Here is a 144179-nt window from a genome sequence, read left to right as displayed (position 1 = left end):
CCTCCAACTAGACAAAATCAACCTCTAGTTGATCCTAAAGTTGACCCTTTTCCTTCTTCCTCAGTTGTTTCTTCCTCCCCTTCTTTCTCTTCACCTGGTGAAAGTATTGGTACTAGTAACCAAGTGGCTAAGAAGAAGAAGAAGAAGAAGAAAATTCAGTAGTGGGGCAACCAAGCAACCATTGCTTTGAATACAAATTCTTATGAGAAACCACCTAATAGGCCTCACAAAGTTTGATGTCCATTAAAACTTTGCACAGGAAACCATATTCCTCGAAATTGTCCTAATATTCCTCAGATCTTAGAAGAATGGTCTTCTTGTTCACATCATCTTGTGTCATTAACTTCTGGAAATCATGCTGGTGACACATCATCAACTAGTGGTAGTAAAGTTCATGGAAGGAAGGGTAAAGTTAAGTTTCCCTATAGGTTATGTGAAGGGAATCACCCCATTCACCTTTTTGCCTATCTGGATGAAGCCAAAAAATTGTTGGATAACTATCCTGCCTCTCTGCAACAACTTCCATCTGGTTATACGAGACTCTCCCTTAATCCTTCAGTAGTGGATGAATTGACTAACCAAAATCAACCGTCGGTCAAACTCACTCTCTCTAAATGTGAATCCCATGAGTGTATACTTGACAATCACAGGTTGAGGAAATAGTTGACCCAATTTCACCTTAAGTTAACCGTACCTTTCCCGAAGAGAGTGAATATGATACAACTCAGGTTCTTTTCATTTCTTCAGATTCCAATGAGATTGGGGGCAATCCTCCTGTCCATCAAGAGAGGAGGAAAATCCTCCCATTATCGTAACTCAAGGGCGGAATTCTCCTGTTCGTATGGCACCCCCTCCAAGTAGTATGGTCACTTCCTTTGATTGGAATCAACTAGCATGATTTTGGCTTCCTTCTTATGTGCCTTTCCATATCATAGTACAGGTTTGTAATATGATTGTATCTGGCACTATTATAGATGAAGGTACATCTGTGAATACCCTTTCCTCCACTGCTATTACCCAGAATCTATTGGCTTTTAATAGAGGAACCAGTCAAACATTAGGGATCCTTCCTCAGTTGCCTATTACTTTGGGAGGAAAAATTGTTTATCTCAATGTGATGGTAGTCCCAGGCCCTTTAGATGACAATTTACTTCTTGGGCATGACTATGTTTATGACATGGGAGCTATTGTTTCAACATTCTTTTGAGTGATGTGTTTCCTGCATGAAGGAAGAATCGTCACCATTGACCAGCTTTCATTTCCCAGTCCAAATATGGCTTCCATTTAGCCATCTTCCCTAAACGGTCCTTTTGCCCCAATGGTATCTTCCCCGCCATGGGTTAATTATGTGGCAACGCGTTCCATGCCTACATCAATGGATGATCAATTCTATGATGTTGTACATTATGTACTGGGGCCATTGGAACCAAATCTCTCCTTCCAAAGCATTTTTCTTCCATTTGATGAGAATCTCTTGGAAGTCATGACCTCTTATGGGTCGTGAAAAAGGAATGATGATAGTTCCTGGTTTTGTGTCAACCTCGTTAAAAAATGAAACAAAGGGTACGACGATAGTTCATTGTCTTGTGTCAACCTCGTAAAAAAATGAAACAAGGAATATGAGGATAGTTCCTGGTCTTATGTCAACCTCGTTAAAAAATGAAGCAAAGGGTATGAGCATATTTCCTTGTCTTGTGTCAAGCTCGTTAAAAAATGAAACAAGGAATCTGAGCAGTGTTCCTTGTCTTGTCTCAAGCTCATTAAAAAATGAAACAAGGTCCCCTAGAGCAAAGTTCCAATTCAAGTCTTTGATTAGATCTCATAAAATCCCATACGGGTCTTTCACTTAATCTCGTAAATGAACCTTCATTCCATCCACGTAATAACCATGAGTAGTCTACTTAGGTGAATGTAATGAAGCTTGGGGGGCATGCACCTAGTGGTAAAGTTAAGTTTCCCTGTAGGCTATGTGAAGGGAATCACCCCATTCACCTTTGTCCCTATCCGGACAAAGCCAAAAATCTTTTAGATAACTATCCTTCTTCACCGTAGTGACTTCCATCTGGTTATAGGAGACTCTCCTTTTCATAATTTTGGGGGCATGTAAACCAATCTCAAGAATAGATATTCATTACAAGCTTGTGTAAAAATGAAATTGAATTTAAGCATAGTTCTTCGTTTTAAGCATGTAAAAATGAAATTGAATCCAAGCATAGTTTTTCATTTCAAGCTTGTGTAAACATGAAACTGAATCCAAGCATATTTCACTATGGTTCAAGCTTGTCTAAAAATGAACCAATTTCCATTTTAACCCTCTTGATTTCCATTCTATCAGCCTCTTCCACCATATGAGCCTTGGTTTTTCTCCTTTCATCATCACTATCTGCTTGGTTGATCATAAGCTTTCACGTGGTTGTTTTACCCTTTTTGAGGAACAATTGCAATGAGTGGTATTATTAGCGAGCCTCCTCACAGAAATCAACATGTTTTGAGAAGTTCCATCATCAACGGAACCAGTTGCTATCCTAGACACCACTTATTCAAAGTGGAGTCCTCCTTAAGCTCTTTTCAGACTCTCAAAATATGAAAAGATTGTCGAGCGCTTGTCCTTTTCATCTCGTTAACGGGTTGGAAATGACATCTACTCATTATAATTTTAACCCTTTTCCAGACTGAGATAGATTATTTACGAAAATGGAATACATTGATCGAACATGGTCAATAGGTTCTCTCTTGTATTGTTTTATGCTTTTTCGGGCTTGAGAGACAAATCTACGAAATAAAACTTGTGGAATTTTCTTTTCGTCCCTTTTGAAACTCTCTAAAGATGAAAAGGACCGAGTTATCTTTGTTGTTAAACTCGTTAAAACATCAAATAGCGACAAACTTGTTGATCATGACAAGACCAAGTTTCACCTTGACTAGACTCATTAAAAAATCACATAGTGATGGATTCACCCGAAGGGTGGAATTATACAACAATAATATGTTATCCTCCTCAAGATTGATAAAAAATGAAGAGGTATTGGTCAGCAATGACAAGGGAAAATGGAAAAGGAGTAAACCACTTTTGGTGGCAGGTTGCTCTTGAACATGACACTTTCACTTCATCACTGTGACTATTTGGGTTGAGTTATCAGCTTGATGGTTATCATACCATTGGTCTATCATACCATCCATAACTTTGTTTTGGGTCAATGCTACCAATTCATTTCAGTGTCGCTGACATCTTCAAGAGAAGTCATTCAGTCAAAATTCATCCTTTGCAATACCATAAACCTTCATTTTCATGACTGCCATTACTTAACCTTATGTCGTTAGTCAAATTCTATCTCCAAAATCATTACACTCATTTCGTGTCATTGATGTGTGATACATCAAGGCCCTCCCACGATGATTCACTTCTTATCTACAACAACACATTATCCAATAAGTTGACTTAAAAACACCCTTCTAGTACCTTGAGGCTTGCATGCATCAATGGCAAGTTTCTCGCCTTCGGCAATAGGTTGACATCACTGGCCTTCGATTGAAAGACTTTGTATGGTGTCTGACATTAAAACATCCATTCACACCATGCAGAATGTACTGCAGTATCTTGAGAATCATTATCATTATCGATGATTTCTCTCACGTCTGTTAACAACTTACATCATTGGGTGGTAATCAAACGATGTCTTCCCATGTTGGACTTCAGATCACATATTCACATGGTTAGACTCGTACTCGAGTGAATGATTGAACAAGATAGAAGACCCCAGATCTAGTTTCATCCATCTGAGCTACGACTTCAGGAAATGTACCAAATCATCCGTACAATGGCTTTACATTGATGGTCATTCCGATCATGGGTCTATATCTGTAAACGATTATCTATGTACTTGTAATGAAAGTTTATGCTAAGCATGGGTATGCCTTCCCTCAGCGATTCATGAGAAAAAATCAAATTATCATGATATTGTATTGTAACCGATGCAAGTCACCAACCACTTTGGAACCTCCTCATCACATCGTAAAGAATTTCACTCGACATTACAATTTCGACTTCATGCTTTAGGGGGAAGCTATTACAGATCCATTTGGGCACATCACTCCCATAATCCAGATCAATTTTTTAGGGCTCATCAAACCCTAATTTCAGTTGCTACATGCCCTAAACAAGTCAACCTTTTAAATGCCTCCTTCCTAAACAGTTTCATGGCCCGAAGACATCCTGAAATGACCTCTAGAGGGACTAGCGTAGGTAGGCCCATGCAATGGTGCTCTGTAGAGCACTTAGGCACACTTTGACCTACGCTAGGCGAGATTGAGTGAAATTCACATAGGGTTCTGGGAATATTCTTATCTTCTGGAGCCCTGTAGAAGATTTCTACACTTATAATCTCCTATGAGCTCGAAAATGGATGAGAAATGAGTTAAGATACCTCCTATCCTCTCATCCCTTACTCCATGGAACTAATTCTAAATATGTAAGGCCATTCAATACCCTCATTGATGAAAAAACCTCCTACATCTTCCTATAAATTGAGCACTCATCTAAGTGATCAGGGGCTGGGAGGGTTGGACTTTGATGATTGTAAGAAGATAATGTTAGTTTGAGAATTTAGACTATTGTAAGTGTCATTATGCTTCCAGATTGACATGCTTATGATGTGATGTGGATGGAACCAAAGTTGGAAGAGTGACTTTGAATTAGGCTTCATAGTTGTAATTATTCCTTCTATTCAATAAAGTATTTTCACCTTTTTCCATATCCTTATCTTGATATGTGATGCTTATATTTGTGAATGTATCTGATTCCATTTACTTGTAATCAATAGATCTTTTGCTTTGATCGATTCTTTTTCTTCTATTGATGTTTACAGGTACTTCTCAAGCGTGTTAAGTACAAGAAGGAGCAACAACATTGATACAATGGAGACAAGAGGAAAGAGAAAGTACAAGTAGGTCCTCCCATTCTCTTTGTCTTATTTATTGTTTATAGAGAAAGGTTTAAAGTTATTTAAATTGTTGTTCTAGATATAGCTATTGTCTAGGGAATTAGTATTTATCCATTGATACCAAATTCTTCATAACAGGTATACAAAATGAAACCTTAATTCACGCTCCACTCTTTCTGCTCCTTCATCTCCTCAGTCTTCCATACTTCTACCAGAATATTCCTGCTTAGGATTTTGTCTTGTTTATAGCCCTATGCATTAGATTCCCCTCCTTTCTTTCGTCCTCAAATTCTATCTTGTTTATAGCCATATGCAAGTAGTAAAAATGTTCCAAAATTACAGGTAAATGAATACAAGAGTTCATATGTGTGGTTCTTCACCCCCCCCAATAACATTAAAGGTCAACCACAACCTTCAATGATGTGGTGGATGGTGGGCATAATCAATTATATAGAAACAAATTAATCACCATAATGGGCAACCTTCAAAACATGAAAATATCAATCAAAGCCATGTGATATGATGATAGGATGAATGAGATATGTTGATGAGACTAAATATTTGTGGAAATGAAAGCCTGGAAATAGAATTAATGATCCAATCATGGCTAAGACAGATTTGCACCAAAATATTATCATTGGAGAGAAAGAAGTGAAATATAGACTTGATAATTTTTTAGAGTTGCATTCTTGATATATTAGAATAAATGATTGTTCACACATACTCGACATTACCACCTTCCTGATGTAATAAATTTCCCTAATGGTCTAGTGATCCTCCTTTATTATTGGAAAGGGAAGAGAAAATAACAAATTGTTTATAAGGTGATTTCAAATATACTCCAATAACACAGGCACGAGCTTTTCTTCCAATAGGTGTCTGTAGCCTTAACAGGGTTGCCTTTTCCCCCATTGATATGTGAGCATTGAATTATACTAAAAAATATTCATAACTTAATTTTTGTTGATTATTTACAAAAGGCCATTGTTTTGGCGTGCTGACCAACTAATAACAATGGAATTCACCAGATATTAATGAGACAAACATGCCAAATTGTGATGAGACCTCTTGTCCTTCGATTCAAATGTTGAAGGCCATGACCCTGGCTTAGTGACGAAAATGGTAATGTTGCCTTATTAAGTCCTATGATCATGGCAGATCGGCTTGTAATGAGACCTCCAATCCTTGTGGTACACCTTTTTTCTTATAATTTGATCTATTAGTAGTTTTCTCATTTTGTTAAGATAAGATATTAGTGAATGGGGTGGCTCATCAACTTTTTAAGAGTTAGGGATGGAATAAAAAGTATTGTAATAATTATCCTTTTAGTTTTCTATTTGCTTCCCAAAATTTTATTTGTTAAGGAGATCACATGGTTATAAGGAAGAAAAAGAAACTCTTCTGGATGGTAATTGAAGATATATATTATGAAGATTTTATGTATTTACAATATCGGGATTGTTAAATTTTTTACGAATTTGAGAAGTCAAATAAAATATTCTCTTATGCTAATCATTGGAACAACATAATTTTGTCACCATGATATCATAAAAGTTCTTCAAAATTGGAATAAATTCACAGAAAAACTGGTTATAACTCAAGAAAATAGCAATCATAAGGGGACAACAATTGTGATAAAAGGAATAACAACCCTTTCCCCTTATTTCATTATTACTATTATTTTTATTTTCATTGTTATTATTATTATTATATATATAAATACAAAACATAAATTTCATGAAAATATAAACATTATGTACAAAATTAAAGGAGTTTTGAAAAAAATTCAGCTAGATGTAGCTACAAGATTACCTCCCCAATAAGCTACAGTCTAGAAATTGGAATCATTACTTATTGGATGGAAAAAATACTCTCGTGTAAGAGGTTGATGATGTAGGTAGAGTTTTTGTCCATTAGCAAGAAAGGAGATGCTATAACAATCAATAGTATTCAAGGTCACTGTATCATTGTCATAGACTTCAGTGATCTCATTGGGTCCTAATCATCTCGTATGAAGTTTTCCTGGAAAATATTGAAGCTTGGAATCATACAACAATGCCCAATTGTCTTTTTGAAAAGTTTTCTTTTTAATAACGCGATCATGCCATTTGTCCCTTTGTTGTTGAATAACATTTGTACATTGCAAGGACAATAGGCACATCTTGTCCAGTTCATTAAGTTGTTGTAAATGTTGTTTCTGTGCTCTTGTGAAATACAATCCAAAAAGGGAACAACAAGTTGTTATGAAAGGTAACAACGACTTAAACTAAGGAAAAAACATTGAGGGAACAACAACCGTGACCAAAAGAACAACAACTGTGATAAAAGGAATAACAACCCTTTCCCCTTATTTCATTATTACTATTATTTTATTAATATTATTATTATTATTATTATTATATACAAAACATAAATTTCATGAAAATATAAACATTATGTACAAAATTAAAGGAGATTTGAAAAAAAATCAACTAGATGTAGCTACAAGATTACCTCCCCAATAAGCTATAATCTGCAAATTGGAATCATTACTTATCTAATGGTGAAAAGACTCTTGTGTAAGAGGTTGATGATATAGGTGGAGTTGATGTCCATTAGAAAGAAAAGGGATGCTAGAACCATCAATAGTATTCAACATCACTATATCCTTGTCATAGACTTTAGTGATCTCATCGGGTCCTAACCATCTCATATGAAGTTTTCCTGGAAAATATTGAAACTTGGAATCCTACAACAATTCCTAATCGTCTTTTTGAAAATTTTTCTTTTCAATAAGGTGATCATGCCATTTGTCCCTTTGTTGTTGAATAACAATTGTACATTGCAAGCACAATAGGCGCATCTTGTCTAGTTCATTAAGTTGTTGCAAACATTGTTTGTGTGCTCATGTGAAATACAATCCAACTTCTCTTGCAATCTTGAGAGTCTTAATCTCAAATTCAATAGGAAAAATGGGTTCCTTACCAAAAACAAGGTGGTATGGTGAATAGTTAGTAGTATTATGCCACATTTTTCAATAGGCCCAGAAGGCCTCAAGAAGTTTAGCTACCTAGTTCTGGAGATTTGTCGATATTGTTTTTGTCAAAATTTCCTCCAAAACTTTATTGGTTCTTTCCAGCGGTCCATTTTCTTAAGGATGGTAAGGAGAAGTGACTTTGTGGTTAATGTGGCACTTTTGTAAAGTGGCAGAAATATTATGAATAGAGAATTGTGATTCCCCATCCATTATTATTTCTTGAGGTAGTCCATATCGCACAAATAGTTCAAATAAGAAACTAATGACCACTTCTTTTGTAGCTTTCGGGAGAGTGACTATTTCCACCCATTTAGTAGCATAGTCTTTACAAACCAAGATATCCACCTTCTGATTTGATGGTGGGTTAAAGGGGCCTATGAAATCCGATGCCCATCTTTCAAAAGGTTCTATTACAAATTGTGACTGTAGGGGCATCTCATTAGCTTGAATGGGACGACCCATTCTCTAATATGTATCACAACTCAAGACATACTAAAAGAGCTGATGAATTTTTCATGTAATTTCCATGTCATAATATGTAAACCAATCAAAATCCTTTAAATTTAGAAAGAGGTACATGTAAATATTTTGTAGGGAAAAGAAGAAAAACTGCTCTTTTTAATTGTATTTTTGGATTATCTCCTTCTAGGCTTACTCAAATTCTAAGTGTAAACACTCGTTGGATGTCAATGTGGGTCTTCACAAAATTATGCATAATGGTTATTCATTGGATGTGGAATTTAATTCCACATCCAATGATTGTATACACTTGGAATTTGAGTAAATGTATAAGGTGATAAGACAAAAATATAATTAAAAAACTAGTTTTCTTCCTTTCCCTACAAAATTCATAACTTTAATTTTATTTTTTCAACTATTATTTTATTCTTTTTCCTTAGGAGGCCACTTTTAGGCTAAAATTTCCTCTAATAAGTTACAAAGCCAAATAATTATGAATATAACATATTTTTGATAGATCATATTGCAAAGGATTTGTGAGCTAACAAAATTGTGATTACAGGGACTATCATGTGAAGAGTTTAGGTGTTGTAGGTTTGAATAGTGTTGTAGAGAGTGATTTTGTTTCAGGGGTGAATGAATTTGAGTTAGTTTATTTTCACATTCATTTATGTCATCTATTTCATATGATTCTAAATCAATGTAAACTAAGAAGAGAGTGTGTTTTCTTGTTTAGAGTATATATGCAGATGGCTTGAAGAGTATGTTGTTCAATTAATATGAGGGCATCTATTGAATTTTGAGTTGTAGAGAGATTGAGTCATTTGATTGCATTCACATGTTAATCATATAGTCATAGGTGGTCTAGTATGAACATGGGATGAAAAGAGGCTTGCATTTGTTGGAGTTTTATTGTGTGGATCCTAGTTTGAAAATGGATGAAAAATTATGGCTTATAGACTCGTGGTGGCCAGTGATATGTTGTACTAGAATATTTTAATAATATTGAAGAAGCAGAAAAAGACAACTAGGTGGTGGTTTTTCTCCCAGAATGGTTTCCACCTTACATCAATTTTTCTTATGTATTGATCTCTTGATTGATGTGTCTTCGTGTGTATTGTGGCCCATAGTTCATGGTTGATGATGTTTATGTTTTGATGGTTTTCTCTCATATTTATATACTACTAGTTAACTAATGCATGATTTAGTTAATAATTATAAAAGAATGAAAAAAGTGCTTAAAGTGATCCATATGGTATAATACAAATTCACCCCTCCCCCCTCTGAGTATTTTTAAGCCCACAATAATTGGTATTTAGATTTATTTTTGATCAAGAGGGAATTAAATTTTTTGTTATGTATTATTTTTATCAATATTTTTGTTTATTTATTTATTAATACCTCTTGTTGTATGATATATTTGGAGTTAAAATGGAACTATATGGGTTCTTAATATGCATGTATGTGTTTGTATGCATGTGCACTCACTTTCACATGTACAACATGTCAACTCGATTTTGAGCATAGAAGGAACTACACATCTCCCTCAAACTGACTACACCAATGAAATATTTTAACTATAATAACTTTTTTAGTTCCAATTGCTTTAGATATAGATAAATAGATGAAGTTGACATAAAATTATTTTACATGAGTTAAACATTGAAAAGATATATTTATGGCTAACATTGATTTTTTTTTTAAATTAATATTTTTTTTAATTTCACTTGTAATCTTCATCTTGATCACAAAAGAATTACTGATCTCCCTCATAATTGATTACAGGAAGTGCCTCTCAATTCAACATAATGTATATATGGTTTACTATTTTATACATTTAAAAATTAAAATAATTAGTTTTATTGAGATAAAAAGTGGTGTTTATACTCATTCTATGGATAGTACAAAATTTAGATGGATTTTGAAAATTTGTGTCAATAGTAAACTTTTTCAATTCATTTTGAAGGCTTAAAAGTATGTTCAATATCTTATGCTTCCATCGTCTACTTCTATAGTATATCAAATATTATCCCAAATGTAACAAATAAGAAAAACATTAATTACATTTCAAATAGAGATTAATGCGCACCCAAAGAACTAGCAACAAGTTCAATATTGATTGTTGAGCTTTAGTTTTAAGTCACATCCTATAGAGGTCTTTTAGTTAAACAAGGTAGGTCAACCAAGAGTTCTTTCACAAAATATATAATAGATGAACCATTATTTCTTTTAGAATATCCAATGTCATTCCAACTTTGCTACCTTTTCCTTTATATAAGAAATTAATAAATGGGCCTCAACTTCTAGTTATTTAGGGCATTAATTGTAGTCCCATGTCACCAAAATTTATATAAGTGAAATGGGTTGGACTAGCAATAGATATATAACTCTTTTATTCAATACTAGTTGAACTTGGTTAGCCAAAAATCATCTCATTGAAATTCTTTCTCACTAGGAGGACCTATGGAGCCTCTTTAACTCCATCTTCCATGTGAGACTAATAATAATACAGATCCATGTTCACCAATCACAAGATGGGATGATTCAAAACTATGCCATTGTATTGGGAAGGGAGGTGTTTGTGAGGATGCCAAATGACTATATTGATATCCCAATAGAGAGGTTATCAACTAGGAAACACCAAATTAAAATGGGAGGGTCTCCAATGGATTTTAGTGTGTGATTGACATCGGCTAGATGAGATAGGATAATATTAAGTGAAATATTCTGAATTATTAGATGATCTTGGAGGATGCATTGTACATGAGGACTTTGTTGCAAATACTGGGAGGGGGGTTGAATCAGTATTCCTTAGATATTAGCATTTTTAAATCTTTTCAAAGCATTATTTAATCTTCAATTATAATTAATGTTTATCCAGTAACAAGAGTAAATAGAATAACACAATAGGCACAACAATTTTAGGTGGAAAACCCCTTTTTTGGCTTGATGGTCCTTGACCCAGGTTCAACATTAGCTAGCCAAGAAAATCCCTACACTACTTGCCCTTTCGGTATCAATCTGCGAAGCGTGGACTGAAGTATCACCTAAAGCAGTATGGGAGGATGCATGAACCAAGTTTCCACACCCTAAGATGGTAGCGATGTCGCTATTAGACCTTCATTCTACCTTCGCTGATCGATAATTCCTTTAGGGCTTATTGATACACCTTTCTTATTCATCCTACAGTCCTCAATGAAGGTCTACAACTGTCCTTCGGGTACCCTAAGTTGATAGATCAGGCACTTACGTGCCTCTGTATTTACTCTTACTTCTGTATTTACTCAGATTATCTTAGTTTCGTACAGCCTTAACATGTAATTATGATTATCTTCACGTAAACATATATCTTTACTTGCAATCATATAACAAAGTGAAGCATATAGATTCACACATCAAAATAGCATTAAAACATAAACCCAGTATTCAACATAACAGAACTGCAACATTTATAACAGAAGTAAAATAACTCATACATAGATATCTCCAGAATAATTCTCTTTATTGATGGTTGAGATCTTTAGTACAGACTCTAACTTCCCTGCACACACAGCTGCAAGGTTCCGTGCACTCAGATGCGGACTTCTACCCTATGCCCCTGCACACTTAGTTGCAGAGCCTCTTCCAACATTAAGACTCTTCACTCTTAGCTCTCAATTGGCCCAAACTTACTTAGAACTCTACTAACTAATTTCCTTAGACTCTTCTAAGACTCCCTTCTTATACATTCCCATGGCCCGTAGATTAAGGGTAGATCTCATCAAGCTGACATAAACTATCTAAACTAACGGTGGAAACCCATTTTGATTTTTTACTTCTTCACGATCCGCAGCCACAAAATGCAGAAACTTTACATTATTTATACAAAAATTAGGCCTTTGGCCCCAAAAAATTGGGATTTTAACCCCAAAATTGACCCCAGGGGACCTGTTCCCAACAAGTCCCCAACACAAATCTAGTGACTCACCCCGAGTCACTCGGCTGGTGCGAAGATCTTGTTGTGAAGACCTCCCAAATCCACCTGTACTACCACGACTTTGAAAATGCACTATGTTGCTATCTGCTTCACCTATTCGACTAGCTGATCTGTCATTGTCCCTATTATAGCACCATTTACAACTCTTCGTAGATTTGATGCTCTGATTATGGCCTAGGACAACCCTTCCTTCCAGACTTGTTCCAAAATCTAAAAAACAATGTTTTATTCCCTATATGCTACTTTTCCCTATGGCAAAAGCATGTACATGCAGGTAATCATATATCCAACCCATGTACATATGTTAAAACACTTAAAATAAAATTAAATTTCCTTAATTTCGGGTGGAGTTCACGGGTTTTACCTGTTACTTACCTCCTATTGCCTATGACCCAACTGTTTCCCAACTGAAAAAACTAATTTGGAGAAGTATTAGTAATAGTCCATGGGAAGGCCTTACGGGGGAAGATATGAGATATTGATACCATAGTGATATTATCCATGATCGAGTCTGATGAAATCCCTATGCCTCCTGCACTCCCCAAAGCTTCAGGAAACCCTTGTTTCCTTGTTGGAGATATCCTTCATCTTTCTTGAAGATATCCTTGTATTGGTGATGGAGGAAGATTGCTGAGGTTGGGAAAGGACGAATCCAGAGGATGGTTCCACTTGGAGCTGGAGAAGGACTCAGGTTGTATTTCTCCACTTTACTTGCAGCTAATTTCAATAAAGGAATGTTGTTCTGTTTTCGATATTAAATGTGTTTATGCATCTATTTATATTGTAATTTGCTTATGAATCTTACATTGATGTATAATTTTTCATTCATTTATATGATTTAAAGTTAATATCATGAACATGCTTTACGTTTCTACGGTTGTATATGTTTCGTTTGAATAATTTTCAGGTTTCGAAGATATCAAGAGAAGCTGAGGTTTTGCACCCTGCGGGATCTACTCAAGCGTAGCACTCCTGGGTAAGGACACTCTTACATAGTTCAATAGAATAATCATTTAGGTTGATTGCTTGAGCATTTCTTGTTGTCGTTTTCCCTCCGTTCTATTGGGGTTCTCAACCTAAGACCCTAGGGTGGTCTCACCTGCAAGATATAGGAGTCAAAATTTTTATTTCAAGATATGATGCAAACATCAGTTATAGAAAATGTCTTAGACAATTATTCAGAATAACTCATACTTTCTTTTACACCACCATAATTCACATCTTTAGATGAATGATTGGATGCAGATGAAGATGTTCCATATTCTTCTCTTTCATCAACTAGTGCCCCATCTGAGTCCACATGCATGCCCATCATTTTAGGTTTCAATTTTTTTCTAGATCTACGACTGGTTTCAACAGACTCCCATCTCAACAATGTTCCTTCTTGTAACAAACTCTTCAGAATCTCTATCGTCTTGAAGCGAATAGTTCCTCTCTTTGTTAATTTGAAGTCATAAACAAGTATGACAACATCCTCCAATTTTAAGAGGTATGTGTGGCGATGATTTATATTTGTACCCTTTCTTTTTCTCTTTCCGCCAATTTGTTTATCAACTACCATCTTTGGCTTATACACACCATTGAATGGGTGTGTATTTGTGGTATTCCAATGTACTTCAACACCTATAATACCTTCATTTTATATAATGACCTTTATAGCCTTAGCAACCCAAAATGTATAGTCATTGGGATCTGCATTTGCTAGCGCTACGATCATGCGACCCTCCTTAATATCCTATATTGAACCCCTGTAAATGCTTCCATGGCTTCACATTGTGCACAAGATCTTCTGGAACCAATATACATTTCTCTTTCCTCTGCCTATGAAGAATTAATAATACCTTCAGATTTCTGTTGCTCAACAATTTTTTTCCTCATGTTCATTTGACACATTTTGTGGCCAAATAAATGGATTTTTCAAAGGTATATCTTCATTTGTTGTTCTTGAGATGATATCACTTTTATTATTGAAAAAGGACTCCCACCAAAATCAATCAACAATATAAAAGTACTCATATGTATATCTAATACATTTTTTAATTTCTTCTAGGCAATCAGAATAAGTTATATCTCTATTATTCCTGTGTGCATTATGAACTTCAGCAACTGATTGTAATAACAATATATTTGTCGCAAATATTGGATGATATAGAATGAACTTCAAAAATGCCAAACCTGATGATGTTGCCCATTCTACAGTAGTTGAATACTTCTTTCCCATATTAGTGTTTTCCCATCAATTTTTTTGATACGAAATTGATGTTGGAAGCTAATTTCATTAATTTGTTCAATGCATTTCTCCTCACCATGAAATCCTAGAATAAACCTTCACATGTCAATAGTTTCTTCCAACACATCAAATATAGGCTCTAGCATGTATGATTTCTTAATACATTCAATTAATGATGTCAATCTCCCAACTTCCTTCCTCCTCAATGTGACTGGAAAACGGCTAAACATTTGATCAATATGGTCATAAGTGTTCCCAATAGTTAGATATCCAAAAACAATCGACTTTTGTTTTCACGACAAGTGTTGTCTAGCTGTAGATACAAAACTTCAGGAAAATTAACAGACCAATGAGAAAGCACATCATGAATTATGGTTATTGTCATATTTTCATCATTATCAATATTTGGCGCTGTGAAGTATACCCTTGGAAATTTTTTCCCATTCAAGACCATACAGTTGACCACGTGATACTAAATAAAATTTTCCTCCAGTAAATTTTTGGGTGTGCAAATAAAATGTGGTAGAAGTGTTTTCTTCTGGTCCATACCATCAATTATCAAACCCAAATATTTATTTGGATTTTCATAACACTTCTTTCGATGCTTGTACAACTTTTTCCTTTCACTTTTTTGTTGTGTATGATTCTCTTGAAATCCTTTGACAATGGAATCTACAAAAGATAAAATAAAGTAATTAAGAAATACGTTTTCATAGTTGATGACTATACAATTTTAAAAGTTCAAGTTATGAATGCTTACCTCTTTTTGACCCTTCACATTTATCCCTTTTTTATTTAAGAGAAGCACATGTACTGCAAATCCCCATCCTTGTCTTCTTAGGAATACAAACATTGTTGAATTTTTTCTTCCATATCTTCAAAAAATAGTGATATAAATAAATCGATCATGTCCTTCAGAACCTTCTGTATATTCTTTATATAAGTTGTAGATTTCTCATCTTGAGAAATCATCTGGAATATGTATTGTGTCTCTATTTGGAATATAATCTCCACGCTTTGAGAATAAATCTTTCATCCATGACATTGCAGTATTTGATAATGGCCCAAACTGTCATTCGTGACGTACTTCTGAATAAAATGTGGGATCCTTTTCCAAATTTACTTGGATTCTTGACAGAAGAAAATTACCCATTGAATGAAGCAGTTTGAAAACCTTTCTACATATAAATATAGACCCAATATGATAATCATAACCCGACAATGTAGATTGCATGCACCCCACTAAATATGAATTTTGCATGCTTTTATTCATTGACAAATATCTCTTCCTTTTCTTTAATTCAAACTTGAAATCCATATGTTTCAAGCAATATTTTTGAAAACATTCACTTGAAATGAGAGAACTAATAGAACTTATTATTGTCAGATATTCTTCTCTACCCCTTGTATAACTATAACATCTTGGATTGATACGAAAAGGTCTACTCCTACTCCTTGATACAATATTTCCTAGAAACATCTCCATCATTGGATCATCATTTGTATAAGCATTTTCATCATCATTATGAGGAATGTTATCCTCACTATGATCATCTGTGCTTTTGAAATACTAACTTGGAGGATATTCTTCATCTTTCCCTTCTTCAGTGCTACCCTCATAGTCCTTAGAATTGGGACTAAATGGAAAATTTGACTCAATGTTTATTGGATATTCTTCATCATGTGCATTGTTAGTGCTACTCTCATAGTCCATAGGATTAGGACTATGTTGAAAATGTGACTCTTTACTTACTGAAAATTCTTCATCCTACCCTTTGTCACTACTTCTCTCATAGTCCTTAGGATTAGGACTAAGTGATTCATCCTGTCCTTCGTCACTACTGCTCTCATAGTCCTTAGGATTAGGACTAGGTGGAAAATGTGACTCTTGATTTATTGGTAATTCTTCATCCTAGCCTTTGTCACTCCTACTCTCATAGTCCATGGGATTAGGACTAAGTGGAAACCATGACACTTTATTTATTTGAAAATCTTCATCATGCTCTTCATCACTATTGCTCTCATAGTGCACAGGATTAGGACTAGGTGGATAGTGTGATACTCTATTCATTTGAAATTCTTCATCATGCTCTTCATCACCATTGTTCTCATTTTCCATAGGATTAGGACTAAGTGGACACTGTGACACTCTATTCATTTGAAATTCTTCATCATGCTCTTCATCACTGCTACTCTCATAGTCCATAGGATTAGGACTAAGTGGACACCGTGACACTTTATTAATTTGAAATTCTTCATCATGCTCTTCATCCCTGTTGCTCTCATAGTCCATAGGATTAGGACTAAGTGGACACTATGACACTCTATTCATTTGAAATTCTCCATCATGCTCTTCATCATTACTGCTCTCATAGCCCATAGGATTAGGACTAAGTGGAAACCGCGACTCTTTATTTATTTGAAAATCTTCATAATGCTCTTCATTGTTGCTACTCTCATAGTCCATAGGATTAGGACTAAGTGGAAACTGTGACTCTTTATTTATTTGAAATTCTTCATCTTGTATTTCATCAGTGCTGCTCTCATAGCCCTTAATATTAGGACTAAGTGGAATAATTTCCGTTATATTCATCAATATGAATAGAGTTGTTACGTGACGAAGATGTTGATGCTTCACAAAGAGAAACATCACAATCAGAAGAATCCATCCCTTTCAAACAGGATAGGTTGAATGATAGAAATGCACTCCCTTCTAATGATAATATATAGCTTAAAGAATGAAAATTTCCCTCCAAAGTTTCCCTTCATAACTTTTCGTCGAAATTTTTCCCTCCAAAAATTTTGTTTCATGTATTTTCCTCCATAATTTTCTTCTACAATTTATTGAAAAATTTTAACTAAAATTTTCATATGAAATTAATCTGTTAAACTAAATCTTTAAATTAAATTTGTAAACTAAATCTTTTACGTAAATTAATTTTTTACTTCAACTATATAACATTTACTAGACAATTGAATGTTTTTTTTAATTTTTGTTATATATTCTATCACACATTTAAAATAAATTGCTATATTGCCATAACACGATTTATATGTTAAGTTTTTATAAAAAAAAATATTACCACATTCACCATGCAGTAAGACAATTCTATAATGTTTGCTTTATCATAATTTACTATATCGCCATAACAAGATTTATATGTTAAAGTCTTTATAAAAACAAATTAATCCGACATTCACCATGCAGTAAAACAATTCTATAATGTTTTTTTTATCATAGTTCCCTATATCACCATAAACAAAGTTACATGTTAAAGTTTTTATAAAAAGAATTTAATCCCACATTAACCGTGTGATAAAACAATTCCATAATTTTCGCTATATCAAAAATTTCATTATCACTATTCCTCACATCCCATCAAGGCTTTTCGAGGTTTTTTAAAAGGCCTGGAGTGAACTTGTGGAGCAGCTAAATTGTTATAAACAACATATTCAAATATTATCACATTTGAAAGGTTAGTTTCCCTTTTGTTGTGTGTAAGTTTGAAAATTCAATAGGTTTAATGAATTTTTTTTTAGAAATTAAAAATTTATATGTGTCAGGTTTACTCGAAAACCTCATGGCAGGCAAAAGGTCACTACATCTAAAGTGGGTATGGTGTGCTCGATCATACTAATCGGCGGAACCCACCACCACGGCCTAATGGGCCCATGGGGATGGAGGCCCGATTCTCAGAATTGGGTCTCCACCCCCACGGGCCCATTGGGTTGTGGGGGAGTGGTGGGAAGGGTTGCAAGCAGCCCCTCCCGCCCCACGCTAGCGGCCCAATGGGCCCGTTGGGATGTCGGGGTGGGGTAGGAGGGGCTACACACAGCCCCCGCCTACCCCATCCCTGTGACCCGTTGGACTGCAAGGGTGGGACAGAGGGGTTCGTCGAGGGCAGAGGCTCGATTCTCAGAATCGGGCCTCCACACTTGGTGGCCTGTTAGACTGCAGGGGTGGGGCAGAGGCTAGGCGCCAATCCCTCCACTCCAACCCTATAGCTTGATAGGTCGCTTGGGGTTCAGGCTCAATTCTAAGAATCAGGCCTCCACCCCTGGCGGCCTGTTGGGCCGTGGGGGTGGGGCGGAGGGGCTGGCATTTTTTTAATTTTTAATTTTTTTTAAGGCTATTTTTTACAAAATTATTTATCATTTATCGTTTTATTTTAATTTAAGCTACTTTTTTTTGTAATTAAGTAATTTATATATGTGTCTTTTTTGCAAGAAAATGGCATCAAATAATATTTATGTGAAGATTTCTAGACCAAAGACTGCTAAAATTAAAGGTGGATCCTCAAAAATCATTGTTGAATGAACCAAACCTGAGCTAATAACTACAATTCTATCAAGTTCCTCAAATGATAAGAAGACGATTTCATACTAGAAGAAATCAAAAGAAGTGAAGCTTATAGAAAATGTATGGTATGTGAAAGATAGAGAAGGCGAATATGTGCAGATATATCTATATGTTGATATCCCTAACGATAGTGGAATTTATGAGGTGTTGGGAAAGGTCATAGACATCTATTTGATACTAGACACTGAAGTTGTTTATGTACTTACAAAACCACCCAAGTCACATGACAAGATTAAATATCGGTTATCATTGTCATTGTATGACATGACAGAGGAATCTACAAAGTTGTGTAAACAAATTATAAATGACATTTCACATGATATGGTAAGTATTGTTATTTATTTTTGTGTTTTGCGTTATTGTGACTATCTCATTATATTTTCATCACTTAGTTTTTATTGAGATATGATATTTTGTTTGACAATAATTTAATGAAAATATTTCAATTATGTTGCGAGGCATTCATTTCATAGGGAAAGATATTATGAATGTTGTTAGCAGTTTCTACTTAGAGTCAGAGGAAGATATGGCAAACATGAAAAATGTAGTAATTCATGATGCTACGAAACTACATCCAAGGGATAAAAAAAATGTCTTTAGTGGATAAATCTAGCAAAGGTAGACAACTTACTTTTGAATATGAGGAAGTTGAAACTGACGCTGAAGAATATGTTTCCATTACTGAGGATGACATTAGAACTGATGTTAGAAAGTAAAATAGCCATAAATGACCAAAAGTAACAATGCCCAGGAATGTCTCTATTATATTTAATGATGAGAATGTTAGGAGGAAGAAAATGAAAGTTGAACATTCTCAAGTAGTCATTGCCAAAAGTGAAGAGCCTAGTGAAAATCCAAAAGAAAGCAGGGAAATCGTTACACCAGGAGCTGGTTTAGATGATAACAATAACTTGACAGAGACAAACTTAATTGAGGGTGGTCGTACATTTTAGCTTAATGTGAGAAAAATCTATAAGCCAAGTGAAGGACAATGTAAATATCAAATCAGAAAGCCACACCACCTGCATGTTCAAAACTTGAAGACACTGATGAGGTACAATCCATATGCTCGTGTGGTTAACTAGGTGCTTCATATTGATCCAGTTCAAGTTCAAAACAAAGAAGCATTTGATAAGTCAAATTTTTTTGAATACAATTATTATGTGGTTGGGGGGAACCATTCTGTAGAAGCTCAACAAAAATTGATGGAGGAATATCCAAATAGCCCACATTTTGAAACAATGAAATGTATCATTTATGTTGGTTTATCAGATACAGAAGTAAAGTTATTGGAATGGGATCATAATTTAGATAATGAATATAGGATGTCTATGACTTTCATCCAAAGGGTTAGATTTATTCATAATGAGTTTGAAGAAAAATCTGGTGGGGATAAGATAAATAGAATTCCGAAAGGAATGTTGTATGGAAATAATCTATCAAATTGAGGAGAAAATAAGTTCAAAAGGTGGTAGAGTAAATAATGATATATTCATAATTATTGATAACATTTTCCAGTTGGCATTTAGAATTGGACATATATGGGAATTGATTAATGGTATTTTTAGCATGTGGGAGAACATTGGCATTAAACAACAGAAGGTCAATAGGTCTAAACCATTTATATGTAGCAATAGTAAATCAGATCCTGAAATGAAGTAGCTTCGAGAAGATATGACTATCACACCTTGGATAGCATTGCAAGGAGTGAAGGATGAAACGCTTGTCAAAGAAACATTATCTCGTGTGAAGTCAAGGGAATTATCATTGGAGGAAATGTTTGAGGAATTTCAAAAGTAAGTTTGTTGAATTATTTTTACTTATTTCTAGATTATAATTTTCTTTTACATATAATATATTGTTCTTGGTAATACTTGTTATTCATATCATTATATTAACTTTTTTTACTTTATCTATTCATTCACAAAGTCTACATGAATATACAAGAACAAATGGCTAAATTGTTGAATGAAGATAGTTTGGATGATGTTGTACGCAACTGTCCAGAATCAAGTTATACATCAACACTAAAAGATTTTTATCTTGCATTTAAAAAGGTATTTTGATTTATACATTAATTTTTATTCATCTGTATACTATTTTATTTTATAGCTTATACATATATTTTATTTTATTTTATTAAAGATGAGGAAGGATGAAAATGGATCACCATATAGTTTCAGAACCTTTATTGAAAAAATTAAGATTGAAAGACTGAAAAAGCAGCGTCTTAGGAATGTTGAACTTGATCCAACTCTTACTCATTTCATTTGGAATGGGCTTGATACTATTCAATATCAATTAATACAAGGTGACTGCGAAGACATTGCTAAACTCATACCTAAAATGGAGTATTCCCTAGTTATTGGAGATACTCCCCATGGTTTCAATATCCCAAACATGGACTATGATAGTGACCCTTATACTTATCAAGCTCTTAGTAAAGTGGTTGTGGGATTTGCAGAAGTCACATCATCACCATTATGGAGATTTGTGACATTTCATTTAGACACATAATTGGTAATTTTATTGTCAAGCTTCAAGGGGAAAACAAACTCAAGGATGCAACTTACATGGTAAGATGTTGAAAATGCATGTCTAATTAATGTTAAAAAAATCATTTATGTACAAGTTAATTGAACTTTTAATATTTAATTTTACAGGAAAAAGTCAAATCTTCTTAACCGTGAAGATCAACCAATTATAAATGATTGTGAGTTCATCCATCCTGATAGTTGGACAAAAGATGATGGCTATATGTCTATGATTTTTAAACGGGTAGATGGAAAGAATCATAGTCTTGGCTATGTGCGCCCTGACCCAGGTTCAGCAGTTAGTTTAGCTAAGAAAATCCCGGTACTACTGCCCCTTTCGGCAACAGTCCATGGAGCGTGAACTAATTTCTCACCTGAAGTAGTATGGGAGGGTGCTAGAACCAGGTTTCACACCCTAGGGATGTCTTGATGAGGGTTATGGAGGTTCGCACTCCTAATTTGTATGTTGCGTGGCTCCGCACAGCTTTCTTTTCTTTGCAACCCGTGCACACCTTTGCATTATTCTGATCCAATCTTTACTGTGCTATTATATTAGTACTTAACTTGGTTTGTTCGGGCCTAATGTTCTTATTACATATTCAACTTTCATATTAGTGCACGTACTTGAAAATAATATAAATGCATAAAATAACCAGAACATAGAAATACAAATCTACAAACAGACGCACAATACTCTGAGTCAATCTTATCTTTATTAATACTCAAGTTCAGTTACAAACCTGACTCTGCCCTGTGCACTCAGCTATGAATTCTACTCGACCTCTACACACTCAGCTAGAGAGCCTCTACCTACCACTACAACCCAATACAATTCAGATTCACTTCTATCTTCTAACCATGCCTTCGCATCTCTCTATTACTTGTCAAAATCCAAAACTGACTTTTCATGTAGAGCCTCGCTCTATTTATACAATCCCATGGTATGTGAACTATGGGTAGGCCAACACACTTTACATTACATTATCTTAGGGCAGATAACCCTAGACTCTTGCACTCTGCACCCACATTTCGTGGGGCCTTTACATTACACTTGAAAAAATTTCGAGCTTCAAGCCCCAAAAATATGCTATGGGGGGATCTGCTGCCCAACAGGCCCCCAATACAATCATCGTGACTTGTCCCGAGTCACTCTAGTGGTGCGGCGATCTTTGCGCGAATTCCATGTAGCAGGTCTCACGTAGCTTGGGTGTCCGTAGCATACTGTTCTGCCGCCTGTTGTACCTGATGAATGCATACCTCTGAACTTTCGTGAGTAGGGTCACGTTCCTGTCCAACCATATGTAGTTCTTGCATCTGTGCTAGCTTCCCTTCAATGGTGGTTGTGATTGTGAATGCTTCATTGATCCATGGCTGGATGCGTGCTTTAAGAAGGGCTTCTTTTTGGTGTGCGGCGTCAAATCGGTCCTTCAGTGCCCTTACCTGCTGTAGTCTAACGAGTCATTTGGTAAGGGAAACCATTTGCATGGTGACCTGGACACTGTCGTACTCCCGCTGCAACTCCCATGCCTCTGTCTCTAGGCTCTGTAGGTTCGAGTCTTCCTACAAGTGTGTAAGTATGGTTAGTGCATGCTACAACATCACGGTGCACCCCTGTGTTGCCTGGAAAATTTGTTCCAACCCCATTTGGATAGTGTGGTAGAGTTACTCCCTAACTTCTGGGGGTGTGGAAGGCTACGTCTTCAATCATAGCTCAGCGATTTGTAGGTTCAGCTCCAACTGAACCCTTGTTGTTTCCTCCCGGGCCTCGCAGACTCTGGCCGCCAATCTATGGACCCACTCTACTGTTGGTAGCTCTGCCATCATGACCAACTCTAGAATGCTCCTGCATGCATCCTTGATGGCCTGCTCCAATCTGATAGCTTGTGCAACCAACTCATCCCTCTAGATGCTGAGCTGGTCCATGTTGATTTTCTTCTCGTGCAGGACTTGGATCGCTTGACCTTCCCGAGCGCGGAGTTCGACGATGACCCCATCTTGCAGCTGGTACAATATTTTGTGCAACAAGGCAGCCAAGTTCAAGCCGACGCCTTTCATGCTACTCATTGCAGCCCAGTCATCCCTACTTGCTACTGCTAACGCACCTTCACGCAAGATGAAGGCGTTACCCATATGGGTGCGGAGCGGCTGGTCGGCCTCAGTGGTTCCTACTGTGACATACTTGGCCATTATTCCTATTTGGGGGTGTTGTACCTATAAACCTTGCAGCTACATGCTGAGCGCCCCCAAAACAATATTCTGCTCCATCTGTAACCCCTGGAGTGCGTCCTCTGCAACTTCCCGAATCGTCTTGATGATATCCAATATATCACCTTCAGTGAGCATGATCGGGTCGATGGACATATTTGTGACTTTCCCTTTCTTCCTAGGGGTTGTTTTCTCTGGGTCGTGCAGCCACTTGAGTTGTTTTGATGTCATACTAGGGTCTGCGTGGTCCTCCTCCCTATCCACTTCCTTGGTTTGCTGCCCCAAGGACATCTCTTCGCCTTCCTCGGCCTCTCTGGCTGGCGCGGTTGTGGTTTCTGTCATATGTGTTGCTACTGCTGCATTGATCACCTTCTCCCATGTGGCTACTTCTTGTTCCTAGCACTTCCTCTCAGCCAGCTACGTGAGGCTCAGCTTGGTGTCCTTCTTTCATTGCTGAGCTGCGATCTTTTCCATTGCCACCAAGTCCGAGGCGTCCCACTCTGGAGGCCATGACTCCATCACTGATTTGAAAATCACTTGTGAGTGATCTCAATTAATTAATTCAGGTATTATAGACTCATGTGCTGGTGTGTGTGTGTCTATTATCTTAGGCAACAGATTGATAATATTGCAAAATAAATAGACACTGGAAAACAGTAAGAGAAACACAACAAGCAAATGCAAAAAAAAAAATTAATAAGGAGTTCACCCAATCCTCCTGGGCTACATCTCTTGGTCTAGCTTTCAATGGTGGCCTTCTTTTATTGTGTCTTTAAGCTCAATGTGAGTCTTCTGTAGTAGATGATGCTTAGTAGGGTGGCACGTGGATTCCCCAAGCCACTAGAGTACACAGACTCCCCCTTACCAAGTCTCAACCTCAACTGGTCTTAATGGGATAGTCCAATTTGGTACTCAGTTCCCCACTGATATCCTCACAAGGATTGCTCGAACCTCTCAAGCCTTCTCGGTTCTGTCTGCTCGATGCTGCCTTAGCTCTACAGGTCAGCTCAACTTCTATCCTCTACTTCTTGCTTCACTCTCTGTTCTGTCTCTTCTGTCCTCCTTGTCTTCTCTACTCTATTCTCTATTTGTTCATGGCTTAAGGCCAATTTGTCCCTTGACTATTCGCTTCCTCTTCCGTCCCTTCGGTTTGCCTACCTCTGTCTGCTTGGAATTTCTTGCTTATGTGTCATCGCCACTATGTGATCTTTCATAGAGAGGTGGGCACTTGTCCCATCATGAACTGAGCGCCAGCTCTTCCTCGAACGGTTCATTATTTTGGTTACTTTGTGAAATGATTCATCTGCCAGCTCAACAGTAAAATCGGACTTCAAACTTTTATGCTTCGTAGTTTATTTCTCCCTCCAAATCTAGTCTCCCATCAGGTGTAGTCTCCGCCATTAGATCTGGGGCCTCCAGATCCTAGGGTCATCGCTTTTATCATGCGGTTGACTTGCTCGAACATTAGCCTACAAAGAGAGCAATTTTCTCTCTCATTTGCCTGACACACGTCACTCGGTGTATGGAATCGCTTGGTCCTCTGACAAATCCACTTATCGCCCGAAACACCTCCAATATTCTGTCGATTTTGGAGTGCGAGACCTGCCTATAATTTTAGCGCTTTTCCCATGGTTTCTCCAATTTCCCTTATGACCGAGCACTCGGGGATTTTCCTTCTCAAGCGGTTTTGCCCTGCGATGCACGATTAGCACTAATCACGCATCAGAAACAACCTCCGTTCTTGGGTTTGAGCTTCCCAACTACCATTTTTGCACCATGAACGGTCCCCATGGGCCAACAGTTAGAACGCTTTGACCGAAGGTCCTCGTTGCTCTGTGCTAGCTACAATTTTCCATTATATAGAGGTTATTTCTGATAGCTCATTGTCTACAAGATTTGGAAGTCTGTCATGATTTGAAATAGTCATAGAACTCAAATGATTTTCATGGATCAAATTCGGATCACGACCTTCCCACTAAAAAAGCATTTCGACCACCAAAAGTTGGTTTTCAAGCATTGACTAAGTGAGGATACAACTTTCTCACCTGTCCAATCTCCATCCATTTTTCACTACTTGGCTTTGAACCCCTGAGCCCAATTCTGAGGTACTCAACATCTCCCCTTCGTATCGTTCTCACCTTCCCGTCCAAAACTGTGTCTTCCTACAATTCATTAAGATATTCAAGTAGCAGGTCATCAATAGAAGGTAATTGGCTCTGCTCTTTTGGATCCTCAATTAGTGAAGGTTCAAACAATCTCAAGCTATCTGCATTGACGACTGAGTAGATGTGCATGTAAGCTGGTAGATCAAGCTGAAAAGCATTCTCACCAATTTTCTCAAGTATCTTGAAAGGTCCATAGCTAATAGGCTTTAGCTTTTTACCTTCACCTTGCATTTTGTCCTTGCTGATATATAGCTAGACTTGATCACCAACGTGGAAACTATGCTCCATCTGATGCTTGTCATGCCTTTCTTTCTATTTGGCCTGGCTCTTTTCCAGTTGTTCTTGTACTTCCTGGTGAATCTCTTGGATTTTTTCAATGAACCTAGTTGCCTTTTCCACATCATTGTGTCCCTCAACTATTGTGTCCTTACCAAAGACAAAATCCAAGGGTGACCTTGGTGTGAAACCAAAACATGTCTCAAAAGGAGATCTCTATGTAGAATAATGTTTGGCTTGGTTGTAAGTATGCTTCACATAACACAAATGTTCATCCGAAAGCTTAGGATGCTTGCTACAATATCTTTTGAGTAACTAGATCACTATCATGTTGACTACTTTTGTCTGGCTATCGGTTTGTGGATGGAAAGTTGCGCTTTTCTTCAATTTGGTGTCCATCAGTTCCCACAGACTTGACCAAAACTTTCCCACTAATCGGGTGTCATGATCAAATATAATGGAAGTGGGTAATCCAAAATGAACCTATACATGTTGAAAGAATAGTTTTGTAGTTTGTTGAGCTGTAATCTATTTATTACAAGGTATCAAAATACACATTTTGTTGAACCTATCCACAACAACATACAGATAATCATGACTTTTCCTATATTTAGGCAGTCCTCCAATAAAGTCCATGGAAACACTTTCCCAAGGATGAGAAGGAATTGGAAATGGAGTGTACAAGCCTAGTTTCCTATTGCTGGGCTTGCTTTTAGCACACATGGTACACCCTCTTACATATCTAGAAATTGTCTCATTCATTCTTGGCCAATAACAAAATCTTTACAGCTGTGCAACTGTTTTACTTACTCCAAAGTGACTTGACATTATAGAATTCTGTGCTTCTAGAATTATCCTTACTCTTTCAGTTTGTGGAATTCATAACTTCCCACAATGATATAAGAGTTGGTCCTGAATATGATAAGCGAATTCTTCTACTCGTTTGCCTTGACTTAAAGTTGCATATACATCCTTAAAGTATATATCTTGAGCATATTGTTCAATGTAGCTCTCATGTAACATAGAATTATGCTTAAGTATAGTAGATGCATTTATAACGGGTCTAGATAACACATCTGCAACTTTATTGTGTATGCCATTTTTATATCTGATGACTAAATGAAACTATTGTAGAAAACCCATCCATCTATAGTGTCTTGATTGTTGCAACTTAGTTTGGGAGTGTAGATATCGAAGTGGTCGATGATCAGTATGTATTACTATCTCTTTGTCCATTAAGTAGTGTTTCCACTTTTTCACACTCTGTACTAATGCATACAATTCCTTATCATATGTAGGATAGTTAACTACTCCAGAATTAGATGTCTCAGAATGATAACATATGGGTTTACCGTGTTGTATCAACACTGCTCCCATGGCATAGTCATTGGCATCTGTTTGGATCTCAAAGGGTCTTTGAAGATCAAGCAGTGCTAGTACTGGTGTTGTACTAATCTTTTCTTTCAAGGTGTCGAAGGCCTTCTACTGTTTGCCTCCCCACTGAAACACCTTGTTCAATCCTGTTAAAGCATGTAAGGGAGATGCAATTAAGGAAAAGTTAGAAATCAACTTTCTCCAATATTATGCTACTCCTAGGAAGCTCCTAAATTTTGTAGCAGATTTGGGTTTAGGCCAGTTTACAATGACTGCCACCTTATAGGGATCTATCCTCAATTCACCACCCCCTACTATTTGTCCCAAATAATTCAAAGATGTTTTTCCAAATTCACATTTTGAGAGTTTAACAAAAAACATTTCTCTTTCCAAAACATCTAGTGTCTATTTAACATGCTTTAAATGTTCTTCCAATGTTTTTCTAAATATCAGAATGTCATCTAGATACACAATAACAAAATCATCAAGAAAAGTTCTCAGTACATCATTCATTATTCTCATGAAAGTAGCAGGAGAATTAGTTAAGCCAAAAGGCATAACCAATTACTCATACAATCCCTGCTTTGTTTTGAAAGTAGTCTTCCATACATCTTGTTCTGCAACTCTGACCTGACAATATCCACTATGTAAGTCTAACTTGGAAAAATAAGTAGCTTCTTTCAATTGATCTAATAGATCATCTATGCGAGGAAGGGGATAATGATTTTTTATTGTTATCTTATTTAGTGCTCAATAATCAATGCACATTCTCCACAAACCATCTTTCTTTCTTACCAAAACGATTGGAGATCCACATGGTGATGTGCTAGGTCTGATGAACCCCTTCTCGAGCAACTCCTGCACCTACTTCTTTATTTTTACATTCTCTAAAGCAGACAACCTGTACATTCCAATGTTAGGCAATGGAGCATCTTGCTGCAAATTAATATCATGTACTATTTCCTTCTTGGGTGGCAGACCTTTAGGTTCTTCAAACAAGATATTATACTCTAAAACAACTTTTTCTAAATCAACTTGTTGTCTAGCATCACAGCCCTAAAATACATTGGTTTTATCAGGTTTCTTTTCCTTTACAACCATCAGTAAAGATTGTTTGCATGAATTTATCATTCGTTTCATCTGCCCTGAGTTTATGAGGGTGTAATTATTCTTGAGCTTATGAGCTCTTACAAAGTATTTGATTCCATCTTTAATGAGTAGAAACTTGTTCTCAGCTCTATAGAAAGTAGCTTTTTTGTCTTACAAGTAAGGACTTCCTAAAACAATTCCACACATATCCAAAGGAATTATGTCTAACTCAACCTCATCTACAAATGCTGACCCAAAAGAAAACTTGAGTTTTCATTGTCTAGTCACATGTAGTTGTTATTTATCATTTAACCATCCCAATGGGTATGGTTTCTTGTGAGGTGTAGTCAGTAATACCAACTTCTTTACAATTGCTTCAGAAATTAAATTTACTTGTGAGCCACTATCAAATAAAGTATCAACCTTTTGATGTTTGGAAATAACTAGAATATGGAAAATCTCATGTCTTTTTCTCTCATTTTCTTCATCAATAGTAGATTGTGCAGAATTACTAGTAGATGCTTCAAAATTCTTACCTTTTATACCTGTGGCTGCAATGGTTGTTTCATCTCCTGAGTCTAACCCCAAATCTTTCTGAATATGTGCAGTAGTCTTCTTCTTCTTGCCCTCAAACTTCTTAGGTCTCAGCTTCGGATGTAGAATCCAATAGTGCTCATCATCATGCCCATCCTTCTTACAATGAGTGCATGAAGATTTGATTTTCTGTGTAGTATTCGCCTTCCTTGCTTTCCATTTCTATTTTCGTTTCTCCTTATTCTTGCTTACAGTGGGTTGGGATGATCCCCCAACTTCTGGGTTTCCATTCTTTCCTCTAGCTTCTAGATGCGTAGCTTGAACAGATACCTCTTCTATACTGGTGGGATTAAATATGACGATAGTGTGCCTCATGTAGCTGTGTGGACCACCGATGTACTTCAACAGAGTCTCAGGTGAGTCTAATGAGATTCCTAGAATCAATGCTCTCTTCCTAAATTCTTGAGTGTACCCCTGTACACTTTTCCCTTTCAACTGATGAAGAGTTTGCCAGCTCACCATGGCTTGCTGCATGTAGACCAGTGGATAGAACTTCTTTTTGATTGAAAAAACAAATTCACTCCAAACAGAGATAGTCTTACCATGTCTCTTCATGTCAGCTTCGGTCCTGCCTTCCCACCAAACTAAGGCAGTGCCTCTAAGGCACAGGTTGGCCAGCTAAATCTTGCTCTTGTCTGAATCAATACTCTGCACTCTGCAATAAATATCAATTTGTCTAATCCAATTTTCCAGCTTTTCTGCATTCAACTCTTCATCATATATTGGTAAATAAAATTTAACATCTAGTTTAATCAAAGATGTCTTCTTTTTATGTTCAGGGCTATTAGGAGGTGTGAGAAATCTTTCTTCTTTCCCCTTGCCTTTTGAGCGGTCATGGAGGAGAGACTCTTCTTCTCCTTTATCTTGTTTGGAGCATGATGAATCTTCATCCTTGTTTTTTCTAAAATCCTTATACATTTCCTCTACCATGGACCTTATGTCTAGGAAACTATCTATAAATTCATGATCTAGCCCCACAGAACCTTCCTCTAACATTGTCTTCTAAGGATAGACTCTTCCAGTCTCAAGATTAATTTCAACCAACTCTCCTTCTCCTAATTTGAGCTTTGATCTAGTTAGCATTCAACAGCTAAATCCAACACAAGCTCGTCTAACCTTAACAACCTATAGCTCTGATACAACTTGATCTGAAAATCACTTGTGAGTGATCTCAGTTAATTAATGCAGGTACTATAGACTCATGTGCTGGTGTGTGTGTCTATTATCTTAGGCAATGGATCAGTAAGATTGTAAAATCAACAGACACTAGAAAACAGTAAGAGAAACACATCAAGCAAATGAAAAACACAACAATTTAATAAGGACTTCACCCAATCCTCCTGGGCTACGTCTCCTGGTCCAGCTTTCAGTGGTGGCCTTCTTTTATTGTGTCTTTAAGTAGAGTTTTTACAATGAGGAGCTCAATGTGAGTCTCCTGTAGCAGATGATGCTAGGTAGGGTGGTACTTGGATTCCCCAAGCCAATAGAGTACACAGACTCCCCCTTACCAAGTCTCAACCTCAATTGGTCTTAATGGGATGAGTCCAATTTGGTACTTAGTTCTCGACCGATATCCTCACAGATATTGCTCAAACCTCTCAAGCCTTCTTAGTTCTGTTTGCTCGATGTTGCCTTAGCTCTGTAGGTTAGCTCGACTCCTGTCCTCTGCTTCTTGCTTCACTCTCTATTTTGTCTCTTTTGTCCTCCTTTTCTTCTCTGCTCTGTTCTCGATCTGTTCATGGCTTAAGGCCAATCCATCGCTTGATTGTTCGCTTCCTCTTCTGTCCCTTCAGTTGACCTGCTCCTGTCCACTTGGAATTCCCTACTTCTGTGTCATCGCCACTGTGTAACATTTCACAGAGAGGTGGTCACTTGTCCCCTCACAAACTGAGCACCAACTCTTCCTCGAATGGTTCATTATTTTGATTACTCTGTGAAATGATTAATCCTCCAGCTCAGTGGTCAAATCGGACTTCAAACTTTTATGCTTCGTAGTTTATTTCTCCCTCCAAATCCAGTCTCCCATCGGGTACAATATCCGCTGTTAGATCTGGGGCCTCCAGATCCTATGGTCATCGGTTTTATCATGTGATTGAATTGCTTTAATGTTAGACCATGATGAGAGTGGTTTTCTCTCTCATCCGCCAGCCACGCATCACTCGGTGTATGGAATCACTTGGTCCTCTGACAAATCCACTTACCGCCTGGAATGCCTTTGATATTCTATCGGTTTTGGAGCACGGGACCTGCTTGTTTTTTTAGTGCTTTTCCCATAGTTTCTCTGGTTTCCCTTGTGACCAAGCGCTTGGGGCTTTTCCTTCTCAAGGGGTTTTCCCAGCGACGCACGATTAGCACTTCGCGCTAATTGTGCATCTGAAACAACCTCTGTTTCTAGGTTTGAGCCTCCCAACTACCATTTTTGTGCCATGCATGGTCCCCATGGGCCAATGGTCAGTGCACTTTGACCGAAGGTCCTCGTTGCCCCGTACTAGCTGCAATTTTCCATTATATAGAGGTTATTTCTGATAGCTCGTTTTCTAAAAGATTTGGAAATCTATCATGATTTGAAACAGTCATAGAACTCGGATAATTTTCATGGATCCAAATCGGATCAATCACTATGAAGATCGCATCATCCGTTGCAATGAACTGAAGTTTCATCCATGTTCGGGCTGGATCCTTGCGCACCTAGATATATAGGTTATGCATATCTGCCTGGAATTCTGCAACGCTTTGCAAACTATTATGAATTGTAGGGGACAAGTGCGGCCTGCGGTTGATCCATGTTCAGACGCTCACCTCCATGAACACCTAGAACACCTTTATCTTGTGAATCATGTTTGCGTCTTTTGTAGCCCAGAGCAAGGTGTACCTTGCGGCTTTGGGTAGGTCACCCTCAGTAGTGGGAAATTGTCTATCCGCTGGTAGCTCCCCTGCAACCAACAGGATGGATAGGAGCAACCACGAATAGTGTAAGGTCCTACCCTGCTCCTGGGCCTTCCTGTAGTTCATCAAGAACTCGTTGCAGAGGAACTGCGCTTAGTTGAACTGGACCCCCTCTACACATTACTCTGCCAACGCAATCACAATGCAAATTTTCCTCATTAGCTTGTCGGCCAGCAGCTAGGTGGCTATGCACACCCCCTGGTCTTTAATACATGCTATTACGTACCCTCGTTTTCCCTTTTCTAGCTTATACATGGCCTTCATAGCTTTTGTGATGGCCAAGTTGTCGCTTTTTCCTGTTATGGCCGCGGGGTCATTTCCTTTGACTGGCAGTCGAGAAATTTAGTGAATTAGATCAGTCGTGATTGGGAGTTAGCTCCTCCAGCCGAGATACCCATCATGCACTAGGCACAACAGCTGCCTGATCACAAAAATTGTGATGGGCGCGTGATGATAGTGGGGTATCCATCGCAAATGGAGTAACCCAGCCTTCTCCACACCGCGCAACCACTTCTACTTTATTAACTTGTCCATGGCCAACTGTGGGAACTTCTCACTATCTGCAAGGTCCCAATATTTGAACTTCATAGTAGGTACTCGTCCCAACGACGGACCTTCAAACCTTATATCATCGAGGAGGAGCGGGGCTGGAGCGCACCCTTCGTGGCGTCTAGGTCCTTTGGTACCTTAGCTTTCCCCTTCCACGGGGAGATGTAAGGAGGTAACTTTGTCACGGTATGATTTTGGGAGACATCCTCCACCTCATCGTCTTGTGCCTCAATTTGGGTGATCAGGGCCTGCAAGTCTTCCTCCTCCTCTACTATTGCAGTGGTGATGGGTTTTCCCTTATCCGCCATTGACAATTTTCCAAACCGTGGGTTTCTTGGGGATACATGGACTGGCCCCATGGTTTGCTTATCTTTCTGTGGCCATAGCATGTGTGGTGATATTGGAACTTCTGGCACAGCTGTCACCTCTCTAGGCTCATCCTGGGTGATACGGGGCTCTGTGATAACTTCGATGAATCGAACTCTTGTCCTAGCAAATGTCATTGTGTCTACACTTGAGAATGATAAGAGTACGTGGTGCTCAATGCTCTGTACTTGTTCAATTCTCAAACAACCAAGTGTTGCCATGGAGCTGGCCCTGGGGATTTGATAGTTTCCTTTGAGTTTCATTTTGACCCTTCCCCCCACTTCTGCATCATTAATGCCTTCTTGGTGGTAGATCGTCCCAAATCTCGTTCTTAATTCATGTCTTAATTGCCTACCGCCCACTCCTTTTTGCCTCGAATTGGACCTCTTTTCATGAAGAGTGACACCAATGGTCACTTCCCAGCCTACCCGTGTAGTAGCGTAGCCCCTTATGCACGGTCATGACCCCTGTGATGTCCAAATCCTACACGTATCCTCTGTCTTGTGCATCTCCCATACAGATTCTTTTATAGTCTCGCACTCTCTTCCAGTTGCTTGGAGCGTTGAGACTATGCCTCCTACGGATAGTCAGGTGGTCGCACCACCGGTGCGAGGCTTCAATTTACCTACCAGCCCGATCCATGGGCATTCCTCATTTATCCTCACATATGCTAGTGTGTCGCATTCTTCCTTATATGGTGTGCTCCCCTGTTTACTTTTTTTAGTAAGATGCAATCGTATCCATGGTAGCAGGGTCATAAATTCTTTTAATGCAGTATTATGGCTGGCTATACATTATCCCAATGTGCTTAGTTTCTTGATGCAGCATGCTTGCATGACTTCAGCTTCTAGTGTGTTTATTGCTTCGTCCAATATCATGCTTTTCTTTCTCAGCTATACCCAATCTTCTTCGAGTTCACGAAGTTTCAAGTTCCCTCACCGAATGGCTTCTTGTAACTGCATAATTCCTTTACCCGGGTCCTCACATACTATTCCAGCTGTTGGAGCTATTTTATGGGTATTCTTCTCTGCTCTTATGGTTTTGTCTCTTTTCGTTAGTGTTGGGGTCACTTCTGTGCTCTGGTTTTTGCTTATGGCCCTATAGGCCCATAGAACTGCTAGTACGTGTAGGTCCCAGTCAGTTCGTCTCACCTGGTGAACTCTATTCATGATTCCGAATAGCTTTTTGACTACTCTGACATGGAATATTTTTGGTGTGTGTCACTTTTCCTACTACCACGTCTGGTTTTGATTTTCAATCCTTAGTTTGGGATGTGCTTGCACAACACACATCTGCACCCATTGACACAGGGGGGTGCACAAGCTGCTTCGTCTTAGCTTCCCAGCTCTCATTCGACACTGGGGGCTTCCAAATCATAAGCACATCCACCTCCTACATTCACACCAGGTTACAATGGTCTTCTGATGTGTACTCCACCATCATGCGGGTGTTGCACGCAGTGCCCATTCTAGTGCACCGTATTGTTGTTGTTCCGATACTGCACTTTCAAATTTGTTTAGGAATTTATCCATCGCTGCTACTCCATCATATATTGGCAGTTCCCTTACTTCAGTTGTTATGCAACGCAGTGATATAATCATCATGTTTCAATTCAGCGTTGTCACTTCATGTAACCGATTCTGCTAGCATTCTACTTCTTTATCTGAATCCGAAGTACAGGAGCTATCATGCTCCCATGAGATTTTCCCATCTGCAGTTGGGTTCACCCAATCCTAGTTCCGCACTGTTATCTTGTAAATATAATCCAGCTCCTCGTCACTTTCATCATCGCGCACTGGTTCAGTGTAATGTGCTCCTTTGGCTGGTTCTAGCAGAACTACTATGCGTAGGGACTTTTTCTCAAATATCATCTTCCACTTCTTCAGGTTAATGACTCCATTCATATCAGTGGCCCAGCCTATTCCTAGAAACATGGGATAAATATGGTGGTCATCGACAATTTCTATTACTTCAAAGTCCATCTATGTGCTCATGCCTTCGATATCAACAGTTACCCCTTGCAACCTCCCCATGGGAAAAATCTTCTGTCGGTTCACCATTCGTAATTGAATAGGAAACCACTGTAACACGGGGCTGCCCATGCATTCCCATGTCCATTTTGGTAACACATTTGTGTCCAAACCAAGGTCTAGGATTACCTGATCCATTTCATACTCACCAATCTACGTTGTCAACCTCATTTCCCTCCCATTGCATAGTGCATGCTTCCTTAGTTTCCAGACTATGCGCGGTTCCCCTGACCCTGCGTACCTCGTGATCAACTCCTATAATCCCTTAACTTCCTTATTGTCACACAACATTTTCATGCATGTCTCCAAAATGGTAGTAAGCATAAAAGGATCCATCCCTGGCTCTAGTTGATCCTTACTACCTGAAGTGGAGGCTTCCGCAAAGCTCTTCTTAGCTTCCATGAATGTCTCCTTTGTACGTTCTAAATAAAACTCAGGTTCCCCTATAGGAGACTTGCAAACCCATGTATCTTCCTAGGCCCGCTTCCCCTTATCCTCCCCTATGGTCGTACTGCTTGTGAGTATCATGTTCACATTTGGGTCTTCTTCGCATGGTTTAGACCTCATCATTTGGATATTTTGAGTTGGAGGAGGCTGGAATACCCATTTCTCGTGCATCTGTGCGATCAACGTTGGAAATATACCATTTCATGATCAAACAGAGCACAATATGAACAGGATATTCTCGTTGAGTTGGTACAATCGTGGGTGTAGTTCACTGGTCCTCCACAATTGTAACAAATTAACTGTCCGCGGCCCCTTCCTAGTTCCATTCCTCCTCGTCCTCGACCTCGCCCCTGAAATGCAGCGTGCGTCATTCCCGCTACTAGGTCGAGGGCTTGTGTTTCTATATGCATCCTATATTCTGGGGTCTAGTCCATCATTAAAGCATAACTACGACAAGTGTGCTCGTCGTGGCCTACTGACCTACAGAAATTACAAAACAATTGTTGGGGGGTCTATGTATACTTCTGCAACAAATGAAAATTATCCGTTGTGTGCTTTCCTCCTATCTGATAGATCATGCACCATAACATGGGTGTTGCACTTGACCCTGCCTATGCCTCCGGTCTCAACGACATTAGCCCCCCTCCTACCAACTAGTTTGTGAATACTCGACAGTGGTCCCTGTCATGGCCCTGGCCTTTTCATTTTATGCACCATAGTTCCTCACGCACCTCTGGCCGCGATGCCCTATCCTGCTTCAAGCTTTTAATTTGCATGCAGAGATTCTATAGTTGTGCATGGATTTTTTGAACTCCCAACCCCGGATCTTGGATCGGTGTCTCATGCAACCTCATCGCCATTTCCAATGCTTCAGCCTAGGTAGAAAGTTTCTGTTGTGACAAGGTCGTCCTCAAGTACGGTGTCAGAGATGCCACAAACCATCCGCAATGCTATGCATTTGTGAGCGTCATATTAGCCTCGCAGATCATACTCTTTAGTCGCTGATCCAGATCCCAAGGGGTATCACTTGGAAGCATTATGATCTCTTTAAATATGAGGATTAACTATGTCTCTGATTTCGGCTGGCTAAATTCTTTGTTCAGCGCATTCTAGATCTCTTCTATTCCTTCATTTGGGTGATCATTAGAGTGCTTGATATACCATGTCAATAAATGATCTTGCAGCGTGCTCAACAATGTAGCCTTCTTAATGTTGTTGTCCTTGACCCCTTGCACTTCCCACACTGCTCTTACCACGAACTAGAACTGGTCTGAATCCTCATTCCCTATTCCTTTGAATATGGGTAGCTTGATCGCACTTGCCATGCTAAACTACGAGTTTGGTGGAGGTGGAGTGAGTGGAGATGGAGGTGAAGGAGGTGAAGTGGGTGTTGGCGTGGATGGAAGTGGTAACTACGGTATGCACTGCCTTATCAAACTGACCACATTTCTCAGAGAGACCCGAGCAAGCTCTTCCTCGCTCTCTCATGAAGCTGAAATTAAGGGACTATTTCCTAAATCCCCACTACCCTCATAGATCTTTCTGCTCTGCATCATTCCACACATTAATGTATTCGCATAACCCACTTTTCACATAACAACATCTTAATCCAAGTATTCAAAGATTTAATGTACTTACATCGTGGTCCTTTGAGAAAACGTCGTTCTGCTTCGATGTAGCTCATGGTCGTGTCTATCGCAAACTCGGTCATAAATCCCCATAGTATCCGGTCAAGCCAATGGTCCACAGCTCACACGATCTTATCTTTTGATGCCTCTAGTTTGCGCACTAATTCCAGAGTCCACACTATCGATTGGTCGAGCTTACACCTTCCTTAGCTGTCGGCTAACCTCATGATCCACTCATATAGTTTAGAAGGAAAGGATGCAAAGAAGATCTCGTGGATTTATGTATACACGTAGCGATCCAGCCACCTTTTCTCAGATACCTGCGGAGTTTTGTTTTCAATTGTCACGAACTCATGAATCTTCTTGTCCAGCCACTCTTCAATTTCCTTCTTTGTTGGGTTCCAATGGCATGACACCAGACATCCCTTAGGCATATCTCGGTCTTGGTAACGGGACCATTTTTTGGCTACATGGGGCTTGACCCAGGTTCAACAGTCAGTTTAGCCAAGAAAATCCTAGTACTACTGGCCAATTTCGTAACAGTCTATGGAGCACAGACTGAGGTCTCACCCGAAGTAGTATGGGAGGGTGTTGGAGCTAAGTTTCAACACCCTAGGGATGTCTTGATGATGGTTCTGGAGGTTCGTTCTCCTAATCTACGCGTTGCATGGCTCCGTGCAAGTTTCTATTCTTCATAATCCGTGTGCACCTTCATATTATTATGATTTGATCCTTATTGTGCTATTATATTAGTACTTAACTTAGTTTGTGCTGGCCCAATGTTCTTATTACTTATTCAACTTTCAGATTAGATCACGTATTTGAAAATAATATAAATGCATAAAATAACCAAAACATAGAAATACAGATCTAGAAACAAACACACAATTTATTATGAATCAATCATATCTTTATTAATACTCAAGTTCAGTTACAGACTTGACTCCGCCTTGCGCACTCAGCTGCGGATTCTACTTGCCCTCTGCGCACTCAGCTACAGAGCCTCTACCTACCACTACGACCCAATACACTTTAGATTCACTTCTATCTTCTAACCATGCCTTCGCATCTCTCTATTGCCTGTCAAAACCCAAGACTGACTTTTCACTTAGAGCCTTGCTCTATTTATACAATCCCATGGTCCTCGGACCATGGGTAGGTTGACACACTTTACATTACATTATCCTAGGGCAGACAACCTTAGAATCGTGTGCTCCACGCCTGCATTTTGTGGGGCCTTTACATTACACTTGACCAAAAATTTAGGCTTCAAGCCCCAAAAACCTGCTATGGGGAGATCTGCTATCCAACACATAGCCAAGTACTGGTTTATGATGTTGTTGTGAAAAAACTCACATATGAAGATAAAGAAGCAAAAGGAGAGATAGTTAACATTTATCAAAAACTACAACCATTGATTAACTATCCTATAGACTTATGTTCAAATGAAGGAGATTGGTTCTAGATTTATTTTCTAACTCAGGCAAGTTTTATTATATAGAAAACAATTTCAATGTCTTCTTTCTTAATATATATGTCATTATACTAGTTTACTTCATTATTTCTTTTGTGCTTGATAATTAGGTACACCACTAGCATGTTGGCTACAGAAAGGAAGAAATTGCATTGCCATTGAAAAAGATCTAGTACAGTGCAAATTTATTGAGCAAAGAATTAATGCTCTTCAATTTCTTCGAGATGCAATGTAGGAAATGGGGTTGAAGAAAGGGGAATTTAGTGAATCACCTGTGGAAAAAAAGGCAACGGAACCTCAAGCACCATTACATGGAATGATTGGAAAGGCATACACTGGGAGATTCGTAGACATCAAAGATCCAGTAGAAGAGGAAAATGAGCAAAATGAAGAAGAAAATATTGTGGAAGAAGACAATGATGAAACTCTAGAGGATGAATAGTTTGGATTAAGCAATATTGTTGATTAAATTTAAGTTATGCTTTGAAGTCAAGCTCATTTTTTGTAACTATTAATTAGTTATATTTGTGACGTTTTGATTTTGACATTTTATGAGAAGAATAAGCATTCAATTAATCTTGTTACGTGTTCAATATTTGTAATATATGATTTTCGCTTTAATTTTTATGTGAATCATTGTTTTTTGAAAAAAAGAGTGATTATTATTTTTTTTGAAATGAAATTCATAAAAAACACTACTATTTAACCATTTTTTGTTAAATTTTTTCTTAAAATTTGTTATTTTGACATGTCATTTCTAGCAAAAAATTATCAAAATGTGTGAGTTTTTGGTTATATTTACGTTCAAAATGGTTATTTTTATGTCAATTGTTAAAAATTATTGTTTTTTATAGACAATTATTTGATATGCATTGAAAAATTAATTAACGATATATAAATATGTAGAATATCGAAACTTTAAAATATCGACCTTCTTCTTTAACTATGCAAAAAAATAAAAACTTCACTAAAAAAAAAATAAAAAAAGATTAAAAGAAAAACAAGAAAATATGAAGAAGAAGACCACTTCAAAAATTTTTAAATTTAGAAAATAATTATTCACATTTAATACATTAGAAAAATTAAAGTCAAAAAATAGGTCTTTTAAAAAAAGGGCCTGATGCAGAATCAACACTTTTTAAAATCAGCATGCAAATCACTAACATTCTAAAAACTAATGTACATAAAAAAAATTCAAGTGTCAAAAACTATGCTAAAAAACAATATGGGTATTCCGCATCACCACTTTTCAAAATTGGTTGACTATTTTGCTACCTCAACGAAACAGGCAATAGTATTAGTTCTCATTTCAATGTTTACAATGTGAATGTATAAAATAGTAAACCATATATACATTATTATTGAATTGAGAAGCACTTCCTATAATCCATTATAAGGGAGATGTGTAATGTCTTTTGTGATCAATATGAAGATTACATGTGACATTTAAGAAAAATATTAGTTTAAAAAAATGTTGGCCATAAATAGATATTTTCAATGTATAACTCAAGTAAAATCATTTTTATATAAACTTCGTCTATTTATCTCTATATAAATCAATTGGAACTAAAAAATTATTATAGTTAAAATATTTCATTGATGTACTCAGTTTGATGGAGATGTGTAATTCCTTCTATGCTCAAAATGGAGTTAACATGTTGTGGATGTGCAAGTGCACATGCATACAAACACATACATGTATATTAAGAACTTATATAGTTCCACTTTAAGTCCATATCTATCATGCAACAAGAGGGATTAATAAATAAATAAAAATCTTTATAAAAAGAATACATCTTGAAAATTTTAATTCCCTCTTGACGAAAAATAAATCTAAATACCAATTGTTGTGGACTTAAAAATATTGAGAAGGGGGGTGGCGGAATGAATCGGTATTATACCAGATGGATCACTTTAAGAACTTTTTTAATTCTCTTACAATTATTAACTAAATCATGCATTGGTTAACTAGTAGTATATAAACATGAGAGAAAACGATCAACACATAAACATCACCAACCACGAACTATTAGCCAGAGTACACACTGTTACACAATATTATGTCACATTCCCAAATCTATACCTAAAGTGTCGTTCTTTGTGCAACTAGCATCACAAAACTCGTAAATCGAAAAAGGTTGTGTAAACTCATTCACCATGAATTATATGCTCAATACATCCCTAAAGAGATGGAGAACTAATGTCTTGAAGAAATTCTGGAAAAACTTGTGAAAAACCCTAATTTTCAAGACCAGCGCTACTTTTAGTAGGAAAATCCATGATGGCGACCTTTTGTCTAACTAGTGACTAATGATGGTAGCGTAACTTTTGATAGGAAAATCTGCACTGGTCCTCTTCAGACAGTTTCACCAAAAAATGAGCAGAAGCTTCTCTTACTATAAGCCTCAAGAACAATAAGCTGGTAGTTGTTGGATGAAGATATGGTCAAGCACTCCCATTTATAGCCCTTGATATTACCTTTAGGGATCTTACCTCTAGGATAAGGACCTTCTTCCCCCTTTTGTGGATCTCTAACTCCATCTCCCTCACTATAAATATGTTCTTCACTTTCCTCAATGTGTTGGTCATTGTTGGTTGACATTATTTTGCTCGATTGTGCTTAGATGCTTCCATTTTGGTGAGAGAGGAAGGAGAGGTTGTTAAGTTTGGATTGGACTTGGAACCATCTTGAAAGATGCCTTCAACTTTAAGGCACTAGTTGTATGTTTGCCTCTTTGATTTAATCATTAATACAAAGCATGTTTTATTTCACATAAGCTTGTCTATGATACTTTTCTTACTACAATACTCCTTGATCTATGGTATAACTTACATTGGAATGAATATGCTATGATATTTCTTATTTTTATCTTTTGATCTCTCTTGCAAGTATTCAGACATAAGGAATAGCAAGGAATGAGCCTGGGACCTAAGAGATCAAGATCATCATCAAAGGTTGAGTGCATAGGAGAGATCTAGACCATCTTCCTTTCTCATTTTTCATTCTAATCTAGGTTAGGGAAGTTTTCTTCTTTTGTCATAGTTGTTACTAGACCCACACATTGGGCTAGAGGGATCACTTCTATATGTAGAAGGGATTGGTTGGTTATCAAATTAGCAACTATTTTGGGGAAGCATACACCCTTTTCATCCTCCTTTCATTTTTTGCATTCTAATTAAGTTTGGCTAACCATTGAATGACCCTTTGCTTTGATTAATTTTTAGTATGTAATTTGAATTGTTCGTGTCTTAGGGTATCAGGTCTAGAGTTTCTTCTCAAGTCTTTCTTCATTTTCCTAAAATTTTCTCGCTCAGCGCATGTTTTAAGATCAGTTTCAATTTCTTTGTGGTGCGCAAAAGTTAATCCCATCCTTTAAGTGGTAAAAGTGAATTTTTGATTGAGTTTTTGATGTTTTGAGTCAATTAAAATTATTTTTTGCTACTTGTATGATTGGAAAAATATTGATCTATTGTTGATTGTGCATTAGTAGTTCTTTTGGAATCATAAAATAAATTGATCTTGCATTTATTTAGTTTTTATTTCTAAAATTTTTCTTTTCTTAAATGTGCATTAGATTTGTTCCATTGAAAAGCTAGTTTTTTTAGATTATCACTGAAAATATATCACATTTTTCGATGATTGAAAGCTAAAGAGTGCATTAGGTGCGTTAAATTATTCAAAATGAAAAGAAAAGTGAAAGTTCATGTAAGTGCATCTTAGTAAAACTGAAAATCATTTTATTTTTGAAAAGTTGCATTTGGAAAGTGAAAAGTAAAAAACTAGTTAAGGGCACTTCGTTTGTTGCATTACTGTTTGTTGTATCATTGTTTGAAATCTCTCCCCTTATTAGTTTAGCTTTCATCAAATTGGAAAATAATATTTTTCTCATACAGCGACATCTTAGGTGTTCAGATGACATCTCTTTGAGACATAAAATTGAAACATAATTCAACATAAACTTAAAATTTACCTCAATTAACCTAAGGAGAATTTGAGATTAACGAAAAATATTTAGAGGTCTAGGCTAGAGATATGTTCCAGTATCTTTAAATTTAGGAGTTGTCATTGTTTTCCAGCGTTGTATCCCAGGGGTTAAATTGCATTCTGCATACGAAAGTGTATAGGACCGTTCTCCCATACTTTCAGGTATATTGGAGGCACTCCACGCATGGTAAGTATATGGGAATGCTCTCATCAAATGGTTATGCATTATACAACACTACTACGGATTGCACTCCCATGTACTGTCATTTATATATTGGGAGCCCCTATAGGTTGCTATCCACCCATAACTAACCGAGTAAGATGCCTTGAAAATGTGATACAATGAACCCAAAATTTGGGGAGATTGTTTACCTATACTTATTGGTTCACTGAGAGGTATTATGCAGTTCCCAGATACTTGGTAAACCCTTTCTTCCTAACTTACACCTTTTCTATTTTGTTTTGTTAATTTTTAAAATCAATTAATTGACCGCAGAAAAACATGCTTCCTATGGAAATAATCCTTATTAGATCTTAGTTTGAGACTAATGGCAACAGTTCCTAAGATGACCAACCAAGAAAGTTCCTATGATGGGAATCCTAGTCCTCGTCCTTCTTTTGGAAATGTTGGTGCTCTCTATATGGAAACGTTGTTGCTTCTTGTTTTTACCACTGGTTTTCTAGTTTGGTTATTTTTGAACCTTATGGTTGAGAATGTCCAAACGGCTCCTCAACCAGTCTCTCCTCCACCCGAACAATATCAACCTCTAGTTGATCCTAAAGTTGAATCTCTACCTTCTTCACTTATTTTTCAGGAAGGTAAAAAATTACTACAAAATATGCAAAGAGAACTTTACAAAATCACCATTGACAAAAAAACGTTACTTGCCTCAAGGACCACAATGAAAAATTGTTGACACAAATTAAGAAACTTAAAAATGACAAAACATCATTGAAAAACAAACTAGTAGTACTCAACACGAAAGGTGTATCAAATTCTTCAGACGTAACCACCCAAGTTGAAGAAGAAAGAATGAATATTGATCCAATCAATATCAAAACTCAAGAAGATGAAAAACTAGTTGAAGGGAAAACATATTCATATGTTATAGTTCACACGATGAAAAAGCCAAATGAACATTTCAGAGCAGAAATACAAAACTTATTTTTCGAAGAATGATAAAGTTTGCACATTTTCAGTCTGGTGATAACAATTCATTACAAATTTCCAGTAATCGAAATTTTCCATAGAATATTGATTTAAGATGGTTAGATCCCTTCTCATTTCGACAATTTAGTTTATCACTTAGAGGATCTATCATCTTGTATCGACGAAGGTGATAGTTCCAAGATGAGAAGACATTCGAAACAGAAAAAGAGATAAAGCCTTTTGATTAGTAAGCTTTGAGGACAAAGCTTCTTGAGGAGGAAGGTAATGTTACAAATAAAATATAGATATAGATACTGTAAATATAAATAATAATAACACATCATAAATAATGATTAGTTAGTAGTTAGCCAAAGAAGAGATATGTCCCCAAGGAGACAATTGTTCATAAAGGGACACGTGCCTATGGTATATAAGAAAACCCTCACTCTCATTTGTAACATATTTCATTCATACATTTTAATATATTCTTGTATCTTAAATGGATATCTTCGTATTCAAAGTCTTCTAGAGTATTTAACTTTTGGGTAAATGAACCTTGTTTGTCACATTAGGCATTTGTTCGTCATAACTTTAGAGGTATACTTTGAAGACATTAAACTTCTAGAATGCTCCTAAAATTTTCTTTAAAAATTTCATCTTGATACTTTAGCTATAAATTTATTTACGTGATGTTTTATATTATGAAATATGAATGGGAGAGAAAGAAGAGAACGTGAGGTACCTATGGTAGCAATTTCAAATAATTTTTTGCTATACTTTTAAAGGTATGATCTAATGAATTTACTCTTCTAGAATCTTCTTGAAACATGCTTCAAATTGGTTATCTTGAAATTTTATTATAGATTTATTTTTTATAAGTTTCAAATAGTGAAATGTGAAGGATATAAATAAGAGATCTCAAGGTACATATAGTAGATATTTGAGACCTTCTTTCGGTATGATTTTGGGGATATGATCTAAAGAAGTCAGTGTTCTTGAATTCTCCTGAAACATGCTTCATAGCATGTTAGCTTTGAATTTTGGTTTGAAGTTTCATTCTAAGATGTTTAAGACTATGGGATATAAAAGAGAAGAAAGTGTTGAAAATGTAGCAAGAAATTATTAATTTGATTTTGCCTTAGTCAAATTGAGAAAATTTTAAATTCCACATCAACATACAACTTGGATAAGTTAACTCAAGTGACATGGATGTTTTCATTCAATTATCTTAGTTAATTCGAGTTAGGGGCATAAATTTCAGTTGTGTGCAATGATTACTAAATTTTAGGAGCCTAGTGATGAGCCTCGGTATTGCAACAAGAATGTTGCAACTCCAAAGGCTAGAAACTTTAATTATCAAACCGGGGTGCATACAAAATTAAGATATATCAGAATTATGTGAAGAATAAAATATGTCCTCCCTTTGCTATCATGAAGTAATGGAGTAAATGTAATAAAATTAGATCTTAAACTAATTCCAGAAAATGAAATGCTCGAAATGGAAACCTTAACCTATTGCAAGAAAGAAAATACAAAGAAAGAATCCTGTTCTAATTTCATAAATTAAATATCATGAACTAAATGTTAACCATTACATTTCAAAGGTTTTAGATCCATTAACAGAGTTCTTTGGATATGGAAATCAAGAAAATCATCATTGTATTATCCAATTCATAAATTTATCTATTAACCCAAATCGCTGAAATGTTTTGCCTGAGTAAAGAAGCAAGTCCTAAGTGGTCTTTGGCCTTCCCTAATAATTGATTTAGAGCTTAGGTCTCTTGATTCAACCCTAAGGGGTCATAACCAAGCTTATTGAGCGAATATGGGTAATTATATACATGCTAGAACAATGCTACAACAAATTTTCTATAGGGAGTTATAATTCATTGAATGGCCAACCAAATAAAATCCAAATTGGATGGGGAATTTTTTTTTATTGACTAGGATGTCATAGGTATCTATTTCAAGTGTAATCACTCAAAAATACCTATGTTAACCCATGCTAAAAAATGACAGAAAATTACTAGTCTAAAATATAGAAATTTGAGAACTGATGAGCTAGTAAATCTATGAAATGCCTAACATAATCAAGTGAAAATACAATGGGGTAATTTTTGTTATTAAATAGATTTTTTTGTGATCTAATGCAAGTCTAATCAACTTGATTGAAGCTCATTTTCATTCTCTAAAAAATAACAGAAATTTATTGTTATTTGCCACAAAGGACTTACAAAAATCTGGATTTGGGAATAACCAAACTAATCCAGGTGACTCAATGATTACTATGACCTTACAAAGTTGTTCCAATGATGAAATTATGCTTTTGATCCTACAAAATAACTTAATTAAACCATTTAACCTAATCCTACAACAAGAAATCATTAATACTAAATGCAGAAATAGAAAGAAGAGAAGAACAAGATATGCATGTGAATAAGAAGTGAAATGAAGAAAAGTAAATGATACAAAAGGGTTGTGAGGCTATTGGGATGGCCAAGCCCAAGGAAACTTAGAGACCTATGGAGGATACCAAGATTTATAAGCTGAACATGACACCAATATTCATTATTTCCATCAATACAATTACGTCCCTGCATGAAATGACATTGGAGTTGCAAAAATAGGAGTTCTCTCCACAAGAAGACTAATGAAAATCAACCCTAGAGGAAAATTCAACTTGTTACTTATACAAAATGATTAGGAATCATTCCCCATGAAAGGAGGAAGCTTTCCCCACCAAAATCCCTTGATTAGTGGATCTGGTTCCCAATACTAGGAATCTGCATTAAATGGCATGGAACACATTCCTAGAGTTTCTCAATCATTGGAGCTCCACAATCTGTGCCATAATTTCATAATATCTTGATGACTTTTATTTAATATTGATCCTCTTGTACTAGGGAGTAGGTCCCTAGATTATCTCCTCCTCCAAATCTTCATAATCTGCTCAATATGCTCACAATATTCCACAAAAATAAATAATATTAGGCACAAATATGCAATTATCAATAGACCTTCCTAATGAACATATTAAAGTTAAAAATACATTACCTAATGCAAAAATAGAGGTTTAGTGTGCTGAAGGATGGCCAGATTGTCCTTAATTTATGTTTAATTTAGAGGCATGGGCCTTAATTTATATCTAATTTGGAGGCCCATCATACCCCCTGCTGAAAGTATTTCTCATCTTCTGAGAAGCCTAATGACCTCATTGTGCCTCATTCATGGACCTGGTGGCCTCTCTCTTGTGCATTCCTCCATCCTTTCTCCTAAGAATATTGATTGTAAGTTCTGCAAGGACAAGCAAAAAACTGTAGTTGTTATTTTCATGATTGTTTAACATTTTTTCAAGCAAAAATCATAACTTTCCTCTTTGCAAGTGAAATCTATTGGCTTGTAGATCAATTTCAATCATACCCTCTCCATTGAAACATTCTTTCCATTTTCACTCATTTTTCCAAAACTGTTTGTGCATAGAGAAAATCAAAGGGTTTCTTGAGATCATAAGGCTACCTTCTTTCCCTTACTCAAGATGGGTTCTTGAATATTTTTCAGTTTGGAAATGTCCTTTTCAAACCTTCTTCTACCTTTTTCCACCATTTTGACACCTCTGAAACCTTCAAAATGCCTTTACATGAGAACTAGGAAATCCTTTAGTAATTCTTGTACTAACTACAACAAACCTTGTAGCGGTACATGTAGTACTACAAGAAACCATGTAGCAGTTCCTGTAGTACTACATAAAACCCTGTTTTTAAACTTGTTTTGAGTAGAAATGATAGTTTGAGCCTAGGGTGGACCCTCAACTTGACTTCCATGCCTTTCTTCCATTTCTATAATATCTTTTAAGCCTTGGACAAAAGCTAGAAAGAGATTAGAGACCTCTTGAAAAACCTATTTTCAACAATATAGCTTGAGTTCTATTTTGATGGTGAATGTCTTCTTTCCTTTTGTTATCTTATTCTTCTATTTTGTGGCCTAGATGATTGCCTAATGGCCTTGGAGTTCTCCATTTTGATTAGGTCTCTCTTAGGCACTATCATTTTGGGTTTTAGCAAAATTTTTTCCTTTCTTACTTCTTCTAGCAACATTCTGTCTTCCTGTAGCAGTCATTCCTCCTCTTTTAGGGTCTTCTAACTATATGGAAGTGATAAAAAATGATGTAGAGGGTTTGGAGGATGATTTTAGGGCTTAAATGGAGTAGTGTGGATTTGTGAAGATGGATAGGATGTGCTCGATGTGTTTCTTTCAATAAATTTTCAAGGTGAGACAGAGTGTAGGGCTTCTTCTTGAATAATATTATTCTTTTCTTATGAAATGGGATGGATGAATGATGCATAGGGAGTGGAGATGAAGTGGATGGAGATCTTGGAGTGTTGTGGTGACTTCGCCTTTCGAGAAATTTCTTCTTTAAACTGTTGTCCCCATTCCTCGAAATCATCACCCTTCCTAACTTATCTTTTCCACATTGCATGAGTGAAGAAGCGAGCTGAAATTAACCAGTTGAAGGAAACCGAGACTGTTGACCCATCCGTAGCTTATAAAACCTCATCTCTCATACATTGACAAAAAATTTCTAACTATAATATGCTCATGAGAAGAGGTCAATATTATTGCATACATGTACCTACATGATGGTTGTTGAAGAGACATACATGCTGCTGCTGAGTTAATGATCGGTCCATGGCCCTCTAGACATCATAATTTCTTTTGTTTTCTTCTGCACAGGTCTTCATAGCTTTGTGATTCTAAACCTTTGTCTTCTAGTTACCATGAGAAAGCTATCTTAGTCAAATCCAACCTTCTTGGAGTGTTGCGTTTGGCCATATGTGATGCTCACCTTCCCTACAATTTATTCCACCATTAGACACCTTTCCCACACTTTATTTCACCCTCCATACCTTCTTATAGCTTTTAGTTTGTTTCCTATAGTAAACTAGGACATAGTACTACAAGAAACATTGTAGCGGCTTATTTAAACCCATATCTCCCAAATGGTATACTAGATTGACCTGAAATTTTCTGAGCATGTTGTTATCATCCCTACACACCTCCCCATAAACAAAATTTGGCCAATGGATGAACGAATATCGAGAAAACATAAAAATGGTTGAAGTTTATGGAGGTTGATTTCTTATAAACCATGCACTGAAATTTGATGAAATTTCTTGCGAATGTTATCATCATCCATATGCATCTCCCCAAGAAACAACTTTGTAAATGGATGCACGAATATTGAGAAAATTCAAAACATTATTATAGGTGATGGATGTTGACTACTTGAAAATAGTGCACTGGAGTTTGTTGAAATTGCTTTAGAATGCTACCATCACTGATATGCATCTCCACCTGAAACAACTTGGCAAATCGATGCATGGTTTTCATGATATGACAAAAATAAATTTATGCTCTATGTAGTTTTGTTGACTGTAGTAAAACAGAGCATTCCTATATTATTTTAGGACAACAAAGAAAATGAATAGAGAAAACTTGGGAATGATGGGTGGATGGTGTAATAGACAATGGTGATGGATTGGCTTAGCCTTGGCCCTTCTGGAGAATCTGAGCAAAGGAGGAGAAAATCAAAGTTTGACTTCCTTTGACTAGAATTTTGACCAATTTTTTTTTTTGTGCCAACTTTTTTTTGTCGCTTGCAGCTGTTGGAGAGCACCTAGATTCATCATGGAGCAAAGATTTTGTGTTTTTTCCTTCTTATTTTCTAACTCTAAGCCTGCTAGCCACCTCAATGAGGTTTTCAACTAATAGATCTACCTAGGTGTCCCAAAGGAGGTTTTCACCTAGGATCTTTTCTTTTTCTCTTTTTTTCTTTTTTTTCCAACCCATTGACTGCCTCATGGAGATTTTCAATAAATGAGCCAATCTCAAGTGCCTCAAAGGAGGTTTTAACCTGATATTTTTATTTTTTCTCTTATTTTTCATTTACATTTTTTATTTTTCTACCCTACTCAACTTGGAAAATAAAAGCAATTTCAAGCATGATAATACCTCCAATGGAGCCATGTGCACATCAAGATGACAAACAAACTGATGTGTAGGCTTGAAATGTATGCTTTGAAATGTACCCAAATTTGAGAGATCAAATGATTTGACTTTGATGACATCACACAGAGTTGAAGAAGAGAGTGTTGCTGCAACTTAATGACTTTCTAGAACCATATTTCAATATATTTGTAATGCCCCCAGTCCACTTTGTTAGTTCCAGTCTTCGTAGCCTGTCACCAGGGATCAACATGAGCTCTTGCTATGTCTAGTTTTGTTAGATGTTTTGCACATGATTTTCAGCACAAAAAATGTCACAAGTGTTTCCATCAGAAAAATATCAGAAAAATGTTTCCAACGATATATCACATTCCCGTAATCGGCTCTCGTATTAGAAGATATGATCAAAATGAATGAGTGATTCTTGGTTATGCATGTTTTGAGGTCAGTTGATACACATAATGACAATTTTAGTACAAAATCAGTTTCTGAAATAATGGTAAGGAATTTTTCAAAAGTGAACTTGAATTTTTGTTCATCACATACCAAATAACAAAAACCTCCTTCATTTTATGCACAGGTGTTACTATGTGGGAGATATACAGTGATATTTGGAGCCTACATTAAAACAAAGCAAATTTTTCATATTTTTTACTGTTTCAGTCATTTTAGTACGGTGCCATTTTACAACAGATGGAAAGTAATTTTTCAAACTCCAAGGATTTTTTTGTTAATCATGAGTCATATAACAAAAACCTCTTTCTGTTTATTCACAGGTGTCATGACTTGGGATATGTGACTAGATCTTTACAGCTCATTTTCACATATTTAAATTTTTAATGATTTTATGTTTTAGAGATGATTTTGTGGCACAAATTACGAGCAACTAGAAATGAATTTCAAAAATTTGAGAGAGATATTTCTCCAACATGACCTTATCTACAAAAACCTCTTTCAATTTTGTAACAGGTACTATGGTTTAGGAGATACAAGTTCATCTTCAACACCAATTTTCAGAAATTCGGTCCAAGTTTAATGTAACTAATTCTATTTTGAAGAAAATGGTTGAGCTCAATTCCCTTCGTACAAGGATGAGAAAATGTATGTATTTTATGAATTTCATAGTGTAGGGGTTGGAATTTGGCAGAAGGTTGGACTCTTGAGAATGCTTTGAGAATTATTGTACATTCATCTCTGCAGTTTGTCAAAGGAATAGACCATGGTTTGCAGCATTTTGTGGGATTCTTGTGGCAACTTGATTTGGTATTTTTTTTCCTTCTGTAATGCAAGTTTACATGTGTTTATGTATGCCATCATCACTTTCTGTTCAACTTAACTAAATGAATCAAAGATAAAGGTAGAATTCATTGATGTTGCAGTGCTCTACCTAGGGTTTGTTTAGTTATTTATGTTTTCAACTGTTTGAAGAGGATCCCTGAGAATTTCATGCCCTGTCCAACTCCTCACCAGTATTAAGACTCTCCATCTCACTCAATCTAACCTACTAAACCATTTACCTACCTCGCCCCATAGAAGCCTCTGCAAGAATGAGTCCATTCCCCGGACCCAAATCTGCCTTTCACATTTGAGCCAGCAAACCAACATTAAATTCAATCAAACTCCTCTGAGCATATACCTAGCCTAAAATTAGTCTTTATATTAATCATCTCCTACATTATTTGCTATATTTTCCTGAGACGACAAGGAAAGAGCCCCCTCCCGACCTAGTAGGGCTAACTACTAGGTTAAGCGTGGTTTGATGTTACCCTAGATCCTGTCTTTCTCAACCTAAGGTAGATTTAGGCCATAACACACTTGCTGAGCTAGATCAGCTTGGATGTCTTCTTCTTCTTCCATGACCTTTAAATCTTCCTCTTTTTGTTCATTGTCCTCTTGAACACATGGAATATTTGATGGTAACCATGAGGGAACTTTCTCAATATTTGATTTTGATGTCTGATCTTCATCAAGTGCAACCTATGATCCTTTGGTATTCTCATTTGAATCTTCTTCTTCTGGATGTGGTCCTTCAATGAAATCAATATAATCTCTTTTTTGTGATATTATTCCTAAGGTAAGATGAATACCATTTAGATCAAGAGGAGATGTTTGGAAGTATTATACCTCAACATTGTAAGTGACTTGATCTACTTCATTAGGTGGGTCTCGAAATGGTGATATAGGTAGTTGAGTTGGAGTGATATTTGATATGGGTGTGGTTGGGGTTGTGGTTGTGGTGGAGGTTAATGGTAGTGATAACATGGATTTGGGTATGGAGTATATTGAGGAAAATACTAAGGATATTGTGGATAGCTTCCATAATTTCCTTGCTAACCTTGTTGCCAAGATTGGTTTTGGGGTTGAGATGGCCAATGTTTCCAAGGAAAGGCTGTGTTCCTCATGGAGGTTTCAATAAATGAGCCAATTTCAAGCACCTCAAAGGAGGTTTTCACTTGAGTTTTTTTTTTCTCTTATTTTTCATTAATTTTTTTTTATTTTTTCTACCCTACTCTACTTGAAAAAAAAATCACTTTCAAGTATAAGAATACTTATAATGGAACCATGTGCACATCAAGAAGACAAACAAACTAATGTGTAGGCTTGAAATGTGTGCTTTAACATGTACCTTAATTTGAGAGATCAAATTATTTGACTTTGATGATATCAAGTAGAGTTGAAGAAGAGAGTGTCGCTGCAACTTAATGACTGTCTGGAACCATATTTCAATATAGTTGTGATGCCCCCAATCCACTTGCTGAGTTGGATCATCTCGGATGTCTTCTTCTTCCATGACCTTTAAATCTTTCTCTTTTTATTGATTTTTCTCTTGAACACATGGAGGATTTGATGCTAACTATGAGGGAACTTTCTCAATCTCTGATTTTGATGTCTGATCTTCATCAAGTGCAACCCATGATCCTTCGGTATTATCATCTGAATATTATTCTTCTGAATGTGATCCTTCAACGACGTCAATATAATCTCTTTTTTTGTGATATTCTTCCTAAGCTAAGATGAATACAATTTAGATCAAAAGGATATGTTTGGAAGTTTTGTACCTCAACATTGTAAGTGGGTTGAGCTACTTCATTAGGTGGGTTTGGAAATGGTGGTATAGGTAGTTGAGAGGGAGTGGATATTTGAGATGGATGTGTTTGGGGTTGTGTTTGTGGTGGAGGTGAATGGTAGGGATAACATGGAGTTGGGTATGGAGGATATTGAGGAAAATACTAAGGATATTGTGGATGGCTCCCATAATTTCCTTGCCAACCTTGTTGACAAGATTGGTTTTGGGGTTGAGATGGCCCTTGCTACCAAGATTGGTTTTGGGGTTGAGATGGCCATTGTTTCCAAGGAAAGGTTGTGTTCCAATTACTTTGAGGTGGATATGCATAACCTTGAATTGGTGAATTAGGCTCTTGCATCATACTAGGTTCACTAGGCTGCCATGGTCCTCTCGGAGCTACATAACATAGTTGCATTGGCAATTGAATTGCTCCATTGTCCTCTTGCTAAACTTCCTTCAACCTTGATAATGAGGGGCAATATTTAACATCATGTGATTCTTCATGGAGAACAAAAATATCAACATATTTTTTTTGCTCATTTTGTATTCTTAACATTTCTACTTATTTGGTTACATTGCTAAGAATTTTTGTTTTAAAGTCATCAAACAAATTTCTATGTTTAGCTTGACTTACCAATCTTGATGCTGATTTACTTACTCTTTCTCTTCCTCTTGATATGTGTTTACATGTTTCACAATTTTCTTCAAATGATAATTGGTATACATCACCTCTACTGATGAGATCAAGGAGATCAATTCGTTCATCCCTAATTTTTCTAAGTAAGAGTTTTTTTAGTGTATCTGGTCCTAAATGATGTAATTTTATGCTCTTAACGTTATACATGAACCTCTCTGTCAAATCCTCAAGGCTCTCATCTTCTTTTTTATTAATTTTAAAGATTTCTTCTTTAAGATCATGGTCTTTTTATTTTTCTAGAAATATATTTTGCATATCATTCCATGATCTTATTGAATTAGTATCTAAGCTCATGAACCATTTAAGAGCTCTATCCTTCAAAATTGCTGGAAACAATCTCAATTTTTTAGTGTTTATTAAGTAACCATAAGATCTACAAAGGATCTCAATTTCAAAGAGAAAGGTTTCTAGATCCTCTGTCCTTAGACCATAAAATTTTGGAAGAAAATATGGATGGATGTTCTTCATATGCACACTGACATTATTATCTTGGATGGGAAATCCAAGAAGATCTTCTTCACTGTCATCATCTCAATCCATTTCTTTTACCTTCTCTGTCACCTCTTCTTCTTCTACCTGCAAAAATGAATGGTGATGTGTCTCTTACTGCACCACATGATCAAATGAGGGGGTTGTTGTTGGAGAAGTATTTTTTTTTTAATAAGAATGATAGTGCAATGAAATTTTTTATTTTTAAAATGAAATATCTCTAATGATTTTTTTTTTTTTCAAAAATTAAAACAAATGAATCAACCAGGGAAGAAAGCAATTCATACTTTGACACCTCCCCGAAAACAAAACCAAAAGGTGATGAGCCACATTATTGCAACAAGAATGTTGCAACTCTCAAGGCTACCAACTTTAATTATCAACCCGGGGTTCATACAAAATAAGAGGTATCGGCACTATATGTTCAACATAAAATGTTTCATTCCTTTGATTTCATGATGTAACGGGGTGAATGGAATAAATTTAGATCCTAAACTAATTGCAGAAAATGAAATGATCAAAATGGAAATCTTAACCTATTGCAAGAAAGAAAATACAAGGAAAGAAACATATTCTAATTGCACAAAGTAAAGATCATGAACTAAATCAAGTGAAAATGAAATCGGTTATTTTCTATTATTAAATAGAATATTTTTGTGATCTAATGCAAGTGGAATGAACTCATTTCATGCTCATTAGAATTCTCTAAAAAATAGCATAAATTTAATGTTATTTGCCACAAAGGACTTTGAGAAACATAGATTTCGGAATAAGCAAACTAATATAGGCGACTCAATGATTACTATGAACTTCCAAAGATTTTAAAATGATGAAATGATGCTTGTGATCCTACAAAATAACTTACTTCAAACATTTAACCTAATCCTACAACAAGAAATCATTAATACTAAATGCAAAAATAGAAAAAAGGCAGGAATAAGAGATGCATGTGAATATGAAGTGAAAAGAAGAAAAGCAAATGATACAAAAGGGCTTTGAGTCTCCTGGGGTGGCCAAGCCCAAGGGAAGTCAGAGACCTAGGGAGGAGACCAAGATTTATAAGCTGAACATGAAACTAATTTTCATTATATCCATCAATACAATTACATCCTTACAAGAAATGACAGTGGAGCTGCAAAAATATGAGTTCTCTCCACAAGAAGACTAATAAAAACCAACCCTAGAGGAAAATTTGACTTGGTACTTATAAAAAATGATTCGGAATAATTCCCCATGAAAGGAGGAAGATTTCCCTTCCAAAATCCCTTGATTAGTGGATTGGGTTCCCAGTACTAGGAATATGCATTAAATGGCAGAGAACACATTCCTAGATTTTCTCAATCATTGGAGCTCCACAATCTATGCCATAATTCAGAATATCTTGTTGATTTATTATTTGATATGGATCCTTCTATAGTAGGGAGTAGGTCCCGATATTATCTCCTCCTCCAAATCTTCATAATCTACCCAATTTTCTCACAATATTCCACAAAAATAAATAATATTGGGCACAAATATGAAATTATCCATAAAAAGTCCTAATGAACATATTAAACTTAATAATACATTATCTAATGCAAAAAGAGAGGTTTAATGTGTTGAAGGATGGCTAGATGAGCCTTAATTTATGTCTAATTTAGAGGCACGGGCCTTAATTTATGTCTAATTTAGAGGCCCGTCACCTAGGATGAGTTAATTTCAGTGGTAGAAATCTACTCAAGTTAAATTGAGTTATTGTTAGTTAATCTAGTTATAACTGTTGAAGAAAATAATGGAAGGTCAAGTTGTGGAAGTGTAACTTCAACCACACTCAGTGATCGACCAGCTAACTAATCAATTAGCCTAAATTATCTCATGCATGTAGAGAATTAAAGTTACCCATTTGAGATGGAGATTACAAGGCAGTGTACTATCAGTTGTAGAGTATTCTGAGGTGTACAGGTGGTGCATGCAGCTAGAGGATGAGGCTAAAGGAATTGAAAAAATCAAAATGAGGAATTTACTTAATTAATAAGGGCGTAATTCCTCAAGGAACAACACAAGGAAATAGGAGCTTGGAGGGCTTGAAAATTGGCCACGTGTTGGCCAGAGTGAGTCAATCACGAAGAAAGATAGACTCTACACTTACGGGTTGTGCTCAAGATTGAGGAAGAGTATGCATTCATATCTATTTTTTGATTAATGCAATATAGATAGGAAGGGGTTTTCAAGAGTTTCTTTCTCCTAGATAAATCTTTGTGCTTGTGCGATGTTTCCTTTTGCATCACTATGATTTGTGTTCTATATTTTGAATTGATTTCCGCAGATCAATAGAGTAGCTTCGAGTGTTATGATTTAGTAAATTATATGAGAATATTCAAATCTACATGATAATATCTACATGGTATCAAAACAGGATTCATAGTAGAGAAATTTTGAAATTGTTATTGCAGGAGGATCGAATTTACAAGATTAGTTCTTCAGAGCTAGAAGGATGGCTTTCTATGGACCAAGACTCGAGTATTCCCTTGAGGGAAGCTTTAATTATGTTGCTTGGAAGGACTACATGGAGATAGTTCAGGAAGATAGTGGATTGAAGGAAAATTTTGATAATGACATCCTAAAACCAGCAATAGCTAATACTCAAGATGAAGCAAAATGGAAGAAATGTGTAGCCAAGGCCAGGAGAATCATATTGGAGGGAGTACAAGACTATATTGTCTCAAATCTCCATGGGAAAGAGACTATGCATGACATGTGGCAAACACTAACAGATTTTTTCCAGAATAGTAGTGACCATAGGAAGCTGGCGCTCAAGGATAAACTTCAAATTATCAAGATGCAGAGGAGTGACACTATTTCGTAGTACTTGGGGAGGTTCACACATTGTTGTGATGAACTTGGTAAAGTTGGTGTTACTATTGAATAAGATGACCTGGTAAGCCTAGCCCTTCTAGGATTTCCCAAGATCTATCGCAGCTGCGAAGATTTGGTAAATGGGAGGGAGAAACTACTAATTGGGAGTGCTTATGGTCCAACTTGGTACAGGAGGAAATAAGGCAGAATACCAGAGATGTGACCTCATCCAAAGAAGTGGAAGAGGACTTTGCATTATTCAAAAAAGGAATGAAGGTCAAGGGAAAGAAGTCCCAAGGTGACGTTGATTCCAGTCAAAGGGAAAATAAGAAAGACTTGTCCAAACTCAAGTGTTTCAATTGCCGTGAATTTGGGAACTATGCCACAAAGTGTCCTCACAAAAAGACAAACAAGAAGGATCTTGTAGTATTAGTAGTAGGTGAAGCTTTGGCTTCACAGTTCAAGCTTGACTTCACTCTCATCGCGTGTGTTATCTCAAAATCAAGCCCTGGAAGGCTGCAAACCAGGAAGACTTCAAGTAACTATTTCAAACCAATCTTTAGACTAAGGCTTAGCCTCCTTAGCCTGAGAGGGCTCTCTCTCAAGGGTTATTGATTTTGACTAATAATAAGATGGCTAACTCTTGTGAAATAACATTGATAAATATGAAGGCTGGAAAAACATTAAACAAGTTTCCATTGGGCCTATGGAGTCAACAACAACTCAGTAAATAATGTTGCTGCCTTTACATGGAAGTCAGGGCACTTAGCATTTAAATGTTCAAAACACAACACACATATGGAACCACAGCTCATAAGTGCACACAGGAAGTCAGAGCACAATCAGTGAATTCTAAGTGATTGTACACCAATGTAACTGTAAAAAGACATAAAGGAAAAGATAAAATCATACATTCTGAATATAGAAATCCCTCATGAATCCTGAGAAGTAAAGAAGCTCAAATTATATTACTGAAAACTCTGTCTTTACATAAGCCAAAACAATGCTCTATTCATCAAATTTCCAACCCCAATTACATTGTTGTTTCAGCTATATATAAAATTCTTATTCTAATTGATCGAGATTCCTCCTCCAGCATGAGGGGAATTCGATCACTTCCTCTAAAGACACCTATCAACTTTTAACTAACTAATAAATGCAACAAAGTGCTGACTGTAGTTTTTAAGAGTTCTAAATCTACTATGACTCTAACTCCATATTACATGCTTGATGGCTTTAATTACAATGAACTTCGTTCTTTGACATCTGCTTTCCTTCTGGCGGTGGCTGTGATGGATGTTTGTAGCTGCTTGCTGGCCTTTAATGTCGTATCCTTTTACCTCTGCTGAGAAACAAGACACTCTCCCTATTTTTATGCCTTTGTTTTCCTCAAAGATATTCGGAAGTAATTAGCCATGTTCTTTATCCTTTAATTACCCAAGATGGAGTGCCATGTCCTTGATGTGCTGTCCACCGTTTTCATGTATCTGTGTGATGACAAAATCTTTCAAAAAGATTTGCCACTTTATCAATCATAATTGATCAACGGAATTGAAACATGCAGCTACAGCAGTTTCGTAGCGCGCTACGAAACTGTTGTGTAATTTCAAAAGCACAGTCTTCCTTTCATAGCTAAATGATCGCCATTTTTCATGGCTTAAGACTGCTCTTCTCTAATTACAAAATTTGGATGTTTGACCTCATTACAGCTGGCATTTCCATAATGCAAAAACAGCAATCATCTTATTCAAGCTTACTCTGTCCAAATCACTAATAATCTCTTCACACTTGATAATGTGATGCATAAAGTTATCAGCGTATAGCTTTGAAGGCTTTGATTCAACAATATGAACGATATCCTCATCAATATAAAAGTCAACATCTGCATTTGATATAATTCCTCCATCATGATCAATTGCATGAGTGTTATGCTTGTATGTCATAACTTCTGATAAGAACAGCTTCAACTGATGCCTATATGCATTCTGGCTATTTTTTACAAGGGCTTCATCATAGTTTGGTACTGAAGGAGTAATAAATTTAGGACAGGCATATGAAAAAAAAAAATCATCATACACAGCCTCATCACTTCTCTGCATTCTTGCCATCTTCTCCCCATACTTCCCTTTCAGCTGATTGTTCACATTTTCCTCAACAAGCTTCATTTGTGGACAGATAGAGAAGCATATAGCCAATAGAGCATATATCTGTTCATTTTTCTTCAGAATTTGGTCAAACTGTGGAGACTTTTGATGGAACTGTTTGATCCTTGTTATATACAACAGAACTTGATTGATGGCCCGTATTGCCTTAACATACCTTCTCAACATAGGGTTGGCGAATCTATAATAATAAATAGTTGTGATATGGCTTCCAATCACTGAATTGTAGACACCTTTCTGGTTAACATCTATAGCTGCCAAGCACTTGAGTCCACTGTAATAATCTCCAAGAAGGTAATGTACACGAAGTAGACCAATAATACTAAAGTATCCCAAAACCTTCAGAACATTGCTTCCTCCATTGTAGTCATATCCATCAGTTGCAGTAATTGTTAAATTACCTTCTTTCTCTTCCTCTAGGATCTGGATGATCTCAGATTTCTCAACAAGAGCCTGTAAATGGTTGAGCACACTATAAACATTCCACACCTCATTTAGATTTTTGTGACAGTGGCAAAAATTTTCTCCAATTTAGAAGGAAACAATACAGACCACAGTTCTCTAGATTTGAAGCAATAATTCTTAAACACTATATCTGACATGTCCTAATTGTTGATACCATAACCTTGGATTGATCCTTTTTCTATATCAACAAAATATAAGTAAATATTTGACATCTGTTTAAGAAACATAGTCATTGCTTCATTGGTTCTAGGAAACAAGTGTGCCCTTGTATTGTTATCAACAAAAAGATGTAGCCGTTGCTCAGTTGAATCTGTCATTGGCAGAAGATTCACTTGAAATATGGAATAGGAAAGCCTATAAGATTCAAGTTCTTTGCCACTGTGAGAATCTACAAATGAAAGAATCCCTGTCTCATCATGTCCTAGACCACATTTCCCTATTTTCAGAACAGTTGGACTCTGGTTTATGTACTGGGCCTTAACCAAGAGAAACAGAGGCCAGAGATGCCCATACTCTTGCATTCTTAGCACCTTCTTGAAAGTTTCTTGTTTTTGAAAACTTTAAACGACACCAAATTCTATTCAAGTTGAGAATGTGCATTGCATGCTTCAAAATAAGTGGTGTATTTTCACTCAGGAGTGCTAAATTTACATGCCAAATACGCCTTAACCGACCCCGTTTGACCTGTAATAAGACCTGTAATCTCCTTATAGAAATGTACAAGTGAATCAAGGTCTTTTAATCTTCGATAGTGCACCCTTGATGTCTGGTTCTGTAGAAAGAGAGATGGAAAATTATGAACTCCATTCCTCGAAAGAACACTGGGCATTAGAACAGACTCCTCTACAACTACATGGTAAATCTTTGGGAACATTGAAGATAGGTCATCATATAAAGATCGATATAACTTTGAAAATGGACACCATGAAGTATGAAACAGCACCGCCATGTGGGCATCATGATAACGTAGCATATCCAAGGCTCTTTCAAATACCCCACCCATATTAACTGATTGAATGAAAAGGGGTAGCATTTTCCAGGTATGCTCATGGACAGAGGGGCAGATGCTTTATATATAGCGTGAACAAACGCCTTCATCCATTCTGCCTTCGAATGCTCATCTTTGAACTGCAGGACAACTGCGCCAGAGGACTCCAATGCCTTTTGGATATCAAAGCCTTTGTTGCTTATGGCAACAGTGAAGTCTGATCTGCCAACACTTGCTAGTGGGATCTCCATAATTTGCCTAGCAATCCTTCATCGTCTACAAAGGACTGGTTTAATATAAAACTCGGCCCACTGCGACCAGACCCACAGGATGATGCAACGAGGTATGAGCCTGGAGTTGGGGTATGACTGCTTTGGACTGTTAAGAAGAGATGACCTAGTAAAGCCTCGTAAATAAAAAAGAACAAAATTCACCGCCTCCAAAACTTGCAACAAATGGCACCCAATTTCTTTTGCTACTAACTCTGCTTCCACTTGTTTTGCTATGCTCTGACTCGTTGGCAGTGTGATTTCTGATAAAGATAAGCCTCAGTTAGAAGTCCACACTCAAGCCTGACTTTGACAGCCGTCACAGCCTCAGGAAGAGCAACTACACCTGCCCTCTGGAAGCCTGCATCTGTGATTCCAAACTAGCAACGTAAGACCATCAAAGCTGCATCTGGATTTTGCCTTTCAAGTAAAACATGTGCCACTTTCAGATGTGTAGTCGGACTGACAATTTCTGGAAGAAGACGACAGGCCTCCTCTGTATTATCATCCAACAGATAAAAGACTAATGATTCAACAACTAAATTTCTGGTGATGCTAAAGGTTCCAGCATAATCATCCACTATATTTCTCCAGTCCGTGTTAGGAACATTCCAATGGCGATCAAATAAGTAATAAAGAAAAATTGCTCTTTTTGCAAGGATGAGACCAGAACTTCCTTCTAGAAAAAGGAGATCAACAGCTGCACGCAAATTTTCTGGTGGATATGCAGGTCAATATAGTCCATCCTTGAATGGCGACTGAGATAAATTCCCACCTTGTCGCAGCCAGCTTAGTTCATAGGCCTCTTTTCCCAGTTCTCCATCGTAATCTTGCCCTACGCTCAGATTAGCCAAGGCATCCTCGATGAACAAAGTTGCTTGAGATTGAGCCACAGACAGTGATGTACTATTTAAAACCATGATCTTCCAAAAGTTCATGACTTGGATGCTGAAAAGGAGGAAAAAACTTTGTCATGGAACCAACTGGCGAACTACTTCTAGCAAAACTGCCACTGCCAAGACATGATCCATGAGGAGAAGATGCAAGCTTTGAGGATGCCATTGTTCCCCCATGGTTGTCTGATGGTGTTGATCCAAAGAAAAACCCAATAGACTTACTAAGTGTATTTTCTGATATGGTGCTTTGTCGGTTGCGAAATATTGGCTATGGATTCAAACAAATCCCCAATTTCGTAGCGCAATCTAAAACATGTTGCGCTGCGAAACTACAAAAAGGCTTTATGCGCATCAAACTAATGTGAGCGGTTTTGAAATTTTGGCATTAGAATTTTCAGTGATAACAGCGTGCATGGCATGCACTGTGATGGGGAGTGTGTGGTACTTGGATTGGTCTTCCTCATTCGACATGCTGGGGAATATATATTTTTTCAATGATTTGGAGGAAAAATATCTCCAGATGCACATTGAGATGGGAGATGATGGAAGGTACAATGTGACTAAGATTGGTAAAAACACCTTTCATAGGGATTTAGGCTCCCCTCTCATACTCAAGGATGTGATGATTGTTCTGAATCGAAAGAAAAATATCCTCTTCATTGCAGTTTTAGAAGACTATCGTTATGATGTGATCTTCAATAAATGGAAAGCATCCTTGAGACACATAGCCACAAGATAGGTGAGGTAGATTAGGGTTTGAGTTAAGAACCTTTATGAACTTGAGGTAGAAGATGAATACAAAGCCTTGAGGAGAAAGGCAAGGGTTAGAGACATGGTGGTTGAGAGGGAGCATCATTTAACTGTCAAAAGGAAGCCAAAGAAGGAGCCTTGGGATGTTGTGGAGCAACCACAAATGGAGAAGCTAAAAGGAGGTAGAGTGGAGATATCTAGTCAACCAAAGAACTCTAGAGGGGGGAAATTTCAAGCTAAGTGGGTAGAGGGAGCACACTTATCCATACCTTGAAGTGTGAGGTGGGGTAATGTGAAGCCCTAATCCCAAGAGTGTAGAAATTTGGGTAGGGCCCATTGAGGTGTTCTCCTCATGGATCATTACCCTTGATATGGGGGCCCATTGAGGTGTTCTCCTCATGGATCATTACCCTTGATATGGGGGCCCATAGTATTCAGTAGTAGGAGGATGAATTTCATTCAAATATTGATTAGTGCATAGGAGTCTTAATAGCAGAGAAGAAGGCTCAGTAGTAGAGTCAACAGTGGCACAATTTTCCCAATAGATAGTTGCAAATTGAGTCAATGATTATTTTTATTTATTATTTATTTTTTGATGTTTCTTAGTTGCAGATGTTGCAATAGCAGAAACAAAAAAGAGAAGTGTTGCATGCATTACATTCCAAAGGTGCCAAAACAGGGTAGCTGAGAATCCCTTTCTTGCTGAGAGGGAGTGTTGAAAAATGTAGCAAAAATTCTTAAATTGATTTTTCCTTAGTCAAATTGTGAAAATTCGAAATTCCACATCAACATACAACTTAGATGAGTTAACTAAGGTGACATGGTTGTTGTCGCTCAGTTATCTTATTTAATTCGATTTAGGGATATGAAGTTCAATTTTTTGCAATGATTCCTAAATTTTAGGAGCCTAGGTTGAGTTAATTTCAGTTGTAGCAATTTATTTCAGTTATTTAATTGAGTTATTGTCAGTTAAACTAGTTCTAACTGTTGGAGGAACTAGTGGAAGGTCAAGTTGTGGAAGTGTAACTTTGACCACACTCAGTGATCAATTAGCCTAAATTAGCTCATGCATGTAGAGAGTTAAAGCTACCCAGTTGAGATGGAGATTCCAAAGTAGTGTAATATCAATTGTAGTCTATTCCAATGTGTACAAGTGGTGCTTGTAGTTAGAGGATGAGCCTAAATGAATTGTGTAATTCCAATTGAGTAATTTTCCTAATTAATAGGTGCCTAATTCCTCAAGGAACGACAAGTTAATAAGAGAATAGAGGGCTTGAAAATTGGCTAAGTGTTTCCTAGAGTCAGACATTCAAGCAGAGGGGTAGATTATACACTTGCAGTTTGTGCTCACGCTTAAGAAATCATATGTATTCATCACTATTCTTTGATTAATGCAATACATATAGGAAGGGGTTTTGAGTTTTTGTTTTACCTTAGATAAATATTTGTGCATATGTGATGTTTCCTTTTGCATATCTGTGATTTGTGTTCTAGATTGTAAATTGATTTTGCATAGCAGTAGAGTAGCTTCGAGTCGTGTGATTTAGTAAATTTCATGAGCATTTTCGAATCTACACAATAATTTCTACAAAAAGAAAATATCTCTAGGTACTTTGGGTAGAAACTTCATAACCAGATTTGGAAAATTAGATGTGTGGCATGTTCCACATGTTCATTCATGAGAAGAAGTAGAAAGCAACAAGACATGGGGAAGTAGAATTGGTTAAGGAAGACATAATGTAATAAACCCTACTAGTAGGGTTGACACTATTTACAAAAAAACTCAATAATTTCAAACATAACAAAAAAGATACACATAATTTAAGAAAAACATAAATCCATGTGGACAGTGAATCCATAATAAAAAGAACCATGTAATAGCATGACATAAAACATGCCAAGAAAATCCATAAAACATGCAATTGATATATATTTGATCACTTATGTGATCATTTTTTTACCTAACTATGGGCCTCAAACATTCCTCCTAGTTATAGATTCTGTTGGTCTAGTTCTCTCAGTGATAAGTCACCCTTGTGCTAGGTTCATGACTCCTATCAATGTTGGATTCTCAATCTAGGTACATGCCTTATACCAAATATAGCAAGGCTAAGGTAACAAACCTAGAAACTTCCAACAAACAGGATCACATCCCCCATCAACCCACATCAAAGTGGTGCAACCCCTTCATTTCAATTGTAGTCCCTTTGGCAGTACCAACACCTCCAAGGTGTCCATATGAGTTGGCTAAGGATTCTCACAACATTGCAGCTCCAGGATTCATACAATCCTCATAAGTATCTATGTATCCTCTAGTCCCTCACACAACCAAGGTACCAAACCTAACATCCTCTAACCAAAAAGATCTCATCCACCACTAACCCTTATCTTGAATGGCCAAGAATTCTCATGACATTGTGGCTTGTGGATTGCTACTACCCTCATGGGTCTCCGGGCACCTTCCAAGCTCTCATCCAGGGGTAGATGCCCCTCCTTTGGACTATTTAATTGAATAAGGAAAACACTTTTTGTTAGCATTGGCATCCCCTTTACTTTATAATATAATATTATATGTATAAAATCCTATAGATTCACAAGCTCATGCAATGTACTAAAGAACAGGACAAGAATCTACTTCTAATTTCAACCAATAGAAGCTAATAGATAGATGAAAAAAATATGATCAAGAAGAATAAAAATCAATGGCACATAAAACAAGATGTATCTGGGGAAACCCTCTGCTCAAAACATGACTATTTATATTGCATATATCAAAAACATGAGTGAAGATACAAAGCTTGTTCTCACTAGAACAATTCCACACAAGTATGCTCAACTCTCTCACCTCACAAGCAAGCTCTTGGCCAACACTTAGCCAATTTTCCAGCTCTCCAAGGCCAATCTCTTGCGCAATTCCTAGGATGAATAGCCTGCATTTAAAGGGAATTCATACTTCCAAAACTGCACAATCCAAACATAGGATCAATCTCTGATGCATGCATGATATTTACACTACAGTAAAAAATACAATTGATAGGACATTATCCTTGCACTCTAGTCTCAACTGTGCCTTTCTCAGAATCGACATGCATGAGTTTATGATGAGGGCATCTTCAGTTAACTAGAGTGGCACTTGTGGATGCACTAGTGCACCAACTAACTGTTAACTCTATGTTAGTTCCTCAAATAGTTTGGAACTAATTTAATTGAACTAACTTACTAAATTGAGTGATTTAATTTCCAACTCAATATAAACTCATACTAGACCCATAAAACTTAAAGAGAACAGATACGTAACTTGTATACAGAAAGAATTACAGCTCGAAATTCCTAAGCTAATTAAGTTAATTAAACTTAATTAACTATTTACAAGTTGTTATGAGAATAGAATTCAATTTTAATTCTCAGTTTAATTCGAGGACAAATTAAACTGGTATTTCTTGTTTCCATTTCTCAACACTCCCTCTCAACAATAAAGGGATTATCAGCTACCCCAATCTTGTAACTTGAAACTCGAATTTACATCATGACAATGCCTTTGTCAAAATGTTAGCATCTTGATCCTCCATGGGAATGTACTCTAACAACATAATCTGCCTCAATACACAATCTCGGAAATGATAATATTGGATATCAATATGCTTGGACAGATCATTAAAAACTGGATTTTCAGAGATTTTGATACAACTTTGGTTATCATAGTTAGATCCATTTTTAGAGCAGACAAACCAACCATGATCATCCTCATCTAGATGGCCTCACATGATTCCTGACTCGTAGTGATTTACTCTGCCTTTGCTGAACTGACTGTAACCAAACTTTGTTTCCTACTGTACTAAGAAGCTACCGTTGAACCAATACTGAATATCTGTCCTGATGTGCTCTTCTGGTCAGATGGACTTCTTTCCCAATCTACATTGGTGAAGCCTTGAAGCTTCACTCCCTTTGTCTGTTTCTGCCATACTCGTTATTGAGAAGTTCTCCTGAGGTATCTTAACACATTCTTTGTTGGCTTCCAATACAGGTTGGTATGCCTAACCATCACTTAACTAAGTTGGTTAACTACATAGCACACATCTAGTCATGTGTTCACCAAGTACATGAGTGAACCCATAAGTTTCCTATAAACAATAGCTTACATTACTTCCCCTAAAGTAGCATACTCCTTCCTCTAGTTACTTGCTAGAGGAGTCTCCATGGCTTTGTTGCTCTCCATGCCGGTGTCTTGAGTATCTTGTTGGCATACTTTCCCTGAGACACAAATAACTCCCCATCTCCCTACCATACTTCCATACCAAGAAAGTAATGCATGAGCCCCATGTCCTTCATCTCAAACTCTCTTGCAAGGTCCTCCTTGAAAGACTTGATCAACTAATTATCACTTGTCAGTATGAGATCATCAACATAAAGTACAGTGATCAACATGTTCGCATCTACTTCAATCTTTGTGAAGCCCAACCCAGTGAAGTAGATATTTATTCAAGTGATCCAAATTGGATCCTAGAACACTCTCTAAGTTTTCATGAACTCTTAAAAATCATGTGAAAGTTTCAAAGTCTTATAAAATTCAAGCTTATCAGAGATAACCTCGTGAAAATGGTAATTTGTGATTAGTGCGGAGCAAGGAGGACCCTCGATCAAGTGCGTAGACCATTGGCCCATGGTAACACATGCTGGTGCAAATTGGAAAAACCAGAGGTTAATTCGAGAAACGAGGACAAGTCGCTAATCACATATCACAGGGCAAACCCCTCAAAGAAGGATAAGCCTCGAGCACCCAGACCCAAAAATGTTATAAAACGTGGAAAATGATGCCTTAGTTCCGATGAAGCAAGATTCCACAAAACCAATACGATATTGGAAGGGGTTGAGGTCGTAAGCAGTTTCAATCGAGTCCCGCCCAATGACACACATTGATTGCCATGCATCCAACAGAAGAGAGAGAAAACCACTCACATCGGACAGGTAACCATCGTGCTACTTAGCCGCCCGATATGAGCGATGACCGTAGGATCTGGGACCCCCAGATCGATGACGAAGACGCGATCCGATGGATGATCGGATTCAACAGGGTAAATATGTAGAATTACATAAGATTTGAAGTCCGATATGGACGATGCATTGGCAGAGATTTGTATTTCATGTGAAATCTTGGAGCAAAAGGAAATAACAGTTGTTCAAACATTTCCAGTGAACCTGACGCACTCATCCGTTACAGAATAGGTGGCCAACTACCTATGAGGCATTATACAGTGATGATTACGTCGAACAGAGGGATTCAAGTGAACAGAGATAGGGGAACCAGAAAGCCGAGAAGTGGAAATGAACAGTCAGGAAGCCGATGGCTTTAAAGCCATGAACTAACAGAGACAGAGGAAGCAGAAGGTAGTAGTGAAGAGAGTTTGTTAGACACAGAAAGAAGGAGCCGAGCTGACCTGCAGAAGCAAAGGTGGCATCAAGCAAGACAGAGCTAGAGAGAGTCAGAGAGTCTGTGTACTCTAGAGAAGGCTTGAGAGGTTCAAGCGAACTCCTGTATATGCCTATCATGTATGAGTCTCATATGGGGCTCATACTATTGTGACCAATAGAGGTAGAGTTTCAGTAAGTAGAGTCTGTGTACTCCAAAGACTTGGGGGATCCAAGTACAGTCTTGCTGATTCATATCTGTTGTGTGAGACTCACATTGAGCTCACTATTGTAAAAGCTCTTCTTTTGAAAACATAATAGAGAGGCCACCACTAAAGGTTGGACTAGGAGACTTAGCCCAGGATTATTGGGTGAACTCCTTATTAAACTTCTTGTATTTTCATGTTTGCCTGCTATGTTTTCTCTAACTACTTTAGTGTATGTGTATTTTGCAATCTTATCGATCCATTGCATAACATAACATAGGCACATCCATGCACATTAGTCTGTAATACCTTAATTGTTCATCTTAGATCAATTACAGATCAGGTGGTATCAGAGCTCTAGGTTGCTAAGGTTAGACAAGCTTGTGCTGGATTTTTTTGTTGAATGCTAACTAGATCAAAGCTTAAATTAGGAGAAGGAGAATTGGTTGAAACTAACCTAGAAATTGGAAGAGTCTATCCTAAGAGGAAAATGGCCGAAGAAAGTCCCTTGGAATCAGACCCCCAGTTCATGGATAGTTTCATGACCATGAGAGCCATGGTAGAGGAAATGTATAGAGAATTTAAGAAAGGTATAGAGGAAGATTCATCAAACTCCAAATGAGATAAAGGATCAAAAGAATCTCTCCTCCAGGACCATTCTAAAGGCAAAGGGAAATAAGAAAAGCTTCCCACACCTCTTGATAGCCCTGAAAATAAAAAGAAGACATCTTTGATTAAATTAGATTTTAAATTTGATTTACCAATATATGATGGAGAGTTGAATGCAAATAAGCTAGATAATTGGATTATACAGATTGATGTGTATTGCAGGGTGCAGAGCATTGATTCATATAGTATTAAGATTCAGCTGGCTAGCCTATGCCTTGGAGGCACTGCCTTGGTATGGTGGGAAGGCAGGACGCAAGCTGACATGAAGAAGCATGGTAAAATTCTTTCTCTCTGGAGTGAATTTGTTTCTGCAATTAAAAAACAGTTCTACCCACTAGCTTATATGCAGTAAGACATGATGAGTTGGCAAACTCTTCGACAATTGAAAGGGCAAAGTGTATAAGGTTACACCCAAGAGTTTAGGAAAAGAGCTTTGATTCTAGGAATTTATTTAGACTCACCTTAAACTTTGTTGAAGTATATAGGTGGTCTACACAGCTATTTAAAGCATACCATTCTCATGTTTAATCCCACTAGCATAGATGAGGTATCTATTCAGGCTACACATCTAGAGGCTAGAAGCGAGAATGTGAACCCAGAAGTTGGGGGATCATCAAAACCCACTACAAGCAAGAATAAGGAAAAGAGAAAGCAGAAATGGAAAGAGAGGAAGGAAAATGTTGTACAAAAGACCAAACCTTCATGCACTCACTGCAAGAAGGATGGGCATGATGATGAACACTGTTGGATTCTGTATCCGGAGCTGAAATCCAAGAAGTACGATGGAAAAAAGAAGAATACTGCTACAGCTATTCAAAAATATTTGGGGTCAGACTTAGGGGATGAAACAACAATCACAGCCATAGGTATAAAAGGTAAAAATTCTAAAGCATCTACTAGTTATTCTGCACAATACACTAATAATGAATAAAATGAGAGGAAAAGAGATGAGCTTTTTCATATTAGATTTATTTCCAAGCATCAATAGATTGATAGTTTGTTTGATAGTGGCTCACAAGCAAATTTAATTTCTGAAGCAATTGTAAAGAAATTGGGATTACTAACCACACCTCACAAGAAACCATATCCATTACGTTGGTTATGTGATAAAGAAAAGCTACAAGTGACTAGAGAATGTAAACTTAGGTTTTCTTTTGGGACAGCATTTATAGATGAGGTTTAGTTAGATATTGTTCCCTTGGATATATGTGGAATTGTTTTAGGAAGTCCTTACTCGTATGATAGGAAAGCTATTTTCTATAGGGATGAAAACAAGTATCAACTCGTTAAAGATGGAATTGAATATATTGTAAGAGCTCATAAACTCAAGGATAATTATACTCTCATGAACTCAAGGCAAATGAAAAGAATTGTAAATTCATGCAAACAATTTTTACTAATGGTTGTAAAGGAAAAGAAACCTAATAAAACCCATGTATTTGAGTGTTGTAATGCTAAACAACAAGCTGATTTAGAAAAATTTGTTTTAGAATATGATATACTATTTCAAGAACATAAAGGTCTGCCACCGAAAAAGGAAATAGTACATGATATTAATTTGCAGCAAGATGCTCCATTTCCTAACATTGGAATGTATAGGTTGTCTGCTTTAGAGAATGCAGAAATCAAGAAGCAAGTACAGGAGCTGCTCAAGAAAGGGTTCATAAGACCTAGCACATCACCATGTGGATCTCCAATTGTCTTGGTGAGAAAGAAAGATGGCTCATGGAGAATGTGCATTGATTACCAAGAACTGAATAAGATAATGATAAAAAATAATTATTCCCTTCCTCGCATAGATGATCTATTAGATCAGTTGAAAGAAGTTGTTTACTTTTCCAAGTTCGACTTGCATAGTGGCTACCATCAGGTCAAAGTTACAGAGCAAGACGCATGGAAGACTGCTTTCAAGATAATGTAGGGATTGCATGAGTGGTTGGTTATGCCTTTTGGCTTAACTAATGCTCCTGCTACTTTGATGAGAGTAATGAATGATGTACTCCGACCTTTTATTAATGATTTTGTCATTGTATATTTAGATGACATTCTTATATTTAGTAAAACATGGGAAGAACATTTGAAGCATGTAAAGTAGACTGTAGATGTTTTGAAAAGAAAAAATATTTATGTTAAGCTCTCAAAATGTAATTTTGACAAAACATCTTTGAATTATTTGGGTCATATTGTAGGGGGTGGTGAATTGAAGATAGATCCCTCTAATTTTGCAATCATTGTAAACTAGCCTAAACCTAAATCTGCTACTAAAGTTAGAAGCTTCCTAGGAGCAGCACAGTACTGGAGAAATTTTATATCTAACTTTTCCTTGATTGCAACTCCCTTACATGATTTAACAGGATTGAACAAGGTGTTTCAGTCAGGAGGCAAATAGCAGAAAGCCTTCGACACCCTGAAAGAAAAGATTAGTGCAGCACCAATACTAGCATTGCCTGATCTTCAAAGACCATTCGAGATTGAAACTGATGCGAATGACTATTCCATGGGAGCAGTGTTGATGTAGCACGATAAACCCATATGTTATCATTCTGAGACATTTAATTATGAAGTAGTTAATTATCCCACATATGATAAGGAATTATATGCATTAGTACATAGTGTGAAAAAGTGGAAACATTACCTAGTGGGAAAGGAGACAGTTATACATACTAATCATCAACCACTTCAATATTTACACTCGCAAACTAAGTTGCAGCAATCGAGACACTATAGGTGGATGGGTTTTCTACAACAGTTTCATCTTGTCATCAGATATAAAAAGGGCATACACAATAAAATTACAGATATGTTGTCTAGACCAACCATAAATGCATTCACTATACTTAAGCATAATTTAGTATTGAATGAAAGCTACATTGAACAATGTGCTCAAGATATATATTTTAAAGATGTATATGAAACTTTAAGTCATGGAAAACAAGTAGAAGAATTAGATTATCATGTTAAGGACCAACTCTTATATCATTTTGGAAAGTTATGCATTCCACAAACTGAAGGAGTAAAGATAATTCGAGAAGCACACACTTCTCTAATATCAAGTCACTTTGGGGTAAGTAAAACAATTGCACAACTGCAAAGATTTTGTTATTGGCCAAAAATGCATGAAACAGTTTCTAGATATGTAAGAGGGTGTACCATGTGTGCTAAAAGCAAGCTCAACAATAGAAAACTAGGCTTGTACACTCCACTACCAATTCCTTCTCATCCTTGGGAAAGTGTTTCCATGGAATTTGTTGCAGGACTGCCTAAATCTAGAAAAGGTCATGACTATCTATATGTTATTGTGGATAGGTTCAGCAAAATGTGTATTTTAATTCCTTGTAACAAACAGATTACAACTGAAAAACAAAAAAGTTGTTGTTTCAGCATGTATGGGTTCATTTTGGATTACCCACGTCCATTGTATCTGATCGAGATTCCCTATTTGTTGGGAAATTTTGGTCGAGTCTGTGGGAATTGAGGGACACCAGACTAAAGAAGAGCACAACCTTTCATCCAAAAATAGATGGCCAAACAGAAGTGGTTAGCAAGACAGTGATCTAGTTGCTCAGAGGCTATTGCAGCAAGCATCCCAAGCTTTAGTATGAACACCTATGCTATGTGCAGCATGTTTACAACTGAGCTAAACATTCTTCTACATAGAGATCTCCTTTTGGGATTTGTTTTGGTTTCACACCATGGTCTCCTTTGGATTTTTTCTTTGGTAAAGACATAGTGGTTGATGGACACAATGATGTGGACAAGGCAACCAAGTTCATTAAACAAATCCAAGAGATTCACCAGGTAGTACAAGAATAGTTAGAAAAGAACCAAGACAAGTACAAGGTAAGGCATGATAAGGATCGGATTAAGTATAGTTTCCAAGTTGGTGATCAAGTCTAGTTGTATATCAGCAAAGACAGAATTCAAGGTGAAGGTAAGAAGCGAAAGCCAATAAGGTATGGACCTTTCAACATACTTGAGAAAATTGATGAAAATGCTTTTCGCCTTGATTTTCCAGCTTATATGCACATCTATTCAGTTGTTACTACAGAAAGCTTGAGGCTGTTTGAACCTTCATTGATTGAAGATCCTGAAGAGCAGAACCAATTGCCTTCTATTGATGATCTGTTGCCTAAATATCTCAATGAATTGCAGGAAAAGACAGTTCTCGACAAGAAGGTAAGGACAACGCGTAGAGGGTATGTTGAGTACCTCAGGGTTGGACTCAAAGGTTCAAAACCAAGCAGTGCAAGATGGATAGAAATTGGACAAGCGAGGAATTTATACCCTTACTTGATTGATGCTTAAAAACTAACTTTTGGTGGTCCAAAATCTTTTTCAGTGGGAAGTTCGTGATCTGAATTATATCCTAGAACACTCTCTAAGTTTTCATGAGCTATTAAAAATCATGCGAAATTTTCAAAGTCTTATAAAAGTCAAGCTTATCAGAGATATCCTCACGACAATGGCAATTTGTGATCAATGCAGAGCAACGAGAACCCTTGGTCAAGCACGCATACCATTGGCCCATGGTAATGCACGCTAGCGTAAATTGGAAAAACTAGAGGTTAATTCGAGAAATGGGAGCAGTTTCTGATATGCAATTAGCGACAAGTCACTAATTGCATATTGCAGGGCAAACCCCTCAAAGAAGGATAAGCCCCAAGTGCCCGGACCCGAAAATGTTATAAAATGCAGAAAATGATGCCTTAGTTCCGACGGAGTGGGATTCCACAAAACCGGCAGGATATCGGAAGGGCTCAAGGTGATAAGCGATTTCAACCGAGTCCCGCCTGATGCCACACATCGATTTCCACGCATCTAGTGGAAGAGAGAAAACTGGTCACATCGGATGGATAACCATCGTGCTACTTAGCCACCCGATATGAGTGACGACCGTAGGATCTGGGACCCCCAGATCAACAGCAGAGACGTGGTTCGATGGATGACCAGATTCGGCGAGGCAGAATTATATAATATTTGAAGTCTGATATGGACGACGTGTTGGCGGAGATTTGTATTTCGCGGGCAATCACGGAGAAAACAGAAATAATGGTCGTTCAAACATTTCCAGTGAATCTGACACACTGATTTGTTACAGAATAGGTGGCCACCTCCCTCTGAGGTGTTATACAGTGATGATTACGCCGAATAGAGGGATTCAGGCAGACTCAGGTAAGGAAACCAGAAAACCGAGAAGTGGAAATGAATAGTCAAGAAGCCGATGGCTTTGAAGCCATGAATTGATAGAGACAAAGGAAGCAGAAGGCAGTAGTGAAGAGAGTTTGTTAGACATAGAAAGAAGGAGCTGAGCTGACCTGCAGAAGCAAAGGTGGCATCGAGCTAGATAGAGCCAGAGAGAGTCAGAGGGTCTGTGTACTCCAAAGAAGGCTTGAGAGGTTCAAGCAAACTCTTCTATATATGCATGTCATGTATGAGTCTTAGATTGGGCTCATACTGCTGTGACCAATAGAGGTCGAGTTTTAGTAAGTAGAGTCTGTGTACTCCAGAGACTTAGGGGGTCCAATTATAGTCTTGCTTATTCATATCTGCTATGTGAGACTCAAATTGAGCTCACTATTGTAAAAACTCTGCTTTTGAAAACATAATAGAGAGGCCACCATTGAAGGCTGGACCGAGAGACGTAGCTGAGGAGTATTGGGTGAACTCCTTATTAAACTTGTTGTGCTTACATGTTTTTTTGTTATGTTTTCTCTAATTGCTTCAGTGTCTGTGTTTTTCGCAATCTTATCGATCCGTTGCATAAAATAACATAGGCACATCCATGCACATGAGTCTGTAATACCTTAATTGTTTGTCTTATATTAATTATAGATCACCAAGTGTACCAATCATGGGGTGCTTGCTTCAGCCCATACAATTCTCTCTTGAGCAGGCACACATGCGACTCACAGTCAAAGGTCTCAAAACCTTCAAGCTACTCTATGTACACCTCTTCCTCAATCATGGAATTAAGGACAGTTGTCTTCACATCCATTTGGTGTATCTTCCAACCCATCTGTGTTGATAGTGTGAATATATATTTGATTGACAAGTACCTTGCAATATCAGCAAAAGTCTCATCATAGTCAATCCCCTCTACCTGTGATGTTAGTGTAAGTATCTGCATACTTCCATCAGGGATCAAATTTGCTCTTTGCATTTTCATTTTAGGGGTCTCATACTGAAAATTATTACATAATTTCATTAGGTCATGTCAAACTGATCCACTAATGGTTGTCTTCTCTTCAGAAAATATAATTTCTCCCTCATAGAGTATACTTGCTGACTCTTCTTCAGGTTGTCTTTAGTTATGGTTTCATGGTCAATTTGCAATCATGCTTTCATTAGGTCATAGGGCATGTTTCATTAGGTCTTAGGGTTTCATTACCAAGGTCAAGAGCATGATTTGAAAGTGTAAATAAAGGGCAGCCAGGGTATGAGGATGATAAATAAGTCAAGTATGATGGCTAGTAAGTCATAGCCACTATATAATTATCTTTTAAACTAATGTAATTTCACCTCAAAAACATCAGAATATTTTGAGTTAATTTGTATTTATTACGTAATTTTAAGTCACTTTATGTAATAAATGGTATTGACTACACCAAAGCATCTCTCCTTGCTGCAAGGCAAAGAAACACTGCAAAAATCAGTTCAAGTGGAGAATTATCCACCTGAAAAGAAACAAAAAAGGAAAGGCATTAAAAACAAAGTTTTGAAAAAGGTCAAGAAACATTAGAAAATGGGTTTTTCAAGTGAAAAATAAAAATTTACTCCTATATAAGGTCTCACATTTCATTTTCAAGTTCATCATTCTCATTTGGCTAGCAAGGAGTCAAAAAGTGAGAAAAATAGGAAAGGTTGAGTGAGTTTTGGGCAAAGGAGATGTGGCGCTACACTTTTGGAGGTTGGCGCTATGCATTTGGAGCAGCGGTGAAGTGGCGTTGTGCTTCTACAATCTTGCGCTATGCATTTCAGGCATGAGAGTTAGTGCTACGCATTGAGAGGTTGGCGTTGTGTGTTTGGGCCCGACACTGCATGTCTAGAGGTTTCCACAGTGCCATTTTACGCTACACTACGTGTTGAGAGGTGGCACTGTGTGCCTATAGGAGGCGCTACACGTTGGGCAAAAATTGCCAAAAGACCTTCTACCACCTCAAAAAACTTCAAGATTTCCCTCCTTCCCTTTATACAAGTAATTTTTCTCTCCCATACTACACTATTGGTTTGCAATCAAACCTTTAAGCATAATTCCCCATGGGTAAATGTGAAACCCTAAATTTTCCCCTAGATATGCCTAAAACCCTAAACCTAATTATTCCTCCTATCACCTATCATTAAAACTCTAAACTCTTTCCCTATATCATTCCATAACATCCACATCCCTTTATCCCTCTTCCCAAAAACCAATATCTCAAACAAACCAAGCCCTCCCTCTCATTTTTATGATTCCTACTCCCTCATTCATCTTCTAGCCCATAATGTCATCTCCCATCTCCTCACTCCTAAAATCACTCTTCCTCATTCCCTTTATCCCTTTTCTTGGAGTGTACAGCCTTAAACCTTGCAAACATGAATAGAGAAGACCGAGACTATGAGAAGGAGGAAAACACAGGCAGTGACAATTCAACAAATAGACCTCGGCATCAGAGAAAACCAAACAAGGGAGGCATAATTATTAGGGAGGAGCCATCAAACCTTAGAGAATTGTAGGCCTCGCAGTTAGTTGTCACTTGTTTCAGAAATCTAGGGTGCTATGAGTTTTGTGAGTAGGTAGAGAGAGTTCAAAACCACCTTGAGCTCACCAGGATTTTTGTAGCCAATCTTCGGGACAACAAGGTGACTCTTGCTGGGGTGACATTCACAGTCTCACCCTCCATCACTGCAGATGCAACCAGGATTCCAAATGTAGGGGACAAGTGGTACAAGCCACAAGATCTGGATGAACATTATTATGAGCCTTATATCAAACCCAGGTATAGAAATGCGGTGAAAAGACTTTTTCCTTTCATATTCCTTGAGGACAAGTATGCCCCCATGATAAAAATCATCATGAAATATTCACTTGTGAGGGAATATTTTCTAGGTTGTACAACTATCACATCAGGCTTCTCATGCATTTTACCAGGGTGAGGATGTTAAACCTCCCTTATTTCTTATTCAGGAATATTGAGAAGATGGCCCATTTTGTGTAGAAGAAGCCATACCCTCAGCAGATGAGCAATCTCTATCATTATTCCCTGATCAAGATGATTGTGCTTCATCATCTTAGCCTCCTCAACATCTCTTGGGAGACATTTATTACTCATGACATCTTCAGGGGTTCTCAAATTCCTCCACTAGTGTCTCAAGAAGCAGGGGGACCTTCTAGTGGTACTTAGGTGAAAACAGATAAGGAGGCCAAAGAGGCTAGAGCCACTGAGGTGCTCGGGACTTACATTACATATTAGAGGGGCACAAGGAGATTGTTTGCAGTTTATAGGCAAGTGTTTTCTCCATGGGATGTGGAAGGTGCCTTGCCTTGTTCTTCAACCCATAGGCAAATGCTAGCTCCATAGGATGTGGAAGGGGCTTTCCCTTCTTCATCAACACAACAGGTACAGGTGCAATAACTGCACAAAGGGAAGGAAAAGATGCCAGAGGAAAGTTTTGATGATGAGAAAAAAGAAAGAGACTTTGATTTGATAGAGCATGATGAGCCAGAGTAGCATTATACCCACCATGGCATGGAAACAATTGACTTAGAGGCTCAAGATGAAGAAAAAATAAAGGACATCATCATACAGGAAAGGGAGGCTCAAGTCCAAGAATTGATGGAAATTTTGGAGAGAGCCAAGTATGTCATCACATATATGGAACAAGAGAACAAGCAGTTGAGTGACAAGTAGGTCCTCATGGAGCTGGAACTTCTCAAGATAAAACAACAAGGTGACAAGAAGGCACAGGTCACTTTGACTCCTATTGAGAAGGAAATTGAGGATGACATAGAGACTTGGCTTGAGAGGGTCAATTTTCACCTAGAGAAGCTGTTGCAGAAGGCCAATAGGGATAATCAGATTATCAGGCACATGGCCTACCATTACAAGACTGGAAACAAAATTTGCAACATGAGGGTCAAAATGATGAAAGCTAAGCTAAGGTGGATTCTAAAAGGAAAAAAGGAGGAGGATAGTCTTAGGTTGCTTGTTGAAGCTTCCTTGGATAATTGGGATACTTGATGATGGTTCTTCTCACCAATTTTGGTCAAGTTTGGAAGAGATTTTGTCATTTTCAAATTTTGAAATTTTAAACATAGAAAATCAAGCTCAACGCGCAGTGCCCACAAGCACTATGCTTTTCGTAGGGAAACCAATACACAAATGGCTTACATTTTTGTATTCAGAGTGATGCATACATACACCCTATCAATTTTCTAATTTTTTGGGGTAGAACTGGTCCACCAAAAGGTCAAAAAAACACCCAAAAAATGACCTTACTACCACTTTTTGGACACACAGAAGCAGTCTTGGGAGAATCAACTTTTGAGGGGTCAAATTAGCCTCAAATAGAGAAATTCTAGGTGTTTTGGAAAGTAGACTTGAAGACCTTTCCAATTAGCTATCATGAGCTCAATTTTGATGCAGGGAAGGCCTCCAAAAGGGACCTGAAAGTGGTGTTGCGCTTTGGGCCAGTGGCATTGCACGTAGGGCAAATTTTGCATAGAGTGGCTAGTTTTCTATTTTTTGACTATGTTTGGGGATTTTATCCCATGGAGGATGCTTTAATAACGTAAATGATGACCTAGCTTATAAATATGATATATAATTAGTAGTAGAGCGTAGATTCATTGCATTAAAAGTCAATTTGAGCTCAAGTGAATCAATTTTTCACTTTTAGAGGCAAGTTCTTAAGATGACTATATTCTTATTTCTTGTTCAGTGTTGGTTAGATTAGCTCCTTATCTTAGGGATTCAACCCCTGAGGATGGGAGGAGGTTGAAACAATGCCTATATCTTCTTCTTCTTTCTCATTGTAAAGGGCTGGACTCAGCTAGATGCTCAGACCTTGATTGTACATCATTTTGTAGCAGTTTAGCAGGAGATTAATAAGAATTACAGCTATTTTTTATGGGATCCTTGTGGTATGGACTTTTAGTACATTTTTTTCCCTTGTGATCACATGTTAGTATGTTTTGTGTATTTCGTTAATATTTCATTACTTCTAAGTGAATGCTTTCAAGTTGATAGGAAAAATTCATTACATCACTGCTCTACTTTGGGAAAATATTCACCATTATATGTTTTCTACAATTTGGGAAGGATCCATGATATTCACATGCTCTTCCTAGCCTCTCACCAGTATTAAACACATCACCCATCAAACCATAGAGTGATAAAACTTGTGCCTACTGTGCCCCATTGAACACCTAGCAATTTTGACCTAATTCCCTAGCCCTAAACTGTCCAGCTGCTCCTGATCTAGCAAAACCCCTTCAAAATCCAATCAAATCTTTGTGCTACTATACCTAGCCTAAAATCCTTTTCCTGAACCAGTCATCTTCTCTTAGATCCTTACAGAGAGAGCCCTCTCCTAGCCTAGTAGGGCTAGCTACTTGGCTAAGTGTGGTTTGTGGTTACCCTGGCATTGCCTTCCTTCATTCTAAGGTTCAATCCAGGTGATAACATATTGGAAATGATATTGGGGAATGAAAGAATAATCACCCCAGTAGTATCTTTCATTTGAATTCTTAAGCTTATGGATGATGAGTTTTAGAATTTACTAGGCTGAATTGGAAAGTTGTAAAGCAATATATAAAACTTCGAAATTTGAGCACACTGGCTTTGAGAAAGTACACTAGGGCCAATCTAGATCCAAACCCTGCCCCAGTAGTGGATAATCCCAACCTAATTTTGAGAAGACTCAAAAGATAAGAAATTTCAGTCAGTCCAACACCTTTAATAAAAGCAGATTCTTGCCCTGATGAGTGGTTGTTTTTAGAAGACCTTCCCTTTGATCTGTCATTTGACCTTTCCCTATTTAGAACCAGGTCTGAAAGTGCACTTGATGACATAGTTCTAGATCCAGAGTTTATTGCAGATCTCAAAGTCCAAAAGGCAAACCATTCAATTGATGAGTATATTCTAAATTCCCCTCAATCATCCCTTACTACTGCTAAGATCCCTGAGCTTTCTGAACCAGTGTCCACTACCCTTAGTTCACCATTATTCCCTTCAACCTCTAAAGTTCATTCCCCACCTCCATTTATACCTTCACTTCCCTATCAACCTATCATTCCCCATCAATCACCTATTACTCCCAGTTCTCCATCAACTACTGCATCATCTCCTAGTACCCCAATCCTTGCTTTAAATCCACCTCCCCCACCTCGAGTTATGGCTGCCCGATATGCACCCCTTGTTTTACCTCAGAATCTTGGTGCCATGCCCGCTGATTATCAAACCAAAATACGTTTCTTTGATGCCACTTAAACCATTACAGCTAAGAAACATGTAGATAAAATGAATGATTTCTTTGACCTCCATGAAGTAGATATTGAAGATGTGATGATGAGATTGTTTGTACAAAGCTTTGGAGGTGAAGCTCGAAAATGGTTCAGAGCTTTTCCCGCAGCTTCTATCACCACTTTACCAATCCTGCATAGGCAGTTCCTGGATCAATGGGAGGTGAAGAAGAATCCACTTCAGATTTTGTTCGAGTATGAGATCATCAAAAGAAATGTCAGCGAGAGTGTGCAAGACTATTGTGTGAGGTTTAATGCAGTATACAACGCTATTCCTACCAACATTAAACCACTGGAGGGATTGGCTTATCTCAAGTTTCCGGATGGTTTCGATGCTGATATGGCATATTAGTTGCGGGAACTTGATCTTACCACACTAAAAAACATGCAAAAGAATGTTGTGAGTGTAGAAGCAAACTTTTTGGCCAAAAGAGCAAGAATGAGATCTGAGAAAAGAGGGACCATGAAAGAAGAAGCATCTACTTCAGATGTAAATATGGATACATTGATTTCAATAGTGGAGAGGATGGTTGACCGGTTATCCATCACAGATAGACATGAACAACTAATCCAGAATCCAAATTTTAGAGGAGAGCAGCAACCCCAATTCCGAATCAAGTAGAGAGAACAAACAACACCAGAGCAACCAGCGCAACAACAACAGATCAGAACTCCCTTACATCAGAATTATTTTCAAGGAATGGAAGAAGAAGATGAGGAAGATCTGATAATTGAAACAAATCACTTTTTCACTGCTGATGGTATGCCTATATTTCTGACCAAAGTTCAAGAATACGCAGAAGTTACAGACATTCGAATGGATGAGGATTACATCTTAGCAAATGATGTGGTTTTGGAGGCTGAATCTGATGATTATTACTGTGGTGATATGAATTCTTTGACTGCACAGTAGAGGCAGTACTCTTTAAGGAGCAGAGATGTACTAGTCAATCCCATTAAGAAAAGAAAATATGTGTGATCAAAAAATGATTCCTCAAACACTCAGAAGAAAGGGAAAGAGCTTTCTGATCTGAATCCCATCAAGGTACCATCAACAAGTATCATTGCAAACGAGAAGAACAATCAGCAAAAAGATAGTGGAATGAAAGAGAAAGTAGATAAGAAGGACATTGGTGTCAAATAGGTAGAAAATGTTTCATCCTTTAATTTAGAAAGTGAAATTGCTAAATTAAAAGTGTCCATTCCTTTAACTGATCTTGTTAAGAATAGAAATTATAAACACCATGTATCTAGAATATTGCAAATATATCCTATGTCAGACATGGTGAATGTCGAGGATGATCATCCTGAACTCATTTTTGGTCCAGCCATAGAAGGTTAGCCTAAAGATAGCGAGTCCCTTCCTTTTATCTGAGTCTTAGACTGCATGAGTATATTCTCCATAATGCTATCTTAGATTCCAGAGCTTCCCACAATTTGATTCCCAAAGCCATTATGGAAAACTTGGGCCTGGATATCACCTAGAAATATCATGATTTGTACTCCTTGACACTAGTAGAGTTCGTTGCATTGGTCTCATCAAATATTTGGAGGTTTCTTTAGATCAAATCCCAACCAAAAATGTCTTGATGGATGTGGTACTTGCTAATATACCCCCTCGATTTGGTATGCCCTTATCTAGATCGTGGGGTATTAAACTCAAAGGCACTTTACAACTTGACTTCTCTTATGCTACCATCCCTATTTTCGGTCAATTGAGGAAGTTTTGCCGGGAAAAGAAAATGAATTATATGATCACTAGTAAAGAGAAGCCTGTGAATCAATTGATAAATGTTGTACATATTGATTTAGAGTCCTTTGTTTTGTACTCTGATAGTGGATTGAATGATGTAGATATTCAACTTGTAGAAGTAGATGATGGACTAGAAATTTTCGAGAATTTTAGAGCAGTTCTTAATCAAGAAAAAGAAAAAATAGTGATTTCTTCTGAGCAGCCTACACAGTAGCAAAAGGTCAATGAAGAGCAGAAAAATGAAGTAATCAACAAAGGTAAGGTTGAGAAAGAAACATAATTCCAGCATCTAGAAGATGAAGCTGGCCTTTGGACCATGGACTTCGATGGAATTGTGGGTAAGGATGGTGTTGGTATTAGAATTTGGATTTGAAGCTTTGCTTTCCAGCCTCCCATAGTCCCAAGTAATGTTAGAGCATGTTCCTACAAGTTAGCTTTTGATTGCTCTAATAATGAAGCAGAGTATGAGGCTTTGATTACAAGTCTTAAAATTTTGAAGAAACTGGATGCGAAAAGGATTTCTATTTATGGTGATTCAGAGCTAGTGATTAAACAAGTAAAAGGAGAATATCAAGTAAAACCTACGCAGATGAGACCCTATAGAAATGTAGTTCTAGATATTTTAAGGATGTTTCCGTAATATACCTTAGTATTAGTACCCCAGACTCAAAACATCATTGCAGATTCACTCGCCACTACAACTAGCAATTTGAAGATTCCAATGAATTCTAGCAACAAATTTGAAATTCATGTCAAACATAGGCCTACTGTTCCTGATAATTTGAGGTATTGGCGTGTTTTTTGGGATGACAATGAAATTAATGCCTTTTTGCAGAATGAAGGAAAGTTTAAGAATGCTTCCATTGATGATGTTTGTGATTCCAATGAACAAGATATTGAGGTAAATCAGATGGAGGTTTTACAACTGAAGGATAATATTATTCCTAGAGGTCTCATACCTTTAGAGGAGATTTTTGATCAGGATGATGTGGCAAGAAAACTGACCATGGTTCCTATGGACAAAGGAGTTGAAGATGTAAATCTTTGAACATCGGACCAGCCCAAGCTTGTAAAGTTATCAAAAGCATTATCTCCCAAAGTAAAGGCTAAGTATGTTAGATTACTTTCTGAATTTTCTGATGTTTTTGCATGGGATTATTTAGATTTGAAAGTGTATGACAAGGATATCATTCAACATACTATTCCTATCAAGCCGGATCAAAAACCTTTTAGACAAAAGTTGAGAAGAATCAATCCAAAGCTGCTTCCATCCATTGAGAAAGAGGTAAATATATTGTTTAAATCTGGCATCATTGTTCCAATTAGATTTTCTGATTGGATTTCAAATTTGGTCCCAGTACGAAAGAGGATTGGAGAAACAAGGTTGTGCATAGATTTCCAGAACCTCAACAAAGTGTCCTTAAAGGATAATTACCCTCTTCCTAAGATGGACCATATTCTGCAAAGAGTAGTTGGATCATCACAGATGTCACTACTAGATGGCTACTCAGGCTATAGTCAAATCTTGGTGCATCAAAGAGACCAAGACAAAACTGCCTTCACAACACCATGGGGAACTTTTCAGTATGCCAAAATGCCATTTGGATTGAAGAATGTTGGAGCCAATTTTCAACTTGTGATGGAGATAGTTTTTGATAATGAGAATGATGTTTTCCTAGTAGTTTATTTAGATGATCTAATGGTATTTTCTGGTCCTGATGATGAGCATTTGCACCACTTAAGGATTGTCTTTTAGAAAAGTAGGAAGTTCGAGATTTCTCTAAACCCGAAAAAGAGTCTTTTTTCCATGGACGAGGGTAAACTCCTTGGTCATATAATTTCTAAAGATGGCATTCGCATTGATCCTTCAAGGGTGGAGGCAATCCAGCATATAGATTTTCCGCACAACAAAAAGGAGATTCAGGCTTTCAATGGTAAGATGAATTTCTTACGCAGATTTATACCAAATTTGGTTGAGCATTTACGTGAAATAACTAATATGTTGAAAAATGACAGCATTGTGAAATGGACTGAGAATGCCATGAAATTGTTCAACTTGGTAAAGTTTGCTTTGACCATAGCCCCAGTCTTGATCAGTCCTGATTATACTCATGATTTTATTATATTTTCATTTGCATCTGAGCACACCATGGCTACGGTATTGATGCAAAAGAGGGATCAAGTGGAGCAACCCATTGCTTTTTTCAGTAGGACTATTTGAGATGCTTCCTTGCGTTACAATATCATTGAAAAACAAGTGTTGGCTCTTATAAAAGCATTGAAGGATTTCAAAGTATACATTTTGCATTCATATACTATAGTGTATGTTCCTAATGCAGCCATCAAGGATGTTCTCATGAAAACTGACCTGGAGGGGAGAAGAGGTAAGTGGATAGCAGCAATGTTGGAGTATGATCTTGAGATTAAACCTACCAAACTGATCAAAGGACAAGGCTTGGAAAAAATGATGGCTGAATCAAATTTGCATGCTCTAGACATAAATCTCATTGTAGCAATGTCAAATGACGAAGATGGTGGCTCACTCATTCAAGTATCAAAAATGTTTCTCAAATCACCTTGGTATTATGATATAGTTTATGTTCTTTAGCATCTTTCACCACCTCGTGGAATGTCAAGAAGTAAAGGTAGATCACTTAAACTAATGTCTGCAAAATTCTGCATTTTAAATGGTGCTCTCTATTGGAAAGATCCGGGAGGAATTCTTCTTAATTGTTTGGTTGAAGATGAGGCTCAATAGGTAATGAATGATTTTCATATAGGTCATTGTGGTGGTCATTTGTTTTGGAAAACAATAGCTAACAAAGTGTTGAGAGCAGGATATTATTGGCCAACTTTGTTTTCAGATTTATATAAGACAGTTATGGGCTGCCATGAATGGAAAGTTTTTCATTGAAAAAGGAAGTTGATTCCTCTTCCTTTGAGTCAGTTGAAATAAATGCACCTTTCTAGCAATGGGGACTTGATTTCATAGGAGAAATCCATCCCACATCATCATCACAACACAGATGGATTTTGACAGCTACCGATTACTTCACCAAGTGGATTGAAGCCATGTCGACAAGGCAAGCCATGGACATGATAATTATCCAATTTTTAGAATCTAATATCTTGTCTCATTTTGGTTTCCCTCGTAAGATTATAGCAGATAATGCAGTGGAATTTAAGTCCAAGGGGACTTGATTTCATAGGAGAAATACATCCCACATCATCAGCACAACACAGATGGATTTTGACAGCTACCGATTACTTCACCAAGTGGATTGAGGCCATTTCAACAAGGAAAGCCACGAACATGATAATTATCCAATTTTTAGAATCTAATATCTTGTCTCGTTTTGGTTTCCCTCACAAGATTATAATAGATAATGCAACGGCATTTAAGTCCAAGAGGATGGTTGAGTTTTGCAACAATTACAATATTAAATTGGGTCATTCCATGGCATACTACGCACAGGGCAATGGATTGGCTGAGTGATCAAATAAATCCTTGGTGAACATTATCAAGAAAATGTTAGAGGAAAAAAAGGAGAATTGGCATTGAAAGCTTGTTAATGCCTTATGGGCCGACAGAGTGAGCAACAAGAAATCAATAGGTATGTCACCTTTTGAGTTGGTTTATGGTGCTAATAGAGTCTTTCCTACATGACTTGTAGTCCTGGTCATGAGATTATTACAGGAAGCTAGCAGTGAAGAGGATGATATTCAATGTAGAATTAATCAAACGATTCACCTTCAGCAAACAAGGGAAGAGGTTTCCCAAAACACTTTCTGGTTCCAAGAGAAGATAAAGAAAATTTATGACGGCAAAACCAAAGCAAAAAAGTTTCATCTGGAAGATGTAGTGCTATGGTGGGATGCAAGAAATGAGGAAAAGGGAAAGCATGGTAAGTTTCACAATTTATGGAAAGGACCATATAAAATCTCAGCTTATCGAGGATTGAATGAATTTTTGTTAAAGGAAATGGATGGTTAGGAATGTTTAGGAGAGGCAGTGAATGGTAGGCTCCTAAAACACTACTACTTTTGAGGTTGTTCCCTGAAGTTACTTCACCTTCATTGTATATACCAGTTTGCTTTTCCTTGCAAGGTTTCGAGTACACTGTCATCTAATCTTGGGGCCCAAAATGAAGGCTATAAATTTTGAATGATTTGTGTCAAGTTTGGTTGATTTGGTTTATAGTCAAGTTTAGAGTCGGTTGTGAGTTAGTTTTCACCGTGTATTGAGTCATTTTTCACTTTTTTTGTTTGTTTGACCGTATTGCCCAATGGATAAGGCACTTGGTCTACGGTGTTCTTGACACCTCCAAGGAGCTGTCATCCCCAATAAGGTGAATGTTAGTGTAAGTATCTGCATACTTCCATCAGGGATCAAATTTTCTCTTTGCATTTTCATTTTACGGGTCTCATACTAAAAATTCCTACATCGTTTCATTAGGTCATGTCAAATTGATCCACTGATGGTTGTCTTCTCTTCAGAAAATCTAATTTCTCCCTCATAGAGTGTACTTGCTAACCCTTCTTCAAGCTGTCTTCAGTGATGGTTTCATGGTCAATTTTCAATCATGCTTTCATTAGGTCATAGGGCATGTTTCATTAGGTCTTAAGGTTTCATTACCAAGGTCAAGAGCATGATTTAAAAGTGTAAATAAAGGGTATCAAGGGTATGAGGATCATAAGTAAGTCAAGTATGATGGCTAGTAATTCATAGCCACTGTATAATTATCTTTTAAGCTAATGTAATTTTCACCTCAAAAACATGTTTTTGAGGTGAAAACAGAGTATTTTGAGTTAATTTGTATTTCGTATGTAATTTTAAGTCACTTTATGTAATAAATGATCTTGGTTGTACCAAAGCATCTCTCCTTGCTGCAAGGTAAAGAAACATTGCAAAAATTAGTTCAAGTTGAGCATTATCCACGTGAAAAGAAACAAAAAAGGAAAGGCATTAAAAACAGAGTTTTGAAAAAGGTCAAGAAACATTAGAAAGTGAGTTTTTCAAGTGAAAAATCAAAATTTACTCCTATATAAGGTCTCACATTTCATTTTCAAGTTCATCATTCTCATTTGGCTAGAAAGGAGTTAAAAAGTGAGGAAAAGAGGAAAGGTTGAGTGAGTTTTGGGGGAGAAGTGTCGTTGCACTTCTGGAGGTTAGCACTGTGTGTTTGGAGCAATGGTGAAGTGGCGATACGCTTCTACACTCTGGCATTGTGTGTTTCTGGTAGGAGAGTTAAAGATGCGTGTTGAGAGGTTGGCATTGTGCGTCTGGGCCCGACACTATGCATCTCGAACTTTCCACAGTGCAATTTTACACTGCACTGCGTGTTGAGAGGTGGCATTGCGCGCCTGTAGGAGGCACTGCGTGTTGGGCAAAAAACACCAAAAGACCTTCTACCACATCAAAAAACTTCAAGATTGCCCTCCTTCCCTTCATACAAGTAATTTTTCCTCCCATACTACATTGTTGGTTTGCAATCAAACTTTTAAGCATAATTCCCCATGGTAAATGTGAAACCCTAAATTTTCCCCTAGTTATGCCTAAAACCCTAAACCCAATTATTCCTCCTATCACCTATCACTAAAACTCTAAACTCTTTCCCTATATCATTCCATAACATCCACATCCCTTTATCCCTCTTCCCAAAAAGCAATATCTCAAACAAACCAAGCCCTCCCTCTCATTTTTATGATTCCTACTCCCTCATTCATTTTCTAGCCCATAAGGTCATCTCCCACCCCCAGACTCCTAAAATCACTCTTGCTCATTCTCTCTATCCCTTTTCTTGGAGTGTACAACCTTAAACCTTGCAAACATCGACAGAGAAGACCGAGACTATGAGGAGGAGAAAAACACAATCATTGACAGTTCGACAAATAGACCTCGACATTAGACAAAACAACACAAGGGAGGCATAATTATTAGGGAGGAGCCATCAAACCTTAGAGAATTGCAGGCCTTGCAGTTAGCTGTCACTTGCTTCAGACATCTAGGGTGCTATGAGTTCTGTGAGTTGGTAGAGAGAGTTCAACACCACCCTAAGCTCACCAGGATTTTTGTAGCCAATATTCGGGACAACAAGGTGACTCTTGCTTGGGTGACATTCACAGTCTCACCCTCCATCATTACAAATGCAACCAGGATTCCAAATGTAGGGGATAAGTGGTACAAGGCACAAGACCTAGATGAACATTATTATGAGCCTTATATCAAACCTAGGTATAGAAATGTGGTGAAAAGACTTTTTCCTTTCAGATTCCTTGAGGACAAGTATGCCCCCATGATGAAAATCATCATGAAATATTTCACTTGTGAGGGTAGATTTTTCAGGCTATACACCTATCACTTCAGGATTCTCATTCACTTTACCAGGGTGAGGATGTTAAACCTCCCTTATTTCTTGTTTAGGAATATTGAGAAGATTGCCCATTTTGTGCAAAAGAAGCCATACCCTCAGTAGATGAGAAATATCTATCATTATTCCTTGATCAAGATGATTGTGCTTCATCGTCTTAGCCTCCTCAACATCTCTTGGGAGACATTTGTTGATCATGATATCTTCAAGGGTCTTCAAATTCCTCCACCAGTTTCTCAAGAAGCAGGGGGGCCTTCTAGCAGTGCTCAGGTGAAAACAAATGAGTAGGCCAAAGAGACTAGAGCTACTGAGGTTCCTGGGACTTACAAGACATATCAGAGGGGCACAAGGAGATTTTTTGAAGCTGATAGGCAAGTGTTTGCTCCACGAGATGTGGAAGGGACCTTTCCTTCTTCATTAACCCATAGGCAAATGCTCGCTCCATAGGATGTGGAAGGGGCTTTGCCTTCTTCATTAACACAATAGGTACAAGTGCAGTAGCTGCACAAAGGGAAGGAAAAGATGCCAGAGGAAAGTTTTGATGATGAGGAAAAAGAAATATACTTTTATTTGACAGAGCATGATGAGCCAAAGAAGAATTATACTCACCATGGCATGGAAACAAGTGACTTAGAGGATCAGGATGAAGAAACAATAAAGGACATCATCATATAGGAAAGGGAGGTTCAAGTCCAAGCATTGATGCAAAATTTGGAGAGAGCCAAGTATGTCATCACATATCTGGAACAAGAGAACAAACACCTGAGTGACAAGCAGGTCCTCATGGAGCTAGAACTAATCAAGATAAAACGATAAGGTGACAAGGAGGCACAGGTCACTTGGACTCCTATTGAGAAGGAAATTGAGAATGACAGAGAGACTTGGCTTGAGAGGGTCAATTTTCACCTAGAGAAGTTGTTGCAAAAGGCCAATAGGGATAATCATATGATCAAGCACATGGCCTATCATTACAGGACCGAAAACAAAAGCTGTAACATGAGGGTCAAAAAGATGAAAGTTAGGCTAAGGCGGGCTCTAAAAGGCAGAAAGGAGGAGGATAGGCTTAGGTTTCTTGCTAAAGCTTCCTTTGCTCATCAGGATACTTGAATATGGTGCTTCTCACTAATTTTGGTCAAGTTTGGAAGAGTTTTTGTCATTTGCAAATTTTGAAATTTTAATCATAGAAAATCAGGCTCAACGCGCAGCGCCCACTGGCACTGTGCTTTTTGTAGCGGCACGCAATGCAAAAATGGCTTGCTTTTCTGGATTCAAAGTGATGAGTTCAAGCACCCTATGGATTTTCTAATTTTTTGGGGCAGAACTGGCCCACCAAAAGGTCAAAAAACACCCTAACAATGACCTTTCTACCACTTTTTGGACACATAGAAGCAGTCTTAGGAGAATCAACTTTTGAGGGGTTAAATGATCTTAAAATGAAGCAATTCTAGGTGTTTTGGAAATTATACTTGAAGACCTTTCCAATGACCTATCATGAGCTCAATTTAGATGTCGGGAAGGCCACCGAAAGGGTCCTAAAAGTGGCGCTACGCATTGGGCTAGCGGCGCTGCGTGTATGGCAAATTTTTCATAGAGTGGCTAGTTTTCTATGTTTTGACTGTGTTCGTGGATTTTCTCCCATGGAGGATGTTTTACTAATGTAAATGATGACTTGGATTGTAAATATGATAGATAATTAGTAGTAGAGGGTATATTCATTGCATTAAAAGTCAATTTGAGCTCAAATGAATCAGTTTTTCACTTTTAGAGGCAAGTTGTTAAGATGCCTATATTCCTGTTTCTTGTTCAGTGTTGGTTATATTAGCTCCTCATCTTAGGGATTCGACCCCTGAGGATGGGAGGAGGTTGAAACAATGCCTATATCTTCTTCTTCTTTCTCATTATAAAGGGTTGGACTCAGCTGGATGCTCAGACCTTGATTGTACATCATTTTGTAGCAGTTTAGCAGGAGATTAATAAGAATTGCAACTATTTTTATGGGATCCATGTGGTATGGAGTTATAGTACAATTTCTTCCTTTGTGACCATATGTTAGTATGTTTTGTGTATTTCTTTAATCATTTCATTGCTTCTAAGTGAATGCTTTCAAGTTGATAGGCAAAATTCATTACATCACTGCTCTGCTTTGAGAAAATATTCACCATTATATGTTTTCTACAATTTGGGAAGGATCCATGATAATCACATGCTCTTCCTAGCCTCTCATCAGTCTTGAACACCTCACCCATCAAACCCTAGAATGCTAAAACTTATGCCTACCGTGCCACATTGAACACCCTGCAATTTTGAGCTAATTCCCTAGCCCTAAACTATCCAGCTCCTCCTGATCCAGCAAAAACCCTTCAAAATCCAATCAAAACTTCGTGCTATTATACCTAGCCTAAAATGGTTTCTTGATCCAGTCATCTTGGCTTAGATCTTATGGAGAGAGCCCTCTTCTGGCCTAATAGGGCTAGCTACTTGGCTAAGCATGGTTTGTGGTTACCCTGGCATTGCCTTCCTTTAGCCTGAGGTTTAATCTAGGTGATAACATGTGAAAAGCCACGGGCCACAAATCTAGCCTTATGCTTTCCCACACTACCATCTGCAACCTGTTTTACCTTGTAAAACCAATGGGAGCTCACTATTGACTTTTTTTCCAGGCTTGGGACCACATCCGAGACATTGTTACGATCTATGGAGCCATACTCCTCCAACACAGCATCAACCCAAATCGGCTGTTGCACTGCTTCCTTAAAGGAAGATGGCTCTGCCACAACACATTCGCCCATAAGATCCATGTATACAGTGTACCTCTCAGGTGACCTCCTCAGACTGTGATGAGAAGTGGGTGCTCCCATATTCTCCCATGAATCATGCATTAATCTATCAGCCTCTCTTGTGCACTTTCTTCCCTCTCTGGAAGACTCTGCCTGAGTGGATGTCTCAACTCCCAGATCCTCTGCATGTGGATACTCCACATCAATCCTAGGCTCCTCAACCTTAGGGTCTAAAATCTCCTCATCCGCATGTAGCTCAAGCTCCCTCTCAAGGGAAACTAGCATGATCTTCTCCTCATTGAATCTGACATCCATGTGAACCACTATCATCCTGATGGTTGGCAAGTACACCCAATAGTTGTGAGGTGTATCAGTGCACCCCAAAAATATCCCTAACTCTGTTGTCGGCTCAATCTTCCTCCATGCATCTTTGGTCACATGGAAATATATTGATGACCTGAAAACCCTGAAGTGACCAACATTTGGCCTCTTACCGAAATAAGCCTCCTCCAATGTCTACATCTCAAGTATTTGATATGGGCTACGGTTCTGAACATAAATTCTTGCGTTGCATGCCTCAACCCACAAGTGTAGTGGTAGGCCCTAATCATGTAACATCGCCTTCACTGCCCCTACTATGCTTTTTTTCTTCCTCTCGGCAACACCATTCTGTTGAGGGTTATGGGGTTCCATCAACTCTCATTTAATCCCTTCTGTTGCACAAAAGTTCTTAAACTCATTTGAGACATACTTGCCACCATTATCACTCTATAGAGATTTAACCTTCTTTCCCAACTCTTTCTCCACCAATTCTTTAAACTCACAAAACTTTGTGAAGGTTTAATCCTTTTTCTGCCTGAAAAATATCAAGCATTTTTTTAGAAAAGTCATCAACAAATATAACATACTACCTATGTTTGGTTGTGGATGCTGTCAAGAATGGTCCATGCACATCTAAATGGAATCACTCTAGAATAGCCTCTGCTTGACTGTCTCTGTATTGAAAGGAATACTTGGTGTATTTTCCCAAAGTACACCACTTGCATGTATCAACTTGCTCAAGCGTACCTTTGGGAAGACTGATAGATATCCACTGCAATATCTTCAAATCCCCATGATCCAAGAGGCCCAATCACCTGTGCCACAACTCGCCAATGTCTTGGCTCTGCACCCTTTCTACTTTTGTGCCCAAAGCATCACACTCCTCTACCTCCAACTTATAGAGATTCTTCACCCAAATACCTATCTTCTTTACTTAACCTGTGGCTATGTGTCAAAGGAACACCTTTCGTTTCGAGAAGATCACATTATAGTCTCTATCCTCAAGCATGGAAATGGATACCAAGTTCTTATTCAACCCAGACACATATATAACATTCTTCTTAATGAGTGGAGCCCCATGCTCCCTCTGAAAAGTAATCATGCCCAATCCAGTAACACTATACTTCCCATCACCACCCATCTCGATATGCATCTAGAGATATTTCTCCTCCAGGTCAGTGAATAACTCTTTGTCTCTAGTCATGTGGAATGAAGCTCCACTGTCTAAGTACCATACGCTTCCCATTGTTGATGACACCATGCATGAAATGAGCGAAAAATCCAATTCAAATTGAGAGGCCAAAGCCTCACTCGCCGCTCCTCCTGAGGAATTCTTCTTGTACTTCTTGAGTAGATAATTTGTAGCAAAATGGTCGAGCTCATGACAATGAAAGAACTTAACTTTCCTCATGTCTTTCTTCTTACCTCCATGACAAGAATCCAATTTGGAATGGGAAGCTTTCCCTTTCCCCTTCTTCGGCGTAATCGATAAGGCACAGTTCTCTTCATCATCAGTATTTGATGAAGAGCCATCCCTGGTGTTCCTCTTGATCTCCTCTTGCACAAATCCGACCACAGTCGTTCCCAATCTGGTAGCTTGCCCTGACCATTGACAGTCTTGATAAGTATGCCAACTCATTAGGAGTCCTTGAAGACCAATAATCACCATATCATCCTTGAAAGCCATGTTTCCAACACTTCCAAGTTCATCACGACATTGAGTGAACTTGGTAAAGTATTTTGGAATAGTCTTGTCTTTCTCTATTTTGATTTTTCGAAGTTCGTCCTTCAGTGCCAATTTCCTTTTTTCGTTCTTGTTCTGATACAAGTTTGTTAATGCTTTCCACATAGCATACAAATTTTCCTTTCCATGGAGACTAGAGACAATGTGGTCTCGAACTCCCTCAAGGATTATCTGCCTCGCCTTTCCCACACAATTCTTCCATTGTGCTAAGTTTTGTGCATCTGATGCTGTTGGCTTAGGAATTTATTGATCAACAAATTCCTTCAAGCCATTATCCTCTAGCACAACCTCCATTATGTCCCTCCATGCTATAAAATTCGAGTTGTCTTCCAAGGCATACTCAAGCTGCAAAGCATAGAACACCATCTGTCGGTCATGAAGTATGTATTGCAAATTTGAATTTCACCTGTAACCCAAAACTCAAAAATTTGAAATCTCCTCTAGTATATTGTTCTCAGTGCCGATACCATGTACAAGATCTTGTAGATTCACAAGCTCATGTAATGTACTAAAGCACACGACAAGAATCTACTACTTTCAACCAACAGAAGCCAATAGATCGATGAAAACAATATGAACAAGAAGAAGACAAATCAATGGCACAAAACACAAGAAGTATCTGAGGAAAGCCACTTCTCAAAACTCCGTTATCTATATTGCATATATCATAAATATGAGTGAATATACAAAGCTTGTTATCATTAGAACAATTCCGCACAAGTATGCTCAACTCTCTCAGCTCACAACAAAGCTCTTGGCCAACACTTAGCCAATTTTGCAGCTCTCCAAGCCCCTAATCTTTTGCCTAATTCCTAGGATGAATAACCCATATTTAAAGGGAATTCATGCTTCCAAAACTGCGCAATCCAAAAATAGGATCAATCTCTGATGCATGCATGATATTTACACTCTAGTAAATAATACAACTGATAGTACAATGTCCTTGCACTCTAGTCAGAACTGGGTCTTTCTTAGAATCAATATGCATGAGTTTTTGATGAGGGAATCTTCAGTTAATTAGAGTGACACTTGTTGATGCACTAGTCCACCAACTAACTATTAACTCTCTATTATTTCCTCAAACAATTTGGAACTAATTTAACTGAACTTAACTTAGTAAAATGAGTGATGTAATTTCCAACTCAATTGAAACTCATACTGAACCCCTAAAACTTAAGGAGAACATACACATGACTACAAAAAGACTTTCAACTCGAAATTCCTAAACTAATTAAATTAATTAAACTTAATTAACTATTTACAAGATGCTATGAGAATAGAATTTGATTTTAATTCTCAGTTTAATTCAAGGACAAATGAAACTTGAAATTCTTGTTGCCATTTCTCAACATAATATACCGTCATATCACGATACCTATTTTCATTGGAGTCTCAATCCCCTATACTCTTTTTCTCCTCAGTCAACAACAAAATGACAAGTCTGCCAAACCTCATCTCAACTAGGCTCATTAGCCGAGTCATTACCTAAGCTCTATGGCCTCAAACTCATAATTATGTTGGCCTAATAATCTAATATATCATATATACATACATAGGCACATAAGCCTCAATGGAACATGGATCAGGAGCCTTATAATTATTGGTCCTTTGGCCCATTACATAGGCACACCAACCTTAACCTTAAACATGTTAGTACCTCAACCCATTAACCTTACATACCTATACTTATAGAGGCATGCAAGCCTCAATCAAATTCCACCTCACTAGGCTATTCAACATTAGAGATCACTAACCTAACTGTCACATGTATATGTTTCAGGAGATCCAAGTGGGGGGTGCTACATTCCTCTCCCCTTATTTATGCATTATTCTATGTGCATTCAAATATATGTATAATTGGCATTATACGAAGTGTTGCTGCATAGTCTTCGGATGCTCCCTGTTGGAAGCGACATTCATTATTCATGTCACAATAATGGCTTTGTTTCGAGGCACACTCAACTTCCTATAACATTTGTGCATCAACAAGATCTAGATACCCTCATTATGGCCCCACATGGATGGTTGTACAACCTAGGATCATCAACATGAAACCCAAAGATATGCACTTATACCAACAACTTTCTTGAAGTTAGCTTCAATGGTTCTCATCACGTAATAATGTAAACTGAAAGTTGGGTTTGACCAGCCATGCTCTTAACGAAATGCAACTCTAGAGTGCTACAGTCTGATTTCATTACGAAGCCATAAAACCAGCTGGATAGAGCCAGAAAATAATAGCATTTAGGCATGTATGACAGCGACACTTCTAAAACCTGCAACCATTATGACCTTGGTCCTACTATTTATGTCTGAAAAAATAATAAACTTCATTATTACTGATTAGCACCACCACATGATAGAATAACTGAGATATACATTCTGTTGTATGGAACATAAGCCCTTCTCTGTATTTTTACAAAAGCTCAGGAACATATTCCATTCTGATTTCCAGTGCACATACATCCCCACAAAAGTGTATGTGTAGAGTAGCAAACTCTTCCTGCTTTGTAAAGAGTTTGAATTATTGTATTATATGTCACGAGATCCCAAGAAATGTCTCTGATCAACATATGCTCTATACAAATACAAGATTCTTGAAATTTACCGATCTCAGGCAAACCAGTGATTACTGCACAGTATGAAAAAGCATCACAGCCATGTCCTATTCTTTTTATCTCCAAAAACACCTTTAGCCCCTATTCAATCTTTCCTAATCTAAAGTAACTTCCTGCTACTTGATCCTATAGTTCTTAAAATGAAAAGAATGCATGTTTTTTTAATGTTGGATTCAAGTATTTCACTGTTAGAATATGGTGTTGTAAATGTGTAATCATTCTCTAGTATCACCTGTTGACCAGGCTTACTGTATAGAAACATAAATAATATTGAGTGGTCACACAAATTTAAGGGCTCTCAATGATGACTATGTTCTTTCACAAGTATTCAAATCAGAAGAAGGCAAGAAGCTCAAAGAAGAAAACAATAAAGTTCCCATTTTTTGGCATCACGCGTCCTCTTCTGCTTTTATAGAGTTGGCTCTTGGAGGATTACAACACTATTTGAAATTAAGAATGGAAGTGAATAGATGTATACCGAGGATAGCTTCTACATGAATGCACTCCTCCTAGCTGCTGAAGATAGAACTCATGCCAAATAACCTATCTGCAATTTTTTCTAAGAATGGAGGGATAACTCAACATATTGTGCTTGCATGGTTGCTTTTAATATTTTTTAAAATCTGGATTACAACACTATCTGAAATTAAGAATGGAAGTGAAGAGATGTATACCGAGGATAGCTTCTACAAGAATGCACTCCTAGCTGCTGAAGATAGAACTCATGCCAAAATAAAATTGTTAAAGTGAAGGGCGAACCTATCTGCAATTTTTTCTAAGAATGGAGGGATAACTCAACATATTGTGCTTGCATGGTTGTTTTTAATATTTTTTAAAATCTGCTGATACAAGGGAACTCCAAATCTTCTTTATTATTGGCTAAATTTGTAGATTATACCTCTTCTAAGTGTGTTGTAGCAAACCTCAATTCTTCCTTTTGTAAGGTGTTATAGTAGTTGTCAAAGGCACATCCCCCTAGAAGTAATCTGTGTGCAAATTAATGCTTTACATCGAATTTGTCTGCAATAATGTTAATCCTAAAGTCCTTTCTCTTAAGAATAGAATTTGTTTTTGTTTAAAACAATCAGAGGTCTATAACCATTATAGATCCATCTTAAGTGTGGATCTAACATGAGATCAAATTTTTTAAGTGGAAATTTTTTTAGAATGCAAAATACAGTGTGTTAATTTTCATTATTTAAATTGTAATTTTGAATACTAAATAGACTATATATAGGACCAAATAAAAAGTTTCACCATAAAATCTTAATTTTTTTTATATATAGATATATATGAAGTTGACATGGACATAAATTAGTTAACATAGATCTTCAAATATTTTATTTAAATCTCTTGTTAAAATATTTTTGAAAAGTATAAAATTTAAACATCTGATCAACACATTTTTTTATTTCTAATTACTTTACAACATATTCATTTTTTTAACTATAAGAGACTTTATTTTTCCATTTTGAATATAATTTTTAATTTTAACTTTAATTTTAAAGAGGCATGGACAGACCACAAGTTACACATCACCTGATACTAGGCTGTAGAATGAACCTCTCTGTTCAAAGACTTACACATCCCCTCATGCTCTGTTGTTGAATAAACCTCTCTACTCAACTACTGAAAATAACTGATAAATAAATAACCACAATAATATTTCCTCTCTCATGGATTCCTGAAACTCATATATGTCATACTACAAAAATTATGTCTATTCCCGTCTAACTATCAGCTAGCCTTATGGGTTGAGCATGCACATGTCAAACCTGAAGAGTATCGCTCTGTTAGGCCTAGAATACTACCCCAACTATTCAGCAATAAATGAAAAATTAGAGTCCTCTTTGGAAGAGATCATGGAAAGAAATTTGAAAGGACAACCCAATAGGGCTTCATTTCCTTGACATCTCATAGTATTGTAGCTCGAGAAAGATCCATCCTGACATTAAACAAAAGGCTATAAGTCAATACTACAACACGCTTAGCAATGTGTAGATTTACCACGTGAAAACTTTAGAAAAGCATTAGAAAAGATGAAATTCTCCATACAGTTCTATAGGTCCACAAATGTCCCCAAATATGTGATTGTATATATTGGAGGAATACAAGCTCTCATCTTAAATCATGTAGAGCATCATTTCTCTCAATCCCAAATTCTGTCAAAGGTATTTCACTGCTTTGAGCACCATGAATGGATTCCATAAGAAAATCAGAGTAAGATGCAAATTATATTCCATCTTTATACATAGCATCAGCCATTGCATTCAATTTTCCGATTTAAAATGACAAATGAATCCCCAATTACTCGTAAGGATTGGATGCCTCTTTATGCATCAAGCTTCATTAGGAACATCAAAACCTTAATCCTGTACAACCTTCATAGCCTTAACTATTATTTATTTACCTTTAATCATTATAGATGACATTTTACTGGTGATGGTGACTTGAGTCGCATGGTTGTGGTTGTTTATTCTTTTTTGGGTATTCTATTCTTCCTCAGCTTCCATGCCCATTTCTCCAATTTCTTCTTGAGGAGAAAATTGAAATCACCTCGTTGTCGCTCCTCTCTTTTATGGGGTGGTTGTGGTATAATTTGTGGAGCAAATCTATTGCCAAGCTCACCAGTGACTTGTTTCCTTTGCTACTGGTGCCTTACATGCCTTTTTTTTCTATTGCATGTACCTTTGTCTACATTACTACGGTAGGTGGTGCTCATGAATATATAACAGCACTTCTATCCCATGTATTTATTGCAATACTAATCATGTGCACAACATAAGATGTATTACACATCAAATGCATTTGGCAATGATACGAAGTGAGGAAGAACCTTTTATGGATTTAGAATACCACTGATGTCTAGAAGTTCCTTGAAGCAAACCATTATTTTCATCTCAATTAAAGCTACCTAGTACCATGCCTAGAGCTTTACAAATCGAATTCATATATTTTATATCTTCATCTGACAAGACAAATGAAATCAGAAGAACATCATCTGCACCTTTCAACCGAGCAAAGTATAGCATCAATAATGAACTCCTTGTATAGCATATAGAACTCTAATAGAAAGGAAATGAACTATTTCAAATGGCCTGCAAGTTTTCAAAGTTTCCTCGAAAGTATTTTACATCTATGATGACACTAAAGGATGCTGCTCGTCTGTTTAAATAAGCTTGAGCTATTTTTGTAGGATAAAATTTGGGCTAGATAGTTTTATAATTACCATCTCTGTTATTGTCCACATTTTTGTTGTCTAAAGGGCCATCCCACTCTGCATACCTGTTGCTTCTAGTAGTCCTTTTAATATTTCTACCGGGTTCATCCCTATCATGAAAGAATTCATAACATTCCTCATCAAACATATTAGCTCTATTACTTTGTTGGCCCATATTTTTTATTGGGACACTTGTAACTTGTCCCTATGATGGCCCAGACCTTGTATAAGTGTACCGTCCATTGACAGGTAAGAGTTGATCCAACTGGACCATGCTATCCATTGGCTTGCAAAGAATATCCATCTCTTGACTTCAAAACCTACAACAAACATGCATGCTATCTTATCAGTACCAATAGCTTTGTTTGATAGAATGAAGAAAGAAAATTGAACCTGTATGGTGGAATGTACAATAATTTTACTGTAATCCAAGGGTACTATTATGAGGTAGAGAATTGGAATTACACTGGAAAACACGCTAATAACAGAAAATCCTGCCAAAACATTTCATGGTTGACCAGGTATTCACAAGCCTAGTCCTCCCAGAAAATCAGAAAGCCTTTTTTTTTTTTACAATCATTGCACTTCCATGTACAACACCAAGATGCTGGAGGTTTACTTTTCCTCTGCCATGCCTGTATGCATGCTTGTAAAAATAGCTAGTGCCAAAAGGGTAAGCGCCTTTCTAAATTCAAAGTACTTGCAGTCAATGGAACTCAGTTTTTTTTTTTTTTTCAATTATCGGTAGTTATCAATGATCTCTTGCTCCTCCTTTTCGTTTGAATACTAGAGCACACTTCGGATAACATAATGAGATAGTTTTTTATAGATATGAAAAACTAGCAATACAGAATTCACATCCATGCCAGGGACTGGATTATTTCCTCATTAGTTGTGGATGTAGGAAATAGATAAACGATGATCACACTCTAAAATTAAACCAAACTTGCATTCAACAGTAGTTGGTTTTGATAGTACACAGTCTAAACATATGTTGCATTCAATCTCTTGGTTGCTACGCAAAGCTTCCAATAACTTCTGACTAGGGTGAATTGCTTGATATGCTCCTACTAGCCTGCATGGATGTAAATAATTATTACGATGTTATTTATTAAAAGGAAAGGTAAATCAAATATTAACTTTGCACATAATTAAAAAGCAATCACACACATAAGAACATTAACCCCTGCAAAACTCCAATTCTTGGAAGAACCCAAAACTGCAATTCTGGGAACAACCCAGCCTAATAGAATTCTATTAAATTTCGGCCAAAACCTTGACAATCCTGCAGGGGAGCCTTGCTCAACATTTGGTCCCATACTGGGGAGATCCTGCTTAACCATTAACCCTTGGCTCTCAGTGGCCAAGGACACAATACCAGACCCTTGGCATCTTGGAGCTTGGCACACTTAAAATGGAGACAAATATTAGAAACTTATTTATAGACTTCATTCCAATTACCAGTCACAAATACCATGTGCCTGAAACCATTAATTGTACATTGTCATTCCCAAATCAAAGTTAATCCTAACATACTACAAGTAACACATAAAATATCCATGAAGATGAGATCATGTGTAAACATGAAGACATTTACAAAACATAAAATTATGGGTCACAAAACTATGTGCGTGAAACTATTAGTTGTACATTATCATTTCCAAATCAAAATTAATCCTAACATACTACAAGTAACACATAAAATATCCACAAGTAACACATAAAATATCCATGAAGATAAGATCATGTGTAAACATGAAGACATTTACCCAAAATAAAAAAAATTGTGCAAATTGGAAAATCAACGGCATGATGGATATAATACTTTGTTTTTAATTGTGCAAATTGGAAAATCAACAGCATCATGGATATAATACTTTGTTTGCAATTCCATCCTTGAAGTTGAGGAAACATGCCCATAGTCCGAGCCCATCCAAGAGGAGGAAAGAAAAAGAGGCTTGCTCAAGCCTAGAAACTCTCCTATGCCATACTAAATTTGTATTTCCCATTGCGACTCAATTATGTACAATAGTCGATTTATGTTTCACTTCAGAGCCCAAGAAAGGTATCGGCAACAAAGAAAATACTTTCAGGATGAGACAACTTCACATGATAATGTCTACACTGAATTACATGCCAGAAAACTCCTCGTTAGTAGACTTTACACGCATCGTTTGCCTGATCCTTTCGATAATACGATTTTTCTTTTCAAATAGATCATCCCACGAAGAGGGATGAGGAGGCTGTCATCGAAGGGTGTGGTTCACAAAGAATGAACAGAAATTTGAACATGTGCTAGATAGCACTGTTATAGAGGAGATTATAATTTTAAATAATATTTCAATAAGATATTTAAATAATTTTTTAAAAAGATTTAGAAGTGAAAAAATTAGATTTTTTTAACTGAGGTCAAATTTATATTTAAAATAGATATGTACGGATTGTAAAAAATAAATAAATAAATAAAACCTAAAAAAACATTAAAAAAATAAATAAACAAAAAAACTAAGAAAAGAAAAGAGAAGAGAAGAAAAGAGAAGAACGTGATTCTAGCCAGATTTGTTGATGAAACGCACAAACAGGGTAACCATAATTCCCAGTTTGGAGAGTAACCATTGGCAATTATTGTGAACAATGAGAGTCATTCCAACCGAGACTTAGACCGATGCGAAAAAGGATCCGATGTTGTTGTGGTTTTAATTTTTGGATGTTCTAACAGCAACATCCCTTTTGAGGTTGCCAGCATTGTAATTTCGATGACAACATCCTTCGAAATTCGTCAATAGCTTCCTGAGGAATTAGTTGAAATTGTTTATAGAAATCAAATTGACATTGAAAGACCGTGATAGCATCGGAGCACAATTTCTTTCAACATATACGTCCCTGGTCACGTCGTGTATATGTATATCTAGACTAGAAGAAAATGATCACTGGATAATCTCCAATAAGAAATTTGTTCCAAATTGAGAAGAAATTCTGCAGCACCATTTTCGATATCCATGTTTCCAAGAGCTCTGCAGGCTCCAAGCAACGTTTGACAAAGACTAGCATATTGTTAATAAGATCCTTTGCCTCTTCTAAATACCCGTATTCACCCAAATGGGCCTACGAAGAAGGAAGAGTACTCTATTCTTCGGGCTAGTGACCATTCCATCGACATTGACAAAAATATCATTGGCCTTCATCAATAATGCTTGCATGATAGCACGTAGACAGAAGACCATGGTTATATTTTCTGGGTTACTTCTTGCAAATTCATCTCTTGAAAGAGTTCAAGAACTTTATTGTTTTTGCAGATAAAAATCAGATTTGAATTAAAAAGGAGGAGTTACAGGTCACAGGTGAGTACTGCACTCAAACAAAGAGAACTCTCTCCGTACACTCTACTTACATCCAATGAGCAATTACATCATTAAGTACTTTACTAGAAATAAGGAAGTTGCAACCAAACTCCTAAACTCAAGGAACAAATCCTAAACTAAGGAGATACGTTACAATTTCTGTAACCATTTCTCCATTAATAGAACCATTTCTCCATTAATAGAAAATAATATTAATTATTTTCAACTCCCCCCCTTAATGGAGAAAGGATTATCCTGAACTCCTAACATCCCTCTAAACAATTCAAACTTTACATGCCCAAGAGGCTTAGTAAAAATATCAGCCATGTTATCACAGGTTTTACAATATTCCACACATTTTACATGCCCAAGAGGCTTAGTAAAAATATCATCCATGTTATCACAAGGTTTACAATATTACACACATATCTCTTTTGAGCTACAGTGTGCTGCTTTTTGCTGCTCCATGCTATGACCCCGGATGCAATGCTGAACGTGTAACCTATGATAGATCTTCGATCATCCAAGTTACCTGCCCAATCGGAATCTGAAAAACCTACTAGAATAACCATTCTGAACCTTTCCAGCAAGCTTATGGCATACTTCCCTTGAGTAAGAAAGGTTTGTCCAGAGTCTTTCAATTTCATACACTTGTGACATCTGATTTCTTTGATTAGATTGTTAGCATTCCCTGTTGCAATCATATCATCTACGTACAAAGAAATCAAACTAATTCGCCTATGTTTATTAAACTTGGTATACAGATTTGGATCATTCAAGCTCCTATGAAAGCCATGCTGTACAAAAAATGAGTCAATTTTCTCATACCACAACTTGGGTGCCTGTTTTAAACCATTAAGTACCTTTTTCAATTTACACACAAGATGTTCCTGCCCCTTTTTCACAAAACCTTCAGGTTGTACTAAATAAATTTTTTCCTTCAAGTCACCATTCAGACATGCAGACTTAACATCTAACTGGTGTAGTTGCCATTTGTGCTTTGTTGCTAAGTAAATTAGCATTCTAATGGTGTTTAATTCGGCTTCAGGAGCAAAGGTGTCATCAAAATCTATTCCCTCTTGCTGTGAGTAACCCTCTACTACCAGTTTAGCTTTAAGTTTCTCTATGCTCCCATCTGCATTTATTTTTAGTTTATACAGCCATTTGCATCCTATGGGGGTTTTACCTTCAGGCAATTCAACCAAATCCCATGTATGGTTTCTATTTATTGATTTTATTTCCTCATACATTGCAGCCCTCCATGCATCAGAATTACTTACTTCCTCATAATTTGCAGGTTCTACAATGTTTAAAAACTTTGACATTAATGCATAGTCTTTCAATTCACAAGGTAATCGAGTATTCCTACTTGATCTCCTTGGTAGGGGACTTACCTCAAATCTATCTATTTCAACCATTTCTGGGCTTGCATTATTGATTACATTTCTTGTTACTTCTTCTTCTTGTTTCTGCTCCTGCTCTTCATCTTCCTTACTTTTTTCTTCCATTAGCAATGGAATGTCCCAATCACTGTTAGAGTCATCCTTTCCTTCTTCAATCTGTTCTAATTCCAACATTGTAAATTCCCCACGATTCCCAGGATTGGAAGGACCAACATGTTCACCCTCCATAAGTCGTATAAGGCCTTCAACCATATCAGAAACAAACTGGAAGCTCCGTGTTTGTTTCCCATTTCCAAAGACTGTCAAAGGCTCGTTGCCCAAAGCCTGAGCAACAAAATTACTTGCAACGCGACCATCATCACGACACATTCGTGAATTAAAAATTCGAGCACTCCGAACCTCAACATTTGCCGCAACACGCTTGGAAAGTCTAGATATGTTCCAGATTCCCACATCATTAGTTTTGATAGTCTTCACATGATTGTGTTTGTAGTGCACAGGGAAAGCCAAATGATAGATCTGATCAACCTTTAACAATAAGGGTTCCACAACATCATGTTCAAACCTTGGATTGCCAAAATGATGCAAAGCATTCTCCTTCCTTCGTGTGAAGAAATTGTCAACAACAATAACACTGTTGCCTCTTGCCATGAGCCTGTCAAGCAGATGACTACCAACAAAGCTAGTTCCACCCGTCACAACAACTTGCAGGGACTTTCTCTTCAAACCTAGGAATACTTTAGCCCCCGAATTCACCATCGGACCTGAATGATACTGAGCACACCGAGAAAGAGGCGTCTCATAAACAACCCGATGAGGTTTGTTGGGCACAAACCTTCCATTTTCATTAACATTAGAAGCCAAAAAACCACGCTGAAGGATAAAGAAAGTCGATGCGATGGCGATTCCTATCAAAATTAATAGCAACCGTTTCTCCCTGAGCAAATAATCTACTGGCCTAATAATAGACCACGTCTTTTCTGGCTTAAGAGAGTACTCATCACTATTATTCATATTGGACTGATAAATTTCTGATCCTCTGATGAATCAATATTCAATGAGCCACCACGGGGAAAGTCCGATCTGCTGCCACCAAATAGATCAGGAACTCCGATGTGCCACCACCGAGTAAGTCCGATCTGCTACCACCGAATAGATCCGGAACTCTAATGCGCCACCATCGGGCAAGTCCGATCTGCTGCCACTGAACAGATCAGAAACTCCAATATGCCACCACTGGGCAAGTCCAATCTGCTGCCACCGAACAAATCAGGAACTCCAATACGCCACCACCGGGCAAGTCCGATCTGCTGCCCCCGAGTAGATCAGGAACTTCAATGTGCCACCACCGGGCAAGTCCGATCTGCTACCACCGAGTAGATCAGGAACTCCAATGCACCACCACCAGGCTACTCCAATCTGCTGCCACCGAACAGATCCGAAAATTCAAAGTGCCACCACCAGGCAACTCCGATCTGCAAAAAATTGTAGATTTTCCAAAGAGAAAGAGGTTGGCGCTCTTCAAGAGCGAAATACCCGTGCTAGAAACAAAATCGATGCGTCTTATGAAATCGGCACGATTAAAGCTTGATTTTCCGCGCCAATAGGACTTTCCGGCGCGCTAGCACGCTTATCACCCTCAAAACCGCGCCAAGTGGCGCATCTGTTCCTAAAAAAACCACGCCAGCTCTTCCTTCCGCTCAAAAATGGTGCGACTTTTCGCGACGAAACCGCGCTAACACTTTCTTGCGCTCATAGATGATCAGTCATCTGAGACCTATGCTCCAGGTGTTACTGTAGTCCACTTGATCCTACGAATGCTTCTGTACACTCCACTGCCACTACAGTTCTGTAATCAATGATGCATCCTAAAAAAAAAAAATTAAGGCTATCCCTACTCTGTGCTCTGATACCAAGATAAAAATTAGATTTGAATTAAAAAGGAGTTACAGCTCATAGGTGAGTACTGCACCTGGAGACTGCACTCAAACAAAGAGAACTCTCTCCGTACACTCTACTTACATCCAATGAGCAATTACATCATTAAGTACTTTACTAGAAATCAGGAAGTTGCAACCAAACTCCTAAACTCAAGGAACAAATCCTAAACTAAGGAGATACGTTAGAACTTGTGTAACCATTTCTCCATTAATACAAAATAATATTAATTATTTTCAACTTTAATTATAATGCTTGCATAATAGCACGTAGAGAGAACACCATGGTTATATTTTCTGGTTTGATTCTTGCAAATTCATCTCTTGAAAGAGTTCAAGAACTTTATTGTTTTTTCCAGGTTGGTAGTGTCCTCTAATTATAGTATTCCAAGAAAATAGGTCTTGTACATGAAATTTGTTAAACACTTGGTAGGAAACTCCAATAACCTAAATTTGGCATACTTGTCTATGTGTGAAATCTCTTTTTGGTTATCCCTCTTGTAAATATATATATGAATTGGAATTCATGTAAATATTGTGGATATGTAAATATGGTGACTCTTTTGACAAGAGTGGACAAGGATTCAGAGTTTGAAAAGAAGTTGCTTGGGAAGTGAAGTGTGTGCAAGACTATCATTTAATATGCCACAAGTGTTTTGACTAAGTTTAATGGCATGGAGGTAGGAAGGTGGAGTATGGGCTTCCTCAATGTAGGGCAATCCCATATCACCTCTGTCGTTGTGAGCCATGTTGAGTTTTCAACACACAAGGTATAGGTGAGGGTCAAAACAAAAAAAGGCCAGCAGGAAAAGAGGCATCTAGAGAGACAAGGAAGAGGGAATTCACATACCATGCACACTAAGAGGGTGTGGATGTGACTATCGTGGAATATATGCATGGTTTAGTGTGTTGTGATTGCAAGTATGCAGGGCTAGGAATACAAGATCTACAAGTGAATTCCCACAATGAAGGAGAACACTAACAATAGTGTTGGCACAAGAGCACACCAAGGAGCACAATTTAAGAGAAGCAAAGCGCAAAAGAGGTGGAGACACTCTATATTTTAGAGTCCTACCAGGTTGGGTAGGTGGAAACAGAACATGCTCTGGATTCTTGGCTAGCAAAGGGAAAACTCTGTGTCTTACTGATACATGCATGGTTAGTAGGGAAGATATAGTTTTTTCTAAATACCCGTATTGACCCAAATGAGCCTACGAAGAAGGAAGAGTATTCTATTCTTCAGGCTAGTGACCATTCTATCGACATTGACAAAAATGTCATTGACCTTCATCCATAATGCTTGCATGATAGCACGTAGACAGAAGACCATGGTTATATTTTCTGGCTTAATTCTTGCAAATTCATCTCTTGAATGAGTTCCAGAACTTTATTGTTTTTGCCACATTGGTCGTGTCCTCTAATTATAATGCTTGCATGACAGCACGTAGACAGAACACCATGGTTATATTTTCTGGTTTAGTTCTTTGAAATTCATCTCTTGAAAGAGTTCAAGAACATTATTGTCTTTGCCATGTTGGTAGTGTCCTCTAATTATAGTATTCACTTGGTAGGAAACTCCAATAACCCACATTTGGAAAACTCGTCTATTTGTGAAATCTCTTTTTTGTTATCTCTCTTGTAAATATTTTTATGAATTGTATTTCATGTAAATATTGTGGAAATGTAAATATGACGACTCGTTTGAGAAGATTGGACAAGGATTCAAAATTTGAAAAGAAGTTGCTTCGAAAGTGATGTGTGTGCAAGACTATCATTTAATATGCCACAAGTATTTTTGAGTTTAATGACATGGAGGTAGGGAGGAGGAGTATGGGCTTCCTCAATGTAGGGAAATGCCATACCACCTCTGTCCTTGTGAGCCACATTAAGTTGTCAACATGCAAGGTATAGGTGAGGGTCAAAACAAAAAAAGGCCAGTAGGAAAGGAGGCATCTAGAGAGACAAGGAAAAGGGAATTCACATACCATGCACACTAAGAGGGTGTGGATGTGACTACCATGGAATGTATAGATGGATTAATGTGTTGTAAATTGCAAGTATTCAGGGCTAGGAATACAAGACCTACAAGTGAATTCCCACAATGAAGGAGAACACTAACAATAGTGTTGGTGCAAGAGCACACCGAGGAGCACAATTTAAGAGAAGGAAAGAGAAGAAGAGGTGGAGACACTGTGTATTTTAGAGTCCTACCAGGTTGAGCAGGTGGAAACAGAACATGTTTGGGTTCTTGGCTAGCAAAGGGAAAACTCTGTGCTTAGTGATACATGCATGGTTAGCAAGGAAGATATAGTTTTCTCTAAATACCCGTATTGACCCAAATGGGCCTACGAAGAAGGAAGAGTACTCTATTCTTCGGGCTAGTGATCATTCCATTGACATTGACAAAAATATCATTGACCTTCCTCCATAATGCTTGCATGATAGCACGTAGACAGAACACCATGGTTATATCTTCTGGCTTAATTCTTGCAAATTCATCTCTTGAAAGAGTTCAAGAACTTTATTGTGTTGGTTGCGTCCTCTAATTATAATGCTTGCATGAAAACATGTAGACAGAACACCATGGTTATATTTTCTGGTTTAGTTCTTGCAAATTCATCTCTTGAAAGAGTTCAAGAATTTTATTGTTTTTTCTAGGTTGGTAGTGTCCTCTAATTATAGTATTCCAAGAAAATAGGCCTTGTACATGAATTTTGTTAGGCACTTTGTAGGAAGCTCCAATAACCCACATTTGGCATACTTCTCTATGTGTGAAATATCTTTTTTGTTATCCCTCTTGTAAATATTTTTATGAATTGTAATTCATCTAAATATTATGGAAATGTAAATATGATGACTCATTTAAGAAGAGTGGACAAGGATTCAGAGCTTGAAAAGAAGCTGCTTGGGAAGTGAAGTGTGCGCAAGACTATCATTTAATATGCCACAAGTGTTTTTGAGTTTAATGGCATGGAGGTAGGGAGGTGGAGTATGGGCTTCCTCAATGTAGGGAAATGCCATACCACCTCTGTCCTTGCGAGCCACGTTAAGTTGTCAACATGCAAGGTATAGGTGAGGGTCAAAACAGAAAAAGGCCAGTAGGAAAAGAGGCATCTAGAGAGACAAGGAAAAGGGAATTCACATACCATGCACACTAAGAGGGTGTGGATGTGACTACCATGAAATATATAGATGGTTTAGTGTGTTGTAGATTGCAAGTATTCGGGATTAGGAATACAAGACCTACAAGTGAATTCCCGCAATGAAGGAGAACACTAACAATAGTGTTGGCGCAAGAGCACATCGAGGAGCACAATTTAAGAGAAGGAAAGAGAAGAAGAGGTGGAGACACTGTGTATTTTAGAGTCCTACCAGGTTGAGCAGGTGGAAACAGAACATGCTTTGGGTTCGTGGCTAGCAAAGGTAAAACTCTGCGCTTAGTGATACATGCATGGTTAGCAAGGAAGATATAGTTTTCTCTAAATACCTGTATTGACCCAAATGAGCCTACGAAGAAGGAAGAGTATTCTATTCTTTGGGCTAGTGACCATTCCATCGACATTGACAAAAATATCATTGACCTTCCTCCATAATGCTTTCATGATAGCATGTAGACAGAACACCATGGTTATATTTTCTGGCTTAATTCTTGCAAATTCATCTCTTGAAAGAGTTCAAGAACTTTATTGCGTTGGTTGTGTCCTCTAATTATAATGCTTGACATGTAGACAGAACACCATGGTTATATTTTCTGGTTTAGTTCTTGCAAATTCATCTCTTGAAAGAGTTCAAGAAATTTATTGTTTTTTCCAGGTTGGTAGTGTCCTCTAATTATAGTATTCCAAGAAAATAGGCCTTGTACATGAATTTTGTTAAGCACTTTGTAGGAAACTCCAATAACCCACATTTGGCATACTTCTCTATGTGTGAAATATCTTTTTTGTTGTCTCTCTTGTAAATATTTTTATGAATTGTAATTCATGTAAATATTATGGAAATGTAAATATGATGACTCGTTTAAGAAGAGTGGACAAAGATTCAGAGTTTGAAAAGAAGTTGCTTGGGAAGTGAAGTGTGTGCAAGACTATCATTTAATATGCCACAAGTATTTTTGAGTTTAATGGCATGGAGGTAGGGAGGTGGAGTATGGGCTTCCTCAATGTAGGGAAATGCCATACCACCTCTGTCATTGTGAGCCACGTTAAGTTGTCAACATGCAAGGTATAGGTGAGGGTCAAAACAGAAAAAGGCCAGTAGGAAAAGAGGCATCTAGAGAGACACAAAAAAGGGAATTCAGATACCATGCACACTAAGAGGGTGCCCCTGATAAATACCGCTAGTTTTAGAGCGCGGGTCCTGCCTTTAGCCTTTAACATGTTCCCCACCGTTTTCCTGGCTTCCATGCGACCAAGCGCTTCGGGGCTTTCCTTCTTGAGGGGTTTTGCCTTCTTGAGGGGTTTTGCCCAGCGATGCGTGATTAGTGTTAAGCGCTAATCGCACATCAGAAATGGCCTCCTTTTCCCGATCCAAGCTTCCCAAGTGCTAGTTTTGCCTCCTGCACAGTCTCCATGAGCCTCGGTCAGCAGGCTTTGACAAAGGTCCTTGTCGTTCCTCGTTGGCTGCCAACTACCACTGTTCAGAGGTCTTCCTGATCGCTTTGTGCTCTTGAATTCAAATTTTTGTCCTGATTTGATACAGTCATGGTGCTTTGATTATTCTTCATGGATCTAATTGGGATCATGGCCTTCCCACTGAAAAAGCTTTTGGACCACCAAAAGTTGGTTTTCAAGCATCAACTAAGTGAGGGTACAATTGTCTCACTTGTCCAATCTCTATCCACTTTGCACTGCTTGGCTTTGAGCCCAATTCTGAGGTACTCAACATCTCCCCTGTGTGTCATTCTCACCTTCCTGTGCAAAACTATGTCTTCCTGCAATTCATTAAGATATTCAGGTAGTAACTCATCAATAGAAGGCAACTGACTCTGCTCTTCGGGATCTCCAATCAGTGAGGGTTCAAACAATCTCAGGCAGTTTGCATTTACAACTAAGTAGATGTGCATGTAAGTTGGCAAATCAAGGCGAAAAGCATTCTCACCAATCTCCTCAAGTATCCTAAAAGGTCCATACCTCATAGGCTATAGCTTCTTACCTTCACCTTGCATCCTGTCCTTGCTGATGTATAGCCAGACTTGGTCACCAACTTGAAAACTATGCTCCATCTGATGCTTGTCATGCCTTGCTTTGTATTTGGCTTAGCTCTTTTCCAGCTATTCCTGTACTGCCTAGTGGATCTCCTGGATTTGTTCAATGAACCTAGTTTCCCTGTCCACATCACTGTGTTCCTCAACTGTGGTATCTTTACCAAAGAAAAAATACAAAGGAGACTTGGTGTGAAACCAAAATAGGTCTCAAAAGGAGATCTCTGTGTAGAAGAATGTTTTTCTCTGTTGTAATCATGTTGCACATAACACAAATGCTCATCCCAAAGCTTAGGATGTTTGCTACAATATCCTCTGAGTAACTGGATCACTATCCTATTAACTACTTCTGTCTGGCCATCAGTTTGTGGATGAAAAGCTATAATTTTCTTCAGTTTGGTGTCCATCAATTCCCACAAAATTGACCAAAACTTCCCCACAAATCGGGTGTCTCGATCAGAAACAATGGAAGTGGGTAATCCAAAATGAACCCATACATGTTCAAAGAACAATTTTGCAATTTGTTCAGCTGTAATCTGCTTATTACAAGGTATCAAAATACACATTTTTCTGAGCCTATCCACAACAACATATAGATAATCATGACCTTTCCTAGATTTAGGGAGTCCTCCAACAAAATCCATGGAAACACTTTCCCAAGGGTGAGAAGGAACTGGTAATGGAGTGTACAAGCCTAGTTTTCTATTGTTGGGTTTTCTTTTAGCACACATAGTACACCCTCTTACATATCTAGAAAGTGTCTCATTCATTTTTGGCCAATAAAAAAATCATTGCAGCTCTGCAACTGTTTTACTTACCCCAAAGTGACTTGATATCAAATAAGTGTGTGCTTCTCTAATTATCTTTACTCTCTCAGTTTGTGGAATGCATAAATTCCCACAATGGTATAAGATTTGGTCCTTTACATGATAATCCAATTCTTCTACTCATTTGCCTTGACTTAAAGTTGCATATACATCTTTAAAGTCTATGTCTTGAGCATATTGTTCAATGTAACTTTCATGTAACACATAATTATGCTTAAGTATAGTAGATGCATTTATAATAGGTCTAGATAACATGTCTGCAACTTTATTATGTATGTACTTTTTATATCTGATGACTAAATGAAACTGTTGTAGAAAACCCATCCATCTGTAGTGTCTCGATTGCTGCAACTTAGTTTGGTAGTGTAGATACTGAACTGGTTGATGATCACTGTGTATTATTGTCTCTTTGCCCATTAAGTAATGTTTCCACTTTTTCACACTCTGAACTAATGCATATATTTCTTTATAATATGTAGGATAGTTAACTACTACAGGATTAAAAGTCTCAGAATGATAACATAAGGGTTTACCATGCTGTGTCAACACTACTCCCATGGCATAGTCACTAGCATCTGTTTGGATCTCAAAATGGTCTAAGAAGATCAGGCAGTGCTAGTACAGGTGTTGTACTAATCTTTTCTTTCAAGGTGTCGAAGGCTTTCTGATGTTTGCCTCCCCACTGAAAGACCTTTTTCAATCCTGTCAAAGCATGTAAGAGAGCTGCAATTAAGGAAAAGTTAGAAATGAACTTCCTCCAATATTGTGCTACCCCTAAGAAGCTTCTTACTTCTGTAGAAGACTTGGGTTTAGGCCAGTCTACAACGACTGCCACCTTAGAGTGATCTATTTTCAATTCACCACCCCCTACTATATGACCCAAATAATTAAGAGATGTTTTTCCAAATTCACATTTTGAGAGTTTAACATGAAGTTTTTCTCTTTTCAAAACATCTAATGTTTGCTTAACATGCTTTAAGTGTTCTTCCCATGTTTTGCTAAATATTAGAATGTCATCCAGATACACAATAACAAAATCATGAAGAAAAGGTCTGAGTACATCATCCATTAATCTCATGAAAGTAGCAGGAGCATTAGTTAAGCCAAAAGGCATAACCAGCCATTCATACAATCCCTGCTTTATTTTGAAGGCAATCTTCCATGCGTCTTGTTCTATAACTCTGACCTGATGGTATCCACTATGCAAATCTAGCTTGGAAAAATAAACAACTTCTTTCAATTGATCTAAAAGATCATCTATGCGAGAAAGGGTGTAACGATTTTGTATTGTTATCTTATTCAGTGCTCAGTAATCAATGCACATTCTCCACGAGCCATCTCTCTTTCTCACCAAAATGATTGGTGACCCACATGGTGATGTGCTAGGCCTAATGAACCCTTTCTCGAGCAACTCGTGCACCTGCTTCTTGATTTCAGCATTCTCTAAATCATACAACTTGTACATTCCAATGTTAGGAAATGGAGCTTCTTGCTGCAAAATAATATCATGTACTATTTCCTTTTTGGGTGGTAGACCTTTAGGTTCTTGAAACAAGATATCATACTATGAAACAACCTTTTCTAAATTAGCTTGCTATTCAGCATTACAGCCCTCAAATACATTGGTTTTATCAGGTTTCTTTTCCTTTACAACCATCAGTAGGAATTGTTTACATGAATTTATCATTCTTTTCATCTACGCTGATTTTATGAGAGTATAATTATTCTTGAGCTTATGAGCTCTTACAAAGTATTCGATTCCATCTTTAACAAGTAGATACTTTTTCTTAGCTCTATAGAAAATAGCTTTTCTGTCATACAAGTAAGGGCTTCCTAAAACAATTCCACATATATCCAAAGGAATTATGTCTAACTCAACCTCATCTACAAACGCTGACCCAAAAGAAAACTTGAGTTTACACTTTCCAGTCACTTGTAGTTGTGTTTTATCATTCAACCATCCTAATGGGTATGGTTTCTTGTGAGGTGTAGTTACTAATCCCAACTTCTTTACAATTGCTTCAGAAATCAAATTTACTTGTGAGCCACTATCAAACAAAGTTTCAATCTTTTGGAAATAACTCGAATATGGAAAATCTCATGTCTTTTTCTCTCATTTTCTTCATCAATAATAGATTGAGCAAAATCACTAGTAGATGCTTCAGAATTCTTATCTTTTATACTTGTGGCTGCAATAGTTGTTTCATCTCCTAAGTCTGACCCCAAATCCTTCTAAATAGCTGCAGCGGTCTTCTTCTTCATTCCATCGAACTTCTTAGGTCTCAGCTCTGGATGCAGAATCCAACAGTGCTCCTCATCATGCCCATCCCTTTTACAGTGAGTGCATGAAGCCTTGCTTTTCTGTGCAGTGTTATCCTTCCTTGCTTTCCACTTCTTCTTTTTTTCTCCTTATTCTTGCTTGTTGTGGGTTGGGATGGTCCCCCAACTTCTGATTTCCATTCTTTCCTCTAGTTTCTAGATGTTCTAGATGAGTAGCTTGTACAGATACCTCATCTATACTAGTGGGATTAAACATGAGGATGGTACGCGTCATGTAGCTGTGTAGACCACCAATGTACTTCAACAGTCTTTGGTGAGTCTAGTGAGATTCCTAGAATCAATGCTCTCTTTCTAAATTCTTGAGTGTATCCTTGCACACTTTTCCCTTTCAACTATCGAAGAGTTTGCCAACTCATCATGGCTTGTTGCATGTAGGCCAATGGATAGAACTTATTTTTGATTGCAGAAACAAATTCACTCCAGACAAAATATTCTTACCATGTCTCTTTAGGTCAGCTTGGGTCCTGCCTGCCCACCAAACCAAGGCAGTGCCTCCCAAGTGTAAGCTTTCCAGCTAAATCTTGCTCTTGTTTGAATCAATACTTTTCACTCTGCAATAAACATCGATTTGTCTAATCCAATTGTCCAAATTTTTTGCATTCGACTCTCCATCATATATAGGCAAATCAAAGTTAACATCTAGCTTAATCAAAGATGTCTTCCTTTTATGTACAGGGTTATTAAGAGGTGTGAGAAATTTTTCTTCTTTCCCTTTGCCTTTTGAGTGGTCATGGAAGTGTAACTCATCTTCTCCTTTGTCCTGTTTAGAGCGTGATGAATCTTCATCCTTGTGTTTTCTAAAGTCCCTATACATTTCTTCTACCATGGACTTTATGACTAAGAAACTATCTAGGAATTGAGGGTCTGGTCCTATAAAACCTTCTTCTGACATTGTCTTCCGAGGATAGACTCTCCCAATTTTAGGATTAGTTTGAACTAACTCTCCTTCTCCTAATTTGAGCTTTGATCTAGTTAGCATTCAACAGCTAAACCAACACAAGCTTGTCTAACCTTTACCACCTAGGGCTCTGATACCACTTGATATGAAAATCACCCTTGAGTGACCTCAGTTAATTAATTATTAAATGAAGGTATTACAGACTCATGTGCCAGTGTCTGTCTATGTTATTTTAGGCAATAGATCGATCAGATTGCAAAACAGGTAGACATTGGAAATATGGAAAACAACAAGAAACACAGTAAGCAAATACAAGAACACAACAAATTAATAAGTGGTTCACCCTATCCTCTAAGGCTACATCTCCAGTCCAACTTTCAGTGGTAGCCTTATTTTATTGTGTCTTTAAAGTAGATAATTACAATGAGGAGCTCAAATTGAGTCTCCTGAACAAAATTGCTTTGCAAGATGGTTCTTGGATTCTCCAAGCCACTAGAGTGCACATACTCTTTTCCTTAGCAAATCTTGACTTTTCTAGTCTTTAATGGAAGGAGCCCAATGTGGTGCTCAGTTCCCTGACAAATCCTCTCAGGGATGGCTCGATGCTACCTTATGTTGCAGGTTAGATCAGCTCTCTGTCTTTCTACTCTTTGCTTCACTGTCTCTTCCTCTCTTCCTCCAGTTCTCTGTTCTCCTTCTATTCTGTTCATGGCTTTAATGCCAAATGATCTCATGACTGCTCGATTCCACATCCTTCCTCTGTTGGATTGCCTGCTGTTGTTCACTTAGAATTCCCTGTCCCCTGTGTCATCATCAATGGCTCACACGGAGTGGCCACTTGTCCTCTTGCAAACTGCGCCAACTCTTCCTCATCGGTTCGGTTCTTCCAATTACATTATGGAATGATTCATCTGCACCTCAGTGGTCAAATCGAACTTCAAATCCTTATACATCACAACTTAATCCCTTGTTGAATCTGGTTCTTTCATCAGGCACGATCTCAGCTGTTAGATCTGGAGCCTCCAGATCTGACACCATTCGTTTTTTTTGCGCGGTTGACTTGCTCGACTGTTAGTGCGTGATGAGTGGCGATTTTCTCTCTCCTCCGCTTGCCACGCATCAGGCACTGAATGGAATCGCTCACTTTTCTTCAATTCCACTTACCGCCCAAGGGTGCCCCTAATAAATACCGCCAGTTTTGGAGCGCGGGTCTCGCCTTTAGCCTTTAACATTTTCCCCATGGTTTTCCCAGCTTCCATGCGACTGAGCGCTTTGGGGCTTTCCTTCTCAAGGGGTTTTGCCTAGCCATCAGAAACAACCTCCTTTTCCTGATCTCGACTTCCCAAGTGCTAATTTGGCCCCCTGCATAGTCTCCATGGGCCTCGGTCAGTGCGCTTTGACTGAGGTCCTCATCGTTCTTCACTGGGTGCCAACTTCCACTGTTCAGAGGTCTTCCTGATCACTCTATGCTCTTGAATTCAAAGTTTTGTCCTAATTTGATACAGTCATGGTGCTTTGATTATTATTCATGGATCCAATTTAGATCAATACCTCACATTTATGCATCATTAGACAACCTGCAGGATGATCACTGAGCATCAGTGGTAGAGATGGAAGGTATGGTTGATAACTAGCCTACTTCAATATTAATAAACCGAGGATCTAATTTCAGTTATGTTAGTGCAAGAGTTGGAGTGAAGTGTGAAGTGCAGAAGGTAGCCCATGAAAATTCATGGCTAGCCTGACTAGCAACATGGACTAAGAGTTGATTCGAAGATGTGCTAAGGTCTTGCAAAATACAAAACAAATAGCATGCCCATACACATAGAATGAAATTTATTACTGTTGGATTCAAACAATGTGTTAGCCTGCATGCACTGGTTAGCAAACCATAAGACCAAAATTGATTGCTTCAATAAATCAATCAAATGTCTCAATAATGAAGCTGAAAATGTGATGTTGAAAGGAAAAATAAAACCTGTGAAAATTCAGTAAATATCAACACTACAATTGAAAAGATGTAGTGCGAAGAGGTGTAAATTGTACACTGTCTAAGTAACAAATGACTTAGAAATTAATGGGAATGTTTTTGAAGAGCACCCAATTTTAAAGCAATTTGAGGATGTGTTTCCTAAATAAATCCTAGGATTTCTTCCAAGGAGGGAAATCTATTCCTCAATAGATTTGTTTCCAAGATCTACGTTAGTGTCAAAATTTCCATACTGAATGAGTATACTAGAGCTAGTAGAGTTGAAATTACAATTAAAGGAAATGTTGGACCAAGGTTACATTAGATCTAGTGTATCACCCTGTGGAGCACTAGTGTTATTCCTAAAGAAGAAGGATAGAACTCTCAGACTATGCATCAATTATAGGAAGTTAAAAAAAGCCACAATAAAGAACTAGTATCCTCTACCAGGGGTTGATGATATATTTGACCAACTGATGGGAGATCCGATATTCTTGAAGATAGATATGAGGTTTGGGTACCATCAGGTGCGCATTAAAGATGACATTCACAAGATGACATTTAGAACCAAGTATGGGCATTATGAATTTCTAGTTGTGCCATTTCGACTCGCAAATGCCCAAAAACATTTATATATTTAATGAAAAATATTTTAAGTCCATATTTGGACAAGTTTTTGCTAGTTTTTGTTGATGACATCTTGGTTTATTAAAAAACTCAGGAGCATGAAAAACATTTAGCATTTGTGTTTCAATTTCTAAGTGAGCATAAGGTCTATGCCAAAATCGGTAAGTGTGAATTTTTCTAGTCACTAGTTAAGTACTTTGGACATAGAGTTTCAAAAGAACAAGTGGTAGTAGACCTTGACAAAATCAAGGATATTATGTAGTGGCCTACTCCTCAAAAATGTCATAGAAGTTATTAGCAAAGGTTCAATTACAATCTCTCCGAGGTTGGACATCCAATCATAGCAATGCAAAGGAAAGGAATTAAATTCCAATGGATAGAAAATTGTGCATCCAACTTTGAGAAGTTAAACCTTTTACTCACACAAACACAAATATTGAGAATAAGAGACCTTAAGGAGGATTTTGTGGTTTCCACAGATGGTGGTAAAGAAAGTCTCGATGGAGTCCTAATACAATAATTTTAAGTGGTCTATTATGAATCAAGGAAGTTGAATGAGCATGACTGAAATTATCACTCATGATTTGGAATTAGTAGTTATAGTGCATGCATAAACAAATGTGGAGACATTATCTCCTCAGAAGGAAATTCATATTGATTTCAGATCATGGAGGGTTTAGGTATCCAATTGTTTACACCAAGTTGAATCTGAGATAGGCAAGGTGGCGTGCCCTGTTTAATAAGTTTGATTTTGAAATCAAGTACATCAAAGGAGAGGAAAACAAAGTGGTAGATGCACTTAGCAGGAGGCTACAGGTAGCTCAATATGTAGCAACCATCAGTACTTGTCAAGTTGACATTGAAGAAAATATTAAAGAGGAAGTGCATTAGATGAGCATTACAAGTAGATAAAAGAACATTTGTAGCATGAGCAAGAAGGAACAATGAGTAATAATTACTCTCTCATAGGGTACAAACTATTAAAATTTCAAAACTAGGTGGCATATACTATGCACGGGTGACTTGAAGAAGCTCATCCTGGATTAATTTCATGAAATACCATACTCTAGTCATTGTGGCTATCAAAAGATGATAATAGCCATGAAAAGGAAATATTATTGGCCAAGTATGAAAATTGATGTTTTTGAGTACATTTCCAAGTGCTTGGAGTGTTAGTATGTGAAAATGGAATGTAGACATCCATCGAGATTGTTACAACCAATCCCCATTCCTGAGTGGAAGTGGGAATTCATTTCAATGGGATGCCAAGGACATATTGGCAGTATAATACCATAATGGTGGTCGTAGATAATTTTAGTAAGGCAACCCATTTTGTAGTTATTAAATCCACTTACAAGGCATGTGACATTGCTCTAATTTTTATGAAGGGAATATTTAGATTACATGGTGTACCTAATAATATTATCTTGTATAGGGATGCTAAGTTCACCTCCACATTTTGGAAACAACTATTTGATGGTTTTGGGACAAAATTAACTTTCAACACAACATACCATACTTAGACATATGGGTAGACTAAAAGAGTTAGCAGGGTTTTAGAAGACATGGTAAGGATTTATGTCATGCATCATCATAGGAGGTGGGAAGACTTTCTACCTTTCATAGAATTCTCTTACAATAATGGGTACCGAGAATCATTGAAGAAGAGTCCATTTGAGGTTTTTTATGGTGGGAAATGTAATACACCTATTATCTAGAATAAACTAGTGAAAAGGGTGCATCTTGGATCTGATTTGCTGAAGGAAGTGGAATAGGAAGTTATTACTATTAGGAAGAAATTGAGAATAGCCCAGGATATGCAAAAGAAATATGTAGAGAAGAAAATAATGCATAAAGAATTTGAAGTTGGGGAACATGTTTACCTCTGCATTAGAGAAAGGAAAGGCTCATTGAATATTTTGTCATATGCCAAGTTGGAACTAAGGTTTTATGGACCATTTCTGTGTCATCCCTCTTTTATTTCCATACTGTAAATATTTCTATGAATTTCAATTCATGTAAATAATGTGGAAATGTAAATACAATGACTATGTTGAGAACAATGGACATGGATTCAAAGTTTGGAGAGAAGTTTCTTGGGATGTGAGGTGAATGCAAGGATGTTAATTTAATATGCTACTAATTTTTCTTAATGGATTTAATGGCTTTCACAATAGGGAGGGAGGTGGAGTATGGGCTTCTTGAATGGAGGACAAGACCACACCAACTTTGTCCTCATGAGCTATGTTAAGTAGTCAAGATGCATGGGAAAAAAGATGATAGGAGCATAGGAATTTAGAGAGATGAGGAACATAGACATTTAGAGAGATGAGGAAAAGGGAAAAAGACTGATAGGAACATAGAAATTTAGAGAAATGAGGAAGAGGGAATTTAGATATGATACATGTTTAAAGCATATGGATGAAATTATAACATGATATAGATACGATTTAGTGTTTTTTTATTTAATGGATGTCGGGATAGGCATATGGGAACTACAAGAAAGTTCACAGGTAGAAGAATAATGCTAGTAACAACATTGGTGTAGGAGCAGGATGGGGATTGTGGTTGAAGAGAAAGGAAGAAAGGAAGAGGAGGATGCATTATGTATTCTAGAGTTTGTCTAGGTTGAGAAGGTAGAAACACAATATTCTTTGGATTCCTTGTTAGGAAAAGGAAAGATCTGTGTGTTATTGGTAACTCTAGGGTTAGCGGATAATATTTATTTTGCTCTAAACTCCTAGTTGAATATGTGGAGACACTACGGCAATACAATCTTGTACTAAGTAGGTGGAGATGGGGTGGTTTCTATATTCCTATGTGAACAAATCCTATAATAAGTAGGTGGAGAGGGAGTGGACTTTGGAAATCTATGTGATCAGATTGATTGACCTTGGTCTAAATTTCCTGGATCACTCACTCCTTAGAATTTGAATCTGGCTTAGGGGTGGTCAACAAAAAGAGATATTTTTGTGCATTTGGCCTATAGTTGAGTGGAGAGCGGAAGTCCCTCCTTTACTTTCCAATAACTCACTTGATAAGATATGTTGCTTACTCATAATGTTTATGTATGCCTATTGCACTCGAATTATAAATATTGTAGTTATATGACAATGATAGTATCAACACTATTAATATAGGAAGGTGTTTTCAATGAATTTGCAACGAGAAGGTTATTGAATTGTTCTCATGTTGGAAGGGACTTATAGATCCTTGTAGATGCTTATATACTGAGTGAATTGCAAAGTTATTTACATGTTTATGTATGATCATATAATGAACCCAGTTAGGTTGTTATGGTGTGTGAAATTCCATGTCTTGGGTGTTATACCATCAACGCGTCCTTGCTATTTAAGAAATAATGCATCTCAATATTTAATTGCTAAGTATAACATGCTAAGAATTTGCATGGAACTTTATTGTATCTTATTATTGCATGAATTGACAATGAATTTAGGCAAAAAATATCAGGGCTTCTGATGGTTCTTAGATCCATTCCATGGTGGGATCTAGTGTTTATGTAAGTGAAAGTGTAGAGTTTTATGGTCATGTATTGGTGCTAATCCTCCATTTCGATGTAGTTTCATACACTTTTTCCTTCCAGTGATTCATTATGTTTTTACCTAGTTTTTATCATTATCATTATCATTTTGCACATATTTGGGCTATTATCTTAAACTTGAGCATGATAAGGTAATTTGCTAAGTACTTAGTATATTTCCCTTTTTTTCATTATTTTATTAATATTTACATAAGATTTTACTAATGATGACCAATGCGGAGGAATGATTCTTGTGCTAGTTAAAGGGTTCATGTTCATTCAGCTCAATTTCAGTTCACATAATACAATTCATGTTCCTACCTTAGTGTTTGTCATATGTTGAAATGCCATGATGATAATTGAGCACATGGGTTTTGTAAGGTGGAGGCCTAAGATGGTGTTATGTTGTTCCAACTATGCCAAGGTTCTCAAGAAGGAGCATGAAACCACGATCAAATATCTCATCAAACTACCCTCTATATACAACAAATCCTCATTCGCAGTGAATATATATTTTTTTCCATATCGTCAATAGTTCGTTTGTGAGTGTGGTAGTAGCTTGAAATATTCGATCTCATTCTTATGAATTAGATGAAATGAGCTATGGTTGGGAGTCTTATGATCTTATAGTTAAAGTAATGTACCTGATTTTCAACAACAATTATATATATATATATATATATATATATATATATATATATATATATATATATATATATATATATATATATATATATATATATATATATATATATATATATATATATATATATTTATAAATTTATCTACCTATATACATACTCTTCCATTTGTATTTGTTTTTCTTTCATTCTGCTAAATTTTGAATGTTTCTAATTCACCACTAGAAACCTTTCCATTTACTATGTAAATAATTTTCTTCTTTTCCCCTTCCTTAAGAGTACACCATTCTATTTCAAAATCAAATGGATAATAATGTTTACTATCTAATCATTTACTTCCTCTTTATATGTTTGAGGTTGTAAAATCTCTTAAACTTGTAGTCATGTATACTTCATCCCTTGGTTTAATGTTTGGTAATGTCTCTTATAAAAATGGCTTGTGCTTGTTGAAAAAACATGTGGTCTATAACTCACCATTACTTTCAATTTATGTCCTCATCCTTCACTAAACTCTTATATATATATATATATATATATATATATATATAGAGAGAGAGAGAGAGAGAGAGAGAGAGAGAGAGAGAGAGAGAGAGATATCATATTTTCTCTGAATAACATTTGCAATTCTAATTATAAAATTATTACTTTAATATTTCAAAGGGTTTCAATACACAATTACGCACACATACGTGAACCTCATGGTCCCTTTAACCCATTAATTGTAGAAAATCCTATAGATTCACAAGCTCATGCAATGTATTAAAGCACATGACAAGAATCTACTTCTACTTTCATCCAATGGAAGCCAATAGATTGATGAAAAGAATATGAACAAGAAGAAGATAAATCAATCGAACATAACACGAGACGTATATGGGTAAAACCACTGCTCAAAACCCCAGTATCTGTATTGCATATATCAAAAGTCTGAGTGAAGATAAAAGTTGTGTTCTCACTAGATCAATTTTGCACAAGTATGCTCAACTCTCTCTGCTCACAAGCTACCTCTTGGCCAACACTTAGCCAATTCTACATCTCTCCAAGATCCTAATCTCTTACGTAATTCCTAGGATGAATAGTCTATATATAAATGGAATTCACACATCCAAAACTACACAATCCAAACATAGGATCAACCTATAATGCATGCATGATCTTTACACTCCAGGAAATAATACCATTGATAGTGCATTATCCTTGCACTCTAGTCTCAACTGGGTCATTCTTAGAATTGATATGCATAAGTTTTTGATGAGAGAATCTTCAGTTAACAACAGTAGCACTAGTGGATGCACTAGTGCACCAACTAACTTTTAGTTCTCTATTAATTCCAAAAATAATTTGGAACTAATTTAGTTGAACTTAACTCAGTGAAATGAGTGATCTAATTTCCAACTCAATCTAAACTCATACTGGGCCCATCAAATTTAGGGATAACATATACATGACTACAAAAATACTTCCAACTCAAAATTCCAAAGATAATTAAGTTAATTAAAATTATTAACTATAGAAGTTGCTATGAGAATAGAATTTGATTTTAATTCTCAGTTTAATTCAAGGATAAATTAAACTAGAATTTCTTGTTGCCATTTATAAACACTCCCTCTACACAATAAAGGGATTATTAGCTACCCTGATCCTGTCTCTGTGAAACTCAAGTTTACATCTTGACAATTCCTTTGTTAAGATGTCAGCATCTTTCTCCTCCATGGGAATGTACTCTAACAACGTAATCCACCTTAATAAAAAATCTTCGAGATGATGATATCAGATATGAATATGCTTGGAACAATCATGAAAAACTAGATTTTCAGAGAGTTTGATACAAATCTGATTATTGCAGTAAATCACAGTTTCATCCATTTGTTGAATAAAAAAACCAACCATGATCATCCTCATCCAAATGGCCTCACATGCTGCCTGACTTGTAGCCATGTACTCTGCCTCTCCCGAATTGAGTGCAACTGATCTTTGTTTCCTGTTGTACCAAGAAATTACTGTTGACCTAATACTAGAGATCCCTCTTAATGTTCTCTTCTTGTCAGATGGACTCCCTTCCCAATTTGCATTAGTGAAGCCTTGAAGCTTCACTCCCTCTATCTGCCTGTACCATAATCCATGCTGAGAAGTGCCCCTGAGGTATCTCAACAAAGTGCTTTGCTTCCTTCCAATACAACTTGGTAGGCCTAACCATTGCTTGACTAAGCTGGTTAATTTCATAACACATATCTAGTCATGTGTTCACTAAGTACATGAGTGAACCCACAAGCTTCCTATAAACAATAGATTCCACTACTTCTCCTAATGTAGGATCATCCTTCCTCTAGTTAGTAGCTAGAGGAGTCTCCTTGGGGTTGCTGCTCTCCATGCAAAATATCCTGAGTATTTCATTTGCATACTTGTCCCAAGACACAAACAACACCCCATATCCCTACTATACCTCCATGCCAAGAAAGTAATGCATAAGACGCATGTCGTTCATCTCAAACTCTCTTGCAAGGTCCTCCTTGCAAGACTTGATTAGCTAATAATCACATGTCATAATGAGATCATCAACATAAACTACAATGGTCAACAACTTACCTTCCACCACTATGTGGTACATGTGCACATCCACTTCACTCTTTGTGAATCCCAAGCCAATGAAGTAGCTATCTATCCTAGTGTACCAAGCATAGGGTGCTTGCTTCAGCCCATACAATTATCTTTTGAGCCGACACACATGCGACTCACAGTCAAAGGTCCCAAAACATTCACGCTACTCTATGTAAACCTCTTTCTTAATCATGTCAGTAAGGAAGGTTGTCTTCATATACATATGATGTATCTTGCAACCCATCTATAGTGATAGTGCTAATATAGATCTAATAGATGAATACCTTGCAACAGGAGCAAAGGTCTCATCATAGTCAATTCCCTCTACCTGTGAAAATCCACAAGCCACAAATCTAGCCTGATGCTTCTCAACACTACTATCTGCAGCTTGCTTTACCCTGTAAAGTGAATGAGATCTCACCAGTGACTTGTCCTCCTGTCTCACAACCACATGCCAAACAATATTACAAACTATGGCATCATGCTCCTCCACCAAGCATTAACCCAAACCAGCTAGTACACTGCTTCCTTAAAGGAAAATGGCTCTGTCACAACACATTCGCTCATAAGAGACATGTATCCATTGTACCTCTCAGGTGACCTCCTCTACCTACGCTGAGAAGTGGGTGCTCCCACATTCTCGCATGCATCATCCAACAATCTGTCAACCTCTCTGGTGCGCTTTCTTCCCTCTCTAAAAGACTCTGCCTGAGTGGATGTCTCCACTCTCAGATCCTCTACGTGTGGATGGTCCACATCAAGCTGAGGCTCATCAATATTAGGGGATAAAACCTCCTCATCCGCATGTATCTCAAGCTCCCTCTCAAGGGAAACTCACATGGCCTTCTCCTCATCAAGTCTAACATCCCTGCAAACCACTCTCATCATCCTATTCGCCAAGTACACCGAATAGTTGTGAGGTGTATCAGTGTACCCCACAAATATCCCAAACCTTATTGTCAAATCAATCTTCTTCCGTGCATCTTTGGTCACATGGAAATATACCGATAACCCAAAAATCATGAAGTGACAAACATCTAACCTATTACCAAAATAAGCCTCCTTTGGTGTCTTCATCTCAAGTATCTGATGTGGGCTACAGTTCTGAACATAAACCACTGTGTTGCATCCCTCAACACACAAGTGTAATGGTAGGTCCTAATCATGAAAAATCACCCATGCTACTCGTACTATGCTTTTGTTCTTCCTCTTGGCCACCCCTTTCTGCTGAGGGTTATGAGGTGCCCTCAACTCCCGTTTAATCCCTTCCATAGCACAAAAGTTCTTAAACTCATTTGAGACATACTCACCACTGTGATCACTCCATAGAGCTTTAACCTTCTTTCCCAACTCTTTCTCCACCAATTCTTTAAACTCACAAAACTTTGTGAAAGTTTGATCATTTTTCTGTATGAAAAATATCTAGTATTTACAAGAATAATCATCAACAAATATAACATAATACGTGTGTTTGGCCGTGGATGCTGTCGAGAATGGTCTATAAACATTTGAATGGACTCGCTCCAGAATAGCCTCTACTCGAATGTCTCTGTCGTGAAAGGAAGACTAGGTGTATTTTCCCAAATTACACCCCTTTCATGTATCAAATTGATCAAGCGTATCATTGTGAAGACTGGTAGATATATGCTACAATATCTTCAAAGCCGCATGATGCAAGTGGCCCAATCACCTATGCCACAACTTGAAAAGTATCGACTCTTCACCGTTTCTACATTTTTTTTCAAATAAGAACACTCCTCTACCTCCATCATCTTGAGAATCTTCACTCGAATCCGTATCTTCTATACTTGACCCATGGCTATGTGTCGAAGGAATGCCTTTGCTTTCGAGAAGATCACGATTCACATCATAGCCTCTATCCTCAAGCATGGCAATGGATACCAAGTTCTTCTTCAACCCAGGAACATACATAGCATTCTTCAAGGTGGGTGGAGCCCCATGCTCCATCTGAAAAGTAATCGTGCCCAATCGAGTAACACTATACTTCCCATCGTCACACATATCGATATGCATCTGGAGATCCTTCACCTTGAGGTCACTGAATAACTCTTTGTTGCAATTCATGTGGAATGAAGCTCCATTGTCTAAGTACCATACACTTCCCACCATTAATGACACCATGCATGCAATGAGGGAAAAGTCTAATTCGAATTGAGAGGCAATAGCCTCACCCGATGCTCCTCCTGAGGAATTCTTCTTGGACTTCTTAAGTGGACAATTTTTTTAAAAATGGCCTAGATCATGACAATGAAAGCACTTAACTTTCGTCATGTATTTCTTCTTACCTCCATGATAAGAATTTGATTTGGAATGGGAAGCTTTCCCTTTCCCCTTATTCACCTTAATTTCTAAGGCACCACTCTCTTCATCATCAATCATTGATGAAGAGCCATCCTCGGTGTTCCTCCTGATCTCCTCCTTCATCAAATCTAACCACAGTCGTTCCCAATCTAGAAACTTGTCCTGACCATTAACAAAGTCCTAATAACTATGCCAACTCTTTGGGAGTCCTAGAGGAGAAAGAATCACCATATCATCCTCGGAAATCACTTCCAAGTTCATCACAACATTGTGTGAACTTGTTTAAGTATTTTGGATTAGTCTAGCCTTTCTCCATTTTGATTTTTTGAATTTTTTCCTTCAGTGCCAATTTCCTTTGGTCACTATTGTTCTTATACATGTCTGTCAAAGTTTTCCACATACCATACGGAGTTTCCTTGCCATGGAGACTCGATACTTTGTGGTCTCGAATTCCCTCAAGTATTATTCACCTCACCTTTGCCACATACTTCTTCCATTCAACTGAATTCTGTGCATCCAATGCTATTTCCTTAGGAATTGCTTGATCAACAAATTCCTTCAAGCCATTATCCTCTAGCACAGTCTCCATTCTATCCCTCCAGGCTATAAAATTTGAGTTACTTGCGAAGGCACACTCAAGCTGCAAACCATAGAACACCATCTTCCGATCCTGAAGTATGTACTGCAAATTCGAATTTCACCTGTAACCCAAAACTCAAAACTTTGAAATCTCCTCTAGTATATTGTCTTCAGCTCTGATACCATGTATAAAATCCTATAGATTGACAAGCTCGTGCAATGTACTAAACAACAGGAAAAGAATCTACTTCTACTTTCAATCAACAGAAGCCAATAGATCAATGAAAATAATATGAACAAGAAGAAGATAAATCAATGACACATAACAAAATATGTATCTAGGGAAAGCCACTGCTCAAAATCCCACTATCTGTATTGCATATATTAGAAATATGAGTTAAGATACAAAGCTTGTTCTCACTAGAATAGTTCCGCATAAGTATGCTCAAATATGTTAGCTCACAAGCTAGCTCTTGGTCAACACTTAGCCAATTCGGAAACTCTCCAACCTCCTAATCTCTTGCGTAATTCCTTGGATGAATAGCCCGTATTTAAAGGGAATTCATGCTTCCAAAACTACACAATCCAAACACAGGGTCAATATTTGATGCATGCATGATATTTACACCCTAGTAAATAATACCACTGATAGTACATTGTCCTTGCACTCTAGTCTCAATTGGGTATTTCTCAAAATTGACATGAATAAGTTTCTGATGAGAGAATCTTCACTTAAATAGAGTAGCAATAGTGGATGCACTAGTGCGCCAACTGACTATTATTCCTCTATTAGTTCCAAAAGCAATTTGGAACTAATTTAACTGAACTTAACTCAGTAAACTAAGTGATCTAATTTCCAACTCAATTTAAACTCATACTGGACTGCTGAAATTTAGGGAGAACATATACATAGCTTTAGAAAGACTTCCAACTCAAAATTCCTAGGCTAATTAAGTTGATTAAACTTAATTAACTATTTACAAGTTTCTATGAGAATAGAATTTGATTTTAATTCTTAGTTTAATTCAACGAAAAATTAAACTGGAATTTCTTGTTGCCATTTCTCAACATTGATATTATCATACACCTATCACTTGGTTGTAACACATATTGTGAAACCTATATAAAATTGTATGGTTCGAACTGGTTATACGAATGTGGTATTATTTATATGTTAAACATAATACTTTGGTTATTGGTTTCTATTACAAATTACATCCACCATTTATGCAACACCTTATTAAATTTTCCGTATGTATGTGTGTTATCATATGGTGCCTCCATGATAGGTTCTTTTGACTTACCACATCAATGGTGATAAACAATCTCTCTCTAAATCAATGGTTATGAAGATTTTATGGTTTCACAGTGATGCATAGTCTATTCAGACACCGTTTCTTATTTTTGTTTCATTTGAAACCCATACAATGCTCTGAGAATGGGTTATTGGCACCCTTTGTTACCTATGTATTTTTCATGGTATGGAAGGGTTTTAAAGACAAATTTTTCCATTAAACTGATGGCTATTTTTTATGTTCAAATTTCTGCAAAATTTACAACAAAGGTAATGATATATATATATATGTATATATATATATATATATATATATATGTATATATATATATATATATATATATATGTATATATATATATATATATATATATATATATATATATATATATATATATATATATATATATATATATATATATATATATATATATATATATATATATATATATATATATATATATATATAACTATGTATTTTTCATGGTATGGAAGAGTTTTAAAGACAAGTTTTTCCATTAACAGAACTATTGAGTTCCCTACACTGATGGCTATTTGTTATGTTCAAATTTATGCAAAATTTACAGCAAAGGTAACGCTATATACACACACACACACACTTTGTAAGAATCACTCTCATTCAAGTGATTTTAATGTTGAAAATTGTTTAGTAATTACACTATTTTCAGTCTAATAACTTTGTTTATTGTTTCTCCTCAGTTTCCTACAATTATTATGGGTTTATTTGGATAATATTTCACTCTAGTTTAGATGGAGGTTGGCTACAAGAGTTACACTAATATTTAATGGTCAGGTGCTCAACAATTTGCTCCAAATTCAAATTGTCAGATTGGTGTGGAACCTGAACGTCTGCGTAGTGCTCGTCATCCTGAATTCAACACAACATTTTCCACCTAAAACGAACTCAATATGCTCCCAGAAACATGTTCTGTTTGTTTTCCTAAACAAGAAAATTTAAAAACAAATATGTAGGCAACCCAGTCAATAGTCCATACTACTGCTATGGAATTGAATTGGCATGCCTATGTGGCAGGAACTGTGCATATGATTGTTTCTTGTAGCAAATTATATGGTGCCAACTGGCATGATTTCATTGGTGGAGTTTTCGACAAATTTCGTTGGTTGGTTGGTGGCCAACCACAGGCTGCCACGTGGCCCAACCAGGGGCTGCCACCTAGCAACTCGTGGGCCACCAAAAATTGGCTTAAGGTCTGGGCAGTAGCAGTGGGGTTCAAACCCATGACCTCCAAACTCCAAGAACCAAGTCTAACCAACACACAACACTATGTTGCTTATTAATATATGGGTTGAAAAATCCATTTAAACAATGTTGGTTGCACCATCCGAAAAAAGGGCCAGCCCCTAGGTGCGTTCCACCCAAAGGAACCATAGGTGGAGCGGAGTGGGGGCCTAACTGGTGGGGGTTGGCAGTTGGCTTTAGCCCTAGGCTTGTGGCCCCCCATGTGGCCCAAACTTTTCGGGATTAAGGCCTTATTGTCCATTTAATTTGTCTGACAAATTCACCTGGAATTAGGTGAAATTGGTGCTCAGTTAGTAGAATTGGAGGAAAAATTTTAGGATGGTGCTAGATTTTGGGGAAATTGAGGTGCGATAAAAAAAAATACTTGAGGAAGCCATAACTTCTTCAGTTTTTTACGAAATCAGGAGTAAAAAGAGGCTAGACATGCATTTTTGGGCATTTTGGAGCCATTGGATAGGTTTCATAGCTATTTGAGCATTATAAACAGATGTATTCACACTTCTGAGCATATAGAGAGGGCCAAGTCTTTGGAAGTTGGACCAAGTAGACATAGCCTAGGCAGGGTCAACTCCTTCATCATATGTTATTGTGATATTGATTTAGTGATGATCATGTTTTTTATATGTTGTTGTTCAGTCATTTCTTTATGTTAATTTGTACATGAAACTTACATAAAAACATTCAAAAACTCAGGTTAAAACTTGCTATTAACCTCATGAATCCTTAAGCACTTTTACATATTCTGAAGAGGAATTTAAGAAATAAAAACTAATTTTCCCGTTTACATCAAGTTTGGTATTAGCGCTCTTAGTTTTCTTTGTGAAAGGAGGATTTAAATGTTTGAAAGTGAATGTGAGGCTTACAAGGTTGAAGCTCAAGAGAGGAGAAGGAAAGTTGTTTGAAGGACCTGAAGTTGGGTTAAGGAGGAGTGTAAGATTTCCACAATCTCCACCACCAGTTCTACCTCAAATTGTAGTTGAAGCTTTAGTAAGCATGTCACATGAAGGAGATCTTGCAGATATGATAGAGGATGAGAAGGTTTTTAGTAAGGCTTTCTTTGACATGACAGAGATGGTGAAAGTCTTCTATGAAGAGAGGAATACACGACTGCAGGGTGAAAGCTCCAAGCCTCCAAAAGTAGAAGTTTATTGAGGAGGAGGAGATAATGGAAAAGGAGGTAAGCCTCCACCATCTCCACCATCATCTTCATATTCATCTTGATATGCATCTTCACACTTTTCCACTAATACAACCCTTGCTCATACTCATCATACCTCAAAAGGAATTGGTAAAACATCCCTGTTAAAACTTGATGTTAAATTTGAACTGCCCATGCATAATGGTGAAGTGAATGCAGAGATGTTTGACAATTGGGTTTGTCAGTTGGAGGTCTATTGAAAAATTTAAAACCTTCAAGATGATGACATAAATATTCAACTAGCTTCCTTGAGGCTAGAGGGTGCAACACTAGTATGGTGGGAAGCCAAGACATAATAAGAGACAAAAGAACCTGGTAATATGTCAATTAATTTGTATGATTTCATTGCTGCAATTAAAAGACAATTTTACCCTTTCACATATATGCATAAAGCCATCATGAATTGGCAAAACTTTAGACAACTTAAAGGTCAAAATGTGCAATATTACACCCAAGAATTTAGAAGAAGGTCTCTAATGTTAGGTGTAGATTTGCAATCACAAGACACATTGTTGAAGTATATAGGGGGTTTACATAGTTACCTTAGGCATACTATCCTTATGTTTAATCCCAATAGTCTAGATGAGGTTTGTGTGCAAGCCACTCATCTTGAGGCAAGAGGGAAAAATACTCTAGAAGAGGGTAGTAAAAATCCATTTAAGGGTAAAAGAAAAGAAAAGGGTTTTGAAGGGAAAGGAAGGAAAAATGCATCCATTAAGAAGGAAGGAGATAAAAAAACATGCAAACATTGTTCCAAAGAGGGTCATGATGAAGCTCATTGTTGGAAGCTTTATCCTGAGATGAAACCAAAGAAATTAAACAACAAGGGAAAAAAAGATAGCTGCAACCACTCAACAAGATTTGGGATTCGATTTAGGAAATGAAATTAAAATTAACAGCCATGGTTATGAAAGGAAAAGAATCCATTGCTAGCAATAGTACTTCAAATTTACACAATGAAACTCAAAATGAAAAGAAGAGGATAAAACTTTTCCACATAAGGGTAATCTCAAAACATAGAAAAATTGATACTCTTTTTGATAGTGGCTCTCAAGCCAATCTCATCTCTGAAAACATTGTCAAAAGTTTAAACTTGGAAACTGTTCAGCACCATAAGCCATATCCATTAGGATGGGTGTGTGACAATGCACAATTGCAAGTAACTAGAAAGTGTAGACTGAAATTTTCCATTACTGTAAATTTCATAGATGAAGTAGAACTTAATGTTGTGCCATTAGGCATATGTGGCATAGTTTTGGGAACCTTGTATCTCTATGACATATAAGTTATCTTCCATATACATGAAAACAAATACCATTTGTTCAAAGATGGAGTAGAATACATTGTAAGAGCCCATAGCAAGAAACTAAATCCTTCACTTGTAAATGCGGGGCCAATGAAAATAATAATAAATTCTAGCAATAATTTTGTGCTTCTAATGATCAAACCCAAGAATGATATTGACAATGAAGCTTTTCAAGGTTGTGACTGAAGATTGAAATCTGAAATTGTTGATTTTGTTAACCAATATGATGAGATGTTTCAAGAACCAAAAGGATTGCCTCCCAAGAGAGGAATCCAACATGAAATACAGTTGCAACAAAATTGTCCTCTTCGTAACATTGGAATGTATAGGATGCCAGTGATGAAAAGTGTAGAAATTAAAAAGAAAATACAAGAGTTGTTGGATAAAGGGATCATCAGGCCAAGTTATTCACCATGTGCGTCACCTATTTTTTTGGTGCCAAAGAAGAATGGAACATGGCGCATGTGTGTGGACTTCTGTGCATTGAACAAGATTATGGTAAAGAACCATTACCCACTGCCTAGAATATATGGCTCACTTGATCAATTGAAAGATGTAAAGTATTTTACTAAGTTGGACTTAAGGAGTGCCTACATTCAAATTAGAATTTCTCAAGGAGACATTTGGAAGACAACATTCAAGACAAAACAAGGTTTGTTTGAATGGATAGTTATGCTTTTTGGCTTATGTAATTCTCATGTTACCTTCATGCATGTGATGAATGATGGATTGAGGCCATTGTTTGATGAGTCTTTTATAGTCTACTTAGATGACATATTAATTTTCAGTAAATCTCATGATTAACATGTCATTCATGTGAGAAAAGTACTTGATGACTTAAAGAAAGAACAATTGTATTTAAATATGTCAAATTGTGAGTTTGGAAAAGCTTCTATAGTTTACTTGGGTCATATTGTTGGAGGAGGTGAGTTGAAAATAGATACCTCCAAGATTGATGTCATTTTGAATTGGCCAAGGCCCAAGACAATTACTGAGGTAAGAAGTTTTTTGGGAGCAACCTAATATTTGAGGAAATTCATTTCTAATTTTTCTTCCATAACAGCTCCTTTGCATGCATTGACTAGTGTGAAAAAGATATTTCAGTGGGAAGGAAAACATCGAAAGGCCGTTGATGCATTGAAGGAAAAGATCATTTCAACCCCAATACTTGCACTTCAAGACCTGATATAGTCATTTAAGATCCAAAACGATGCTAGTGACTATGCAATGGGTGCAGTCCTCATGCAAAATGGTAAGCCCATCTGTTTTCAGTCAGAAACTTTCAATGGTGCAATGATTAATTATCCTACATATGACAAGGAATTGTATGCATTGGTGCAAAGTGTGAAAAAGTGGAAACACTACTTGATGGGTAAGGAAACAATCATTCATACTAATCATTAGTCATTACAATACTTACAATCTCAATCCAAGTTGCAGCAATCAAGGCACTTCCAATGGATCGGTTTTTTTCAACAATTCCACTTGGTGATAAGGTATAAGAAAGGTATCTACAACAAAGTTGCTGATATGATTTCTAGGCCTATTATTAGTGCAGCTACTTTACTCAAGCATAATTATGTTTCGCATAAAATTTATATTGAGATGTATGCATTAGACAATGACTTTCAGGATGTTTATGCAAGTTTGAGTCAAGTGAACCAAGTAGAGGAATTGGATTATCATTTTCATGATAACTTGTTCTACCATCCTGGTAAGCTTTGTATTCCATAGGGAGAAAGAGACAACATCATAAGAGAGTCACATACTTCTCTTATTGCTAGTCTTTCAATGTAAGTAAGACGATGGCACATCTACATAAGTATTGTTATTGGACTTGTATGCTTGAAAGTGTGTCACATTTCATTAAAGGATATTCATTATGTGTAGTCAATAAGTGTAGCAATAAAAAGGTAGAATTTTACACAATACTTCCAATACCTTCACAACCATGGGAGAGTGTTCCTATGGATTTTGTAGGAGGTCTTCCATTGTAAAAAGGAGGTCATGATTATTTGTATGTAGTTGTGGATAGGTTCAAAAAAATATGTATTTTAATGGCATGTAAAAAGAAAATTACAACTGAACAAAATGCTCAGTTATTCTTTTAGAATGTATGGGTGCATTTTGGATTGCCACATCCATTGTTAGTGATCGAGATTCTCACTTTGTTGGGAACTTTTTGTCAAGCTTGTGGGGATTCATGAACACCAAATTGAAAAAGAGTACAACATTTCATCAACAAACAGATGGCTAAACTGAGGTGGTAAATAGGAGAGTGATACATCTTCTTCGTCGATATTGTAACAAGCATCCTAAGTTGTGGGATGAACATTTACACTACATTCAACATGCTTACAACTGGGTCAAGCACTCTTCAACTCAAACATCACCATTTGAAGCATGTTTGGGATACTTTCCTAAGTCTCCTTTGGATTTCATTTTTGGAAAGGATGTTGCTATTGATGGTGATAGTGACATAGACAAAGCAAGAAGGTTCATTGAAAAAATCTAATTAGTACACCAAAGGGTTCAAGAACAACTAGAAAAGAGCCAAGGCAAGTACAATTCAAGGCATGACAAGAATCGGGTAGATCACAAGTTCTAAGTCAGTGATGAAGTTTGGCTTCACATTAGCAAGGAGAGGCTCCAAGCAGAAGGTAAAAATGTGAAACCAATTTAATATGGCCCATTCATAATTCTAAAAAAGATTGGTGGCAATGCCTTCAAGTTGGATTTTCCTTCATATATGAAAATTTATGTTGTTGTTAATGTGGAAAATTTAAGGTTGTATGAGCCTCCTTTGGTTGAAGATCAAGGAGGGAATGTTCAAATTCCATCCATTGAAGATTTCTCTCCTGAATACCTTGATGAACTACAATAAGACACCATTATTGATAGAAGAAAAAGGTATTCAAAGTGAGGGAATGTGGATTGCCTTCATGTGAGGCTAAAAGGAACAAATCCTTCCAAATCCAAATTGATCGAGATTGGAATGGTGAGGGAATTGTACCCTCACCTGCTGATCAATTGAAAGTGATATTTTTAGGTCCAAAAGATTCCAGTGGGGAGGAATGATCACGCGCTCAAAATTTTTCTCAAAATTCAAATTTTTCAGATCGTTGTGGAACTTGAACGACACATAGTGCTCATCATCCTCAATCTGGTGCAACTCATTTCACATGAAATAGACTCCATATGCTCCAAGAAACATGTTCTATCTATTTTCCTAAACATGCGAATTTAAAAAAAAAAAATGTACGCAACCCAGTCAGCAGTCCATACTATTGACATGGCACTGACTGGGCATGCCTATGTGGTAGGGTGGCTTTGCATATGAATGTTTCCTTCGGTGAATTAGATGGTACCAAGAGGCACAATTTCATTTGGAGTTTTGGACAAATTTCATTGGTCAGTTGGTGGCCAACCACAGGCTACCATGTGGCCTAGCTAAGAGCCACCACATGGTAGCCCGAGGGCCACAAAAAATAGGGTTAAGGTCCGAGAAGTAGTGGTAGGGATTGAACCCATGACCTCCAAAATCCAAGTGCCAAGTCTAATGAACACACTGATCAACGTCAGTATTGTAGCAAGGATGTTGCGACTCCTGGGCTACCGGATTTACTTATTAACCCAGGGTTTGTACAAACTTAGAGGTGATAGTGTTGTATGCACAAGTAAAAGTAATGGTTCTTCCTGTTGTCACTATTCAACTAGTGAGAGACCAATGGGGTTCCAAGCCAGACTTCTATGGAGTCAAAAGAATCTTGATTCTTTGATGGCGGAAAGGTAAATCTATTCTAAGAGAGTTACTCTACTGTTGTAATGGAGAAGGCCAACATGTAATGCTAGACCACACCATACCCTAATTAACCACTTAAGAAGCTATGCTAAGAAGAAATGCTAAATCAACATAAAACAAATGCTATTATCTAAGTTGCAGAAGTAAGAAGCATCAAACAATACTAATGTGCAAGTAAAGAAACTAACACATATTTCATTAAAATTGGAAATTTTTTATTACAAGGACATCATTATAATTGACTATTTTGGTTATTTCGAAATTCTAGATCCACTATTTAATTCCAAATTTAATGAAATAAGTGTTAACTAAACTAAATCTGTTTTCACTTTTTTGGTCTTTTTATGCAAAATCAAGTATGCAATCTAATTGTTCTTATGGACGTGACAGGTGGATTAAGGGTGTTTGAGGATGGCTACAAGGTTTATGAAATGGTTGGATGGTTTGGAGGGTCCCTAGGAGGCTTTTAGTTACTTCCTAGAGGTTTTCCATCAATTCGGCCTCAAAACATGTTGTTTCAGTAAAACCTATAGTATGTACTAGAAACCTACAGGATGATCTTGTAGGAATTACAGGAAACCTAGAGGATACATCCGAGAGCTAAATGTGAGGTGTTGGAGGTGATGAGAGGCTTAGGAAAGGTGTGTGATGGTTGGAATGGATTGTTAGAAGGTCTAGGATCATTCAGGAGTCAATAACTAAGATGATATATGGCTAGATTCGCTCAATTTGTTTGGGAGAATTTCAATAAAAAATGATGAAAACTAGTGAGCATGATGAGGAAACAAGGGATGGCTAAGGCGGATGAAGTGGAAAGTGGTTGCTGTCTATGAAGTCTTAGTCTCCTCCTGAAGCACCTGCTGTACATAAAACATGTGTGTCTTCCAAAAAGCTATGCAGCAAGATACATTTTCATAACTAGAAAAGCAGAATTAATGAGTCAATTGCCTATACTATGCATGAAGAAAGTTGCTAAGAGGAATGAAAGCATGAGTGAGATCTACTACAGAAATGGAGATGAAAAAGATGACAATGAAATCTACCTTGCAACATTAACCAAATACTAAATTAAAGAAAACAAACTCCAAAGCTCATAAAAGAACTAGAAATCTATGTTTTTGGGGCTGCTTAAGGGTCCTTTCCTCAAGTCATGGTCCTAGATGGAGGAAGTGAGGCTGAGAAACTTGTTAAAAACCTCGTGGTGATCCTTTTTCTCCTTGCTAACCTTCTACTTGAAATAAGGCACAAATGGAAGCAAACTATCACACAACCAATCTAATCTACATTTCTTGTAATGGAAATGCATCTAATAAGATAATTAACAATTGAGCTATGAATCTACACTAAACATGCACGTACAATCAAGAGGAGCCTTGGCTAATATGGTTGGGCCCTAACCCAAGTGCTTCAGCCCTTTGATATAACTCAGTGTTGGCTCAAAAAGGAACTCATTCTTATTACCAAAACAACAAATTACATCAAAAGAACTATCACAAGTTTTGCAGCTCGAAAATCGAGTAGAGTTTTACAATAAAAAATCTGAATCGTACTAAGGTCCTAGCCCTATTTTCTTATACATCTAAAGTCCCCAATGACTTCCTTAAAATTAGGGAGGATTGGCTCCCAAACTCGAGATAAACTGGAGCTTTGTCTCTCACTTGCTCGACTGCCTTCTAGTCCTCATGATTTGGTTGTTTGCACTCCAAGATGATGTGATGAATGGAGGAATATTCGAATGGAGGAGTAGTAAATGAGGAGGATTTACCTCCTATAATCCCTCTCCCTTGTCCCATTCAAGTTTTGACCTTAGTCTTTGCAAAAATTCCTTGATTTTCTCCTTTAATCCTGCATTCAATGCATATTAGACCACAAAGCATAATATCCAACTCTAACTCACCTCATAAACAAAATATAATAAAAAACATGTAATAAGTTATGAGAAAAGTTGGTTTGACTAAGCTAGGAGGTGAATTAAGGCCCATATAATTACCCAATGATGAGGCTCATTATCACCCCCCTACTGAAAGTGTTGCTCATCCTCTAATAAACTTAATCAATATCCATATCCTTCATGGCTCTAGTGGCCTCTCTGACATCCCATGCCTCTGATGTGGTCTCCTCTTCTTGTTCATAGAATCCTGCTTTCTTTTCTACCTCTTCCCACTGCCTCTTTTCTTCTTCTTCTTTTCTCCCTTCTAGCATCCCTAAGAGTAGTGGTGGATTGAGTTTTAGGCCTATCCAATTGACCTTCAAGCTTTGCATAGATTGCTTATACATAGGTGTCTTGTTGAGTTCCTCTCTCAACCTTTGAGGAGAGTGACATTCTCTTATCTTTAAGTTGTATGGCAGGGTGTTCCATCTCCTCAGGTAGGCATGTATACTATCATGTCCTAACAACCTGAACATGTCCTAAAAATGTCAAATTGCTTGCTATTGGGAAGCAAGATATCTAGGTGCCAGCTGAGGATCATTTGCAATCAAATTATGGGTACTGATGAAGGCCATGGGATTTGATTGTTTAGTTCTTATCAGAAGAGGTTTAGTTTGCTCTCTTTCCAATATCCTTTTCATCTCTGCAGCTCTTGACTCCTCATGGTTCATCCATGATGCCGAAGCAATTAATTGTAGATCTCCTAGCTTGGCATTAGGGTCGCATAAATTTATGTCTGTGAGGGCCATGTTGTACAAATAAAATTCAACTATTTTGGCCCTATCCTCTAGTGTAATTTGATCACAAAGATCAATAAATTGTCTGTAGTCCTGCAATGGCATGGTTCCTCTCTGTGCTAGGGTCTTAATCTGAAACTACAACCATTGTTCTTTGAGGTAGAGAGTGTTAGGTTCCTATACCAATAGGTTTCATTTTTCATGATTGACTGGTAAATTCCCAAATATGTTCATCCTTTCCATGTTGCAAAGTTTCCATATTTTGAAAAAATCAAAAAATTAAAAAAAAAAATGAAAAGAGGGTATGCCCTAAAAGAAAAATCAAAGGGAAAAAAGAATGAAATGGTCAACAGAAAAGAAATGAACCCCAAATGAAGAAGACTAGGAAAGTGTGCTAGTCCAAAATGCCACTACTATTCTATTTTTGCAAAAGAATCTCATTGTGTGTAATCAGTTGACTCTTTCCACAGTTGATGGATGGCCAAACAGCTTAATCTTGGCCAGTTCATGTTTGAATTTTCTTATTTTAGAGATAAAGAACAAAATCTATCCAAACAGTTCAAGCTTGGCAGATTAGTAGTTAGGTAGAGAAGCAAAGGAGCTCAACAGCTAAATTTGAGCCCCTGGAAGAAATAAGGGTAGACTTAGATAGGATGGCAGTTAAACGAAAAAAAGAGAGTAAGGGTTTGCTAGTTTAAATGCACCTGAGGAAAAAGGAAGAAAAAATGTTAGGTATAATAGGCTGGGTAGGCAGTTTTGATGTTGCAGAAGCAGGGTTATGAGTAATTTTGTCTTTCAAAAGTGATTCATCTTATTACTATCATAAATACCATGGAAACTATGTGGTGACAGATCAAATGAAGCATGTCTAGCTTCCCTTCACACTTCTCCAAAAAAGAACTTGCTAACCTTCCCCCAAGGATATTGAGATCTGCTCAATACTCTTAAAAACAGTCCATTTCATAAAAAAAACTGAGAAGTACAACATTATTCCTTTGAAAGAAGAAACCACATTTCTTGTATAAAATCCTTACTTTCCCTATAGCCTAAGATCATCACTTAGCGCTTCGCATTTCATGAATCACATTAATTACATTTTAACTTTATTATTTAAATCCCTAGGCTTATTCCCTTTTCCCGTACTATATTAATATATAAAACCCCATATTTTTAATATTATCCCGCCCTGATTAATATATAATCATAACACTATAGAGATGAGGGTTTAATGATTCACCTGGAATACATTAAAAACCTCCCCACACTCATATATTTGAGGTTAATCAAAATCTGGTTAATTAAACATTAAGCGCCCGACAGCCAATCAGCGCGCCCCCGATGTGTTTGAACTCATTGTTTAATGGTGGGTCCCCACATCGTAACCCTCCGCCGGCTCCATTCACTTCCAACCATTGGATCTGGCCCTCCTCATCCAATGACCCAGATCAATATCGTAACCCCTCCGTCGCCTGTACTTTACTGCCCGGGGAACGATGGTATTTCTGCCGTACCAAGGACGGGTGGCGCCCTCCCATAATGCTCACTGCCCCTCCTCTGATACCACTTTAGCCGATAAGGCAGTGTGGTCCAATACCGCTTACCACCCACGCTGACCCCCCCGCTGACGTCAGCACCACGTCACCCTGCTACACAACAAAATACTTCGTCATGTTGACATCATCCGATCGAAAAGCGCTAAAAGCCCGCCAAAGTCAATTTTTTGTTAAAAAGACGCGAAAATGTCATTTTCACTTGTTTTTCACTTCACGACTATTGCATGTAGTTTACGTCCAAAGCAGTTGCTCGACCATATAGTTTTCCACCCAGCTAAATCAAGTCCACAGTCCTGTTCGCCAACTCCTCCCGCAACATACAAACTGCACATTTCATCTTCAAAGATAGGTATTTACCTTAATTCGGTTTCCGAACCCTGTGAATTTTAGTTTTCTCTGCAAAATTTTCCAAAGAAGCCGAACTTTAGTTGAATTCACCGTACTGCCTTCAAATAAGCACATCAGAACCACTGCTCTATTACCCATTCTTACCAAAAACCCTACAAACTTTGTTTTTATCTATAGATTTCACCCAGTGAGCTAAATTCAAATCGACTTTGGTCTACAATTCCCGGAGAAAATCCCCAGAACTATTGTTTTGCCTACCTTTGCTACAAAAACCCAAATTCCAATTTGAAAATAACAGAAAATTGAGCGATGGAAGCCCCTGTGGCCCTCAATGTTGCTCCCCTCAATGAACCTCATAAAGACCTGGAGTGGTTACCCCTGGCTAATAGATATTTCCAAATCCAAGAATTAACTGGTAACGAAAACCACCTCCAAGCAGTTTGTGAAATCAGGAACAATCACCTAAGTAACTCTGACCTCTATGGAATATGGGAATCCAACTTGCCCATGTACTACCTCCCCTTAGTCAATGTTTTCCCTGATATAATCCGCTTATTCTATGCCAATTACGAACTTGTACAAAGAGAAGTCAACGGTCCATCTGGAATTGTTCTCTTTTATATAACCCCTGAGTCCATAAATGAGATGTTACACTTCAAACCCATTCAGCCTCTGGCTCCTCTTTCTATGGGATTCTTGCTTGAGCAGGGCCCTAAAATGCCAAACTTAGAGATAACCCGCATTGCTCAAACATTTATGAGACCAGATTGCCAGCCCAAATTCCCACCTCCCTTTCTACATGTCTGGTTCAATAAAGCTGGAAGATTCATCATTGATATGATATCCTATGTCCTGGGATTCAAGACAAGTGAATATGTTGATGAGACCACCCTAGTTTTGTTGTCCACATTTACTCCAGGACAGCCCTTGTTGTCAAATATGACTATGCTACTTTCATTGCCAACAAGATCCATGACCAACTCTTGAATCTAGACAGAGAAGGAGTCTTCAAGTATACCTCTTATATATATCATATGTTCCTGTATTTCCAAACAGATAATTTTTAGTTTCCCATCCAAAAATTGGATTCTAAGGGATAAAGGAGGTATGTGATCTTTTGGACCTCAGTCTTCCATGAAGTCCATAACTCTCCTTACACTTACTGTGAATTCATTGATTTGTTTATACATCCGGTCTCCTCTCTACTAATGAGAACTCCTCCTCCTAGACTCTCTAGTGATATGAAGAAAATTTTGCAGCTCTCCAAAAGCTACAGAATAGGTGACTGGTACGTCTACCAAAATCACACTGAAATCAGAATATATGGTTGTGAGCTATGCCCTTATAAGCTGCCCAAATATGTGCCTATGAGACTGTTTGCTCTAGAGTACTTCAGGCAATTTATCAATTTAGATTTGACTCACTTTTACAGTGCAAAGAAAAAGACCCAGCTGAAAATAAGAAACTAGTTAGGCCCTTTTATCATTAAAAAAAAGGAAGCATGGCAAGATGCTGACAAGATATTGGGGGAACAACTCAAATTAAGGAAGAGCTTTTGGTGAGTACGCTATGACCCAAATGGCTTTATCAGTGAAAGAAAAGTAAAAAACAGGCTATTAGCCTATAAACATTGTAGGATCCCTGAAATAGAGCAATTTGCTAATCAAGATGAGTGGGTAGAGGGCACATTGATAGAAGAGCTTATTGAGCAAGAGAAAATGGAACAAGCTATGAAAAATGTAGAAAATACTCTTGACCTGGACTCTTTTGGACATGTATTTTTCAAGCTGCCTCAGCAAACCGAAGTGGATACATCATCTGCTGGAACTTCACAGCAACTTGCCCAAGAAAGCACTACACCAGCTGCAGGGACATCAAAGGGCAAAGAAGTGCTAGATACAGAGTAGCACATAATGACAGATTAGCTAGCAACATCAAAGGAATAGGGCGAAGGGCAAATTCCTCCTGACCACACTAAAGCACCAGTGATACCAGTGCTACAGACTCCTCTAAATGAGGAAAGGGGCAAGAAAAGGGATAGAGAGGAGACCACACCTGTAAGTGGACCAGCAGAGAAACCTGGGGCAAAAAGGCAAAGAATAAATCCTTTACCTGAAGAGGAAATTATTGAGGAAACCATAGAAAGCCTAAGAGGTGAAAGGGCAACTAGCCCACAGATCTCCCCAGTAATAAAAAGATCCACCAGCTCTCATAGGTAGTACCCAGAAAGGTAGCACAGTGTGGAAGTTTCATCCACAAGGCCGCAAAGCAAGAAAGGTTCTGATATCAAAAGAATATTCACGGACATCAAGGCCCAAAATGACCCATTTAGGCTGCAAATTTATAATCAATTTCTCAAAATGACCCCCGCCAACCAGCAAAGGTTAATGTCTGCATATGACATTAAGGAAGGTAAAATAATCTTGAGCCACTTTAAGGCTAAAGTGCAACAACCACAGTCAGCAGCTGACTACATCAAGACAAATCTGGAGGCCCTTGCCAAAGACATTTATTCGATGCACCAAATTGAGTTGCACAAGCAAACTGGAGAGATGTTCTACTCCACATTGGTAGATAAGGCAATGTTGGCTCACAAATTACAGAACTCATTGAACAACACATTGGCCCAACTAGATTTGGAGAAGGCATCTTCTTTAGCCAAGGACAATAGGATAAAGTCCTTGGAAGATATTATCATTGAGCTAGGACATGATCCCAAGGATGCCAAAGGAATAAAAGAACTGATTAAGAAGAAGGAAGAGGACATTGCTGCCCTCAGGAAACAATTGAAGCTTCCTACTACTCTGCATCCACAAACTACATAGGTTGTACAACAAAAAGCAAAGGAGGACATGTTGGATTTGCTGATGAGAATGAATGAAAGATTAAGTGAGAAAGAGAAAGCCTTGGAGAAAGCACTACATGATAAGAAGGGAGATTCGACCTCCCAGCCACCTGAAATAGCTTCAATAGTCACAACTGCTCCTCCTACAAGTATAATAGCAGTTCCTCCCACTGTTCCAGAATCCACAGCTGAAACAACCACAGTCACCCCAACAGCCGGCAGGAGCACTACCGTCACCACAGAGGAATTAATAAAAGCCATGGAGGAGCTAAAACTCCAAGTGTCAGAATTAAAAGAGGCCAAAGAGAAATTGGCAAAGTTAGAAATAAGCTATGATAAATCCAAAATGACTATGGTAGAAAGGACAAGAGAAGTGAAATCATTGGAAAAGGACCTCTCTTTAGATAAACCTCTGGGAGAAATCAAAGGCATTTTGTGGGCTAACATCAATCAATCCATTTATAATATATGGAGATCTATTCAGGTTATATATGCGTAGATTGACTTGATAGCAGCAGCCCAGGTGGAAATTCAAAAGGCCAAAAATTTATTGGGACATATGCCCGAATAGGTCAACAGGTTAATACATTTTTTGAACACTAAAACTAGCGAAGAACTAGCAGCACTAGACATCAGAGACAGAATAGGCACCATTCTAACAATC

At 37.4% G+C, this 144179-nt stretch overlaps 2 protein-coding genes and 1 pseudogene across 2 annotated transcripts; all 3 read right to left on the bottom strand.

Moving 5' to 3' along the window:
* Positions 1–58587: 58587 nt before the first annotated feature.
* Positions 58588–60032, bottom strand: LOC149199386 (uncharacterized). Its single transcript, XM_089400562.1, has 2 exons — positions 59844–60032; positions 58588–59499 (listed from the first exon to the last, which is right to left on the bottom strand). The coding sequence occupies exons 1-2, from the start codon at positions 60030–60032 to the stop codon at positions 58588–58590; spliced, it is 1101 nt and encodes a 366-aa protein (XP_089256688.1).
* A 107-nt stretch (positions 60033–60139) lies between these two features.
* Positions 60140–60514, bottom strand: LOC149199385 (5'-adenylylsulfate reductase-like 5). Its single transcript, XM_089400561.1, has one exon. It carries the CDS (start codon positions 60512–60514, stop codon positions 60140–60142), a length of 375 nt encoding a protein of 124 aa, XP_089256687.1.
* Positions 60515–61001: 487 nt separating this feature from the next.
* Positions 61002–104757, bottom strand: LOC149199384 (UDP-glucuronic acid decarboxylase 4 pseudogene; annotated as a pseudogene).
* Between the last annotated feature and the right edge of the window lie 39422 nt (positions 104758–144179).

Source organism: Pinus tabuliformis, chromosome 2_1, assembly GCF_031772625.1.
Source record: "Pinus tabuliformis cultivar Carrire ecotype Pingquan chromosome 2_1, CPIR1, whole genome shotgun sequence".
In the NCBI taxonomy this organism is placed as follows: domain Eukaryota; kingdom Viridiplantae; phylum Streptophyta; class Pinopsida; order Pinales; family Pinaceae; genus Pinus; species Pinus tabuliformis.
The sequence above is the reverse complement of the archived record's forward strand: the minus strand, read 5'-3'. Positions and strand labels throughout refer to the sequence as shown.

Excerpts from the sequence above, each read along its gene's own strand:
- LOC149199386 (XM_089400562.1), bottom strand. The coding sequence starts at position 60,032 with ATGCAAGAGTATGGGCATCTCTGGCCTCTGTTTCTCTTGGTTAAGGCC. Across the intron at positions 59,500-59,843 it reads TTTCCTATTCCATATTTCAA|GCTCTTGTTGAGAAATCTGA; the intron begins GTGAATCTTCTG and ends AACCATTTACAG.
- LOC149199385 (XM_089400561.1), bottom strand. The coding sequence starts at position 60,514 with ATGGGTGGGGTATTTGAAAGAGCCTTGGATATGCTACGTTATCATGAT.